Below are 144,179 nucleotides of genomic sequence, written 5' to 3'. Positions count from 1 at the left end.
GTAATGGTTGTTCCTATGTTGTGTCCAAGATAAGTAAAAGGGTGTTTCCAAAACAAGAAGACTGGGCGGGGTCTGATAAGATCACATAGCAATAAACTGGGCTGCCATACGGTCAAATACCTAGTTCACAACATCGGCAGTCTCTGTAATGGTTGTTCCTATGTTGTGTCCAAGATAAGTAAAAGGGTGTTTCCAAAACAAGAAGACTGGGCGGGGTCTGATAAGATCACATAGCAATAAACTGGGCTGCCATACGGTCAAATACCTAGTTCACTTTGGTTAAAAGGTAGCTACAACATTAACGTTAGCTACGCTTGCCTTCTGCAAGCAATGTTATACTAGCAGGCTAGCAAACGTTAGCTTCTCTTGCTACCTCCTGAGAAGTACTTCAGCGCAAGTACAAATGGATCCCCGGTCTGGTTCTTTCTTCTTTCCTTCTCTGCCACTCGCAAACTTCTATTAGAAGTTCGGCTTGAAACTGACAACTGGCTTTCAAATGAAGAGTCCAAATCTGTCCTCGTCAGGTTGGAAGATTTTGCCATTGCTAGCTACATAGTTAAAAATCCACGTATTATCTTTTCCCCAGGCACGAAGTCAATCAAACTAAACTCAAATATTGCGCGCGACCGTTTGTTTTACGCAGGCGCACTAACTACTTCCGAAAATGTCTTGCGCACTAGTTTAGTGGGAATAGTGGTCCAACGTTTCTTCGATTAGGTTTAACGGCGGTTGGCATCTAATCTATGTTGCATTACCGCCACCTACTAGACTGGAGTACTCACTTATACTTTGCTTAAAAACGTTTTTTTTTTAAAATACTCTACCATCTAACACTACACTCACAAAACAAAATAAAATAATAATTATAAAAAATAACACCACCCTACTCCACTATTTAAATATATTTAATCCTACCTCAGGCCAACAAGCTGAAAGGATGGGACACCACCACTTAACACACCTTGTAACTCTTCTGATGTCAAGTCACACCCACATACCTCTATGCAGCTGCCACCACAACCTCAATTTCTGCAATACAGTTGATAACCATTGCTATAAATGCTAAAAATCCAATCTTACTGAAACATAAATCACTTGTTGGCCTATCCCTCTGTACTGGTACAGATCTACTACACACACAACTCCTCTCAAGATCCCACCCCCTTGACCCATCTTCCTATACTTTCTTCACTGCCTCAGCATATGCCGACTTCTGCACTACTCTAACCCTGGAAACTTCAACCTGCCTCTCTCCCACAGGATATTTCTGATCCCCAGCCCCCATGGGCACCCCTACAATTAACACATACCACTACTTTCCCCAATGCTACACATTCCTTTGTCTCATGCCCTTCTACACACTTCTCACACCTAGGAACCTCACTCCTACATACTGCTGCCACATGCCCATAAGCTTGACACCTGTAACAACGTAATGTATTCGGCACAAAAGCTCCTACAGGATAACTTATGTATCCTAACATCACTTTGTCGGGAAAAGACTCAACATCAAAACTCAAAAGAACAGAACAGACAATCCAATATGTTGCATTACCGATCCCCCAACTGAACTATAGTATAGATCCAATAGACTTTGTGATTAAAAAAAAATGGGAACAGGGATTTATTTTTATTTTTATATATACATATACTTGAATTACCCTACCAACGAACCCTATACTCATGATAACCTGATCACCTTATTCCACTACTTTAGCCCGATCTGATCCTACCCCAGGCCAACACCTGAGAGGACGGGACACTACCACTCAACACTATGCTGTAAATCTTCTGAAGTCAAATATTGTACCCCCAAGCACTTCTCTGCAGCTGCCACTACAACACCTATTTTCTGTGATTTACTTTCCATATCAGCGGTGCAGTTGATAACCATTGCTTTGAACGTTAAGAAGCCAACCTTACTGAAGCATATACAGTGCATTTGGAAATTATTCAGACCCCTTGACTTTTTCCACATTTTGCTACGTTACAGCCTTATTCTAAAATGGATTAAATAAAAACTTTCCTCATCAATCTACACACAATACCCCATTACGACAAAGCAAAAACAGGTGGAAAAAAAATAAACAAAGATACCTTATTTACATAAGTATTCATACACTTTGCTATGAGACTTGAACTTGAGCTCAGGTGCATCTTGTTTCCATTGATCATTCTTGAGATGTTTCTACAACTTGATTGGAGTCCCCCTGTGGTAAATTCGCTTGATTGGACATGATTTGGAAAGGGGCACACCTGTCTATATAAGGGCCCACAGTTGACAGTGCATGTCAGAGGAAAAACCTAAACATGAGGTCGAAGGAATTGTCCGTAGAGCTCCGAGACAGGATTGTATCGAGGCACAGATCTGGGGAAGGGTGCCAAAACATTTCTGCAGCATCGAAGGTTCCCAAGAACACAGTGGCCCCCATCATTCTTAAGTGGAAGATGTTTGGAACCACCAAGACTCTTCCTAGAGCCAAACTGAGCAATTGGTGAAGGGCCTTCGTCAGGGAGTTCTGGTCACTCTGACAGAGTCCCAGAGTTCCTATGTGGAGAACTTTTGAGAAGGACAACTATTTCTGCAGCACTCCACCAATCAGGCATTTTTGGTAGAGTGGCCAGACGGAAGCAACTCCTCAGTAAAAGGCACGTGACAGCCCGCTTGGAGTTTGCCTAAAGAAACCTAAAGGACTCACAGACTATGAGAAAAAGATTCTCTGGTCTGATGAAACCAAGATTGAACTCTTTGGCAGGAATGCCAAGAGTCACGTTTGGATGAAACCTGGCGCCATCCGTGCGGTGAAGCATGGTGGTGGCAGCATCATTCTGTGGAGATGTTTTTCAGCGGCAGGGGCTGGGAGACTAGTAAGGATCGAGGGAAAGATGAACAGAGCAAAGTACAGAGAGATCTTTGATGAAAGCCTGCTCCAATGTGCTCAGGACATCAGACTGGGGCAAAGGTTCACCTTCCAACAGGCCAACAACCTTAAGCACACAGCCAAGACAATGCAGGACAAGTCTTTAAATGTCCCTGAGTGGCCCATCCAAGCTCAGACTTGAACCCGATCAAACATCTCTGGAGATACCTGAAAATAGCTGTGCAGCGACACTCCCCATCCAACCTGACAGAGCTGGAGAGGATCTGCAGAGAAGAATTAGGGAAAGCCCCAAATACACACGTGCCAAGCTTGTAGCGTCATACCCAAGAAGACTCGAGGCTGTAATCGCTGCCAAAGGTGCTTTAAAGTAAAGTGTCTGAATACTTTTGTAAATATGATGTTTCAGTTTATTTTTATTACACTTGCAAAGATGTCTAAAAACCTGTTTTTGCGTCGTCATTATGGGGTATTGTGTGTAGATTGATGGGGGAAAAACAATTTAATAAAGTTTAGAATAAGGCTGTAACGTAGCAAAATGTGGAAAAAACCAAGGGGTCTGAATACTTTCCCAATGCACTGTATCACTCATTGGCCTATCCCTCTGTGCTGGAACAGATCAACTATTCACAGGGATCCTCTCAGAATCCCTCACCCTTGACTCATCCTCCTCTACTTTCTTCACTGCCTCAGCATACCACACCTTCTGCTCTAATCTGACTCTAGCCATGTCAAACTGCCTCTCTTTCATCGGACACTTCCGATTCCCAGCAACACGTGCACCCCTACAGTTGACACAAACAACATTATCCACCGAAACTACACAATCCTCTATCCCAGACCTCCTGCACACTTTCCACATCTTGGAATCTCCCTCCTACACACTTATGTGACATGAACATGCACTAGAAATAGCACAGTGGATTCACCGCAAAAGCTCTAAAAAGGTAACTGATATATCCTAACATGAGCTTGTCAGGTAAAGACCCCGACTCAAAACTCAGAAGGACTGAGAGTGACTCCTATGTTTCACTAGCCCATTGTCCTACTGAAAAACAAATGATAGTCCCACTAAGCGCAAACCAGATGGGATGGCATATCGCTGCAGAATGCTGTGGTAGCCATGCTGGTTAAGTGTGCCTTGAATGATGATCTCCACACCATCACACCACCTCCTTCATGCTTCACGGTGGGAACCACACATGCGGAGATCATCCGTTCACCTACTCTGCATCTCACAAATACGCGTTGGTTGGACCCAAAAATCTAATATTTGGACTCATTGGACCAAAGGACAAATTTCCACCGGTCTAATGTCCATTGCACGTGTTTCTTGGCCCAAGCAAGTCTCTTCTTATTATTGGTGTCCTTTAGTAGTGGTTTCTTTGCAGCAATTCAACCATGAAGGGCTGATTCACACAGTTGATGTTGAGATGTGTCTGTTACTTGAACTCTGTTAAGAATTTATTTGGGCTGCAATTTCTGAGGCTGGTAACTCTAATGAACACCTCCTCTGCAGCAGAGGTAACTCTGGGTCTTCCTTTCCAGTGGCGGTCCTCATGAGAGCCAGTTTCGTCATAGCGCTTGATGGTTTTTGCGACAGCACTTGAATACATTTGAAAAGTTATTGACATTTTCCGGATTGACTCACATTCATGTCTTAATAAAGTAATGATGGACTGTCATTTCTCTTTGCTTATTTGAGTGGTTATTGCCATAATATGGACTTGGTCTTTTACCAAATAGGGCTATGTTCTGTATACCACCCCTACCTTGTAACAACACAACTGATTGCCTCGAACACATTAAGAATGAAATCAATTTTAACAAGGTACACCTGTTAATTGAAATGCATTCCAGGTGACTACCTAATTAAGCTGGTTGAGAGAATGCCAAGAGTGTGCAAAGCTGTGTTGCAGAACATTCTAATCAAGAGAGAGAGACTTTGTAATTTCTTCAAACAATCATCTTTATTTAATATCGATTAATTATTGCAATAATGAAGCTGGTCGATCCTACAGTCTGAAGTGTGATGACGAGAGCTCAACAAGCAGAACTGAGCCACAGTATTTTATAGTTAAGACACATCCACATGACAAACAACAGATGTCTGGAATAGGTCGAACAGGTTAGGATTTATATGTGAGAAAGGAGTATCCCCCAGCCAGATAACATTTACTGTGAAGACTGTTCCAATTGTATAGAAACCAGGGTTTGGCCCCTAAGACAAGGTTCCTCCCATCAGCCGTCCATACCAGAGACTTCTCCTCCCTGGTATCTCACCGTTTACAAATACCAACTCATTCTATGGAATGCAGGCTGTAGGTTTTCTCACTAAGCCATCATAAATCAATTGCCAGCGCCAAGCCCCAGAGGTCCAACTCAGTTCCACAGACACAGATGAGAGAGTGCTCATCAAATCTTATTTGATGCATAAACAGTATTAAAACATCATCTTGTAATTTTTTCTACCATAGCTGTCATCAAGGCAAAGGGTGGCTACTTTGAAGAATCTGAAATATAAAATATGTTTTGATTTGTTTAAAACTTTTTTGGTTACTACTTGATTCCATATGTGTTATTTCATAATTTCGATGTCTTCACTATTATTCTGCAATGAAGAAATAGTAAAAATAAAGAAAACCCCTGGAATGAGTAGGTGTGTCCAAACATTTGACTGGTACTGTATGTAAATAAGGTATCTGTTTTTAATTTTTAATATATTTGCAGAAATGTCTAAAAAACTGTTTTTGCTTTGTCATTATGGGGCATTATTTGTAGATTGATGAGGACATAAAAAAAAATCAATTTTAGAATAAGGCTGTAACTTATTTTTTTTTAGAAAAAGTCAAGGGGTCTGAATAAAACAAAATTAAATGCAGCTACTTTGCTGTTATTCTAGCTCCACGGTTTGACGTGACTGTGTTAACCGTAGTTGGCTAGCTAGCAAGCAAGGGATAAAAGCATTGCCAGCCAGCATTGCCACGGAACATTTAAAACAAACGACTGGGACATAGAACAAAGACGTAATTTTAGTATAAACAGAACCCAGAGATGTTCAAACAGACGGCCAGACTCTGGTCTCATGTGTACGCCGGCGCCCCCTCCTCCAGTCCAGAGTACACCCGCAAAATAGACAAACTCTGTGCCATGGGCTTCGACAAAGTGAGTGGGCCCCACGTGACTAGCTCCAATGCTGTCTCAGCAGTAGATACCTTCATCACATTTTATTATGGTTCACCAATGGATCTGTTTTGTGTTTGAATGCTGTAGCATAGTTATGACTGTGTTATAAACTTCCTTCTCTACTCTTCGTCCCGTCTCCACAGAATGCAGTAATAGTGGCGTTGTCGTCGAAATCCTGGGACGTGGAGACTGCGACAGAGCTACTGCTCAGTAACTGAGTCTCAACAGCCCCCTGGTCCCAAATCACCCCCGAACCCATCTGACCCTCCATACACACCCTCTCCTTAAGTCTCCCTCCATCTGAAGCCCTCTGTTCCTCTGACCCCTTACCTCCACACCTGTTGGATACCCCCTCTCAACCTCCTGGCACTTCTCCCCTTAGTCATAATCACCATCGTCTCTGCTCTGTACCAGGCTCCAGCTTTCCTGCCATCTTCACATTGGCACTATACCCTTCCATTTCACATACCTCAATCAAATGACTTGAACCAAGTGCCCTTCCTCTCTGCACATGCTGGACCCCATTCACTCGCTGGCTTTGTCCAAACACTCTTCACTGGCATCCTATTTAACTATACAACCCTTTTACATCAGCTATGACCTTGAAGAAAGTAAGGAAGCAGTGTTAGATTGTTTGACCAGAGCCATTTTCTTCACTCCACTCTTTTGGCACTTGCTAGGAAACATTACTGATGTTTCTTTGCAGTAGCCACATCCATATCATGCCCATCAAGTCACCTGTCTTTTCAGTTTTACCTTCCGAAACTCCCCTCCCCAGCCCATCCCATCAGCAGGTAGCCCCACCCCCCTCATGATTCATAATCATCACTCTTTCCTCCCCCTTTTTATTTGGTTCTGGCCTCCTACAGGAAGACATTTGGATTCCCATTTTTTGAAAGAAAGAAAGAAAACAAAAAGCAGAAAACGCTCACCTCATCATTCACCGATAACGTTACTCAAGCAAATTGGGATTGGAAGTTTTAATTTTTTTTGAAAGAATGAATCTGTAAATAAAGCTATTAAAGTCTGTGTTAATTAATCCAAAACGTGTATTTTGTACTATGTGCTTTTAAGAAATGCATAATATTGTATAATTATCTATGATTTTGTGTGTGTGTGTGCGTGTGCGATTAGTAGTCTTCCCTGTGTGTGTGTGTGTGTGTGTGTGTGTGTGTGTGTGTGTGTGTGTGCGTGTGCGATTAGTAGTCTTCCCTGTGTGTGTGTGTGTGTGTGTGTGTGCGTGTGCGATTAGTAGTCTTCCCTGTGTGTGTGTGTGTGTGTGTGTGTGTGTGCGATTAGTAGTCTTCCCTGTGTGTGTGTGTGTGTGTGTGTGTGTGTGTGTGTGTGTGTGTGTGTGTGTGTGTGTGTGTGTGTGTGTGTGTGTGTGTGTTTGTGTGTGTGTGTGTGTGTGTGTGTGCGCGTGCGTGTGCGTGTCTATGTGTGTGTAAAAATCTGGGGTGAGAGGCTACTTTTATGATGCTGAAGAAACAAAGTCTAGTGGGAATTATATACTTGGGGAAAGCAGAACGAGCATATTCATTACAATAGAATTGTGGGCGTATGCAGTTAACCATGCTGCATACATATGCATATTTATTTAAGAAATCACTCCTTTCAATGGTGCCCTGTTCCTAAGAGCAAAGCAAGAAACAGATATTGACTCAAGTTGTGTGACACGGAGCACCTGCTCCCTCTGGTCAGAAGAAACACAAACAAATATCACGAGTATCACGAGTCCACTACAGGTTACCTTCACTGATTCAATGGCACCCAACTCCTTTCCCAACTGCCCTTAAACCACAAATGGATCCACATAAAAGGCAAGGATCTTTCTCCAAAAATGCCACTCCTACTGGACCAAACTTATCTTTATCATAACCATGTCCATCAATGCAAGGCTCGGGCTCTGAGCTCCTCACAACACCTTCCACCCCTTCCATTTCACCTCCAGAACTTGAACTGGCGTCCCCGGCTCACATGTTTGAACTTGACACCAATCTTCCTCGACATACCCTCTCCCTTGTTATTGCGAGCTTCAACAGATTCAAATCCCTTAGTCTTTTCAACCTCCTCTCTCTTTCCCTAAAGCTCACCTCACTTAGCCAATTACCCAACTCTTGAAAATATTAATATTTTCTAAGCCAAAATCTCTTTTTAGCCCCCTCGAGAGACACGCTAAGCCCTATACTTCCTCGACTTCAAACTCGACCCATCTGCCAGTTTGCTTTCCTTCCTACATGCATAAACTGATGTGAAGGTAATGATTTATATACATAATTGTGTGTAGTAGGCTCATTCACTTCAAGGATCCAAGTTCAGGTACTCTAAATTTGCAATGAACTGAATGCAAATCCAAGCGTTCATTCTTCTTTTTACACACTTTATGTTTGGAATGTTTTGCAAATAACTGCTGACTTGAACTGAATTAAAACGATATACACAATGAACACACAGCTTGGAGATCCACCTGTACATTGTTTTATTTAGCTCATCTTGTTTTACAGAAGTATTGTGAATGTTAAAGACCAACTGAACAACTGCTCATCTGACTAAAAACCTCCCTTTATCTACTCATCATTACTGAAGGTAGCACCACTTATATATTAATCAAATACATTTACATTACATGAAGAACCCAGTGGTAATGTTAATACTCATATGAATACTTATCTAATATAGTAATTCAACAGAAAAAAAAATCAAAGCGCAAAATAGACTCACAGATAAACATAAGCCTTTGTTGTCACTGGATGTAAAGAGAGACAGTCTTTTATTAAGAGACAAATATCAAGTCCTTTATTGGACATGTCAATTGACACAGCATTTGACAAAGTAGCTGGACTACTGACTGTGTTCCAGAGACATAGAGACAGCACTAGGCTAACAACCATAGACATATTATGTATGTACATAATTGCTAGCAAAATGCCTTCCTATAGGTCTCTCCTCCATATGAGTTCTTGAACCAAAGTGTTGGGTGCAACAAAGTGATTCATCAATTTGCGATGAGCGAAAGACTTGTCATTTGACCGTTCAATTTTTCTTTGGGGAAAAGGGGTACATTTTCATGCATAGGAATACTTACAAGAAAATCGAATGAACAGGTAAAAGCTTTAACGGAAAGTAATCTGAATTCACTGAAATGATTCTTATTTTACTAATACCAATGGAAATATGTGATACTGTGTATTATATTTAAATAAATGTGAGTCAATATTCACCAACAATATATCTTGAACAGTGGTGATAGGATATGAGTTTGTTTTAAACCATTTAATATGAACTATGCTTAATTGTTGTAAAATAACAATTGAATTCGAGGGATATCATTAGCTTTCTAGCTAAAATGTAAAAAATAGAAAAGTACCAATCTTCAATAGCGGAAAACATTAGCAGTCTCAAAGCCAACAAAGTCACTCAAATTAGTATTTGTGTCAAAAAGAAACATAAAAATATCACTTGTTAATAGCGACTGTGTTTCTTTTGAATCAGAATTGCTACAATCCAAAGAAATACACAAGGTTCCATTTTGCTGTTGCTCTGCCCAGACTAGACGATTGGGCTGGATTAGGACTGCTTGACTTTGTTCTTTTCCTGGACATTGATGTGTTGTTCCCTGCTCTCCTCCCTCTCAGGCCGGTCCTCACTCTGGCGGGCAATGAGCAGTCGGCAGGTGAGCAGAATGCCAAAGACCAGAGCATGAGCGTATCGTTTCAGGGGGTCTCCTACTAGCTGGTGGAAGAAAAGGACCGCCAGCATGACCAGCAAGAGCAGGAAGTTAGCCACATCCTTGGGTCTCCCTGGCACCAACGTCAGAACCACACCACAGCCCACCTCTAGTGAGCCAACGATCTTACGGAGCAGCACCGAACTGATACCCATCTTCTTTAGACCTGGCAAGGCCTTTGCGTAGCTTTTGTAGGCCCTTTTCTAAAGAAAAAAACGTGAGAGAGAACATTTCAGCATTCATTTTCATAGATATCAAAGAGAGAACTTGCTCATTAGTGGTATACTATAGGCTACAGTATATACTTTCTTCGATTTGTAGAACCTGTAAGGAAGTTCCAGTTCTATATCAAAAGTTGGAGTGAGACGATACATTTAATGTCTTAATAGAAATGACGCATTGCCTCTTATCCACCCGTCGTCCCCTTATGCCATAGTTTGTACATCTCAATTGTCAGTAGAAACCACGTTTGTTTAAGCAAGTCAGCCATATGTTTTTTTTTTAAAGGCAGTAAATGAGGCTGAATGAACTGTTTCCCTGCCAGACAAGGCTCCGCTGATAGCCAGGTGTAGCAGTGGTAAGGATTCACTCCATGGTGCTGAAAAGAAAGCTCAGCTGTTGGGAGAGCTTTATGTAGCCCTAACAGTTTGTGGGCACCGTTTGTCACCGTTATAGTGCAATTCATGTTTTGATAAGTGTTGGGTAGTGGCTTTGCTGGCATGCATCTAAACATTGTTTTGTTGTTGTTGAGGTTGCCCCACCAAGATGTACATGCTAAAATCGCCACTGACACTGACAGATGTTTTTCTGTTGTTTTTCACAAAATAGTCTAACTATAGGGTTTAAGAGTTGTACTTGTAAGTAGCCTATGCAAGCACCACCAAAACCACTGTCCTTGATATTGGCCTATTACATAAAATGTTAAATCGTTGGGGCCTCCCGAGTGGTGCAGCGGTCTAAGGCACTGCATCGCAGTGCTAGAGGTATCACTACAGATCCGATGTTTCGCAGCCGGCCATGACCGGGAGATCCATGAGGCGGCACACAATTGACCCAGCTTCGTCCGGGTTAGGGGAGGGTTTGGCCAACAGGGATGTCCTTGTCCCATCGCGCTCTAGCGACTCCTGTGGCGGGCCGGGCACATGCACACTGACAAGGTTGCCAGATCGGATGCACATTGGTGCGGCTGGCTTCCTGGTTAAGCGAGCAGTGTGTCAAGAAGCCGTGCGGGTTGGCGGCGTCAGGTTTTGGAGGACACATGGCTCTCGACCTTCGCCTCTACCTATTCCGTACTGGGACAAGACTGTAACTACCAATTGGATATCACTAAATTGGGAGAAAATGTGGTAAAAAGTACAAAAATAAATAAATAATAATAATACTCAATGACCAAAATATAGGCTAATGAAGGGGCCTATTCACCATATAATAAGAATTACATTAGAACATATATGAATGAAGAGAAAAGCACAGATGAGCATTAACATCATTGGTAGGGAGAGACTCAACATCAGCCCCACACCGGCAGGTGCACCCCTAGCTGATTAAACTCAACTCCACGATTTGCAATGGAGTTGAGTGGGGGCTAGTGTCGGCGGACTGGAGCTCCGACATCACATAAAGGGACGTTTTTAACTAAAACGACTGATTTCAGCACCCAAAGAATAGCTCGAAATTACACAGAACAATGTCGTGATGTCGGAGCTCCAGTCCGCCCACAGTAGTCGCCGCTCAACTCCATCATTAAAGAGTTTAATCGACTGGTCGGCTAGTGAATCGCAGAATTTGACTGTAGAATTTGTTCGAATGCGCTGCCTAGGCTAAAATGTACCTTCAAATACCATTAAGTCATATTTGGCTAATAATAACAAATAATTCGCCATAAAACACTACTGAACAAACGTGTAGGCTACTGTTAGCCTATATCCTAGTCTTATCTTATTTCAAACAAACAGGCCTATTTACCTGTAGCCAATTCATTCGATTTCAATTATGTGGGCTTATCTGAAATGCCTAATGTTAATATTTATTTTTTTGTCATAATAGTCATGTATTTCTATCGTCAGACTTCAATAAATAATTTTGCCTATTATTGGCTATATAATAATGCAGCAGGTACCATCATCTCCTTGCTTGCTTAAATTCATTCCCAAGATTGAAACAAAACATACATTCAAATCATATGTATCAGTTAGATATATGCTATTTTATTTCATGATCCAAATGTGGATCAGCAGCGCACAGCACATTAGAGCCTGAGAGCGTCCATAGCCAAAACAATGGCTTTCGCTTCCAGCTGCAGATGCGGTTTGTTGCTAAAGGTTTTACTTACCATCTCACTGTACGCATCTTTGCTTAATCTTGGTGTGAGCTTTATAGTGCCCATGAAGACGAAAAAAAGACCAAGAGCAAAAGAGAGGGCCACAATTGTTATCGTCCTCGGTGAAGCCATCTTCAGTGTTGTGTGTCCCGATCCCCCCACCAACCTGTGTGTCTCGGCGCGGCCGCTATTTAGTGGAGGCCTATTCACTGAAACAACTGGCTGTAATGTATTCTCTCCTGTGAAGATGCTGAGGGGGGTGGGCTTCTCGAAGAGCGACAAAAATGGCGAAAGTGAATTTGTACACAGGGTTCAAGGTCCAAATGCCCAATTATGGAGCCCATACCAAGATATATTATCAGTTTATATGTAATATAATTATAAAAATTACGAATGGATATTATTTGTACATAGTCCAACAATATATATATATATTTTTATCAGTTTCTTTTCCAGCATGCTTAAGTAAATAATAGCTAATACCGAATGAAATAGGAAACATGGTTACATATGGCTGACTATTAGTTTGGCGCTTGACCTATTGTTTGGACTGTTTTGAATCTGGGTCAAACAACAGAGCATTATCATCTTCAAGGCGAACAAACACGAGCACACTTCAAGGCATGTGGTACATTGTAAAAGGAAGCACGTGATTGTTTATTGTACATTTCAGTTTTGTATTTGTTCTTTCTTCAAAATTGACCTGGTGGTGTTCTCTTAAAATTCTATTTTCCTTTCACTGACCATTTTGTGTTGTTGAAAAACAGGGTCTGTGAGACATTTGTCAAACAGTCATATCAAAAGAAAACGAACATGACAAAAGCATGTCACTTTTTCCATCAAAATGACAATATACACAGATAAACTCTATTCATATTTATGAGGAGGGATTAAAATATTTTGGCCAGTACATTCATCATGTTTGTAAACAACTGTTTACTTATACTGCAGATAATTAAGTAACCACTAATAAATAAATATTTCATATAACATATTTTGGTAAGATAAAATAAACACACATTTCTCAGGGGGTGCATTGTGGATTTGCAGTTCCTGCACAGTAGCAGCGAAGAAAAACATCCATCAAGTATTTTGAAATTGTCCTTCAAAAGCCGTTGAATACTCCAGTTGTAATCCATAAGTTAGAAATGTGAGGTAATTGAATGGAAAAGGAGGTTGTGGAGGATTTGCAGGCAGGGCATGTCTCCCTCTGTCAATCAGTCAGTCAGGTCGATGTCTGGGTGGTTTGCAGGGAAGAGGCTGGGGGTGAGTCACTAAAGTGTCTCAGCATGTTTATAAATCACTGGAGTGCTGCCCTTGCCAGGATAGCTGACTGTGTCGTCACACACTGGACCTAGGACTCTCTCTCAGCCCTCTCCTCTCACTGGCCCTGATTCTGTCGCTCTTTCAGAGCCAAAATGGCTTTTCGGTAAAGATCTATCAAGAAACAGGGAAATCACATATCTCAGACAGTCTCATTTTTTTGTGTTGCATTTCAGTGTGAGTTAAAAAGGAGAGACTTGGGGCTCACCAAAGGTCGCGGAGAGGTCAACTGGCTGGGAGTATGCTCCTGGCATCTTCTCAGAGTTTATCCTGTTCTTTTTCACTTTCACCACTTTTTTCTTCTTCTTCTTGTCCCCTTTAACAAACAGATGAGAAAATGTGAACGTTATCAACTCAGATGCACATTTCAATATTAAAAAGTGCTAACAACATGTTGTAACCTGTTAATACATCATAAAACATGCTCCAATACATTGGAGGCAGATTGAAGTGTTGTTTGAGGAGCACAGCTACCTTTATTCGAGTTGTCTTTGTCTTCGTTGTCAACTGATTCTGGGAGCTCTTGGGTCTCTTCCTTCACTTTGGCTTTACGTTTCAGCTTCCTTCGTTTCGGAGGTATTAGGGGACTGTTGGCCTTCTCTTTCTGCACACTGTGTTCTGGGTCTGCCTCTGTGCTACCTTCCTCCTCCTCCGCATTCTCTCCTTCGCTTTTCTCTTCTGTGTCCTTAATCTTCACCTGTTGTTTCTTCTTTTTATTAAGCCTCTTTTTCAGAGTGCTCTCCTACAATAAACAAGGCTTTTCAGTTCACATATTCCAGCAGTGAAAATGAATGTGCACCTCCAGATCTACTAAAACTAGTAGATTGTTTCACTACAAATAATCAATTGGAATCTTATCAAGATCAAATGGATCTACAACTAAAGATTATCAGTTGATTTGTACATTTCAATGTCTTTACCTTTTTCAAGATGTTTCGAATGGGTTGTAGCGAGGGGGTCTTGGGTCTTAGGTCCCTTTCATGAGGGCTTTGTACTTTACGAAGGTCATTTTTGCTGGCACGGATTCTACACATAGACATTTCACATAAGAAAGGGTCCACACCATGATGCTTTAGCTAACATGGGCCATGTCTTTGCAGTAGTTCATGGATACATTCTGTGAATGCAATATTAACACATTGGCCAAGACAGATGATATCCTGTCTAACTGAAGGCACATCCCATTCATAGGCCCACCATGTCATTTCAACGTGGAAATGTGGATACTAATTGGTTGAGAAGTTGATCAATGAGATTTCAACCTTTATTCACCGACTCCAATAGACAGACAGAAGGTTGTTGAATTCCCAATGTGTTATCACTATGCTTTCAACCATCTAAAAAGGACACCAACGTTCAAATGGAAATACAATGTCAGACATTTTGTATTTATACAACAACGTAACGGGTTATCACTGTGCATTACCTAATAGCAGAAACAAATGGATTGCAGTTGAGATTACATTAAAAGTACATAGTGCAAGTGATCGATGCTGTTCAAGATTCTGCTCAGATTATTACAGCAATTGTGAAGATCTCCACAGACCTGCGAACTTTGCATGCTATCTTGAACTTGCACGCTTTCTATGATTACGTACTGTAAGAAGACATTTACAGTTCCAGTAACCTCAAAATTTGTCCATGGAAGTGTTACTCATTTTAAGGTTGAATAAATACGGTTACATTAGTTTGTAAAATAGCCTTTACTTTAAGCTATTTACTCTTACTACAAAAAGATAATTGAATTGTGTTTGGTTGACATTGTAACCAAATGTCAACATTTAAAGGATATGCTTGGATAATTTCATTTGAGCCACTGGCTTAATCCTATTATTTAACTTGTATTTTTGGTTTATTTGGAGATGTGAATCCAACATATAATTAGTTTACTTGTCTGGAAATCTACCAATCCTCCATCGTTAACACAATGGAAAGGTCAAATGCTTTATCTAAATGTTGAAAGCGTGTGGGCGATGGAGAGAAACAAAATGGTGCAGTTTGAGGCCATGTGGCAGAGAGTGATAGGGCCACTGGAGATGGGGGTGTGAGCAGGTGGGTCTGGGCAGGGGGGATGTTGTGGATGTTTGTGTAAGTCTGTATGTTGTCATTTGTAAGTATATGTTTTTTATTGTAAAACAAAAAAAAACAAAAAAAATCGTTGAGCTATTGTTTAATAAAATATTTAACAATGGCTGTTGATGACTTTGCAAATGCTATATAGGCTTAAAAAGTATAATTGATGATATTTTACCTAATAAGTATTGTTTCATTTAATTTGCCCTGTTAAACCTACCCTTTGGAATGACTTCAATAGCAACAGTGAATATATTTAGTTATTAAGGGATCTCTCAATAATCATTCTCACGATAGCACATTGGTAGTAGTCAGTGACAAAAATCAAAGCTGGGCTTAGTTAAAATCCTGGATGGGAAACCAAATGAATAGCTTTAGATCAACTCTCCAGTAGGAGGTGCTGCTATATGACGTTGAAGTTCTGAAATAGCTTCAAAGGTACAAATTCAACATATTTTATACAGGGTGTGTCTATCTTGAAAATTGTATTGTAACCTTAAATTTCACACTCAAAGCAACAGTTTCCATTGATTACTTTTTAAAATCCACATCACAATACGTTGACAAATTACATTGAAACAACGTTGATTCAACCAGTTTGTGCCAATTGGGATAGTTATGGTCGCTCTTACCTTTCCTCTTTGGGCTTGCGGCTCCTCTCGATCTTCCCACGCCTGTCCCTCTCGTCTGGTGCTAGAGGTCTCCTGTCCCTGATGTCCCTGATTATGCGAGAACAGAGTTCTGGGTAATCCAGATTGACAGCACGCAGAAGCCAGCGAAGACCCCGCAGTGTCTTCCTGTCTGTCCACCTCCGCAGGTCTATTAAGGCTGAGCAAGGCTCCTAGAGCAAAAAGGCACAACATAATCAAATCTATTTGGCCTACATGGATTTCTGTCTGTCTATGTATCTATCTGTCTCTTGAACATAATAAACATAATCTGTCTGTCTGTTTGCCTGGCTGTCAGTTTGTCTGGCTGTCTGTCTGTCTGTCTGGATCTTATGTCTGTCTGTCTGGATCTTATGTTTGGCTCTTCTGTCTGGCTGTCTGTCTAGCTCTTCTGTCTGGCTGTGTGGAGAGTGGTGTGTGTGAGAACTAGACTCACAATGTGGCACAGAGAACGGCTCTGGTTCACCAGTCTCTCCAGAGACAGGAGCTCAATTATCTCACTTCCCAGCAGGGCATTCATCTTGTCTTGCTTGTTGGCCAGCCTAAAACACAACACGGTTTATTCAGTGGATTCAAAAAAGGAAAAACAACTACACTGAAAGCACTAATCAGTTTCGTTAGTGTGCTTCCTTGCCCACTGTACCATGGCAACACTAAGGTTTTAATGTAGGTAGTATAGATTATCTGTCACTTTGTCATGTACATCTCATAGAATATTGTATAACATACGTATAAACTATAAATATAACAAATTTAGCTTTACTTTTTATTTTAAGGTTGATCAAGTATTCTATTCAGATTAACTCAAACTTGATATAAGAATTAGTCCTTACACCAGTAGTGGTTTTCCCGCCACTCTAGGTTGCTTCAGCAGGTCCGTCAGAAGTTCCTTGACCTCTTTAATCCTCTGCCGGTCACTGGAGTCCACCACAAAGATGAACCCATGGACCTCCCCATAGAGATCCCTCCAGGACCCCCGCAACTCCGGGGCCCCACTGATGTCCAGCAGGGTGACCAGAAAGTTCTCCACTCTCAGCTCCGTGCGGACACACCCATGTGTTGGACCCACGTCCACCGGGGGCACTGCAGACAGCGAGAATAGTTACAAGAGGACCTCAGTCAGCCATACGCAGATTTCTGTGTAATGTCTACTGTAATGTTACTGTTAATTGTTTTGTATTGAAGTCACTGTTACATTACCTCTTAACATCCCCCTGACAGTGGATGTTTTTCCTGCTTTATCAAGACCGACCACGAGTACATTGACTTTCCTGTGTGAAAATACGAGACATGGGGCTGGAGTTAGCATATGGAGCAATTTAAGTCAGAGCAGTTGTAATCACAAGTGACTGAGGGACTGTGTTAATCCATTTGAGAGAAAGTCATTCTTACCTGATGGGTTGCTGGAACTTGGAGACCCAGCTGCAGCAGTTGGTTATCAGGTTGAACATGTTCAGTTGTGGTGAAACAGAACAAGGTGAGCACAGCGGCAACCATCTTCTTCTCAGTCCCCACCTGAAAGAAGAGCTCATTATGACACAGGGTCGACGTGCAAACTATAGACTTACAGAATGACCGGTGCTAAGTCAGCTGAGGTAACAAAGGCTACTGTCAGGTGATCAGGGTCAGGGCCAATAAACCCCTGAGGACTTCAGAGCCATTTAGATCTTAATGTAAAAGTCGATCATTTATTTACTGTTTGAAATCTCTTTGACAAAGGTTAGAATTATCTGTGTGGCTATATAAACTTCACTATTAGAAAAAAATACTCTTCGTAGAACGTAAAATGGTTCTTCAGCTGTCCCCAAAGGGGAACCCTTTGAAGAACTCTTTTTGGTTCCAAGTAGAACCATTTTGGTTCCAGGTAGAACCATTTTTGGCTCCATTAGGACCCTTCCACAGAGGGTTCTACATGGAACCCAAAGGGGTTCTACATAGAACCAAAAATGATTCTCCCTGGAAACAAAAAGGGTTCTTCTATGGGGACAGCCAAAGAACCCTTTGAACCCTTTTTTCTAAGAGCATGGGTTATAGTACCTGGCTAAACTAGGTTACTTTGTTTGTACCCACAGTGCATTCCTATCCCTTTCGGGATACACTATTCATTGGGTTTGTGCATTACCTGCTTACTGTATATCCTTTTTGCTATCCCCATAAACTATCCATAAACTAGTCCATCGGTTTCCACCATGGGGTTTGTTTTATTGTTTTACAATGCACAGCATAAATGTATATAGACTCTCAACTACATGTTACGGAACTATGTGGCTGAACTGGCTGGCACAGTCTGATTACATAAAGACACGGTAGCCTACCAGTTGTCTGACAAATCTTTGTACCTGTGTGTAGTCTGCCACAGACTGGTTCTACACAAACAGCAGGTGTGTGAGTGTGTCCATCTTGAGGTGTGCTAAATAAATCCAGCAGGCCTCAGCTCTCTGCCCTCTGCATCTGCTCAATCTCCATAAGCTGCCTAAACCCAGACTAGTCAGGTAGAGCATAAACTAGCAACAAGACTTCAAATGACAGCATGGTTATCCAACTGGTGAGACGCGGGCAGACTTAGTACAAAAATAAAATACACACACACACAGTTGAAGTCAGACGTTTACATACACCTTAACCAAATACATTTAAACTCAGTTTTTCACAATTCCTGACATTTAATCCTAGTAAAAATTCCCAGTCTTTGGTCAGTTAGGATCACCACTTTATTTTAAGAATGTGAAATGTCAGAATAATAGTAGAGAGAAATATTTATTTCAACTTTTCTTTCTTTCATCACATTCCCAGTGGGTCAGAAGTTTACATACACTCAATTAGTATTTGGTAGCATTACCTTTAAATTGTTTAACTTGGGTCAAACGTTTTGGATAGCCTTCCACAAGCTTCCCACAATAAGTTGGGTGAATTTTGGCCCATTCCTCCTGACAGAGCTGGTGTAACTGAGTCATGTTTGTAGGCCTTCTTGCTCGCACACACTTTTTCAGTTCTGCCCACAAATTGTCTATAGGATTGAGGTCAGGGCTTTGTGATGTCCACTCCAATACCTTGACTTTGTGGTCCTTAAGCCATTTTGCCACAACTTTGGAAGTATGCTTGGGGTCATTGTCCATTTGGAAGACCCATTTGTGACCGAGCTTTAACTTCCTGACTGATGTCTTGAGATGTTGCTTCAATATGTCCACATAATTTATTTTCCTCATGGTGCCATCTATTTTGTGAAGTGCACCAGTCCCTCCTGCAGCAAAGCACCTCCACAACATGATGCTGCCACCCCCGTGCTTCACGGTTGGGATGGTGTTCGTCGGCTTGCAAGCCTCCCCCTTTTTCCTCCAAACATAACGATGGTCATTATGGCCAAACAGTTCTATTATTGTTTCATCAGGCCAGAGGACATTTCTCCAAAAAGAACGATCTTTGTCTCCATGTGCAGTTGCAAACCGTAGCCTGGCTTTTTTATGGTGGTTTTGGAGCAGTGGCTTCATCTTTGCTGAGCGGCATTTCAGGTTATGTCGATATAGGACTAGTTTTACTGTGGATATAGATACTTTTGTACCTGTTTCCTCCAGTATGTTCACAAGGTACTTTGCTGTTGTTCTGGGATTGATTTGCACTTTTCACACCAAAGTACGTTCATCTCTAGGAGACAGAAAGCATCTCCTTCCTAAGCGGTATGATGGCTGCGCGGTCCCATGGTGTTTATACTTGCGTACTATTGTTTGTACAGATGAATGTGGTACCTTCAGGCACTTGGAAATTGCTCCCAAGGATGACTTGTGGAGGTCTACAATTTTTTCTCTGAGGTCTTGGCTGATTTCTTTTGATTTTCCCATGATGTCAAGCAAAGAGGCACTGAGTTTGAAGGTAGGCCTATATCCACAGGTACACCTCCAATTGACGTCAATTAGCCTATTAGACGCTTCTAAAGCCATGACATAATTTTCTGGAATTTTCCAAGCTGTTTAAAGGCACAGTCAACTTTGTGTATGTAAACTCCTGACCCACTGGAATTGTGATACAGTGAATTATAAGTGAAATAATCTGTCTGTAAACAATTGTTGGAAAAATTACTTGTGTCATGCACACAGTAGATGTCCTAACAGACTTGCCAAAATATTAGTTTGTAACAAGAAATTTGTGGAGTGGTTGAAAAACGAGTTTTAATGACTAACCTAAGTGTATGTAAACTTCCGACTTCAACTGTATATACAGTCTAATTTTGGAAATATGTTCCCAAGTATTCCCACGCATAATAGAGATGCGATTGTACACAAATGTAAGCATGGTTTGAAATGATGTTTTAGTGAAGTATTATATCTGTGGTCAAAATTTATAGTATACAAATTATGTGTAATTGTGGATGTTCATAAATTCAGTGCACTCTGGCGTTCGTAGATTCAGAGCGCTTGTCAGATTGTCCGTTCTTAAATTCAGAGCGTTTCACTCTCGAGGCGTTCAGAGCCACAGTAGGGTTGATCCAAGCGTTTTGTCACAACTGCAGTCAAGCACCCAAGCTAACTGGCTAAATTTGGCTAGCTACTTCCAGTCACAAATGAGAGAACAACTCACTCTGTCATTTTACTCGCCCTATCAGAGCTGGTTAAGCTGATTTCATGAAATCTAGATAGTGTGTTGTGGTGACTGTAACTGTGCTGCTGGCAACAATTGAAGAAAACAAATTTGTTTTACGTTTTACTGACACCGGTCATATTCAACAGGTTTTGCACATTCGGAAATTCATCAGTTATACTGTACTCTGGCTCATTCAGACAGAGTCCTCTGAAATCGGAGTAGATAGCCAGAGTGAATTTATGTTTCCCAGCCCCTCGACCATCCGCGCAAGAACAAAATCGGCCCAAAATTGATCCCTGACCTACAGAATATATTTTCAATATTCATATTTCTTATTGATACGGTTTCGGGTGTCAGGTGAATTATTTATAAAATAAATATGTTTGTCTCTATACAAATTCCAATGTAGCAATAAAAGGCTATTTAAATTCAGACATTTAGACCATAAAAGTGCAAATTAAGCACGTTGTCAGATTAAAGTAAAAAGAAAAAACTGATTACAATAAAACACGTCACTGACTGCAATGATGAATATTGATATGGTTGAATCTGAAGACAACAGAGTGTGCTTTATTAGTTAACAGTGATAACCATGTGTACAACCTCTTAATGTAAACAATGTGCAAAAGCCTAAATGCATTGCCCATCATATACATTATGCAAAACTGTATTAGTCCATGACAAAATATCCAATCCACACACAGCATTGTTCACTCAAAAACTCGTTCATATTACTTGTTTAATCCCGCAAGTAGAACACTTTCACCACTGTTCTCAGGGGTAAATCTATGAAAATAGAAGCCACGTGAAATGATAGATAGAATATAAATAAAATAAAATCTCAGCATACTTACAGTAGGATGTCAGTGTCCATACGTTTGTTTGAGTGTGTTTCTCTTGTGGCATCTTGTATGTACCAGATAACTAATCAGGGCTCAATAATTCCACTAATCCTGTGGTCACCTCATGTAGGTGGTGCAACCTGGGAAACACAGTGGTAACCTGTCTACCAATCATTCGGGTGTTTGTTAGATCGGCCTTCAACCGGATAGGTTGCTCTACTGTAAAGGTCCAATGCGGCCGTTTTTATCTGAATATCAAATCATTTCTGGGTAACAATTAAGCACCTTACTCTGATTGTTTTCAATTAAAATAGTTAAAAATGAACAAAAATAGATTCTTAGTAAAGATACATTTCTCAAGCTAGAATTTTGCTAAAACTTTCTGGATTTATTCTGAGTGGGTAGGGGAAATCTGAGAACTAGCTGTAATTGGCAGAGAGGTTTGGAAAGCTCTTTCTTATTGGTTTATTAACACATTTGCGCCAATGGTGATCTCACCTGGCAGGCCAAAACTCCATCCCAGCAAAATATGCTGGAAATTCAGGCTGTCTTTTCAAACAGCTCTTATGCTAAAAGGGTATTATGATAATTTTCACAATTTCACAATATTATTCCAACCACATAGTGTGGAAATATTTATAAAATGAATCACGTTTTTGACTGCATTGTGATTTAGCTTGGCCAGATCAGGACACCTGCTCATGGCCAATTTTAACAAAGATGTCTCATGATGTGATTTTAAATTATTATTATTTTTTTTTTACATCTAGTGCCCCTCCTTTAACAATGGAAGAGAGAAATCCAGATTATTGGTACTACCAGAATCCCCTCACATTTAATTGAGTTCAATTTGACCTATGATCTCCTGTGATGTCCATAATGAGTGGATAGAGAGGTGGTATCTTTACACCGATGGAAATAAAACAGGATAAACATTCAGTATGAGGCAAATGTAAGTATGTTTAATTTTATTTTAAGGCTATTATTGACGCCTTGTAACATTGTAACATCTTTACAAGTTAATACATTATTACAATGGCCACTAGATGGCCTCAATTTCTTTGGAACCATTCATATAATGGAGCTGTGATTACGTCACAGTGTGTGGTTTTGCTAAACAAGAGCTGACATAGGGAGGAAAGAATTTGCCCTGCAGTCTGTCTACTCATGACAACAACAAAAAATCTCCAAGCGAACCTTCTTAACAACCCACAACAATACTTACGTATAAAAGAAAATGGTAATTTTATAAACAGTTAGTCCCAGTACAGTCAGTATGGAAAATACAAAGTAAAATCTGAGAGATTTGCTTACTTTAAATGTTTTCCATAACAAGGATAACATATCCTGGAACTGCCCTTTGTGTACATCCTTCATCTCGTTAAGTCATTACCCCAGTGTCCAATCAGGCATGGGCTTCATCTGCTGACTAGACTCATCCGAGGCTCTGACCACTGCGTCAGCTGGCAATGACACACACATAGACACACATACACACACACACACACACACATGCACATACACACAACACACACACAGCAGCAGAAGCAGCAGCAAAGGCTTAGCACAACGTCCTTATGCCCTGCCCTATATACCCATGGCCCCACGTACCTAACATCTCTGAGAGACCTGACAGCTGAATTCATGTCTGAGGGTTATGTTCCCTCTGAAGTCGCTCTGCTTTCGTTTTAGAATGATCTATTAACTAGGGCTACAGAATGTTACCACGGAATAGTACACAATTGAACATCTATATGCCTCTGATGACTGTTGGACGTACTGTTTCAAACTGATTTAATTCGTTTGAATCTTGGCTCAGATTGTCTTCAGCTTTTTGTTCAATGACAGAATAGGGAGTGTGTGTGTACATACAGGGTGGGGTCCTAAAGACCTGCTAGGCCACTAATGTCTTAGTTCTACACTGCCGCCTTCCTTCCAGAAAGCAAACAACCACTACGGTTTGCAGCCACTGACCCACAGCGCTGTCTCGCCACTCACATTCATTAATAATAGGAGGAGGGCCTCCAGCAGACATTCACAATGCAGCTCCCACATCATTGCCTGTCTGGGACCCATCTGGTTACACTGGGGGAGTGATTTTCATTTTGGGCTGAGCTATGGGTAACATTGTGCCTTTGAGCTATTATTGTACTGCGCTGGAAAAACATGAATGTTTAATCTAGATTAAGGCTTTCATATGGAAAACAGTGCCCTGGGATCATAATACGAATTCAAAAATGAGATCGATTTATCATCCAAACTAGTATTATTAAAACAATCTACATAATAGTCTGTATTTTAAGTACTCTGTTGATGGGCACAACATCTTATTTCAAGCTTAGCAACAGTTTGAAATGACTGGCCAGATTGAAGTCAACATTAAATTAAAGGAACCACGTTTGCACTGAGGAGCAAAAGCAAAAGGTGGTCAAAGGAGGCAGATGGGATCCCTCTCATAGGCCGAGCACCAATTCTAATAATCCCTGTTTGCACAGTAGCCCGAGCAAACAGAAAACCGTTTCACTAGGTTCCATTCATTCTAAAGGATGTGATGTAGTTGGTAATTTGTTTATTAAAATGTAGTACCAAGTGTAAATGTAATCCAAATGCAACACTGTGTCAAGTCACGGAAATACAAATCCTCAATTTTGGGGTACGAGCTAGCCTGTCCTTTCACGGAAATACAAATCCTCAATTTTGGGGTAGGAGCTAGCCTGGCCTTCCCATAGCACATGTTGACATAGCAGCGTTCCACATAGCTCTGGTGCTGTAACAGGGCCAAGTCTGTCCTAGTGGTGGCGTGATAGCCTAAAAAGGGAAACAGGACAACTGATCTATCTGTGCTCCTGCCCTGCACAACACACAGGCACTGAGAGAGAGAAGGTTGAGATGTACTGTATATAGCTGGCTGTAGTAGTGTTTCTAAGCTGTCATGATTTGTAGTAGCCCCACCTGCTTCAATAACCTTCTGAAAGTAATTGCCCAAGATTTCTACTTTTTTCTATTCTGTGCTTTTGTGATATCCCCACATTACCATTGGGGCTTTCGTTATAGTTTTTTAGGATCCAAAACAGTGATGGCACTCTTATTGAAAATAGTCAAGTATAAATAGGTTACAAGCATGCACTCTCGATGACATGCACACAGCTGCACGCAGTAAGCGTAGATAAAGGCTCAGGACCCAGGAGCAGTGGGAGGTAGCGCTCACCCTCCAAGACCGATGTGAAGCTAGCCACAATAACGGTTAACCACAATAGTGGCGTTTGCGGTTCGCCTTCAAATGAAAAGTTCCCAATTGAACGTGACCCATTGAAAGTGATGCCATTTGTACTAGATCACGGTTGGGATGTTGTTATATAAATTCAACAAAATACAATAATTAGCTAATTTGACCCCCAAAAAATAATTTCTTTGGACGCATACTTATATTCACTGTACAGTCTTACCTATGGATTGTGTCTCTGTGAAATGGTGTATCAGTCTACTCAGTGACACGCACAGAACATAACCGTGAAGAGCTTACCCAAATATTGGCGTCGTAGCTCTTATTATGTACGACTAGCTGTCGCAATTGGCGTCGGCTAATGGGGATCCTAATCAAATCTATTGGGGGACTTTGTGGTAAATCACCTCCCCAGTCAGCCTATTGTGCGTTTTGGCATTCATATTTCACTGTAGAGCCTTAGATATGGATTGTGGATTCATGGAATTCTGTATCAGTCTACTCAACACAACTGTGAAGGGTTTACACAAATATTAGCATCGTAGCTCTTATTGCAGGTCTTTGACACTAGTGTGAACTGAGACACACTAGTTCACCAGTCAACCTACAATATGCATTGAACATTCATATTGCAATGTTCAGGTTTACCTATGGATTGTGGATCCATGGAATTGGGATATCAGTCTACTCAGTGACACCCACAGAACACAACTGTGAAGAGTTTACACAAATATTAGCATTGTAGCTCTTATTAGGGAACTTTAACTATGGCAATTCCCCTCACTATTCAGCATATTTACGCATATTGACGTTAATATTTCATACCCCATTTCATGGATCCACAATCCATACGTAAGGCTGTACAGTAAAACATGAATGTAAATACGCACAATAGGCTGACTGGGAGGTGATTTACCACAAAGTCCCCTAATGATAGTATCAATGCTAACATTTGTGTTAACTCTTCACAGATGTCTTCTATGGGTTTCACTGAGTAAGCTGATACACAGTGGTGTAAAGCACTTTAGTAAAAATGCTTTAAAGTACTACTTAAGTAGGTTTTTGAGGTATCTGTACTGTACTTTATTTTTGACTACTTTTACTTTTACTTCACTACATTCCTGAAGAAAATAATGTACTTTTTACTCCATACATTTTCCCTGACACCCAAAAGGTACTCATTACATTTAGAATGCTTAGTAGCACAGGAAAATGGTCCAATTTAAGCACTTCTCAAGAGAACATCCCTGGTCATCCCTGCTGCCTCTGATCTGACGGACTCACTAAACACAAATGCTTTGTTTGTAAATTATGTCTTAGTGTTGGAGTGTGCCTCTGGCTATCTTTAAAAAATGTAAAATAAAAATATGGTGATATCTGGTTTGCTTAATATATGGAATAAATGATTTATACTTTTACTTTTGATACTTGAGTAAAAGTCTAAAAGTATTTGGTTTTAAATATATTTAAGTATTACAAGTAAATGTTATTGCTAAAATATACGTAAGTATCAAAAGTAAATGTAATTGCTAAAATATACTTAAGTATTTTACTAGGTAACTTTCACTTTTACTTGAGTAATTTTCTATTAAGATATCTTTACTTTTACTCAAGTATGACAATTGGGTACTTTTTCCATCACTGCTGACACACCATTTTATGGATCCACAATCCATAGGTAAGATTGTACAGTGAAATATAACTTTGACCCCAAAGCAATTCTGATTTCTAAAACATCCACAGTGCAATTTCAACTGACCTTTTTTTGTTGTTGGTTAAATTAACTAATTATTGTATTTTGTTGAATTTATATAACAACGTTGGACCATTATCTAGTCATAATTACACTATTTTTATTCTTTTTCACCACTTTCAATTGTGAACTCTTATTTTGAAGGCAGATTCGACTATTCGTTATTGTTGCTAGCTTCGCATAGGTGTGAAGTTAGCAGCAATAGCATGTTCAGACACACCTGCTTTCTTGTTCAGTGGAGGAGCTAACAAAAACATTCACTTTTGCATTTCCTCAAGTTTTCAATGGGACTCTACAGCGAATAAATTGCTTCAGTTTTGATTATGCTTTGCAACAAGTAAATGTGGGTATTGAGCCCATCATTTGCAGGCAGACATCAGCGGCATGACTTTTGCATTGCGCTGGAAAATGTATTTGCCGATCTTTAAGATTGTGGGAGAATGACTCGTATTTACACGTATGCGACAACCACTGGATTCGATTTGGAAGACTACCCTAGAGATACTATATGGGTGGTGGTTTATTTTGTATTTTTTGTATTGTGGCCACGGGTGGCAATGCCACGTAATATAGGCTATTGATACACAAAGGAGTTATTCTTGATGTGTGTGGAAAGTGGGCAAAAGGACAGGACCTACCGCAGCAAACATTAAAACGTTAAAGACGTTTTTTAACAAACTTGATACATTCATGAATGATAACAAACTGAACTGCTTTGTTTGAAGAAGTCGATACATTGTTGCTGGATAAGGATACATACAATCTGACACTTGGAAACTACACTTTTCTTTGAGCCGTTCGTCAGCCCTATAGGTCTCCTTTGTGTGACGTTGTTTTTAGTCATTGAGCCATGGAAGAAGAGGGCGAGCCAGTCGTAAACATCTCGGACGTCGAGCAATTCCACCTGGAATCCCCCTCTGAAAACGGAGTCATGTTGGTTGTAAACCACAGTAACATTCAACCCCCTTTCAGCGTGGTGTTGGCCACTTTGTTGTATTGCGCTGAGTTTGTCTGCGCGGCTGTGCTTTGCAACATGTACCACAAGAGCGATGACGACACCTGGATGGGGTTGACCATCACCTTCATGTTGGTGCCCGCTGTATTGACTCAATTGGCGCTGACATTCATTCATAGAGACTTGGGAAGAGACCGCCCCCTGGTCCTCTTCTTGCATCTACTTCTCCTGGGCCCACTCATTAGGTAGGTATGGTGCCGAGTCATCACAGTGCTGAGTAGTAGAATAATGTAATGAGTGTTGCACTGCCTTTACCCAAGGCCCAGGCTTTCCTGGTACAGGGAATAGTGCTCTCACCTCTGGCCCCCAATCAGCTGTTCTCTCTCCCTACATTGGTGGGATCATTCTGGTGCTCTCTCGGGTAGGATGCTGGGGAAGCGTACCAGTTGACAGGTGGAACTGTGAGCGAGGAGGCTTTTCGAAGGAGAGGGTAAAATGGCTTATATAGGACTGTTCTACTGCCTCACAGGGACTAGAGCACTTGACTGCACCACAGGTTCATATACGTTAGTCCCCAGTGAACTCTCTTTCCCGCAACAGCGCTGCAGGCCTACTAAGAAATGCCTCTGTGGAGAGTAAAATGCTCTACAAGGTAAATTCACTTATCCTAGAATCAGGGCAGTATTTTCCCGTCTCTTCAAACCTGTTTGACCAGATGTGAAGTGGGTCACAGTTAAGATAGACCCTCTCATTTACACCTCTGTCAGACATGTGACTCACGCAGCCTACTGTAGATACAACTGCTAATGTGTCAACCCACTTCTAAATGGGTTTGAACTGCCACTGCCAGAGGTGTATTTATTACGCAGATTCTGTTGCCAAACGGCACAAAGCAGAAAAGGCCCTACCTGAATTTGTCCAATAGAAACTCCAATTTTGCTCTGTTTGGTCCCTAAACGGTTTCCGTAATGAGTATACCCCAGGCACATGTGACAATTCACAATGAGATCAACCTCATTTTTGAGGTCATTGGTATTCCGAAATTAATCTTAGTTTAGATCAGACACATTTTTTCATTTGTTTCACATACAGCTGAAGTCGGAAGTTTACATACACCGTAGCCAAGTACATTTAAACTCTTAAACTCAGTTTTTCACAATTCCTGAAATTTAATCCTAGTAAAGATTCCCTGTCTTAGGTCAGTTAGGATCACCACTTTATTTTAAGAATGTGAAATGTCAGAATAATAGTAGAGTGATTTATTTCAGCTTTTATTTCTTTCATCACATTTCCAGTGGGTCAGAAGTTTACATACACTCAATCAGTATTTGGTAGCATTGCCTTTAAATTGTTTAACTTTGGTCAAATGCTTCAGGTAGCCTTCCACAAGCTTCCCACAATAAGTTGCCTGAATTTTGGCCCATTCCTCCTGACAGAGCTGGTGTAACTGAGTCAGGTTTGTAGGCCTCCTTGCTCACACGCTTTTTCAGTTTTGCCCACAAATTTTCTATAGGATTGACATCAGGGCTTTGTGATGGCTACTCCAATACCTTGACTTTGTTTTCCTTAAGCCATTTTGCCACAACTTTGTAAGTATGCTTTGGGTCATTGTCGATTTGAAAGACCCATTTGCTACCGAGCTTTAACTTCCTGACTGATGTCTTGAGATGTTGCTTCAATATGTCCACATAATATTATTTCCTCATGGTGCCATCTATTTTGTGAAGTGCACCAGTCCCTCCTGCAGCAAAGCACCCCCACAACATGATGCTGCCACCCCGTGCTTCACGGTTGGGATGGTGTTCTTCGGCTTGCAAGCCTTCCCCTTTTTCCTCCAAACATAACAGTTCTATTTCTGTTTCATCAGGCCAGAGGACATTTCTCCAAAAAGTATGATCTTTGTCCACATGTGCAGTTGCAAACCTTAGTCTGGCATTTTTATGGTGGTTTTGGAGCAGTGGCTTCTTCCTTGCTGAGCGGCCTTTCAGGTTATGTCAATAGAGGACTAGTTTTACTGTAGATATAGATACTTTTGTACCAGTTTCCTCGAGTATGTTTACATGGTCCTTTGCTGTTGTTTTGCGATTGATTTGCACTTTTCATACCAAAGTACGTTCAACTCTAGGAGACAGAACACGTCTCCTTCCTGATATGAGGGTTGCGTGGTCCCATTGTGTTTATACTTGCGTACTATTGTTTGTACTGATGAACGTGGTACCTTCAGGCATTTGGAAATTGCTCCCAAGGATGAACCAGACTTGTGGAGGTCTACATTTTTTTCTCTGAGGTCTTGGCTGATTTCTTTTGATTTTCCCATGATGTCAAGCAAAGAGGCACTGAGTTTGAAGGTATGCCTTGAAATACATCCACTGGTACACCTCCAATTGACTCAAATGATGTCAATTAGCCTATTAGACGCTTCTAAAGCCATGACATAATTTTCTGGAATTTTCCAAGCTGTTTAAAGGCACAGTCAACTTTGTGTATGTAAACTTCTGACCCACATGAATTTGTACAGTGAATTATGAGTGAAATAATCTCTGTAAACAATTGTTATAATAATCTCTGTAAACAAAAATGACTTGTCATGCACAAAGTAGATTTCCTAACCGACTTGCCAAAACTATAGTGTGTTAACAATGCATTTGTGGAGTGGTTGAAAACTAGTTTTAATGACTCCAACCTAAGTGTATGTAAACTTCCGACTTCAACTGTATCTAATTGGCTGAAATGACACCAATCATAGCTCTCATTTTGTTTTGGTGTGAAATGCACACACTTTGAAGGCTCTAATACTGACATTTCTGTAAAGCACTCTACCCCATGACAGTTAAGGTTTCTCTTTGTGTCTAGACCTGTTTGAACAAACCGTCATTTGTCACTGGTGAATTAAGGTTAAGGTGGAGTCTGGTTGCTGTTTCAAAACTGAGCATATCTGAGTGATACTGTTGGTTAACTTTGGTGTGTCAACAGAACCTTGGATTATACAATTTGATCACTGTCGGCCTAGTAGATAGCTGCGGGTGTGGCCCATAACACTGTACAAAGTAGGCCTTCAGCATGTTGACTTTACCTCTGCATTTCTTACCATTCAAAGACCCAGAAAAGCAGAATAACAGTGTTTCATATTTCATTTGAGGTGTTCTGCATTCAATCTTTTCAATTCCGCAACAAGGACTGCCTTGAATCTGCGAGGTGAATGTGCTCCGTTAGAAGTGAAGCGTGATTATCAGCTATGTGTGTCAAGTATTCAAATATCTAGAAGAGCCTAGGACTGGAATGTGGAAGCAGTGCCCTGTGTCATATCACTTGAGATTTCTCTCAATGTTATATATTGTAAGATAATAGATGGTTCTATTCTAATAAACACCTTATATCTACATCCAGTGCCCTTTGGAAAGAATTCAGACCCCATTATTTTTTCCACATTTTGTTATCTAATCTAATGTTATTTGTCACATACACATGGGTAGCAGATGTTAATGCAAGTGTAGCGAAATGCTTGTGCTTCTAGTTCCAACGGTGCAGTAATATCTAACAAGTAATCTAACAATTCCCCAACAACTCCTAATACACACAAATCTAAAGGGGTGAGTGAGAATATGTACATGTAAGTATATGGATGAGCGATGGCCGAGCGCTATAGACAAGGTGCAATAGATGGTATAAAAGACAGTATATACATGTGACTTGAGTAATGTAGGATATGTAAACATTACTTAGAATGGCATTGTATAAAGTGACTGGTGATCCATTTTATTAAAGTGGCCAGTGATTGGGTCTCAATGTAGGCAGCAGCCTCTCTAAGTTAGTGATTGCTGTTTAGCAGTCTGATGGCCTTAAGATAGAAGCTGTTTTTCAGTCTCTCGGTCAGCTTTGGTGCACCTGTACTGACCTCGCCTTCAGGATGATAGCGGTGTGAACAGGCAGTGGCTTCGGTGGTTATTGTCCTTGATGATCTTTTTGGCCTTCCTGTGACATCGGGTGCTGTAGGTCTCATGGAGAGCAGGTAGTTTACCCCTGGTGATGCGTTGTGCAGACCGCACCACCCTCTGGAGAGCTTTGCGGTTGAGGGAAGTGCAGTTGCCGTACCAGGCGGTGATACAGCCCTACAGGATTCTCTCAATTGTGCATCTGTAAAAGTTTGTCAGGGTTTTGACAAGCCCAATTTCTTCAGCCTCCTGAGGTTGAAGAGGCGCTGTTGTGCCTTCTTCACCACACTGTCTATGTGGGTGGACCATTTCAGTTTGTCTGCGATGTGTACATCAAGGAACTTAACTTTCCACCTTCTCCACTGCTGTCCCTTCGATGTGGAAAGGGGGGTGCTCCCTCTGTTGTTTCCTGAAGTCCACAATCATCTCCTTTGTTTTGTTGACGTTGAGTGAGAGGTTGTTTTCCTGACTCCGAGTGCCCTCACCACCTCCCTGTAGGCTGTCTCGTCGTTGTTGGTAATCAAGGCCACTACTGTTGTGCCGTCTGCAAACTTGATGATTGAGTTGGAGGCATGCATTGCCACACAGTCGTGGGTGAACAGGGAGTACAGGAGGGGGCTAAGCACGCACCCTTTTGGGGCCCCAGTGTTGAGGGTCAGCGAAGTGGATATGTTTGGATATGTTTCCTCCCTTCACCACCTGGGGGCAGCCAATCAAAGTCCAGGACCCAATTGCACAGGGCAGGTTTGAGACCCAAGGCCTGCAGCTTGATGAGGAGCTTGGAGGGTACTATGGTGTTGAATGCTGAGCTGTAGTTAAATCCTTATTCTAAAATGGATTAAATAAAAATTAAAAATGTGCTTAGCAATCTACACACAATACCCTATAATGACAAAGTGAAAACAGGTTTTAAAACCTGTAGTTTTAAAACCTGTAGTGAAATTTAATCAATTTCACTACAGACACCCTGGTTCGAATCCACTCTGTATCACAACCGGCAGTGATTGGGAGTCCCATAGGGCGGCGCACAATTGGCCCAGCGTCGTCTGGGTTTGGTCGGTATATGTTATTGTAAATAAGAATTTGTTCTTAACTGACTTGCACAGTTAAATAAAAAAAATACAATAAAATACCCATAAGGACTTAAGGCTGTAATCGCTGCCAAAGGTGCTTCAACAAAGTACTGAGTAAAGAGTCTGAATATTTATGTAAATGTGGTATTTCATTTTTTTTTAAATGAATTTGCAAAAAAATGTTTTACTTGTTTTTGCTTTGTCATTATGGGGTATTGTGTGTTGATTTATGAGGGGGGAAAACTATTCAATCAATATCATGATAAGGCTGTAAAATAACAAAATGTGGAAAACATCAAGGGGTCTGAATACTTTCCTGTATATGCACGGTATATGTTCAATTCAAAGGGCAGGTTTGGCGTGACCTCTGACTGTACTAGCTCCACCTTTTATGACAAATCAAGTGACTGACTTGCAGGCATTTTCCAAGCCCGCACAAGGCATCACATTGGCACACTGTTTACAGCCATGCTCCCCCACTCCCTCACTGTAGCAGTGCTGATCAGTGAGAATCAGACCTTTTTTATTTGTTTGTTTTCAGAAGAACTAGATCAAGGTTCGGTTTCAGGGTTTTTCTGCTACAGCTACACAGTTCTATAATCATACTCTGGAGGGTGGCTTGTTTGGGGATGTGGTTCCCTCCGTAGAGGAAGCTACATATCATTCCCGTCCTGACATTTTCCTGCCTTAAACCATATTTTGTTTCTAAGTGAACGGTTAACTGTGTCAAAAACAGATGCACTAGATAAACAGCTGTGCGTTAGTTCCAGTTACTCCCACAGGCCACATCTCCGCTCTGGGCTGATCTGCTGTGCACTTCCTGTGGAGCATGGTGGATGATGTCATCATCATCATCAGATCATCTGCTGTGTAGGCGCAATTCAATATTGCATGTTGCCTAGCAACTCCACCCAAGGGTTTGAATGTTGTTGACTGCACGGCTTGCTTTACCAAGTAACAGGCAAGGACTCTAGCTCACAGGGTTGTATCCGTCTTGTAACTCACATTCGCACATGTCAATGAATGAACACACAGTAAAGTTTCACAAGCAACGTAGCTTCGAATCTTTCTAAGATAATACTGTATGTTGACAAGATGTCACATGGCCAACTGGGAATCTCTGTATAGTGTCAGGTTGGTTCCCAGCTTGAGTGACCCTTGTCACAGCTTGTCTAAGAGACTATAATTATCCTCCGAGGCAGAGGAGGCTACATACTTAGTCATTACTGTCCCTGTCCCATCATGCAACTCTGAAAGTGTTTACACACAGCGAGGAAAGGTTGGTGTCTTGATGTCCTGTATTCTGAAATGCTAACTTAGTGCAAACACTCAAAGAAATTGAATTTGTCTGAAGGTCAAAATTGATCTTTTTTTTTTGGCACCAATGTCTCTTGTGGGTGTTATGTCAAAGCACTGTTAAGCATAACAGGGTGAGAAATCTCTACTGGACCTTAAGGAGCATGTTGAAAGTATTTCCTGATGATGAAACCTCCCTTTTGTGACATTTTCTATGAAAACAAAAGCCTGAACTGCAGCCCATGCCTTAAAGCAGGGTTTCTCAAATCCTGCCCACAACTGGCAGCACCCAAGTGATCATAAATTCGGAGCACAGGTGCAGCTGACCCGTTCGTAATGCTCGTGGTCAATTTGGTTTGACATTTGATATCCCTATGGGGCTAGTTGGGGACCATCATTAAATAACATGGGACAATATATGAAAATGGCAATAGCTCCAAATTTGAGTGACAAACCTCAAACCAACTATAAATTGTAGAAATTAATATACAAATATTGAAAGTGTTAAAATACACTATTTACAAAAGTATGTGGACAGACAACCCCTTCAAATTACTGAATTTGGCTATTTCAGTGACACACGTTGCTGACAGGTGTATAAAATTGAGCACACAGCCATGCAATCTCCATAGACAAACCTTGACAGTAGAATGGCCTTACTGAAGAGCTCTGACTTTCAACGTGGTATTGTCAAGTCAGTTTGTTTCTGCACTGCTAGAGCTGCCCTTGTAACTGTAAGTGCTGTTATAGTTAAGTGGAAACGTCTAGGAGCAACAACGGCTCAGCCGCAAAGTGGTAGGACACAAGCTCACAGAACGGGACCGCCGAGTGCTGAAGCGCGTTGCGTGTAAAAAATAGTCTCTCCTCGGTTGCAACACTCATTACCGAGTTCCAAACTGCCTCTGGAACAATGCGCAATGCCGAGTGTCGGCTGGAGTGGTGTGAAGCTCGCCACCATGAATCACACTTCACCATCTGCCTGTCCGATGGATGAATCTGGGTTTGGCGGATGCCAGGAGAACGCTACCTGCCTGAATGCATAGTGCCAACTGTAAAGTTTGGTGGAGGAGAAATAATGGTCCGGGGCTGTTTTTCATGGTTCGGGCTAGGCCCCTTAGTTCCGGTGAATGGAAATCTTAACGCTACAGCATACAATTACATTCTAGATGATTCTGTGCTTCCAATTTTGTGGCAACAGTTTGGGGAAGGCCCTTTCCTGTTTCAGCATGACAATGCCCCCGTCCATACAGAAATGGTTTATCAATTCTGCGAGTCAGACCTAATCGCCCAACATCAGTGCCCGACCTCACTAATGCTCTTGTGGCTGAATGGAAGCAAGTCCCCGCAGGAATGTTCCAACCTCTAGTGGAAAGCCTTCCCAGAAGAGTGGAGGCTGTTATAGCAGCAAAGGGGGGACCAACTCCATATTGATGGCCATGATTTTGGCATGAGATGTTTGAGCACATCTCCACGTACTTTTGGACGTGTACTGTATGTGCTTCATGAAAATATTGTCCCATTTACATTGTGTAACATATTGAAATGGGCTATCCAATGTCAAACCACACCAGCCAGCTGAAGCTAGTTGGCTAGCACTATCTAGCCTAGGCGACTTCAAGACACACAACTTGAAAACAGTGTAACCGGGTCATCTAGAAGGGTGAGTGACTAGCTGTGAACTGTTTTAACAATGTGATTGTACAAACACTTGCCACTTGCGAACACACACACACACACACACGAGACACCCACATTACCCCCCCAAGACAACTAATTTAATTCAGTCATGGCCACTGCATTTCTTAATAACCAAGCTGAAAAACAAGACCAAACCAGGAAGTTCAGCCCCCCCTTTTTAAGTTCCTTATTGCATGTGTGTTTTACTTTGCTCTTTTTACAAGAACTTGTACTGTAAGCTAAGAGCAAAGTGATTTTTATGGCCTGGGAGTGATTACCTGGCAGTAGGCACTTTGCTTCAGCCAATGGTACCATTAGATGCTGCTGTGGACATCGGGCATATTGATTCTGCCAGCCAACCTTTTTCTCAGCTGTGCTTTTTCCTGTAAGTGTAATGCATTTAGTCTCTTAGTCATTTTTTTTCAGTGTTGGCTGGCTAGACTGACTCAGCACTCATTCTCAGCTGCATTATGATGCCAAATTTCCCTGGAAGTAAATCAGTCTTGTGCCTGCTACTTCTCTCCATCTGTGGACCTTAGTTTCACGATTGTGCAATCAGACAAGATGGCCTCGATTCTTATGCATGGGCTACCAATATTGTAGTACCACTCGAGCGATGAGGCAGCTTGTGGATGGCACACAGTGCCTTCCCTACCCCTCCTTTAAATATCTCTCAGTTCAGCGAGAGTTGAAGTCAAAGACGAGAGGCGGCATGTTTTGGTTATGCACCGCAAGGTCACAGCCAACGTGATTCCACCAGCACCACAACAGCTGAAAAAACACAGTGGCTGAAAATGGCTGACGGACTGTATGCCAGAGGGCTCTCGTAGCAGCACAAAGCTGAGCTGCCAGGAAGTGAATCCTAGTAGTAGCCAGCCTGTCTGTGTGTTCTCTCCCCTAAAGCCCATGTCCAAAGTAGGAGCTGTTTTGGTCTGAAAGACAACATTCCAGCCACGTGCTGTGTGATTTAGTAGTTGAGTGTGGATACATTGGATGTTATTAAGTGTCTTGTGTACAGCTAACCCCTGCACTGGTACTATTCAACATAAACAGACGTAAAGGAGAGCTACACCACATGTTTATCAGTGAACAGTGAAAGCATTTACCTCTGGGAAGGGAACACACCCTTCTTAGGTTTCAGTGCTATAGGCTTAGGTTTCAGTCATGCTGTCACATAGACTGCCCTCTGGTGGAGTCATATATAAATGTCACATTTCAGTCTCAAATTTAAATGTGAAGCAAAATATGATATTTATTGAATGATAATACAAACCCTTGACTGAAAATAAACAAGACAATGTTTTTTTGTTAGCCCGTGTTGCCCTTTGGTGGTTATGTGAAATTACTCAATTTTCAATGGCCCTCTTCTGTCCTCAGGTGTTTCGAGGCTCTGATGGTTTATTTTAAGGCAGGCAAAAAGGAGGAGCCGTACGTGACCATCTCCAGGAAGATCAAGCTGAAGAAAGACCAGGGCACGTCCATGGAGTGGGAGATTGGCCACTCAGAGCGCAAGCTGGCCACCCACCGGAACGCCTTCAAACGCACCGCCGTCATCCAGGCCTTCCTTGGCTCCACCCCTCAGCTCACCCTGCAGCTGTACGCCACCATCCAGGAGAAGTACTTACTCCCCGTCAGAAGTAAGCGTTCTCTTGATGGCATTAATGGTGAATGCTGTATGTCTTGTTTTGGAGGGTCTAACAAGTGCTTTGTCTCTGTGTTCATCCCAGTGACTCTGATGATTATCTGCCTCATCTCCGTCACCTACGGGGCCCTGGTGTGCAGCGTGCTGGCCATCAACATCCGCTACGACGACTACAAGGTGCGGCTGCGCCCGGCCGCCTACCTCTGCATGATCCTGTGGCGGGTCCTGGAGATCGCCACGCGCGTCACCTCCCTGGTACTGTTCAGCACGGCGCTCACCTACTGGGTGATCCCCGTTGGCCTAGGCAACCTTCTTTTCTTCTTCCTGCTGCCCTGGGTCGAATTCTGGGCACGACGCGCCTCGCTGCCCGACAACGTAGAGAAGAACTTCAGCAAGCTGGGCACCACAGTGGTACTGTCGCTGGTTACCTTCCTGTACGCCTGCATCAACATCTTCTGCTGGTCGGCCGTGCAGCTGGACCTGGGCCACCGCGACCTCATTGAGAAGAAGCAGCGCTGGGGCCGCCTGGCCGCCTACTACGGCGGACGCTTCCTGGAGAACGGCGCGCTCATCACCCTCTGGTACTTCCACAAGTCGGACTTCTATGAGTACGTGTGTGCCCCGTTGTTGGTGGCTCAGCTGCTCATCTGCTACAGCCTGGCCGTGCTCTTCATGCTACTCTTCTACCAGTTCTGCCACCCGTGTCGGCGCCTCTTCAGGCACAACGTGCACGACTGCCTGGCCTGCGTCTGCTGCTGTATCTGCTGCCGCAGGGTTGGGGGGAGAGAGGGGCAGGGGCAACCCAATTCCTATTCCACCACTGCCACCATGGTGCTGGTGCCATTGGAGCCGCCAGAACTGCAGCCCCCAGACCTAACCAGCCAGCTGGTGGAGCGGGAGACAGCCATCATTGAAGACATAATGGAGGCGGCTTGAGAAGGCCCCATGTGATGATTTGATGATATGGGGTCATTGCGTGGTGCAGCTACTGAACTAATGGCTATGTACACTCAGGACTGTTATACTGTGAGTGGTGCAGATGAGACGGACAGGGCTGCTAGTTCTGTACTGCGGTGCACAGAGGACAAGTTGGTCCCAAGTGGTTAGCTAAGCGCATTTGAAATTGGTACCATGATTTTATTGATTTTCCTCATTTTAGAATAACACGTGCATGCAGAGCTTTGGGCTCAAAAAGATCAGCTGTGACATAGACAATGTTGCATCACTGTTGTTGAATGGGCATACTGTACAGGTAGAGAGGCAGTGGGCCGCGGGAGACCAAAGAATATACTCTGATAAGATATGCCGCCGTGATGCATAAAGGCAGACTTGAGAATAGCAGCACCGGGGTCAGATACAGGGGGGCCAGGTGTATGGAAACATGTGGCCTCGGGCCGACTTGCCCTGTAAACTGGGACTTCCCCTGATTACCAGCGGTTTACTTAATGAATAAACCCAACATGTTGCATTAGGTCTCTTTCATCCACATGTCAAAGCCCATATGTAACATGAAGGAAATGAAAGGTCAGATGAAATCCGAGCTACCTTCCTCAAACCCCACTCCACCCACTGTGTATTTAATGAATGATTTTGTATTATTAGTACCTGGCCTTTTTTTTTTTTTTGCCTTTTGCGCACAGTGTTGAATTAAAAGTCAAGCTCAGTGAGTCATGCCGTGTTCACTTGCTAGTCGGGAACTAGGAAACTCAAATGTCCAACTTGCTAACCGGTTGAACGCGGCACGACTTACAAGTTGGACATTTCAGAGTTTTGTAGTTCCAACTAGCACGTGAACGTGGCAATAGACATGGATCATTTTAAAGAACAAATGGGTTAAAGAGACAATGGAGATTTTATGTAATCACACACATTGTCATTGAGATGCAATTCACAACTGTTTACGTTCAATGATGCCTTACCGGTAGTCTGAGTACCAGTCTCTTTACCTAACGTTCCACTCCTTTTCATTGCCAATTGGGATTAGCTAAAGAGACTGGTACCCAGCCTACCTTAATGGTACCGTATGTCTGAAATATTAAAGTCCATTATTAGTCTGCTTTTTAAGTGTATGGTCTGTTCAATGGCATGTTAAGTGCCTTAACTACTACATTATTACTTGAATGAAAAAGTTATTGAATACTAAATTCTGTAATATAAAGAAAACACATTTTAATTTTAGTTTTAGCAGTAGTAGCCTGTATGGACTTTCCAAAAACCATATACAGTTCATTCGGACTTTTTCCACATTGTTACGTGCCTTAATCTATAATTGATTCAATTGTTTCCCCCCCCCCTCCATCTGCACACAATACCCCACAATGACAAAGCAAAAACAGGTTTTTAGAAATGTTAGCAAATCCATGAAAGAAATCACTGAAATAACATTGCCGTAAGTATTCAGACCCTTTTGTTGAAGCACCTTTGGCAGCGATTACAGCCTTGAGTCTTCTTGGGTATGATGCTACAAGCTTGGCACACCTGTATTTGGGGGGTTTCTCCCATTCTTCTCTGCAGATTCTCTCAAGCTCTGTCAGGTTGCATAGGGAGTGTTGCTGCACAGCAATTGTCAGGTCTCTCCAGAGATGTTCGATCGGGTTCAAGTCTGGGCTTTGGCTGGGCCACTCGGAGACTTGTCCCAAAGCCACTCCTGCGTCGTCTTGGCTGTGTACTTAGGGTCATTGTCCTGTTGAAAGGTTAATAATGACCCCAGTATGAGGTCCTGAGTGCTCTGCAGCAGGTTTTCATCAAGGATCTCGCTGTACTTTGCTCCGTTCATCTTTGCCTCGATCCTGACTTGTCTCCCAGTCCCTGCCGCGGAAAAACATCCCCACAACATGATGCTTCCACCACCATGTTTCACCATAGGGATGGTGGAAGGTTTCCTCCAGATGGGACGCTTGGCATTCAGGCCAAAGAGTTCAATCTTGGTTTCATTAGACCAGAGAATCTTGTTTCTCATGAGAGTCCTTTAGGGGCCTTTTGGCAAACTCCAAGCGGGCTATCCTGCATTTTATTGAGGAGTGGCTTCCGTCTGGCCACTATATCATAAAGGCCTGATTGGTAGATTGCTGCAAAGACAGTTGTCCTTCTGTTAGGTTCTCCCATCTCCAAAGAGGAACTCTGGAGCTCTGTCAGTGTGATCATCGGGTTCTTTGTCACCTCCCTGACCAAGACCCTTCTCCCCTGATTGCTCAGTTTGGTTGGGCGGCCAGCTCTAGGAAGAGTCTTGGAGGTTCCAAACATCTTCCATTTAAGAATGATGGAGGCCACTGTGTTCTTGGGGACCTTCGACGCTGCATAAATGTTTTGGTACCCTTCCCCAGATCTGTGCCTCGACACAATCCTGTCTCGGAGCTCTATGGACATTTCCTTCGACCTCATGTTTTGGTTTTTGCTCTGACTTGCACTGTCAACTGTGAGACCTCATATAGACAGGGTGTGTACCTTTCCAAATCATGTCCAATCAATTGAATTTACCACAGGTAGAATACAATCAAATTGTAAAAACATCTCAAGGACGATCAATGGAAACAGGATGCACTGAAGCTCAATTTCGAATATCATAGCAAAGGGTATGAATACTTCTGTAAATAAGGTATTTCTGATGTTTTTTTAATACATTTGCAAAAAAATATATAAAAACCTGTTTTCACTTCTTCATTTTGGGGTATTGTGTGTAAATTGATGAGGGGGAATAAAATACAATTTTCGAATAACGCTGTAAAGAAACAATGTGGAAAAAGTCAAGGAGTCTGAATAATTTCCGAATGCACTTTAGATCCATAGGAAAGTAACTTGGGATGTTCTATAGGTGCAGGCATGGATAGACATGATCGGGTGGTGGTTTACCCGAATATGGCTCAAAATTGTCTAAAGAAAAAGGCCTCTCCTCAATTCCTCTGCTTGGAGCCCAAGAGCCAACCATATCGATCCCCCCAAAAAATCTTCCTCATTCCAAAGGCGTGGGAAAGGGGATTCTGACACGCTCTCAACAAAAATAAATTATTACATCCTCCCTGGAGAAATGCAATTTGATGGACTGTATTTCCTTGGCATAACTTTGACTACTGACCTGAAATGGGTGGGGTTTGAACAGGTGCACTGTATAAAAACGACTGGTAACGGCTTAAAGACCAGTAGTGGTGGATGGCAAAAGTCATTCAAAATGGGCAACTGGATCATTAATCATGGACTGACATACTTCATACTGGTAAGAATATGATGTATTACCTTAATCATATTGGATAATGTAGGCTATAGTCAATGTATCATTTGAGTGAATGCGATACATGTATTTGGTCTTTTAAGGACAGCCAGACAAAGCGCATTTGAGTGATGCCCCAGATGCGTAATATCTCTCCAAATGCGCAAAATAGGATAACTTGGTTAGCTTTACTGAAACCCCAAAAGGTCGTGTCTATACTTGACACTTGCATGCGACTTCCACTACCAGAATATGAAGATTGCATTGAAAAGAAGGGTCTATTCGCTTCGTGGTCTGATATTGTACAGATCTGGCTGACCACTTCACGAGGTGGTCAGGGATGTGTGCGCATTTCTCCTTAGTCTGAACGCAATCAAGCTACCGAAAGGGCATACATTGGGCGAGCTCATCACCTATCCTCCCCCAAGGCTCCAGAAAACTTGCGTTTTGGACCGAGAGGCAGCTTTTTATTATTAAGTTGGAGGAAAAACGTTCCTAGCGTGTGAAGGCACGTGTCTACTGGCCTCATACACGCTAGCTAATATGTTTGGTTTGGCTAGAGTTACGTTAACCCGTTTGAAATCGCTTTAGCGTTGCTTGCTGGCTAGCTACAGAGGTAGTTACTGCCACCAGTTGTTGTTGTGTTGTCGTATTTAGCCTATTCCACTATTCGTAGAACGCATACTGTCATTTGAAAATAGCGCGTAAATCCGGACACACACTGGACAGGGTAGACATAATTTAAAATGTAGTGTCCGTGCATGACTCGTTCGGGAATTCCATGATCACCCTTACAAAAAAGATTACCGTTTTTAAACTGTAGTCGACTGTGGTATTTCGGACGCAGTAATTGCAGCGGTCTAAAGGCACTGCATCTCAGTGCAAGAGGCGTCACTGTAGTCCCTGGTTCGAATCCAGGCTGCATCACATCCGGCCGTGATTGGGAGTCCCATAGTGCGGCGCACAATTAGCCCAGAGTCATCCGGGGTAGGCCGTCATTGTAAATAAGAATTTGTTCTTAACTGACTTCCCTAGTTAAATAAAGGTAAAATAAATACATTGCAGAATAACTGAAATGTACCTGCAGTTACTCTGCAAAATTACTGTAGTAAAAAAAAGTGTTATTTTGGACGCAGTATTTGGAACATACTGGAGTTAGACTGCACCTTTTCTCCAGTTGTACTGCAATCTTTTTTTGTAAAGGCAGAACTATGATCAGAATACTAAAGCTGCATGAACTGTCAAGTTTAGACAACGGCAAGATCTGTTATTTTGAGAGGAATGCATGTTATTTTTAAGAGTAATAAATAGAAGACTACAATATTCCCAATCCTGCTGTTTTGGTCATCTTTTCCTGGCTGGATTTACAGGTGGTCTGGATGGCCATCAACATATTCATTTTCGTCTGGTTCTACTTCTTGTACGACTTGGGGGATCGGTTTTTCTACACACGACACCTTTTAGGGGTGAGTCTTACCATAATATTTAGGCCTTGGGTAGTATAAACATAGTATACCGTAAATGCTCAATTAATAATGCATTCCTATGATTTAAATAGGACAAGTATGAAGTATCCGACTTTGTCTGTTGAATTTGTTTCTATTTAGTAGTTTACACCATTCCTTATGATAGGACAGATGTCACAGAGGGTATGTGTAGGATAACACACTGCAGAGGTTGACATGGGTGTCCTTGGGCTTTCAGTCTGCATTGGCCTGGGCCAGAGCCCCTGCAGCCGTCCTCAACTTCAACTGCCTGCTGATTCTGCTGCCTGTGTGTCGGAACCTGCTGTCTCTTGTCCGCGGCTCCTTCGTGGTAAAACTAATCCTCAGGGTTTAGCCAAGGGGTCATGCAATTATTGTCTAATTTGTCATCACAGCATCTTGTAGCAAACATTCCTCTGTACATTACTGTATACTTATATTGTCTGATGATAACTATAACGGAACGGACTTGTATGGTTGAAGTGCTTTGCCAATATATTAAAGGTTCATGGCTTTTAATTGACTTTCATTGTCATCCTCCTAATTTGTCTTGAACTTCCTTGTGTTGCTGTTTCAGTGCTGTGGGCGAACTATGAGGAAACAGCTGGACAAAAATATCAGTTTCCACAAGCTGGTGGCCTACATGATTGGCCTGATGACAGGTATGCGACGCTTGCTTCCTGGTCAGATAACCAGCGGAAAACCCTAGCCTGAAGCCTTTACTTTCTCATGCACTGATAAGTAATCTACTCGTAAACAAAGTTCGATTTTAGGTGACAATGGGGATGAAACGTTTAAGATTTATTTGAAATTGTTACCAGTGTTATTTGGTCAACACAAAATATGACTCTTTGTTATTGTGGCAAAGGCACAATTAAGGTCAAGGGGTGAAAAAGACCAGGAGACTGAAACTGGAAATGGACTTACTAGGGTTGTTGGATGAGGAGATCCTGACCTCGGGGAGACTAAAGGCCTTACAAAGTCTTTCTCAACAAGAACCGAGTAAACAGATCTGTCACATTCAATAGAACATTTGAACATTCATCCAGTATCTTTTGATATCGCCTGATGGAGTATTCAGGCTATGTTGAAGATGTCATTGAAAACCTCAGCTTCGGTTTAAATACCAGTACATGGTTCAACATAGATTGAAATGCTCGAGGAATGGAGAACGACATTCAGACACGGCTTCTTTCATGTTATTATCCCTGTGCCGTTATCCCTGTGCCGTTATCCCTGTGCCGTTATCCCTGTGCCGTTATCCCTGTGCCATACCAGTACATGGTTCAAAGTAGATTAAACCATTTCAACATAGATCGTGCCATTATCTTTGTGCCAATTTCTACACTTTTCTATTCTTAAATAATAGTGTTTCTATAGAATGGAGTAGTGGTATCCAATCAAGTCAGTGACTCCGATCCAAAGTTCAACTCATTTACCTGCGATGCCCTGACTGGATGTCAAATTTGGGGGTGGTTTATTCAGATCCCCATTAGATTTTGCCAAAGCAGCAGCTATTCTTCCTGGGGTGGAATGATCCAGTTGAACACATAGGAATCTCGAGTCTATTCCTAATGCTAAATTAAACGTTAACCTGTCTATTTCCTCTTGTTTTGTGGCAGCGGTTCACATCATTGCCCATTTGCTGAACGTGGAGCGGTACTACAACAGCTGGCATGGAGAATATGATGCCCTCAGCATGGCCCTGTCCAGACTTAACGACTCGGGCAACACCACCTACCTGAACCCAATCCGCTCTACAACCACTGTACGGCTTGCAAGCCATTGGAGTTTTAATCACTTGTTCAGTACTGTATTATAATTCTTTGTACGTTATTGTAATTAGGACACCAAGTTTTTTCTAGTCAGGTCTGGTATACCAAACAAACTCATGGCACAAGTCCTTGTAGAAGTTTTATATAGACCTAGAGGTCATGTGAATGACTTGGGTGCATTCTGATTGGCTCCTTCTGCCTCAGACTCCGAACCTCCTGGTGTTCACCACCATCGCTGGGATCACGGGCGTAATCATCACGCTGGCACTCATCCTTATGATCACCTCGTCCATGGAGGTCATCAGGCGCAGCTACTTCGAGGTCTTCTGGTTCACACACCACCTCTTCATTGTCTTCTTTGCTGGGCTGGTCTTCCATGGAGCCGGGTAAGGCACTCTCAGTCCCAGCTCCCAGTAATTTTAAAGCTACAATATCTGACCAAATTCACATAGAAATGGCAGTTAGAAATCTCATTCTCATTGAAAGCAAAGCTAAGAAGCAGTAGATCTGTTCTATATGCACTATTTCTATGTTTCCTGTTTTTAAGTTTAGTTTTTGGTTTAGTACACCAGCTTCAAACAGCTGACAATACAATGTTTTTTGTTATGGAAAATGTATTTCACAGAGGTTTAGATGGTGCAATGATTCTCTACACTATACTTGCTAGTTTTGTCACATAAACAGAAATTGTACAAACTACTGTATTAGAATTTTTGCAACCAGGAAATGTTGGAGTGATTTCTACATAGTGCACCTTTAAGAGTAAAGGTTTGTTTTGGATTAAAAGTCAATGGTTATGTCCATTGTCCCTACAGACGCATAGTTCGAGGTCAAACAAACGCCAATCCACCATATAATATCACCTTCTGTAAAGATCATATAGAAGACTGGGGGAAGAAAAAGATGTGTCCCGTCCCTCAGTTTGCAGGGGGGTTCCCACAGGTAAGAGGTTCCTCAATGACACGTAATAATATCACCTACAATCAAAAATAACTTAAAAGAGAATCGTCTTAGATACAGTATGTCCTGTGTTCCCATGTCCTTATAGACCTGGATGTGGGTGATCGGTCCCATGGTCCTCTATGTGTGTGAGCGCTTGCTGCGCTTCATCCGCTACATTCAGGCTGTCAAATACAGAAAGGTAAGTGTGCACTGCAGCAACTACTAACTATTCTGTGTAATTGACAATAATTGTATTTTCCTTTCCATGACCAGATAATCAATATCTGTTTCTCTAACGCTCCCCTCTTAGATAGTGATTCGGCCGTCCAAAGTACTGGAACTGCAGCTGGTGAAGAATGGTTTCAAAATGGACGTGGGCCAGTACGTCTTCCTCAACTGCCCAGCCATCTCCCAGCTGGAGTGGCACCCCTTCACCATGACCTCTGCCCCCGAGGAGGACTTCTTCAGCGTGCACATTCGCTCTGTAGGTGACTGGACCCAGAAACTCATCAGCATCGTGGAGCAGCTCCCTGAGGGGGCTCAGGGACCGAAGTAAGTTTTCTTTATAGAAAAGCAGACAATGGCTTATAATGTAGCAGCAAGCTCCTCATCTTTGTTGATGGGGAGGATAAGGGGCATCAATGCATGATTTCTGTGAAAGGTCCAAGTTACATGCACAGATTAAGTTGGAAACCATTCTTGAATGAATAGGAATTAGGTTTAGCTGGTCAAATATGTCTGCCCTCCTATCCTGTTTGTGATGGCTTGACCTTTGAACTGTCCCTCAGAATGGGTGTGGATGGACCGTTTGGTACGGCCAGTGAGGATGTGTTTGACTACGAAGTCGCCATGCTGGTTGGCGCTGGAATCGGAGTCACCCCCTTCGCCTCCATCCTCAAGTCCATCTGGTACAAATTCAAGGACTCCAACCCCGAGCTACGCACCAGAAAGGTAGGGAACATATTGATACTCTCTGGCTTTCCATTGAAGCTACTAACCAGACACCTTTAGTCCTGCATACCAGTCTAATTCCATGATGCACCTGAATGTCTCTGTGAACATTAGTATTTTTCATGGACTTTTGCCAGCATAGCATGTTATAGCTTCGGTATTGAATGGTTTGAAATCACATCCTCATATTTACTTCCTGGTTGCAGATCTACTTCTATTGGCTGTGCAGGGAGACACATGCATTCGAGTGGTTTGCAGATCTGTTGCAGGTGCTGGAGAGGGAGATGGAGGAGAGAGGCATGGGAGACTTCCTCACCTACAAACTCTACCTCACTGGATGGGATCAGAGCCATGTATGTGAGGCAGCATACATACACCCACCGACAATCTGAATGACCATATTCCACTGTGAGACATGCAATAGTTGTGGTAGCGTCTGTTCACTATCTTTCTTCCCCATAGGCAACTCATGTGATGGTTCATGCCGATGCGGACACGGATGTGGTCACTGGTCTGAAGCAGAAAACCAACTACGGCAGGCCCAACTGGGATAAGGAGTTTGAACAAGTGTGCCAAGAGAATCCGACGTACGTTCGTTTACAACACGTCTTGACATGACAATATTCCCTTATAAATCAGTTCTGGACAGTAGTAAAAGCTGCCATGTGTAACTTTTTGGGGCGACTCTACCAAATTCACAAGTCTAAGAAGCTGTACATCTGTTCTATGGGCGCTATTTCTATGCTTCCCATTCTTATGTGCACAAAATGAGAGAAATAAACTTTTTAGAATTTTAGCGACCAAGAAATGGCAGAGCGATTTCTGCATCTTTAAAAACAGGGGTATTACATATAGCTTGGACTGTACCCTTCATTGACTAAACTACTATATATGTCTCTCTTATCAATGTCTACAGGTCAGTGGTGGGCACGTTCTTGTGTGGCCCTGTGGTCTTAGCTACCGTCTTGTCAAAGAAATGTGTCAAATACACGGACGTCGATCCCCGAAAGACCAAATTCTACTTCAACAAGGAGAACTTCTGAGCAAAACAATGTCTAATCTGCCCCCCAACCAAAGCTGGCTCTTTGGTCTTCCAAAATGTTTGCAAAGAGTTGTTTTTAAAACTATTCATCTGGGAGCTTCTTGAGTGGTGCAGCGGTACTTCTGGCTGGGATTTCCTTGTTCCGTCGCGCATGTTTCGGAGGATGCATGGCTTTTGACTTCACCTCTGAGTCCGTAGGGGAGTTGCAGCGATGGGACAAGACTATAACCAAATGGATATCAAGAAATTGAGGGGGGGGGAATATATTTTTACAAGAATCTGAACATGACAGATGCTGTACAATATATCAGCCCTTAATACCTTTTTGGATTCTGCTTCCTCCACAGAAAACTGACAAGCCTTGCACATTTAGACAAATGTGTACAAAATGAGAGAAATAAGCTTTTTGTGCATATGAAGCATTTCATTTAAACTCAAACATGCAACCAACACTTTATATGTTTTATTCAGTGTAGAATAAAGAATCAACAATGGCTCTTCAATCTGAACATGACACTGAGGCCTTTTGAGTTTCACGCTTTCAAGGTGTAGCTACAGAGAAGGAAATGATAGCAATGTTTTTACAATAGCCCTATTGTATATCCATTTCCTTGTAAACTATACAGGTGCACTTAAGTGTTAAATGAGGGCGAGGTATTGCCAGTCAAAGCTACATAATCTGTTCTAGAACAAATGAGTCACAATCCTATGAAGCATGTATACACATGTACTTTCCTCACATTTACAAAATAATTCCAAGGACTCTTCCACTCCGTGTACCCCCTCAACCTACACAATTGTATGTCCTTTTTCTTATGAGCAAATCGTTTATTTTAATCTACAATGACACTTTAAATCCTCTCCTGTACATACCAACATCCCATCTGAATAAAATACAGTACTAAAATTGTTCTCGTCTTATTGATAGACAATATAAAAACCCATAACATCCGACAATACTTCTGTTGAAGTGTTGCCATTTGAAAATGAACTGACATTCTTCAAATCACAAGCACTCACTTCAATCTTCCATTAAAAAAAGACAATATAATACAAAACAATCTACAAAATGTTTGAAATTAGGATGAGGTGACGTCGACATTATAGGGGACAGGGAGTTGGTTGTTCTTTAGGGCGCCCCGGCGGTCTTCTGGATCTGCTCTTTGAGGATGAGGATGCTCTGCCTCTGCTCTGGGGGCAGCATGGCAATCTGTTCTGGGGTCAGCTGCAGCACCTGCATGATCAAGGCGGCCTGGAAAACAAGACAAACTGGTGAACCACACTGCTCTCAGATCAGATATTGACAGGCAGGCAGTAATGTTAAAACCAAAATACCTCCAAAAGCACAGCTTGGATACAGAAGGAAAGTCAGATCTTTCAAAATAGTTTACACAGAACACGTTCAAAATTTTCCATTGAATAACTACGTAATGTAGTGTATTCCATTGGTTGTTATTGCATTGAAATAAATGGCTTTTCATTGTGCTAATGCATTGGTTATTTTGTTGCCCTGACTCGTTACTCTTCAGGTAGCCAAAGAAAGCACCGAGCCCCAAGTTGTCTCCACAAACTCAAGTGCTTGAGATGTCATCCTCTTCTCACCCCATTCCTCAATAACTTCCTCCCAGACTGCTGACAGGTTAGGACAGACATAGACCTTTCATTTAAAAGTTGGGGTTTAAGCTTCTTGTCATTGAGCATCTTTTTTATTTAACCAGGTAGGCCAGTTGAGAACAAGTTCTCAATTACATCTGCGACCTGGCCAAGATATAGCAAAGCAGTGCAACAGAGTTACACAAACGTTCAGTCAATAACACAATAGAAAAATCTATGTACAGTGTGTGCAAATGTAGAAGAGTAGGGAGGTAATAAATAGGCCATAGAGGCAAAATAATTACAATTTAGCATTAACACTGGAGTGATAGATGTGCAGATGTGCAAGTAGAGATACTGGGGTGCAAAAGAGCAAGACGGTAAGTAATATGGGGATGAGGTAGTTGGGTGTGCCATTTACAGATTGGCTGTGTACAGGTACAGTGATCGGTAAGTTGCTCTGACAGCTGATGCTTAAAATTAGAGAGGGAGAGAAGACTCCAGCTTCAGTGATTTTTGCAATTCATTCCAGTCATTGGCAGCAGAAAACTGGAAGGAAAGGCGGCCAAAGGAAGTGTTGGCTTTGGGGATGACCAGTGAAATATACCTGCTGGAGCGCATGCTACGGGTGGGTGTTGCTATGGTAACCAGTGAGCTGAGATAATGCAGGGCTTTACCTAGCAAAGACTTAGATGACCTGGAGCCACTGAGTTTGGTGACGAATATGTTGTGAGGGCCAGCCAACGAGAGCATACAGGTCGCAGTGGTGGGTAGTATATGGGGCTTTGGTGACAAAACTGATGGCATTGTGATAGACTACATCCAATTTGCTGAGTAGAGTGTAAATGACGTCGCCGAAGTCAAGGATTGGTAGGATAGTCAGTTTTACAAGGGTATATATTTGGCAGCATGAGTGAAGTAGGCTTTGTTGCGAAATAGGAAGCCGATTCTAGATTTAATTTTGGATTGGAGATGCTTATAGTGATTCTGGAAGGAGAGTTTACAGTCTAGCCAGACACCTAGGTATTTGTAGTTATCCACATATTCTAGGTCAGAATCGTCCAGAGTAGTGATGCTAGTCGGGCAGGAGGGTGCGGGCGGCAAATCGGTCGAAGAGCATGCACTTAGTTTTACTAGCATTTAAAAGCTGTTGGAGGCCACAGAAGGAGTGTTGTTGTTGTATGGCATTGAAGCTCATTTGGAGGTGTCCAAAGAAGGGCCAGAAGTACACAGAATGGTGTCATCTGCGTAGAAATGAGTCAGAGAATCACCAGCAGCAAGAGTGACATTGATATATACAGAGAAGAGAGTCGGCCCGAGGTTTGAACCCTGTGGAACCCCCATAGAGACTGCCAGAGGTCCGGACAACAGGCCCTCCGATTTGACACACTGAACTATCTGAGAAGTAGTTGGTGAACCAGGCGAGGCAGTCATTTGAGAAGCCAAGGCTATTGAGTCTGCCAATAAGAATGTGATGATTGACAGAGTCGAAAGCCTTGGCCAGGTCGATGAAGACAGCTGCACAGTACAGTGCCTTCAGAAAGTATTCACACCCCTTGATTTTCACATTTTGTTGCGTTACAGCCGGAATTTAAAATAGTGATTTGTCACTGGCCTACACACAACAACCCATTATGTCAAAGTGGAATTGTGTTTTTTACAACTCAATAAAAGTGGAAAAGCTGAAATGTCTTGAGGCAATAAGTATTCAAACCTTTTGTTATGGCAAGCCTAAATAAGTTCAAGAGTATAAATATGCTTTACAAGTCACATAATAAGTTGCATGGACTTTGAATACAAGAGTGTTTAAACATTATTTTTGAATGGCTACCTCATGTCTGTACCCCACACATCATTTTAAAGGTCCCTCAGCTCGAGCAGTAAATTTCAAACAGATTGAACCGCAAAGAATGGAGGTTTTCCAATGCCTCGCAAAGGGCACCTATTTGTAGATGGGTAAAAAAAGAAAGAAAAAAATACCTTGAATATCCCTTTGAGTATGGTGAAGTTATTACACTTTGGATGGTGTATCAATACACACAGTCACTGCAAAGATACAGGCGTCCTTACTAACTCATTTGCCGGAGAGGAAGAAAACCGCTCAGGGACTTCACCATGAGGTCAATGGTGACTTTAAAACAGTTACAGAGTTGAATGGCTGTGATAGGAGAAAACTGAAGATGGATCAACTGAGGATGGATCAACATTGTAGTTAGTGCCTTCGGAAAGTATTCACACCCCTTGACTTTTTCCACATTCTGTTATGTTACAGCCTTATTCTAAAATGGATTAAATTGTTTTCCCCCATAATGACAAAGCAAAAACAGGTTTAGAAATGTTTGTGAATGTATTAAAAATAAACTGAAATGTCACATTTACATAAGTATTTAGACCCTTAAAAATAAGTACTTTGTTGAAGCACCTTTGGCAGCATCGATCGAGTCTTCTTGGGTATGACGCTACAAGCTTGGCACACCTGTATTTAGGGAGTTTATCCCATTCTTCTCTGCAGATCCTCTCAAGCGCTGTCAGGTTGGATGGGGAGTGTTGCTGCACAGCTATTTTCAGGTCTTTCCAGATATGATTGATCGGGTTCTAGTCCGAGCTCTGGCTGGGCCACTCAAGGACATTCAGAGACTTGTCCCGAAGCCAGTCCTGAGTTGTCTTGGCTGTGTGCCTAGGGTGGTTGTTCTGTTGGAAGGTGAACCTTCACCCCAGTCGGAGGTCCTGAGCGCTCTGGAGCAGGTTGTCATCAAGGATCTCTGTACTTCATCTTTGCCTCAATCCTGACTAGTCTCCCAGTCCCTGCTGATGAAAAACATCCCCACAACCATGCTTCACCATAGGGAAGTGCTGCAGGGATGGTTATCCTTCTGGAAGGTTCTCCCATCTCCACAGAGGAACTCGGTCAGAGTGACCATCGGGTTCTTGGTCACCTTCCTGACCAATGCCTTTCTCCCCTGATTGCTCTGCTTGGCCGGGTGGCCAGCTCTAGGAAGAGTCGTGGTGGTTCCAAACTTCTTCCATTTAAGAATGATGGAGGCCACTGTGTTCTTGGGAACCTTCAATGCAGCAGACATTTTTTGGTACCCTTCCCCAGATCTGTGCCTTGACACAATCCTGTCTCGGAGCTCCGGGGACAATTCCTTCAACCTCATGTTTTGGTTTTTGCTCTGACTTGCACCGTCAACTGTGAGGCCTCATATAGACAGGTGTGTGCCTTTCCAAATCATGTCCAATCAAGTTGTAGAAACATCTCAAGAATGAGCAATGGAAACCAAGATGCACCTGAGCTCAATTTCAAGTCTCATAGCAAAGGGTCTGAATGGTTATGTAAATAAGGCATCGGTTTAATTTGTATAAATTTCTAAAAACCTGTTTTCGCTTTGTCATTATGGGGTTGTGTGTAGATTTCTGAGGACTTCTATCCCCTTTAGAATAAGGCTGTTTGAATACTTTCCAAAGGTTATGTATGCCACAATACTAACCTGCTGAACAGAGTGAAAAGGAAGCAAGCCTGTACAGAATAACATTTTCCTAAACATGCATTCTGTTTGAACAAGGCACGAAAGTAATACTGCAAAAAATGTTGCAAAGCAATTAACCTTTTGTCCTGAATACAAAGTGTTATGTTTGTGGCAAATCCAATACAACATGACAGAGTACAATTCTCCATACTTTCAAGCATAGTGGTGGCTGCATCATGTTATGGGCATGATTGTAATCTTTAAGGACTCGGGAGCTTTATAGGATAAAACAAAGACAGAATGGAGATAAGCACAGGCAAAATTCTAGAGGAACTCCTGGTTCAGTCTGCTTTCCAACAGACACTAGATGACAAACGTACCTTTCAGAAGGACAAAAACCTAAAGTACAGGGCCAAATCTACACTGGAGTTGCTTACCAAGAAGACCTTGAAGGTTCCTGAGTGGCCGTTTTAAAGCGACATAAAAATCTATGGCAAGACCTGAAAACGATTGTTTAGCAATGATCAACAACCAATTTGACAGAGCTTGAAGGATTTTGAAAATAAGAAAATGGGCAAATGTTGCACAATCCAGGTGTGCAAAGCTCTTCGAGACTTACAGTTGCAATCGTTGCCAAAGGTTATTCTAACATGCATTGACTCAGGGGGTTGAATACTTATGTAATCAAGACAGTGTTTTTTAATACAAATGTTAGAATTTTTCTTCCACTTTGACATTAGGGTATTTTGTGCAGATCATTGACCAAAATAAATCACAATTAAATAGATTTCAATCACACTTTAACACAACAAAATGTGGGAAAAAGTCAATAGATGTGAATACTTTCTGAAGGCACTTGATGCTCTAGTTTCTCTAGACAGCCAACACTAATCTGAGCCAATATCTTCTAGTACTAGCCAGGCATTTCAAGGTGAAACTGAAAGTTAATCGTGACACAATGGTGACATGACAAACCCACCTTCTCATGGTCCTGTGAGGTCACCTGGCTTTGCCCTGGGCTGAAGCTACCTCCAGACTGTGGTACACCAGGACCCTGAAAAAAAAGTTATTAGAACTGTTTTCATTGACAAGAAGACCTAATGTTGAAGACATTTGCTGTAGGTAGGCAGTACCGGTCTGGCAGTTGGAGGGGCATTAGGATTCATGGAGTGAGGGGGGGGACCCTGCATTCCTTGGGCCATGGGAACCCTCTGGCCTGACACTGGTCCACGGGTGTCCACCGCTCTGGGGTCACGACCTTAAGAAACAACAGCCATTCCTCACGTGATTACTCATTACAGATCTGATCTAACTAGTCTAAGCACAGGAGCTTTTCCACCTGTTTTCCACACAATTCTAAATTATGGCAATAATGCTTCTTATAAAATGTCTGCTAATAAAATAAACTTAATTGGACTTGATGTTAATACTGTGATGTGGTTACCTCTCGTCTCCATGGGGGGTCCCCTGGGCTCCATCATGGGTGGTCCCCGGGGCTCTCCCATCATGCCCCTGGGTTCACCCATGGGGGGTCCCCGGGGCTCTCCCATCATGCCCCTGGGTTCACCCATGGGGGGTCCCCGGGGCTCTCCCATCATGCCCCTGGGTTCACCCATGGGGGGTCCTCTCATGTCGTGAGGTGGCCTCATGTCCGAAGGAGGCCCGCCAACCATCTGGTTCATGTGCATGGGGGGCCCCTGGTGTGGTGGGGGTGCGCCAATGAAGGCTCCTCCCCGACTGGACACAAAGAGAACAGAATAAGCCAGTCGTTCACAGAAATTGAAAAGGTGCTATAAGAATGCAATTGATTAACTCAATGACGGTAAAACTACACTAACAACAATGGCTCCTCTTTCACCTGGGTTCGATGACCTCTCCTGTGACTGAGAGCAGGGTTCCTCCTCGGGGGTCGTTGGGGCCGTCGCCAAGCAGGCCTCTGGGGGGGATACCACCTGGTCCTGAGGGGGGTATACATCAGTCAGCTATAGACATGTCGGAGGGACACCACCTATCACAGAACACAACATCACTACACCGTAATGCATCCAAAGAACTACAGTTCTAATTCTATGGTCATGTCACTCATCAGACCATGGTGATTTAATTTCACAATGACTCCCATAGGTCACACAGAAAGACACACTAACCACAGCACAGAAATGACACAGCTCACCATCACACCACAGACAGAGGACCGAGGTAAAAACAACAAGGAGTTTTATACAAAAGGAGCACGGCATATCTTTGAAAATGTTCCGTTTTCAAGTCGTTTGCCTACTTGCGTCTGTCTTGCATTTCTGGTATTGTTGGACCGGACACGTCAATAGAAGAGGCATGTGTTAGCGACATGAAAAAAGGCCATGGGTGTTAACATGAAATTGCTAAAACAGCATTAGCACAAATTTATTTTGTTGACTACAATAAATGTATTAATCCCATTCCTCGTCCTGGAATTTTCTAACAGGTGATTACAATTGAGGTTATTTGTTCATGCGGCCGCCTTTGGAAATCACTCTAATCATTCATCACACTTGTATCTTGGGACTATTGTTCATATTTGCAGTTGCATCACACTCCTCTATGACATGACAGGGTTTTAGGGCAATGTGTATTTTTAGCCTGAAGTAAACACCCACTGCATGACCAGTCAGATTAATAATACATTTCTAAATGACAAAAATGTATTTACTCTAACAGGACATCATTTATGCTCTCATGGTCTAAAAAGAGTCCATATTAACATTTAAGTCATTTAGCAGACGCTCTTATCCAGAGCGACTTACAAATTGGTGCGTTCACCTTAAGACATCCAGTGGAACAGCCACTTTACAATAGTGCATCTAAATCTTTTAAGGGGGGTGAGAAGGATTACTTTATCCTATCCTAGGTATTCCTGAAAGAGGTGGGGTTTCAGGTGTCTCCGGAAGGTGGTGATTGACTCCGCTGTCCTGGCGTCGTGAGGGAGTTTGTTCCACCATTGGGGGGCCAGAGCAGCAAACAGTTTTGACTGGGCTGCGCGGGAACTGTACTTCCTCAGTGGTAGGGAGGCGAGCAGGCCAGAGGTGGATGAACGCAGTGCCCTTGTTTGGGTGTAGGGCCTGATCAGAGCCTGGAGGTACTGAGGTGCCGTTCCCCTCACAGCACCGTAGGCAAGCACCATTTAACAAAAGGAAACTGAAGGACTAACAGTACAGTTAGATATCAATTTTTAAAAAATGTACCATAGAGGTACAAAATAAGTTAGAGGAAAAACAAAAAGAAATGGGGGAACTTATTCAAGAAAGAGCAAGTGTAATATATTATATAAATAAAGCGAAATGGATGGAATATGGGGGGGGGGAAATGCACCAAATTATTTTACAATCTTCAACATAGAAATGCTACCAAAAAAATGTTATTGAAACATGTTAAATGGAGTCACGCATGATACTCTTTTCAAAATATTGTTCAGTGTAAGTAAAGTACGTTAAGAATATGTTTTCATTTCAGTTTCCTCCATCTCCACTAACCGAAGCTAATTGTATGGATTTTTTCCCTATTAACCTCTTGGATTTAGGGGGCGCTATTTACATTTTTGGATGAAAAACGTTCCCGTTTTAAACAAGATATTTTGTCACGAAAAGAAGCTCGACTATGCATATAATTGACAGCTTTGGAAAGAAGACACTGACGTTTCCAAAACTGCAAAGATATTGTCTGTGAGTGCCACAGAACTGATGTTACAGGCGAAACCCAGATAAAAATCCAACCAGGAAGTGCCGCATTTTTTGAAACCGCCTCATGCCAATGACTCCTTATATGGCTGTGAATGAGCTACGAATGAGCTTACGGTTTCCACGTTTTCCCCAAGGTGTCTACAGCATTGTGACGTGATAAACTTACAGAAATGCTTGTCTAGCGTTGGCTGTAACGCATATTTTGAAAATCTGAGATGACAGTGTTGTTAACAAAAGGATAAGCTTGTGTTTGAATATATTTATTTCATTTCATTTGCGATTTTCATGAATAGGAAAGGTTTCTAGGGGTATTTATGTCCGTTGCGTTATGCTAATGCATTTGAGGCTATGATTACGCTCCCGGATACGGGTTTACTCGTCGCAAGAGGTTAATAACGTAAAATTAACATCTGTACAGAAAGACTCATGTGAAGGCCAAATTGCAGAGGAGGAACTTCTTGATGCAATTAAAGCCTTTATGGCTGGGAAAACTCCAGGGCTGGATGTCATACCAGTGGAAGTATACCAAACATGTATTTTTAGATATACTTAGTGGACGAATATTAGCATGTTTTAACCTGTTGACCCTACCCCCTACTTTTTCGAACATTGTTAAAAATCGCGCAACATTTCAGCGCCCTGCTACTCATGCCAGGAATATAGTATATGCATATGATTAGTATGTGTGGATAGAAAACACTCAGACGTTTCTAAAACTGGTTAAATCACGGCTGTGACTATAACAGAACGTGCGTTTCATCGAAAAGCGCAGGAAAATCTGATCACTGAAAATGGGAAAATATATCAATGCGCCACTTGAATGCATTGTTGAATAGAAACCACATTACCTGGAGCCGAGGTTGCAATACCTACAGCTTCCACACGATGTCAACAGTCTTGTCCTTTGCCTAGGATTTGTTTCTTGGTCAAACGGACAAGAGACAGCCCATTTCTTCCAGTCTCCGACCGGATATTTTGGTTGAGATTTACCCAAACATTATTTCAAGACGTACAGCTATAGAATATACAGCGCCTCGTGATCAATTTGATCGATTATTAACGTTTACTAATACCTAAAGTTGCATTACAAAAGTATTTCGAAGTGTTTTGTGAAAGTTTATCGTCGACTTTTTTAATTTAAAAAAATGACGTTGCGTTATAAAACGCAGTTTTTTTCCTTGATCACACAGTCTTCATAGATCGATATCTAGGCTATATATGGACCGATTTAATCGGGAAAAAAAGACCCAATAGTGATGTTTATGGGACATCTAGGAGTGCCAACAAAGAAGATTGTCAAAGGTAATGAATGTTTTATATTTTATTTGTGCGTTTTGTGTAGCGCCGACTATGCTAATTATTTTGTTTACGTCCCCTGCGGGTCTTTTGGGGTGTTGCATGCTATCAGATAATAGCTTCTCATGCTTTCGCCGAAAAGCATTTTAAAAATCTGACTTGTTGGCTGGATTCACAACGAGTATAGCTTTAATTCAGTACCCTGCATGTGTGTTTTAATGAACGTTTGAGTTTTAACGAGTGCTATTAGCATTTAGCGTAGTGCATTTGCATTTCCAGATGTCTAGATGGGACGCCTGCGTGTCGGGGGGACGCAAGAGGTTAAGCACTCCTATATAACCAGATTATAGGATACGCAACAAGAAGGTTGGATTTCATTATTACTGAAACAGGATCCAAGTGATTGATGTGTGTGTGTGTGTATATATATATATAAATAAATAAATAAATAAATCTCCGATGCCGACCGATTAATCGTAATGGCCGATTAATTAGGGCAGAGTTCAAGTTTTCATAACTATCGGAAATCTGTATTTTTGGGCCCCGATTAAAAAAAAATGTATACCTTTATTTAACTAGGCAAGTCAGTTAAGAACACATTCTTATTTTCAATGACGGCCTAGGAACGGTAGGTTAACTGCCTTGTTCAGGGGCAGAACGACAGATTTTCACCTTGTCGGCTCGGGGGATCCAATCTTGCAACCTTACAGTTAACTAGTCCAACGCAATAACGACCTGCCTCTCTCTCGTTGCACTCCACAAGGAGACTGCCTGTTACGAGAATGCAGTAAGCCAAGGTAAGTTGCTAGCTAGCATTAAACTTATATTTTTAAAAAAAAAATCAATCATAATCACTAGTTAACTACACATGGTTGATGATATTACTAGATATTATCTAGAGTGTCCTGCGTTGCATATAATCTGATTGAGCATACAAGTATCTGACTGAGCGGTGGTAGGCAGAAGCAGGCGCGTAAACATGAATTCAAACAGCACTTTCGTGCGTTTTGCCAGCAGCTCTTCGTTGTGCGTCAAGCATTGTGCTGTTTATGACTTCAAGCCTATCAACTCCCGAGATGAGGCTGGTGTAACCGAAGTGAAATGGCTAGCTAGTTAGCGCACGCTAATAGTGTTTCAAACATCACTCGCTCTGAGCCTTCTAGTAGTTGTTCCCCTTGCTCTGCATGGGTAACACTGCTTCGATGGTGGCTGTTGTCGTTGTGTTGCTGGTTCGAGCCCATGGAGGAGCGAGGAGAGGGACGGAAGCTATACCGTTACACTGGCAATACTAAAGTGCCTATAAGAACATCCAATAGTCAAAGGTTAATGAAATACAAATGGTTTAGAGGGAAATAGTCTAAACCTAAAACTTATTACCTGGGAATATTGAAGACTCATGTTAAAAGGAACCACCAGCTTTCATATGTTCTCATGTTCTGAGCAAGGTACTGAAACGTTAACTTTCTTACATAGCACATATTGCACTTTTACTTTCTTCTCCAACACTTTGTTTTTGCATTATTTAAACCAAATTTGAACATGTTTCATTATTTACTTGAGGCAAAAATTGATTTTATTGATGTATTATATTAAGTTAAAATAAGTGTTCATTCAGTATTGTTGTAATTGTCATTATTACAAATAACAGTTTTAAAATATCTACATTTTTATTTTAAAATCGGCCGATTTATCGGTATCGGCTTTTTTGGTCATCCAATAATTGGTATCGGCGTTGAAAAATCATAAATCGGTCACACTCAAAATTAAAGTGGAAAACCACACTACAGGCTGATTCAACTTTGATGTAATGTCCTTAAAACAAGTCAAAATGAGGCTCAGTAGTGTGTGTGGCCTCCACGTGCCTGTATGACCTCCCTACAACGCCTGGGCATGCTCCTGATGAGGTGGCGGATGGTCTCCTGAGGGATCTCCTCTAAGACCTGGACTAAAGCATCCGCCAACTCCTGGACAGTCTGTGGTGCAACGTGGCGTTGGTGGATGGAGCGAGACATGATGTCCCTGATGTGCTCAATTGGATTCAGGTCTGGGGAACGGGCGGGCCAGTCCATAGTATCAATGCCTTCCTCTTGCAGGAACTGCTGACACACTCCAGCCACATGAGGTCTAGCATTGTCTTGCATTAGGAGGAACCCAGGGCCAACCGCACCAGCATATGGTCTCACAAGGGGTCTGAGGATCTCATCTCGGTACCTAACGTCAGTCAGGCTACCTCTGGCGAGCACATGGAGGGCAGTGCGGCCCCCCCAAAGAAATGCCACCCCACACCATGACTGACCCACCGCCAAACCGGTCATGCTGGAGGATGTTGCAGGCAGCAGAACGTTCTCCACAGCGTCTCCAGTCTCCGTCACATGTGCTCAGTGTGAACCTGCTTTCATCTGTGAAGAGCACAGGGCGCCAGTGGCGCGAATTTGCCAATCTTGGTGTTCTCTGGCAAATGCCACAAGTCCTGCACGGTGTTGGGCTTTAAGCACAACCCCCACCTGTGGACGTCGGGCCCTCATACCACCCTCATGGAGTCTGTTTCTGACTGTTTGAGCAGACACATGCACATTTGTGGCCTGCTGGAGGTCCTTTTGCAGGGCTCTGGCAGTGCTCCTCCTTGCACAAAGGCGGAGGTAGCGGTCCTGCTGCTGGGTTGTTGCCCTCCTACGGCCTCCTCCACATCTCCTGATGTACTGGCCTGTCTCCTGGTAGAACCTCCATGCTCTGGACACTACGCTGACAGACACAGCAAACCTTCTTGCCACAGCTCGCATTGATGTGCCGCACTACCTGAGCACTACCTGACTCCGTCTCACCGCCAGCATTCAAAAGTGACCAAAACATCAGCCAGGAAGCATAGGAACTGAGAAGAGGTCTGTGGTCACCACCTGCAGAACCACTCCTTTATTGGGGGTGTCTTGCTAATTGCCTATAATTTCCACCTGTTGTCTATTCCACTTGCACAACAGCATGTGAAATTTATTGTCAATCAGTGTTGCTTCCTAAGTGGACAGTTTGATTTCACAGAAGTGTGATTGACTTGGAGTTACATTGTGTTGTTTAAGTGTTCCCTTTATTTTTTTGAGCAGTGTATATATATAAACCAGTCCATTAAAAAAATTGGGGGCCTCTTACACTTCAGTGTTGTGATGCAAAAATTCTAGCTAAATGCTTGGCGCATAGAATTTTAAAAAAGGTTGTCAGATATTATTCATCCTAATCAGACAGGTTAACATGGATGACACATTGGAGATAAGAGAAGTAATGGAAACAATAGAAAACCAGGCCTGGTATTCATAGCGGACTTTAAAAAGGCTTTTGATAAAGTACGACTGGAGTTTATATATAAATGCCTGGAATATTTGGGTTAAAGTTATGTAAAGTAACCCTAGGTGTAAAATAGTAAATCATGTCTACATCTCAGAAAGTTTTAAACTGTCAAGAGGAGTAAAACAAGGTTGTCCATTTTCCACATATCTATTTATTATTTCCATTGAAATGTTAGCTGTTAAAAGTAGACCCAACAATAATATTAAGGGATTAGAAATCTGTACGCTGATGATTCATGTTTTCTTTTAAAACCACAATTAGAAACCCTCCACAGCCTCAGAGGATCTAGATAGTTTTTCTAACCTCTCTGGATTAAAACCACATTATGATAAGTGTACTATATTACATATTGGATCAATAAAAAAAAATGCAACTTTTACATTACTGTGTAGTTTACCAATAAAATGGTCTGATGGTGATGTGGACTTGTTATACATATCCTGAAAGAAAGAAATGATCTTACTCCAATAACTTTTAATAGAAAGTTGGCAAAAATAGATAAGATCTTGCTACCATTGAAAGGAAAATAGCTGTCTATTGGTGGAAAAATCCCAGATTAACTCTAGTCAAATCACAGTTTACCTATTTGCTTATGGTTTTTCCTAAACCTAGTGACCTGCTTTTTAAATTATATGAACAAAAAAAAATTCTCACTTTTATCTGGAATGGCAAGCCAGACAAAATTAAAAGGGCCTATCTATTTAACAAACATGAATTCAGAGGGCAGAAATGAAATATTAAAGCATTAGCCCTCTCACTAGAGGCATCAGTCATACAAAAGTTATACTTAGTCATTTAATAGAGAAATCTGAAATGGTTAAGACTGTCTCACCCCATGTTCAAGAATGGCCTTTTCCCTTCATTTAGATTTACAACTGCTCGCTTTCGGTTATTTGAAAACAAAATCTCGTTATTTTTTTAAACAAGCCTTAAAAAGTTGGATGAAATTTCAGTTCAATCCACCTGAAAAGACAGAACAAATAATACAACAAATAGTGGTTAAACTCAAATATACTAATTGATTAAAAAAATAAAAATCCCCCTTTTCTACATTTATCGAAAAATAAAACTACAATCTTTGTAAATGATATCATAAATAGGATATATGGAGTTGTCATACATGCAGCTAACAAACACATATGGCAATGTCTGCTCTACCCAAAATTACAACCAACTAATTGCAGCATTACCATAAAAATGGAAGAGGCAAAAGTAAGGAACTTCTCTGTTGGCACTGCATTAAATACCAAAAATGGTTAAATAAAATTGTATACCAATTTCATTGAAGGACCCCCAAAAAATGACAGCTGTGCCATATAAATTTCTAAATAGTTGGGAAGAGATTTGCAATATACCGATTCTATGGCACACGGTTTATGAATTGACAAGCAAAATGATGCCGGATTCAAAACGTCTAATTTTTCAATTTAAATAACACAAAATTCTTGCGACAGACACACAGTTGAAGTCGGAAGTTAACAAATATCTTAACCAAATACATTTAAACTCAATATCACAATTCCCGACATTTAATCCTAATAAAATGTTCTTGTCTTTACAATGGGTCAGAAGTTTACATACACTCAATTAGTATTCAGAAGCATTATCTTTAAATTGTTGAACTGGATCAAACATTTCTGGTAGCTTTCCACAAGCTTCCCACAATAAATTGGGTGAATTTTGGCCCATTCCTCCTGACAGAGCCGATGTAACTGAGTCAGGTTTGTAGGCCTCCTTGCTTGCACACGCTTTTTCAGTTCTGTCCACAAATTTTCTATGGGACTGAAGTCAGGGCTTTGTGATGGCCACTCCAATACCTTGACTTTGCTGTCCTAAATCCATTTTTCCACAACTTTGGAAGTATCCTTGGTGTCATTGTCCATTTGCGACCAAGCTTTAACTTCCTGACTGATGTCTTGAGATGTTGCTTCAATATAATCCACATCATTTTCCATCCTCATGATGCCATCTATTTTTTTGAAGTGACCCAGTCCCTCCTGCAGCAAAGCACCCCCACAACATGATGCTGCCACTCCCATGCTTCACAGTTGGGATGGTGTTCTTCAGCTTGCAAGGATCCCTCTTTTTCCTCCAAACATAACAATGGTCATTATGGCCAAACAATTCTATGTTGTTTCATCAGACCAGGTTTCCTTCCTGAGCGGTATAACGGTTGCGTGGTCCCATGGTGTTTATACTTGCGTACTATTGTTTGTACAGATGAATGTTGTACCTTTAGGCGTTTGGAAATTGCTCCCAAGGATTAACCAGACTTGTGGAGGTCTACAATTTTTTTTTCCTGAGGTCTTGGCTGATATCTTTTGATTTTCCCATGATGTCAAGCAAAGAGGCACTGAGTTTAAAAGTAGACCTTGAAATATATCCACAGGTACACCTCCAATTGACTCATATTATGTCAATTAGCCTATCAGAAGCTTCTAAAGCCATGATATCATTTTCTGGAATTTTCCAAGCCCTTTAAAAGGCACAGTCAACTTAGTGTAGGTAAACGTCTGACCCACTGGAATTGTGATACAGTGAAATAATCTGTTTGTAAACAATAGTTGGAAAAATTACTTGTGTCATGCACCAAGTAGATGTCCTAACCGACTTGCCAAAACAATAGTTTGTTAACAAGAAATTTGTGGAGTGGTTGAAAAACTAGTTTTAATGACTCCAACCTAAATGTATGTAAACTTCCGACTAACTGTATGTATGCATGCATGTGCTGGGCGATATGGACAAAATATCATGTCACGGTATACAAATGGTATTTGACAGTATATTGTTTTTAAATGATAAAATGTCTAAATTAGCTTTATAAGTAGTGCATGACCTCAGAATGTCAACACATACATTCTAAGTGATTTCAATGGTCCATTCTTATTGTTTCAGAAAATGTTAAATTCAACCCCAATTTTGTTGTTGTTGCATTTTCATACATTTCTTGATTTCATGCACACATTTGAGATCATTTCAACACTGCCATGTAGGGCTTCACGATACGGGAAAACAATCTAAACTTTATTTTGAACCAAATGTTGCAATTGCGATTTGACTTATGATTTAGATCTAAACACTTGGGTAAAATGTTGGAATCATGGAAATAGAATGACTATTCTAATTCTATAGTTAGAATATGGTGGGCACTTTGAATAGTGTTGTTTGACATGAAAACGAATGAAAATGCCAGGGAGGAGTTAGCGATAGGAACCAAAGTGTTGATAATCGTTTCCTAGGGGACCCTATAATCTTTGGCTATATTGTCTGTTCCCTCTTAGCTACTTCATGTAGCTAACCTATTAATGCTTCTTGTATTCCTCTTTGATTTAGAAGGTACTGTTGCACAAACAGCATGTTGATTTAGGTGTACACCGTCACTGGTATTATCAGGCTGTATAACTAATTATGTTTGCTCTAACTCAGTACATTATCTAGCTACCTAGCGATTAGCGGCTTTAGGCCCAACTTGCAAAGACAAACTAGCAGATGTAAGCAACACAAACTAATAGTGTAATTATAGAACGCTACTGGAAGAATATATGAAGAAGCAAAGTGAAAACAGCATTGTTGCATTGACCATGCAGACTGAATACAAGTGTCTTGTGGTCGAGGAACAACAAATGCGCTCCTTGAGTGACAGGGCCAGGTCTGTATGGAAACCAGCATTGAGAGAGCGAGAGGACTCAAGAAGCAAACTATAAAAATGGACGTTAAACACAGCGCATCATATTTAACAAACCAAACATTCAAATACCGTTATAAAAGGTGAAGTAAAAACCCAAATCGGTCCATGAATCAATACAGGTTTATCGTAAAATACAGTATACTGCCCAGCCCTAACATACATACATACTTTACCCAAAAAATATATGGGGGATTGGAAATGGTGCAGCAGGTTACATTAAATGGGAGCAACAATCTATCTGCAATATTAAAGCCGATCCACCACCTGAAATTAAAATATATAAAAAATAATGCATGCGCTCATGAGACAGCCTATAATAGCCTTGTTGGCTTGGCTGGAGTCTGGGACAGGCCAGAGCCTGGGGTTAGGGTGTGAGTGATACCTTGAGGCTCGATAGCAGCTTGCCCAGACGATCCTACGGGAGAGTGCTGGAGGTTTCCTGAGCCAGCATTAAGTGAAAAAAAAAAGGAAACAACTCAGAGAGCAAAGCAGCAACACATAGATAGGAGTGCACCCACCGCATGCCACACTGACAGAGAAGCCCAGACTTCATAGCAGGAGCTCAGAACACACACACAAAGCAGCACTACTGACATGGATGGCTGAAGTGGATGAGGTGGCAGAGGTGCGTTAAGTGGTTAAAATGTACAAATATATATATTGCAGATAGAAATGTACTTATGTTCTTAATCCCCCCAAGAAAATAGTCTCGGTAATCTTTACATAGTTGGACAATCATCAGGCTCCCGAGTGGAGCAGCGGTCTAAGGCACTGCATCTCAGTCCTAAAGGCGTCATGGGAGACACCTCGAATCCAGGCTGTATCACAACCGGCTGTGATTGGGAGTCCCATAGGGCGGCGCACAATTGGCCCAGCGTCGTCCGGGTTTGGCCGGTGTAGGCCATCATTGTAAATAAGAATTTGTTCTTAACTGACTTGCCTAGTTAAATAAAGGTTAAATAAATAAATCCAAAATAAAATCATGGCTGATCTATTACTTTAACTGCAATGCTATGATCTCATCCACCTGAGTTGGCCCCATGTCCTGAGGCACTTAAACCACTAGTTTCCTCTGCCACCAAGTGTCAACAAAGAGTAATGACATGCACAGGAGGAAAGGAAGACATGAACAGGTAATGCTAAGACTTAACTGGTAAATACTTCAATTGAAGCCCCGGCTAAGAATGGATGGATTGTAATGCCATTAAAACTAGTTTCATTGGAGACACAGGCATGTTAGATTACCTTGTCCCCTATCGATAGGAACGGGACCTCCCTGAGGCATTCCTATCAGTGGCTGTATCCCACCTGGGGTGAGATGGCAAGGTGAAGCACAACAGGGGTGCCCCTTTGACTTTTGGATACCGAGAGGCTGTCTATGGGTGTGGGTGTGTGTGTTGGTTCTTCTATCCTTGTGGAGACCTAAAATCCCCACAAGGATAGTAAAACAAGGAAAATTCTCCATTGTGGGGACATTTCCCACATCCCGATTAGGACAAAAGCTATTTTAAGCTTAGGGGTTAGGTTTAAGAAAATGTATTTTAGGTCCCCAGGAGGATAGAACATAAACGTGTGTGTGTGAGAGATAAAGGGTCTCTCTTTACCTGGTGGTCCCACTAGTCCCTGCCCTGGCATGGGCCCAGGTCCTCCACCTATGGGAGGGGGCTGCATCATCTGGGGGGCTCCGTTCATGTGCATGCCCGGCTGACGACCACACACAACCAGACATTAGGACGGGGAACAGCACACATGAATCATGTAACAATTATTAAAATGTACAGTACCAGTCAAAAGTTGACACCTACTCATTCCAGAGTTACTTTATTTCTACTATTTTCTACATCGTTATTCTACAGTGAAGACATCAAAACTATGAAATAACACATATGGAATCAAGCAGTAACCCCCAAAAAAGTGTTTAACAAATCAAAATATATTTTATATTTGAGATTCTTCAAAGTAGCATTCCAGGTGAAGCTGATTGAGAGAATGCCAAGAGTGTGCAAAGTTGTCATCAAGGCAAAGGGTGACTACTTTGAAGAATCTAAAATACATTTTGACTTGTTTAACACATGATTCCATGTGTTATTTCATAGTTTTGATGTCCTCACTATTATTCCAGAAAATAGTCTAAATAAAGAAAGACTCTGGAATGAGTAGGTGTCCAAACTTTTGACTGGTCCTAGATTTAGCATTAGAGATTGTGTAGGTTGATCTCAGATGTAGGAAACTGACAGATGGTCTTCAGTTGACCTAAATCCTAATAAATTGAATGATTAGCTATTAAACAATTAGTTATGGGTCTGCCAAAGTGGATTCACCATTGGCTGTGACTGGGAGACAGGAGCATTGGGCGGTGGAATAGGCTGGTTGGCCACTGGCACTGGTCCAGCTTGACTGTTGGGAACCAATGGCTGCACTGGGTTTTGACGGTGAAGCATTTTCTACAGCAGAGGTCAAACGAGCAGAGGAACATCAAATTAAACGTTGACGATTCTCTTGACGACAACATGTGCAACAATATCTCTGAATAGGTTCATGCTCAAGGTCTATGAAGAATACAATCTTAACCATTACGCTCTAAAGTCAGTAAGACACCTAAACCCATATCACTGGAGTGCATTTGCACTGACCCAAGTTTCGAGTAACCAGGTCTCACCAAGGCGATCTCAGGGTCTACGATCCTCATGACCACCTGGGCCTGGAGCAGGGCAAAGGCCAGCTGGGGGTTCTGCAACAGCATGTTCCTGGCCTCCTGGGGACTGTTTTGCACACACAGCTGGAGGGGATAATTACACCACAATGGGAGTCCAATGAATTTGCCTTTGGATTATCCACAAATGATTATCTATGCATGGATGTGATGATATTCAATCTCAAAACAAGGAAACTGGGGTCTAAAGAGAGAAAACTCACCTTCATCTGTTTCATGAGCTCAAACATCTGCTCTGGGGGCAGACTGGCCACAGCTCTGCTTATAGACTCTGGAGCCTCATCTGGTATTATGTTGTCCCCGTAGGGAGACTCAATGATAGGGGCCCCTGTCCCCAAACCTAGGGGAGACAACAGGAGTTATGTCCGAAGAGTTATGCTGAAAGCTTCACACTACCAATTATTGAGAAGCAGCAAAACATGTCCCAACCCCTTTTCAGATGTTTGTTATGGTGAATAGTGCACTGCACACGTTCCATTGTGGTTAATCGTGCACTGCAGTGTAGCGGGCCAATAGACCTGCGGGTTCTGACAGAGATCATTACGGTGCGGTCTGCATTTTTTATGCTGCGGTTGTGAGTGGGCTGTCACAAAGACAGACACCTTTGGGATTAAAATATTTGTTGTCGTCCCGCAGATTATTTCAAAACTGACATCTATCTGCTTTGCATGCGCTAGCCTACCTATTGTATTAAAAGCACATCTGTCGCATTATTCACTCAGAATTCGCTGCTTCAAGTTAAGTAGCATATCTCCTAGAGGGGCGTGCTAGATCAAGTGCGCCTAGAATGTTTAGTCTCAATGAAATAGAGTAGACTGCCTATGCATGGACGGAGATTGACGTGGCATTAACTTTCCAAGGAAATTAAATATGATTTGACTATATTTTCCTACAGTAGCTGGGTTGCCCTCCAATTTGCGACAGATTATCATGAGAATATTTTAAAATCTGCATTAAACAATTTGCACGGTTTCCCACCAGAGATGTTTCCATCAAACATACCTTTTGCGGATAAAAAGACTGCGCATGATGACGTAGTGCACATAAAAACACTTTTGCTGTTAAAAAAACACACAAAAACAAGTTAAATGGGTTTCCATCGCATTTTCAAATGTTTTAATTAAACCTTCATTTAACTACGCAAGTCAGCTAAGAACAAATTCTTATTTACAATGGCCTACCCCAGCCGATACTGGGCAAATTGTACGCCGCCCTATGGGACTCCCAATCACGGCCGGATGTGATACAGTCTTGATACAAACCAGGGACTGTAGTGACACCTCTTGCACGGAGATGCAGTGCCTTGTGCAACTCGGGAACTCTGGTTGCCACAAAAACGGTTGCATTATACAGCGCATTCGGAAAGTATTCAGAACCCTTGACTTTTAGCACATTTTATGTTACCGCTTATTCTAAAATTGATTAAATAGTATCCCCCCCTCAATCTACTATTAAATCTATTAAAAAAACAAAACTGAAATGTCACATTTACACAAGTATTCAGACCCTTTACTCACTACTTTGTACAAGCACCTTTCGCAGTAATTACATCCGAGTCTTCTTGGGTAAGACGCTACAAGTTTGGCACACCTGTATTTGGGGAGTGTCTCGCAGGACAATCTCGGAACTCACGACACGTGATGGCGCCAACAGAGGGGTCTGTCTGCCTCACTTCTCGTTCTTAGCAAACTTTGCAGTATTTTGTTGTTGTCTATTTCTTACATTGATAGCCCAGAAAATGTTGTGTTATGCAATATTTATTCCCGGCTGTATGTAATATCAGAGCGGCGGTAACTCACCAACACTAACAGTATTGCGACTTTCCCGAAGCGGATAATTTGTTTGCGCCATCCAGGGCAATTTAACTGATTCTAGAGGCCAACACAAAACAACACTGGTGGAGAAGAAGAATTCGGAGCGGTCTTCTAGTCAGACTTAGGAGGAGCGCACACCACCCACCGCATCCGAGTATATTACTCGCCAATGTTCAGTCCATGGGAAACAAAGTTGACGAGATCAGGCAACGGTTTCTTTCCAGAGAGACATCAGGGATTGTAACATAGTCCATTTCACGGAAACATGGCCCTCTCTGGATATTCTGTCGGAGTCAGTCTAGCCATCTGGATTCTCAGTTCAACGCGCCTCCAGGAAGAAGGGTGGGGTGTATGTTTTATGATTAACAACTCATGGTGTAATTGTAATAACATACAGGAACTCAATTCCTTTTGTTCACCCGACCAAGAATACCTCAATCAAATGCCGATCGAATTCTCTTCGGTTATTGTCACAGCCGTGTATATCCCCCCTCAAGCTGATACCATGAGGGCCCTCAAACTTCACTGGACTTTATGCAAATCATAAATACTGAGGCTGCATTTATTGTAGCTGGGGATTTTAAAGAAAATTAGGAAAAGGCTACCTAAATTCTATCAGCATATCGACTGTAGTATTCACGCTGGAAAAAGACCTCGACCATTGCTTCTCCAACTTCCGGGATGCATACAAGGCCCTCCCCCGCCCTGCTTTTGGCAAATCTGACCATGACTCCATTTTGGTCCTCCCTTCCTATAGGCAGAAACTCAAACAGGATGTACCCATGCTAAAGACTATTCAACGCTGGTCTGACCAATCGAAATCCACGCTTCAAGATTGTTTTGATCACGAGGACTGGGATATGTTCCAGGGTAGCTTCCGAGAATACACAGACAGTTACTGATTTCATCAAGAAGTGTATAGGGGATGTTGTACCCACTGTGACTATTAAAACCTACCCTAACCAGAAACCGTGGAGAGAAGGCAGCATTCGTGCAAAACTGAAAGTGCGAACCACCGCATATAACTACGGCAAGGTGACTGGGAATATAGCAGAACACAAATGTAGTAGTCATTCCCTCCGCAAGGCAATCAAACAAGCGAAATGACAGTATAGAGAAAGTGGAGTAGGAATTCAACGGCTTAGACACGAGACGTATGTGGCAGGGTCTACAAACAATCACGGACTACAAAAGGAAAACCAGCCACATTGTGGACACCGACGCCTTGCTTCCGGTCAAGATAAACACGTTCTTTGCCTACTTTGAGGATAACAGTGCCACCGACACGGCCAGCTACCAAGGACTGTGGGCTCTTCTCCGTAGCCGACGTGAGTAAGACATTTTAACCCATGCAAGGCTGCTGGCCCAGACTGCATCCCTAGCCGCATCCTCAGAACATGCGCAGAACAGCTGGATAATGTGATTATAGATATAGTCAATCTCTCCATATCCCAGTCTGCTGTCCCCACATGCTTCAAGATGGCCACCATTGCTTTCCTGGGTACAGGAACAAAGGTAACTGAACTAAATGACTATCGCCCCATAGCACTCAATTCTGTCACCATGAAGTGCTTTGTGAGGCTAGTTACGGATCATACCACCGCCACCTTACCTGTCACCCTAGACCCACTTCCATTTGCTTACCACCCCAAAAAGTCCACAGACGATGCAATCGCCATCACACTGCCCTATCCCATCTAGACAAGAGGAATACCCATGTAAGAATGCTGTTCATTGATTACAGCTCAGCATTCAACACCATAGTACCCTCCAAGCTCATCATTAAGCTCAAGGCCCTGAGTCTTAACCTCACCCTGTGCAATTGGGTCCTGGACTTCCTGACAGGCCACCCCTAGGTGGTGATGGTAGGAAACAACACCTACACTTCGCTGATACTCAACACTGGGGCCCCCACAAGGGTGCGTGCTAAGACCCCTCCTGTACTCCCTGTTCACCCATGACTGCGTGGCCATGCACGCCTCCAAGTCAATCATCAAGTTTGTAGACGACAACAGTAGTAGGCTTGGTTACCAACAATGACGAGACAGCCTACAGGGACGAGGCGAGAGTCTCTGGGAGTGTGGTGTCAGGAAAATAACCTCTCAACGTCAACAAAACAAAGGAGATGATTGTGACCGTCAGGAAACAGCAGAGGGAGCACCCCCTATCCACATCGACAGGACTGCAGCGGAGAAGGTGGAAAGCTTCAAGTTCCTCAGTGTACACATCACTGACGATCTGAAATGATCCACCCACACAGACAGCGCAACAGCACCTCTTCAACCTCAGGAGGCAGAAGAAATTTGGCTTGTCACATAAAACTTCTACAGATGCACAATTTAGAGAATCCTGTCGGGCTGTATCGCCGCCTGGTATGGCAACTGCACCACCCACTACGGCAGGGCCCTCCAGAGGGTGGTGCGGCCTGCAAAACACATCACCTGGGGCAAACTACATGCCCCCCAGGACACCTACAGCACCCAATGTCACAGGAAGGCCAAAAAGCTCATCAAGGACAACAACCACCCAAGCCACAGCCTGTTCACCCCGCTGTCATCAGAAGGCGAGTACAGGTGCATCAAAGCTGGGACCGAGAGGCACTAGCAGAGCGGCTGCTGCCTACATACAGACTTGAAATCATTGGCCACTTTAAGAAATGTAACACTAGTCACTTTAATAATATTCACATACAGTTGAAGTCAGAAGTTACATACACTTAGGTTGGAGTCATTAAAACTCATTTTTCAACCACTCCACAAATGTATTGTTAAACTATAGTTTTGGCAAGTTGATTAGGACATACTTCGTGCATGACACAAGTAACTTTTCCAACAATTGTTTACAGACAGATTATTTCACTGTATCACAGTGGGTCAGAAGTTTACATACACTAAGTTGACTGTGCCTTTAAACAGCTTGGAAAATTCCAGAAAATTATGTCATGGCTTTAGAAGCTTCTGATAGGCTAATTGACATAATATGAGTCAATTGGAGGTGTACCTGTGGATGTATTTCAAGGCCTACCTTCAAACTCAGTGCCTCTTTGCATGACATCATGGGAAAAATCAAAAGAAATCAGCCAAGAACTCAGGAAAAAATTGTAGACATCCACAAGTCTGGTTCATCCTTGGGAGCAATTTCCAAACGCCTGAAGGTACAACATTCATCTGTACAAACAATAGTACGCAAGTATGAACACCATGGGACCACGCAGCCATAATACTGCTCAGGAAGGAGACTCGTTCTGTCTCCTAGAGATGAACGTACTTTGGTGCGAAAAGTGCAACTCAATCCCAAAACAACAGCAAAGGACCTTGTGAAGATGCTGGAGGAAACAGGTACAAAAGTATCTATATCCACAGTAAAATGAAGAGGGACTGGTGCACTTCACAAAATAGATGGCATCATGAGGTAGGAAAATAATGTGGATATATTGAAGCAACATTTCAAGACATCAGTCAGGACGTTAAAGCTCAGGTCGCAAATGGGTCTTCCAAATCGACAATGACCCAAAGCATACTTACAAAGTTGTGGGAAAATGGCTTTAGGACAACAAAGTCTAGGTATTGGAGTGGCCATCACAAAGCTCTGACCTCAATCCTATAGAACATTTGTGGGCAGAACTGAAAAAGCGTGTGCGGGCAAGGATGCCTACAAACCTGACTCCGTTACATCAGCTCTGTCAGGAGGAATGGGCCAAAATTCACCCAACTTATTGTGGGAAGCTTGTGAAAGGCTACCCAAAACGTTTGACCCAAGTTAAACAATTTAAAGGCAATTTCACAAAATACTAATTGAGTGCATGTAAACTTCTGACCACTGGGAATGTGATGAAAGAAAGTCTACTATTATTCTGACATTTCACATTCTTAAAATAAAGTGGTGATTCTAACTGACCTAATACAGAATTTTTACTAGGATTAAATGTCAGGGATTGTGAAAAACTGAGTTTAAATATATTTGGCTATGGTGTATGTAAACTTCCGACTTCAACTGTATCTTGCATTTCTCTTCTCATATGTATATCCTGTATTCTATACTATTTACTGTGTCTTAGTCTATGCTGCTCAGACATTGCTCATCCATATATTTATATATTCTTAATTCCATTACTTAGGTGTGTGCATTAGATATTTGTTGTGAAATTGTTAGATATTGCGGCACTGTCGGAACTAGAAGCACAAGCATTTCATCACTACACCCGCAATAACATCTCTAAACCCGTATGTGACCAATAAAATTGTATTTGATATCCTTCAACCTCATGGCTTGGTTTTGCTCTGACATGCACGGTCAACTGTGGGACCTTATATAGACAGATGTGTGCCTTTCCAAATCATGTCTAATTAATTGAATTTACCACATGTGGACTCCAAGCAAGTTGTAGAAACATCAAGGATGATCAATGGAAACAGGATGCACCGGAGCTCAATTTCAAAGTCTCATAGCAAAGTGTCTGAATACTTACAGTACCAGTCAAAAGTTTGGACACACTCATTCAAGGGTTTCTTTATTTTTTACTATTTTCTACATTGTAGAAACTATGAAATAACATATGGTATCATGTAACCAAAGGGTGGCTACTTCTCAAATATAATATAAGAAACTTAAATATAATTTGTTTAACACTTTTTTGGTTACTACATGATTCCATGTTATTGCATGTTATTGCACAGTTTCTGTCTTCACAAATACTCTACAATGTAGAAAATAGTAAAAAGAAAAGAATCCCTTGAATGACTAGTGGTACTGTACATTTAATAATTGTTACATGATGCATGTGTGCTGTTCCCTGTCCTAATGTCTGGTTGTGTGTGTGTGGTCGTCAGTGGGGCATGCACATGAACGGAGCCCCCCAGATGATGCAGCCCCCGCCCATATGTGGAGGACCTGGGCCCATGCCAGGGACCGTTGGGACCACCAGGTAAAGAGAAGCTCATTCTCTCTCTCTCGCACACACATACACGTTATGTTCTAGCCTCGCGGGGACCTAAAATTTATTTTCATAAACCTAACCCCTCAGCTTAAAATAGCCTTTGTCCTAAAGAGGATGTGGGAAATGTCCCACGAGGGAGAATTTTCCTTGTTTTACTATCCTTGTGGGAACTTTAAAGAAAAACCCTTGGATGAGTTGGTGTCCAAACTTTTGACTGGTACTGTAAAATAAGCTGTTTATTTGTAATATATATTTTCAAAAATGTCTAAAAACCTGTTTTCACTGTCATTATGGGGTATTGTGTGTAGATTGATGAGGGAAATATGTAATTTAATCCATTTTAGAATTTGGCTGTAAAGTAACAAAATGTAGAAAAGGGTCAAGGGATCTGAATTCTTTCTGAATGCACGGTATATCAAATGTGCCCACTAGTCTTGGCACATGCGCTCTAGCCAACAGTGTGGGTAGGCTACCTACATATTATGGATAAGAGTGATATTATTTATATTTATCAAACGGCAGCCAAGCATTGATGATCATGTCACCAAAACAAGACCCTCGATATTTATTGGAAAGCAACATCAAGTTCGTCACCATGCACTTACTCGCCTGTGAAGTTCATCATAACTTATTTAATCTGTAGCCTAATAACGTGCATGCTTTCCAGTCGTAGTGGGAGGACCACACAACATATCATCACGTGACTCCAAGTTTACTTCGATATGTTATTCCACCGCCATTTCTCACATAATTTGGGTCTCCCGAGCGGTGCAGCGGTCTAAGGCACTGCATCTCAGTAAAAGAGGTGACACTACAGTCCCCGGTCCGTATCAAGGCTGTATCACATCTGGTCGTGATTGGGAGTCCCATAGGGCGGCGCATAATTGGCACAGCATCGTCCGGAGTAGGCCATCATTGTAAATAAGAATTTGTTCTTAACCGACTTGCCTAGTTAAATAAATAAAAAATATAATAATAATAACTCATTTTACAGACACAAAAAGATCCCACCATGTGGAACCAACAAATTGTCTGTCGGCATTTATAAAATTGTAATTGTTCATCAGCCCGGTCGTAATTCATCCGCATGAAAATGGTTGGATGGAAACGTGGTTAGTGTCTGTAAATAAATATTGATGAATGGAAATAAGTGGAGGGCACTCAACCAACGTGAGTTGAAGTGCAATCAAATAATTTGAGAACCAGTGAAAAGGCGCCTTTTCATTTTAAATAAATATCGATGACTCATTTGTCTCTGCCTCCAGATCGTCCTGCTAATAGGCTATATCCTATATGCAAAACGTCTGCTCTCATCATTCTTGCTGACCTATTCATGGTCCAAACACACAAACAGTCGTGAAGAGGACACGACAGTACCGCTTACCCCTCAGGAGGCTGAAAAGATGTGTCATGGGCCCTCAGATTCTCAAAAAGTTCTCCAGCCGCACCAATGAAAGCATCTTTACTGGATGCATTACCGCTTGCTATGGCAACTGCTTGATATCCGACCGCAAGGCTCTACAGAGGGTAGCACGTACAACCCAGTACATCACTGAGTCCCGTGCTCCGTGCCATCCTGGTATCGAGGCGGTGTCAGAAGATGGCCCTAAAAATGTTCTAACAGCCACTGAAGTCAGACTGTTCTCTCTGCTACCGAATGGTAAGCAGTACCGGAGTGTCAAGTCTGGGACCAAAAGGCTCCTGTTCAGCTTCTGCCCAAAGCCATACGATTGCTGAACAGTCACTCAAGTGGCTGGACCATTCGCATTGACCCCTTTTTATTTTAGCACTGACTCTCTTGCCCTGACTCTATGCACACTCACTGGACTCTACCCACACACACTGCTACTCTGTTTATTATATATCCTGATTGCCTAGTCACTTTTACCCCTACCTACATGTACATATTACCCCTGCACATTGACTCGGTACTTGTATATAGCCTCACTGTTGTTATATTGTGTTACTCTTTCCTTTTTTATTTTGTGAATTACTTATTGGTACTCTTGGGAAAGGGCTCGTTAGTAAGCATTTCACGATAATAGCCTTATATATAAAAAAAAAAGTATCATGCAATGTAGGCTTGCATTGAACACCACAGTCTACTGTAGGCTACATCATAGAAATCAAAAGCTATTTCCATGTCAAAATGTTATGGGATTTTTGCCATTGGTTTTGTTGGTAGGCCTACACTATGCTCAAATAGTCTATTGGCAACTGTCTAAAACTGTAAGGGTACATCCTCAGTGTAGTTGCACAAAGCTTCTGCTCACAAGACCTAAAATTTGCACAGTGTCCCAATTATTTTAGGTAACATTGCGTATGGCGAAGCTACAGACAATGAACACAATTGCATTTTACTGAAGGGCAATTTGAATGCACAGAGATACCGTGAAAAGTTGAGGCTCATTGTCGTGCCATTCATCTGCCGCCATCACCTCATGTTTCAGCATAAAAATGCACGGCCCCATGTTGCATGGATCTGTACACAATTCCTGGAATCTGAAAATGTCAGTTCTTCCATGGCCTGCATATTCACCAGCCATAACACATTGAGCATGTTTGGGATGCTCTGGATTGACATCGTGTTCCAGTTCCTGTCAATATCCATTAACTTCCGAAAGCCATTGAAAAGGAGTGGGACAACATTCCACAATCAACAGCCTGATCAACTCTATGCGAAGGAGATGTGTCGCACTGCATGGGGCAAATGGTTCTGATCCACGCCCTTAATTTTTTTTTTTTAGGTACCTGTGACCAACAGATGCATCTGTATTCCCAGCCATGTGAAATCCATAGATTATGGCCTTAGTTATTTAAATTGACTGATTTCCTTTTATGATCTGTAAAACCCGGTAAAATCTTTGAAAATGTTGCATGTGGCGTTTATATTTTTGTTCCAATATAGTTCAATTAAAATGGTGTAATACTTTGGAAGAAGAACTATTTCCCTAAGAATCCTGTTTACATGGACACCTAATGGCCATCTGATAAATGCAGAACATCGCCAATCAAAATACATTTCCTATGACAGCAACCATGTTATTTTTCAGAAGCATATTTTATTCTGAGTTCAGGTATATAAAGTCTGTATGCTAGAACTACTTCTAAGAAGCATACATTCAGTTGTTCCGAACTCACTTAACTCTAGATAGAGGGTGGCTCGCTCAGCTGGTGCTAGCACATGCGTAACACCAATTAAGGTGTTTACATGTTCTAATCATTCAAAAGATGGCTCAAAAAACAGGGTTTAAGATAAACAGACCAAGGTGTTTACATGACTATTCCATAATCAGGTTAATATTGAATTATTACTGTGTATGTAAACCTAATCCATGTAGTTAATAGTGCATTGCAGTAGATACTTTCCATTGTGGATAATACTGCAGTGCATTACTTTCAATTGTGGTTAATAGTGCACTGCAGTGCATACTTACTCTTGAGCTCTTCTTTATTCTTCTCACTAGCAGCATTGTCGACACGGAGAGCTCGGCCACTGAACTCTCTTCCGTTCAGGTTCCGCATGGCACTGAGGGCGGTCTCCTGGTCTTGATACTCACAGAAGCCATATCCTTTTGGCTTGCCTGTCTCCCTATCATACACTAACCTGAAAAATAGTGTAGGGTTACAAAACCATTTTCAAAAGGTGACCAAAAAGCCATAATAGCGTGTAATTACTTGAAGAATAGCCTAGTGCACAGCAGCAATTGTTTTGGGCAGATGAAACGGTGAACGTTGCCTTAAGACTGTTTACGTACCTAAAGCTGACAACAAGCCCGACTTCTGAAAAAATGTCTTTCAGTTGCTCCTCTGTGGCCTCATATGGAATGTTTCCCACTGTTAAATTGAGTTAAGAGTTCAAGACAGCAACTCGACTGAGTTGCGGAAAAACTTACAGAATACAATAACCCTAAACAACTAACATGCAAAAAGACATGAGCGGCAGAGTTCTTAGTTAACGTTACTGTTGTCTATGGCTGAACCATCTGTTGCTAGTAGCAATGTGTGATGGTAATTCAGACACCATTAGCAAACTAACTAGTTAACTATAAAACTTGTTAACACAGGTATACACTTCGCTAACTTGCCACATACGTCTGTGATACAGACAAGAGGAATACCTTGGCTAACTAACGTGAGGCACACTTGCTAGCTATACAAATGCGTTTGATACTAATCCTGCACACATTAGTTAGTTAGCTACCTGCTGATGTGCTATGTCTAGCGCGGTTTGTAAGCTATCCAGCTCGCTAGCTGTGAGTACAAACGTATTGTCCGACATAGACTTTTGAATCAGTATTCCCCCATCAATAAATTTACCAAAGACAGAGCGCAATGAACGGTCAACAGCGGGATCTCTACCAGCGGCAGCAACAACAGCAGCTGCTAAATTCGCCATTTTAGGGAATAACAAGTGTAACAACAGGAAATGCTAAACTGTAAAGTGTAACACCATCCGGTTTACGAGGGGGGCTCGTTCAGTGTTTCAATGCATCAGCGTTTCATCACATATGATACATTAGGTTGCATATTGACCAGATACTCTAATGGCCGTTCTAACAATGAAAATAAATCATCAAAGGAGGAGGCAAGATCAGGTGGGACCATTCGCGCCAATGAGAGGGCGGCAGATAAGCGTGTGAACAACAGACACAACGGTTTCCATTAGTTACCACAGCCACCAAGTCAAAATTTGCTATATCGTAACAATTAGCTTTTTGGTCTTCATGTAAGAATATGGTTATGCATAAGGCTACGGTTAGGTTTAAAATCACATTTTAAGAAGATAAAGTGTAAAAATGGGTGAGGTGTAATACTTTGTGGCTGTGGTAACTAATAACGACCAGACTACTCCGGTATTGTGTTTGGATGTTACGTGTCCTACTTATATCAGTACACTCGTAACAACCTACTACTTGTTACGAAACTTATATTTGATCAAGTAAGCCACACGTAGTAAATAAGCCATTCAATGTTTTGTTAGCAAAATTCGACACTCTGCCATTGGCCTCCATGCAAAAACTCCTGGCTTGAGCGAAAAAAAACAACTAAAAACGCCACCCTCTGGAGAAGACAGTATTTGGGCCCATATATCCCTCTCGCCTTCGCCTCTTCCTCTCTGGTTTCATACTAAACGATCATTCATTCCTTCCTCCTTGAAGTGAGGAGTCATTGATTCAATTAATGAAAGTACCTACATGTTTCCGGTGCTGTCCACTGAAAATGTACAATTTCAATCAAATAACAGCACTACTATTCATATATTTGCATACATAACGTTAACATTTGGCGGGAAAAACACACCAATTTCTTTGTCCAATAGGGGGCATCGTTTCTTGCAGCAGGTAACATGCATATGCGCCTTGACTAACGTTTTAGTTCAGGAACCTCTGGGTGCCAACTTCATAAACGCTTTTATATAGCTTGCTAAACAAATGGGTCAAGTCAAGTGTGCGAACACAGAACATATACATTTAATTATTTGGTAAGTAGCTAATGTGAAAGCTGAGATGAATGAATGATAAATGAGTGATAAGTGTAGTCAAGTTAACTTCCTTGACTACAACGCGCTTGAATTGATAGCTTGCAATAAGCTAGCAACATGTATCTATCCGAATTTGGCGAACAAGCTAGCTAGATTAGTTTACCTAACTAGCAAGATTGAATTATTAGACAGTTCCTCCATGTGGACCAAGATAACTAGCTAGTATGCAAGTCTAAGATTATCATAGATGTCAGTGCTGTTATCAGACACAGTCAAATATTTTCTTAGCAGTTAGGTAACGTTAGCTAGTTTAAGTCATTGTGTTTCATTTTCAAAACGGGCAAACATGTCAATTTAGGTTGAGTTTAGTTTATGAATAGAAGGCTTTTTAAAATGATGTCCTCATAGTGTCTATTTATTGCCCATAGTGTGTATTTATTTAGGAAAAGCCACCATTGTAAGTCAATTGATAATTGGTCATAACTATCTGCTGTATATGTTTATATGCAGAGTCACAATACCCAGCAGGATTTATCACATTGAACGATTTAATCTGAAATCAGTGTTTAGTCATGATTCTTCTAGAATACTCATTATGGAATCAAATGCATTATGAGAGAGTGGAGAAAGTATTTGAGAAAGTGATTAGGTCCAATCCCAAATGGACTCCATAACCTGCCTATGCCCTATGCACTTGTGGAGATCTGAGAGGATTTGACAGGTGTAAGCAATATGGTAATAGCGCCACTTTGCCCTTTGATATGCTAGGTGGAAGTTTTACCATGTTGCTTATATGAATCAATTGAAAAAGAAAAGGATAGCCTCACTCTAGGAGCTCAGATGCAATATTTGTATAACCAACGTTTATATGTCCATTTGGGATTGGGCCACAATGGCATGGGCATGGTGGCAGCACAGTTGGCAAGGATATCAGCCTGGATCAGCTAGAAGTGGTTTTTCAAATATCCAGTCACCACTGTCTGTTTTACAAGGCTAGCCTGAGAGAGTGCTGTATCCTTATTAACTCACCAATTATCTTGGAAGGCCTTGGGACCCTGTAAAGAACAGATTTAACAGTAGGGGGTGCTAACTAACAAGATAAAAAAAACAAACAGCTTGATCATTGGTCATTTATTTTAGTCCACAAGGATTCAATTATTGTAATTACTGGTACTTGTTACCTATTAGAAAAACAAGGACAATTACAACCACAATGTAAAGAAATTGCTTTGGATATATAGTTATTGTTGCTGAGACTTTTTAATTGGGTATTTTGTAGGGCTGGGAATTGCCAGGGACCTCACGATACGATTCAATACAGTGCATTTGGAAAGTATTCAGACCCCTTGACTTTTTCCACATTTTGTTACATTGCAGCATTATTCTTAAATGGATTAAATAACTAAAAAAACTCATCAATCTACACACAATACACCATAATCAAAAAGCGAAAACATGTTTTTAGACATTTTTGCAAATGTATTAAAAATTAAAAATATTGAAAAGTATTCCGACCCTTTGCAATGAGACTCAATATTGAACGGAGCAAAGTACAGAGAGATCCTTGATGAAAACCTGCTTCAAAGCTCTCAGGACCCCAGACTGGGGCGAAGGTTCACTTTCCAACAGGACAACAATCCTAAGCACATAGCCAAGACAACACAGGAGTGGCTTTGGGACAATCTCTGAATGTCCTTGAGTGGCCCAGCCAAAGTCCGGACTTGAACCCAATCGAACATCTCTGGAGAGACCTGAAAATGGCTGCAGCAACGCTCCCCATCCAACCTGAACGTTTCAGAGTATCTGCAGAGAAGAATGGGATAAAATCCCCAAATACAGCTGGGCCCAGCTTGTAGCGTCAATACCCAAGAAGACTCGAGGCTGTAATCGCTACCAAAGGTGCTTAAATTCTGTTTTCAATAGAAGTATGGCATAATTGGTATTATGAAGTCAAGTGTTGACCTTGTAATATTTTAAAACAAACTGATAGCCTACTCATGTTACATTCAGAAATATTTCACCTGCCTGGATATCATAGGTGTGAATTATCAGCTAAATTACTATGATTACCAATGTCATCATGAAACAAGAGTCTTCAGACGTCGGGGGTACGTCGGGGGGTACACCAAATAAAAATGTGATTCACATTTTTAAAAGGGGTTTAACTTTTTTCCCCCTTCACATTTTCAAACAGTCCGTTTATATTTTCCAATGGTGCTATACATTTGGGTGAGGTTTTTTTCTCGCCTGAGTAGCCTCGTTTCACTGCCAAAAATAAAATTAAACCATCTAGTGTTCAGCAAAATAACAACACAATGTCAAATACAGGTAGCCTAGTCAAATAATTAACATCCAATCGCATTAACCGTTACTCTCTTTCGTGAATTCCACTAACGGTCCGTATGTAGCCAAAGTAGCTGCTGCTCATGTTGGTATCTGTACTGATGGCGCAAAAGCCTTGACAGGGAGACATAGTGGAGTGGTAACGCACGTGCAAGCAGTTGTTCCCGATGCCACTTGGGTACACTGCAGCATCCACCGAGAGGCTTTTACTGCCAAGGGAATGCCTGACAGCTTGAAAGATGTTTTGGACACTACAGTGAAAATGGTTAACTTTGTTAAAGCAAGGCCCCTGAACTATTGTGTATTTTCTGGATTATGCAATGATATGGGCAGCGACCATGTAACACTTTTACAACATACAGAAGTGCCCTGGTTATCAAGGGGCAAAGTATTGACACGTTTTTTTAAATTGAGAGACGAGCTTAAAGTTTTCTTTACGCCCAACATTTTCACCTGACTGACTGCTCACACGACTGGCCTATCTGGGTGATGTTTTTTCTCGCCTGAATGATCTGAATCTAGGATTTCAGGGACTCTCCGCAAATATATTCAATGTGCGAGACCAAATTGAGGCTATGATTAAGAAGTTGGAGCTCTTCTCTGTCTGCATTAACATCATCATCATTGTATGATTTTTTGTGTGCAAATTAACTCAAGCTTACAGACAATGTCAAATGTGATACAGCGAAGCACCTGAGTGAGTTGGTTGCGCAATTACGCAGGTACTTTGCCGAAACGGATGACACATTATCATTATCCCTTTCATGCCCTGTCTCCAGTCCACTTACCGATATCATCGACATTGCAACAAGCGGTTCAGTGAATTTAAAAATAAAAATAAATCTTATTTTACCCCTTTTTCGTGGTATCCAATTGTTTTAGTAGCTACTATCTTGTCTCATCGCTACAACTCCCGTACGGGCTCTGGGAGAGACGAAGGTTGAAAGTCATGCGTCCTCCAATACACAACCCAACCAAGCCGTACTGCTTCTTAACACAGCACGCATCCAACCCGGAAGCCAGCCGCACCAATGTGTCGGAGGAAACACTGTGCACCTGGCAACCTTGGTTAGCGCGCACTGTGCCTGGCACAGGAGTCGCTGGTGCATGATGAGACAAGGATATTCCTACCAGCCAAACCCTCCCTAACCCGGACAACTGTGCGTCGCCCCACGGGCCTCCTGGTCTGTGGGGCCTGAACATTTAATTTAATCAGAAGCCACTGCCAGATTTCTGGATTGGGCTGTGCTCAGAGTATCCTGTCTTGGCAAATCACACTGTTAAGACACTGATGTCCTTTGCTACTACGTACCTATGTGAGAGTGGCTTCTCGGCCCTCACTAGCATGAAAGCTAAATACAGGCACAGACTGTGTGTGGAAAATTATTTAAGACAGATTCTCTCTCCAATACAACCCAACATTGCAGAGTTATGTGCATCCTTTCAAGCACACCCTTCTCATTAACCTGTGGTGAGTTATTCACAATTTTCGATGAACAAATAAGGTTTTATATGTAAGATGGTTAAATAAAGAGCAAAATGATTGATTATTATTATATTATTTGTGCCCTGGTCCTATAAGAGCTCTTTGTCACTTTCCATGAGCCGGGTTGTGACAAAAACTCGTACTCATTCTTATGTTTAATAGATGTATCCTATAGTGTGTGTGTGGCAGGCTTACAATGATGGCAAAAAAACAACATTTGAGTGCGTTGACCATGGTGTTAGAAGTGGTATGCAGCTGGAGGTTGAATGTTTGAAGGGGTACGGGAGTATAAAAAGTTTGGGAACCACTGGCACAATGCAGTTTACAATAGGCAGCTTGTTTGTTATTGAGATAATAAATAGGAGGTTTGGTACCATACTGGCATGCACTGTAGACCAGTGACCATTAAATCTGATTATCTGAGAACAAATGTTGTTCCTATATGTCTAAAAATGTCATTAGATAACAGATCTTAGATATTGATTCGTGATGTGTGTATGTGTGTATTAGCCTACATTTAGCTATCAGTATGGAGCGTTTAATGTTTTCCCTAGGTCAACAAAAAGTGGTGGTTCCACTGGGGCTCGAACCCAGGACCTTCTGCGTGTAAAGCAGACGTGATAACCACTACACTATGGAACCAGGTGCTAACGTTGGCCAAATACATTGTTCTTGTAGATGACGACGCCACGGTAGTTCTGAATGTTTTTCATTAATTAATATTGTTTGACCTATATTAGATGTATTTAACTGCTTGGAATATTATGAGATGATATCTTCATTTTTGAGACACGCATGGAATTGCAGTCTTGTTGGAATTGATTGGCTGTATAGGCCTATATTAATGCCGGGGAGTGCAGTCGTGTGTATAAGTGCATTTGCAATGGCAAGCTATTTGGTTTAGTGCTGAGTTGTGTCATGTTAGTATTATAGCTTTATGCTTTGATTCAGCACTAGCTGCGGCATTAAACCTGCGCCATAAATAGTCACCAAATACGAACTTGATCTAAAAATGTCAAAATGTACACGTTGCATGAACATTAAAATGCTGGCCTATAATAAACTATTTAATCCGTACCGGCACTGACATGCCTCTCGTTGAGTTGGATCCATAGGTTTTTAGCGCACAATGGTTGTGCAAAACCGAAACTTTTACCAGGCTCAACTGACATCATATTTCTTTCCCCTTGTGAAATGTCCGGAATGCATTGGTTATGACGGATTGTGTAATGGGTCTGTATACATAATTTGAGCCACATGGTTATTTATTTAAAGCGAATTGACCAATAATAACGGTTTTATAAATTGGAGAACATTTGAAAGGCTCTCCAGTCTCGACAGCACGTTCGTCGGACCAACTCATGCTGGTACAGTATGACAAACTGTTATCCATTTCCGTCGCCTGTTTTGTACAAATGAGGAAAGCAGGGCACCGTGAGACACACCCTCGTGACCACCACACAGGCTATTGACAGGGTTCTTGTTTATGGGGAGGTAAAACTGGTTGCCTACTGCCTACATTATACTTGACTAGCTTCTTGGATTTCCACTCTAGTCACCCGTATCGAGTGGATGGTTGAGGTCTATAATCTACCTGTGTGAAGCTAGCCACAATAAGGATTAGTCACAATAGTAGGTAAGGCGCCAATCGCAAGGCTGTACAGTGCGTATATGTTTGCCCAACATGGTCTCAGAACAGTTCGTATTATTCAGTAAAATCTGATACACCACATTTAGTACGATGGCATGTATTAATTTGTGGATGACCATCACCTATTTCGTAATATATGTTACGATTTACAATTCGTATTATATGTTACGAATTTACAAAACGTACAACATGTTACCAATTTGAAAAACATACAATATGTTACGAATTTGCTAACGTATGATATGTTACGAATTTTAGCTAGGTGGTTAGATTGCAAACATTAGCTAACTCGCCAATGTTAGCTAGGCTAGGGGTTAGGATTAAGTCTAGGAGTTATAGGTTAAATGGTTAAGGTTATGGTTAGCTAAAAGGGTCAAGGTTAGGGAAAGGGTTAGCTAACATGCTAAGTAGTTAAAAAAAATAGTAATAGTTGAAAAGTTGCTAATTGGCTAAAATGCTAAAGTTGTCTGTAATGAGATTTGAACTCGCAACCTTTAAGTTGCTAGAAGTTCGTGTTAACCACACTCCTTTCGTTTTTGCCTGAAATAACTATCTAATGTAACTACAAACGTAACATACACTAAATGGGAGTGTCCTCGGATTTATGTACAGAATAGGTTGCAGCACACCCAATGCAATTATACAGTTTAATAAATCCAATGTTTTTTCTGTTTTGTCAAATTAATACATTATTGTATTTATTTTTACCTTATATAACAACATACCTTGTTTAGCATTATCTAGTCCAAATATGGCCTTATTCCACTATTTGTATCCGTTTGGATGTTTCAACAGGGACCTTTATTTTGATGGCGAAATGCAAATCCTTATTGTGGCTAGCTTCACTCAAGTCTCTAAAACTCAGGAACTAAACGAGGTGTCCTCTCTTCACATCGCACATTTAATAACGCAAATTTGGGACATTGTAGTGGAAACAGGACAGCAACGTTGAGACGGATTCTGCCGAAGTTATTTGTGTCTTGGGTGTAATTATAGGGGACTAGAATGCGACGTAAAGGAAATGTGCATTCTTATTGAATGGCAATAATAACTGTACAGTAATATGAAGAAGGACACTCCTGTCCAAACCCTCATGATAACAATGTAAGGTTTTACACAACACGTATTTTATGTCATCATAGTGATCATGTGTTATGCATTGCAGGGGGAAAAAATCCCATATTTGTGCCACAATTGTTTTATACTTATAGTTTAGTATCTTTCCTTACATTCATATCATTGTCAGGAAGAAATATCCAGTAGCCAAATCATATGATGTGCCTATGCTTAATAACTACCATTCTGTCAGCTATCTAATGATGGTTCATAAACACACACTTTCAGCCATAACATCACTTGGGTCATCAGTTTGGCTGGGCTGTTGTGGTAGACCTATTTCCGTATTAGAAGGGATGATTCTAATTTCCAAAGATGATTCCAAAAATGTCCATGTTTTGAATAGGAATTTACAATTATATAAGGGCTCGACTACGGTCACCACCTGTTATTCACCTGTAGGCCTCTGTCGGCGCTAGGACCCAGGGTGCGCGATTTTCATCTCCAGCTGCTGCGGTCTGAAAACGGGCGATGAGAGAAGATCGCGAGGAGAAGCCGACATGTCACACTGGAATTATTCTACCACAAAATCACATTCCTGACCCTTAACAGAAGTCACCAAGTCTCAAACAATCACTTGTCGTGGTGTGAAAAGCTCTATTTGCAAGCTTTGAAAGGGCAGTTTGGAGCGCAAGGTAAGGCGGTGCGATACCATGCGATTACTAATAACAAAGGCGTACTGGAGAGCAGGGGGCAATAAGGGGGGCATTGCACAACGGCATGGAGGGCAACAGTCAACTCTCCCAAACTTTTGCTGTGAATAATTGTGTACAGTAAAGTTTGTAAATCCACGTACAGGCCATAACAAACCTGTCTAACGGTATTCAAGGTATGCATTTTGGTAACGTAAAGTCTTCCAAGTGTGAGGATAAACGTGTCACATGTTCTTAGGGTGAATTCCTGTCTCAGTCGGCAGTGGCCCACATTATATTTTGCTAAGGCTACTATAACCAAAAAAGGTCGTGAATTTTAGTTTCACTGTATTTCATTATAACATTAATCTTCCATCTGCCATGAGTTTACACATCGTGGCATCTTCAACCTGCCAACTCAGAGCATCGTCTCCAACTTGTTCCCTGCCTCCATGGTATAGCCTACATCAGGTCCAATCCTTTTACGCACATATGAACAAAAGTGATCGTCTTTTTACTTAGTTGGTGGTGACATATTTCATGCTTTGCATGATTTAATACGTTCTCAACGTAAACATTTGGTCAGGTAATGGCAACCGCGAACTCAGACGGGACATGCCATGCTGTAGCTACTACTCTATAGCAGCAGTATCCCAGGCCTAGGTTGTTTGGACGAGGCGTTAGAATATTCCATAAATCGACCAAATTTACTCTCCGTAGCCTAAGCCCCATTTTGAAAGGGAACGACAGTAATTTTGACGAGGCCTCAAACAAAACATTGTGGCTTCCTTCACTGTAAACTTGCTGTTTTGAGTGTGATTGTTTTAATCACCAGTCAAATGTGCACTGGGGTGTGCAAATGTATATTCACTGTATTTACGTTTTTTGAGCCTATGGCGTCAAACGTTCACTGGTCGTGGCAGTGACCAAAACTAGTCGGAGCAGCCGGCCACAACCGGGATTGCTTTCGCTCTGTCGTTGAGGTCTCTGGGTAACCCCGCTCTGACACAATGCAATGTGGAGACAACCTGGTTCCTCTTGTGCTCGATAGGGAGGCACAACAATCAGTCGTGTTATTTTGTAGCTCGGATAGTGTGATGTGTATATTGGTTCTATTTTGATATTTGGCAATATGTCAACGACTAGTCTGTCAGCCGACATGCAACACTCAGTGCTATTCGCGAGTGAATGGTGTTGGGCAATGGACAAATGATCCTACACTCCAATAGCTAGCTACCTTCACCGAGATGAAGACTGCGAAATAGTAGAAAGACGAAAATGTATCCGGTGGGGTGCATCACTGTGCAGCAACGGCCGGGAGACAGGAAAGAAATAGGTCATTGTTAAACAACAAACTTGTTTACTTCCATTATCATTTAGACTACCAGACATTTAGACAGTTGCCATAACCGGGTGTATATATCACAGTTATGTCATTCACAAGTCTGTGAAATTGTATTCCATAAGCTACTTAGTTTATACCTGCGTATGATTTAGGTAAGATTCCTGCGCTGGCCTGATTAAAGGTATCCGAAATTGAGAAAGCCAGATGTACCAAATGCTTTTTTGTTCTAGATGTCAACTGTATGAACGCGTGGCCTGCTGAATGTTTTGGCGTACGCTATTGTGTCTATTCTGCATTAAGCAGACAACACAGGCTTCGAGACCTGTCTTTAGGCGGTTTGACCTTGCAAGGCAATATAACTTATAGGTTCTCAGCTCGCATATTATAGCCTCATTATAATCGAGTGGCGAAACATTCCAGTATTTTTACGACATCCATCCACCTGACTCGTTGACACTTGCAACTAGTATTAAATTGGTGGAAATGCTGATCCTCTAACCTTAATCATTCACACCTATTTTACCTCAGCATTTACAACTATGGAAATAATTCATCAATGGTCCAAAACGTGAAAGATGTGTTGTTAATTGTTAATTACCACCTGTAATGGTGTATATGAGAGGAGTGATTATCAGCATCATATTTCATCATGAAAACGTGTAGGTCACTTCAAATATTGAAATGCTTATCTCTCTGAACTATCAGCCAAAAGGACTTGGGCTGATACATCAAACATTACTTATTGTATGCACATATATTGTTCATCATGATAATCACTCAATAAAAAGGCATTCATACATCACATGGTGCCAATAGTATTTAATATTATATGAGATAAAGGTCGAATTTCTGAACACATAATGCATATTTTTCAAAAATGGATTAATCTCACATTCAGTAGGGGACAGATCGAAATTTACCAGGGGGAGGGGCTGGTCCAACTTGAGGTGTCTTCAAAAAAAATGCACTTCCCTTCCCCAACGTTACAAATGTTTTCACATGACCTTCCCCTTGTACAGTCAAATAAATTGAACGCCCTCCCTCCTCAGAAGTAACTCAAAATAATGTTTAAGACCACAAATAAGAATAACTGTAGCGACCCTTTGTTTATATAGGTGGATATCAACTTTGCCACTTTAGCATGCTTTTGTGGCCCGGTCGATGCCAAGCAGGGCTACGAGCCAGAAGGTTAGGGGTTCGCTGACCACCATAGACGAGCTCACTCTCCCTGCCTGTTTCTTTACACTACAATCAGAGCCAGCTGCATACAATGATCAGCTATGGGGAAGCAGATTTTTTTTACATTATGCCATATTTATAATTATATAAAATATATGCAAAGAATATTCCAGCGACAGGTTTCTGTGCCAATGCACCACACAACCAATAACAAAGCATATCAACTTCGGGCACTTCAATATCATGGTTTGCGTTTTCAGCACCACAATAAATAAACTATGTACATTTCGACAAACAGAACATAGAGTGGGGCAAAAAAATATTTAGTCAGCCACCAATTGTGCAAGTTCTCCCACTTAAAAAAAAATTGAGAGGCCTGTAATTTTCATCATATGTACACTTCAACTATGACAGACAAAATTTCAGAAAGAATTTCAGAAAATCACATTGTAGGATTTTTAATGAATTTATTTGCAAATTATGGTGGAAAATAAGTATTTGGTCACCTACAAACAAGCAAGATTCCTGGCTCTCACAGACCTGTAACTTCTTCTTTAAGAGGCTTCTCTGTCCTCCACTCGTTACCTGTATTAATGGCACCTGTTTGAACTTGTTATCAGTATAAAAGAGACCTGTCCACAACCTCAAACAGTCACACTCCAAACTCCACTATAGCCAAGACCAAAGAGCTGTCAAAGGACACCAGAAACAACATTTTAGACCTGCACCAGGCTGGGAAGACTGAATCTGCCATAGGTAAGCAGCTTGGTTTGAAGAAATCAACTGTGAGAGCAATTATTAGGAAATGGAAGACATACAAGACCACTGATAATCTCCCTCGATCTGGGGCTCCACGCAAGATCTCACCCCGTGGGGTCAAAATGATCACAAGAACGGTGAGCAAAAATCCCAGAACCACACGGGGGGACCTAGTGAATGACCTGCAGAGAGCTGGGACCAAAGTAACAAAGCCTACCATCAGTAACACACTACGCCGCCAAGGACTCAAATCCTGCAGTGTCAGACGTGTCCCCCTGCTTAAGCCAGTACATGTCCAGGCCCGTCTGAAGTTTGCTAGAGAGCATTTGGATGATCCAGAATAAGATTGGGAGAATGTCATATGGTCAGATGAAACCAAAATATAACTTTTTGGTAAAAACTCAACTGGTCGTGTTTGGAGGACAAAGAATGCTGAGTTGCATCCAAAGAACACCATACCTACTGTGAAGCATGGTGGTGGAAACATCATGCTTTGGGGCTGTTTTTCTGCAAAGGGACCAGGACGACTGATTCGTGTAAAGGAAAGAATGAATGGGGCCATGTATCGTGAGATTTTGAGTGAAAACCTTCTTCCATCAGCAAGGGCATTGAAGATGAAACGTGGCTGGTCTTTCAGCATGACAATGATCCCAAACACACCGCCCGGGCAACGAAGGAGTGACTTCGTAAGAAGCATTTCAAGGTCCTGGAGTGGCCTAGCCAATCTCCAGATCTCAACCCCATAAAAAATCTTTGGAGGGAGTTGAAAGTCCGTGTCGCCCAGCAACAGCCCCAAAACATCACTGCTCTAGAGGAGATCTGCATGGAGGAATGGGCCAAAATACCAGCAACAGTGTGTGAAAACCTCGTGAAGACTTACAGAAAACGTTTGACCTCTGTCATTGCCAACAAAGGGTATATAACAAAGTATTGAGAAACTTTTGTTATTGACTAAATACTTATTTTCCACCATAATTTGCAAATAAATTCATTTAAAAAATCCTACAACGTGATTTTCTGGATTTCTTTTTCTCATTTTGTCCGTCATAGTTGAAGTGTACCTATGATGAAAATTACAGGCCTCTCTCATCTTTTTAAGTGAGAGAACTTGCACAATTGGTGGCTAACTAAATACTTTTTTGCCCCACTGAACATCCCTCCCTACCTTGTAGGCTTACCCAATGTAGAAGGCTTGGCTTAACAATATCTGAATGTCATTGAAGTTTTGGTGTTTTGTAACAGATGTCTCTTTCCATTCATCAATTGGCCGCTGCATAGTTTGGATTTATATATTATATTCGGCGGTTTTTAAAAATACATATATTTACACAAAGATTTAAAAAGTGACCGGGATGCACGATGCAGTCGGGGACTTATTTCCATTGTGGTCAATATTTTTTACATATACAATTACATAGATAGAGCCGAAAAAATGCTCAACCTCCAGATGAGTATGAGGGAAAAGCCTGTTTGGCTGGTAGCTTATTCTTTAGATGTTTGGGGCTGCTTGTGAACCATGATGTACAAGCATAATCAAAGTGACATTGGACTAGCGCACTAGCTACGTTTTCATCCAATTGGCGACAGATTTTCGGAAATCTTCATAAAAACAATATGCCATTTCAGAGTTACCTTTTGAAAAATGTTGCACCGGACAACATGACCGGGAAGATTTTAATTTACCGGACATCCATATGCATTCAGATCCAACCTGGCGCAACCAGTGCCATCAATATATGAGGGATATTGGCCAAATGAGCCACATTTACGTATCCTTAAAAACAGCCTTTAACAAATTACAAAAACACTATTACTTGTGTTTCGATGTGTAGCATATGCTAAACCTATTTTTGCTATTGGGTTTTAGGCTACTTTCCTAAAACAATAATTGTCCACCTCATGGTTCATTTGTATCAGGGCATTGTATGCATAGGCCTATAGGCTTAGGAGTCCACTGTATGATATTAACAATTTAATAAATATATACAGTAACTATCAAAAGTTTGGACACACCTACTCATTCCAGGGTTTTTCTTTATTTTTACTATTTTCTACATTCTAGAATAATAGTGAAGGCATCAAAACGATCAAATAACACATATGGAATCATGTAGTAAACAAAAAGTGTTAAACAAATCAAAATATATGTTATATTTGAAATTCTTCGAAGTAGCCCTTTGCCTTGAAGATTGCTTTGCACACTCTTGACATTCTCTCAACCAGCTTCATGAGGTAGTCACATGGGATGCATTTTAATTAACTGGTCTGCCTTGTTAAAAATTCATTTGTGGAATTTCCTCAGAAATTGCAGCCCAAATAAATGCTTCACAGAGTTCAAGTAACAGACACATCTCAATATCAACTGATCAGAGGAGACTGCGTGAATCAGGCCTTCATGGTCGAATTGCTGAAGAAGAACAAAACACTACTGAAGACACAAATAAGAATAAGAGACTTGCTTTGGCCAAGAAACATGAGCAATGGACATTAGACCGCAGGAAATCTGTCCTTTGGTCTGATGAGTCCAAATTTGAGATTTTTGGTTCCAACCGCCGTATCTTTGTGAGACGCAGAGTAGGTGAACAGATGATCTCCGCATGTATGGTTCCCACCGTGAAGCATGGAGGGTGTGGGGGTGCTTTGCTGGTGACACTGTTGTGATTTATTTAGAATGCAAGGCACACTTAACCAGCATGGCTACTAGAGGTCGATCGATTATGATTTTTCAACGCCGATACCGATTATTGGAGGAGCAAAAAAGCCGATACCGATTAATCAGCCGATAGTTTTATTTTTATTTGTGATAATGACAATTACAACAATACTGAATTAACATTTATTTTAACTTAATATAATACATCAATAAAATCAATTTTGCCTCAAGTAAATAATGACACATGTTCAATTTGGTTTAAATAATGCAAAAACAAAGTGTTGGAGAAGTAAAAGTGCAATATGTGCTATGTAAGAAAGCTAACGTTTCAGTTCCTTGCTCAGAACATGAGAACATATGAAAGCTGGTGGTTCCTTTTAACATGAGTCTTCAATATTCCCATGTAAGAAGTTTTAGGTTGTAGTTATTATAAGACTATTTCCCTCTATACCATTTGTATTTCATTAACCTTTGACTATTGGATGTTCTTATAGGCACTTTAGTATTGCCAGTGTAACAGTATAGCTTCTGTCCCTCTCCTCACACCTCCCTGGGCTCGAACCAGCAACACAACGACAACAGCCACCATCGAAGCAGCGTTACCCATGCAGAGCAAGGGGAACAACTACTAGAAGGCTCAGAGCGAGTGACGTTTGAAACTCTATTAGCGTGCACTAACTAGCTAGCCATTTCACTTCGGTTACACCAGCCTCATCTCGGGAGTTGATAGGCTTAAAGTCATAAACAGCGCAATGCTTGACGCATAATGAAGAGCTGCTGGCAAAATGCACAAAAGTGCTGTTTGAATGAATGTTTACGTGCCTGCTTCTGCCTACCACCGCTCAGTCAGATACTTAGATGCTTGTATGCTCGGTCAGATTATATGCCATGTAGGACACGCTAGATGATATCTAGTAATATCATCAACCATGTGTAGTTAACTAGTGATTATGATTGATTGTTTTTTATGAGATAAGTTTAATGCTAGCTAGCAACTTACCTTGGCTTACTGCATTCGCGTAACAGGCAGTCTCCTTGTGGAGTGCAACGAGAGAGAGGTAGGTCGTTATTGCGTTGGACTAGTTAACTGTAAGGTTGCAAGATTGGTTCCCCCGAGCTGACAAGGTGAACATCTGTCGTTCTGCCCCTGAACAAGGCAGTTAACCCACCGTTCCTAGGCTGTCATTGAAAATAAGAATGTGGTCTTAACTGACTTGCCTAGTTAAATAAAGGTATAAAGAAATAATAATAATACAATTTTAAAAATTGTCTAATTGGAGCCCAAAAATACCGATTTTCGATTGTTATGAAAACTTGAAATCGGCCCCAATTAATCGGCCATTCCGATTAATCGGTCGACCTCTAATGGCTACCACAACATTCTGCAGCGTCTGGTTTGTGCTTAGTGGGACTTTCATTTGTTTCAACAGTATAATGACCCAAAACACACCTCCAGGCTGTGTAAGGCCTATTTGACGAAGTAGGAGAGTGTTAGAGTGCTGCATCAGATGATTTGGCCTTCACAATCACTGACCTCAACCCAATTGAGATAGTTTGGGATGAGTTGGACCGCAGAGTGAAGGAAAAGCACCCAACAAGTGCTCATCGTATGTGGGAACTCCTTCAAGTATGTTGGAAAAGCATTCCAGATGAAGCTGGTTGAGAGAATGCCAAGAGTGTGCAAAGCTGTCATCAAGGCAAAGGGCGGCTACTTTGAAGAATCTAAATTCTAAAATATATTTGGGTACTACATGATTCCATGTGTTATTTAATAGTTTTGATGTCTTCACTATTATTCTACAAATAGTAAAAATTAAGAAAAACCCTTGAATGAGTAAGTGTGTCCAAGCTTTTGACTGGTACTGTATATATAAAGAAAGAGAGATAGAGATATGTTGGTGGCATGTTATGACACCGACATGCATTTAAAAAAAATGTCTGATGGCTACTGTGTCTGCTATACAGATATATACTGAAATAAAATATAAATGCAACAATTTCAACGATTTTACTGAGTTACAGTTCATATAAGGAAATCAGTCAATTGAAATAAATTCATTAGGCCCTAATCTATGGATTTCACATGACTGGGCAGGGGCGGGCCTGGGAGAGCATGGCACACCCACTTGGGAGCCAGACCCAGCCAATCAGAATTACTTTTCCCCCACAAATGGGCTTTATTACAGACAAAAATACTCATCAGCTGTCTGGGTGGCTGGTCTCAGACTATCCCGCAGGTGAAGAAGCCGGATGTGGAGGTCCTGGGCTGGCATGGTTACATGTGGTCTGCGGTTGTGAAGCCGGTTGGACGTACTGCCAAATTCTCTAAAACAACTTATGGTAGAGACATTTTAGTGGCCTTTTGTTGGCCCCAGCACAAGGTACACCTGTGTAATGATCCAGCTTTTTAATCAGCTTCTTGATATGCCACACCTGTCAGGTGGATAGATTATCTTGGCAAAGGAGAAATGCTCACTAACAGGGATATAAACAAATTTGTGCACACAATTGGACATACATAATGAGGGTAATTCATGAATTGTATTATTGGTTATTTTAACCAATGCATTGAATCGATAATTTTTTACATAATGCAATGGGTTATCTAATCAACCAACATTTGGGTTAACTCTAACCCTATAGCTGGTTTCATAATAACCCATCTATATTCTTATTTGTATTTATTTTCTCCCTATTTGTATACTATTGTCATTAATTTAAGCAACAATACAATATTTAGATACTGAATGATGAAAGTAATGGATAATACAATGCATTGACAAGCATAAATCATTTTTATTTCCTGCTAATAAAAGGTTTTCATACCATGTCAATGTGATTATTAATATTTAATAGTTGTATTTAATAGCTTTACACTTTAAACCCCTACCCATCAATACCCCACTCCCATTCCTTAACACATGGGATGTAAAATAAAAGTTAGAAAAAGACAAATACACTACATTTCAAAAGGTCCAGCAAGCAGTGTTTCCCCTATATTAATTTAGCATTGGCGCATCACTGCTGCTAAATTGTTGCCCTCACTGCAAAAAAACCAACTGTCAACTGGGTGGGACTTCCTATGGGTTAAGGAAGGATCACATAATTCCATCCAGTTCATCGGGAGTGCTCAGACAATGAATTATACTTGTGAGCAAACATTCCATAACCGCAGGTGGCAGTAAATTGTCAACCTTGTCTTTATACCCGTTCAAACAACACACTTCAGGTGGCAGTGTGCAGCCTTTCAGTTTGTTTACCAACTCATAGAAGTAGTAGGTGAAGAAAAATGTACTACTTCAAAATGGAGATGGCCTCAATGGCACTGCCCATTCTCTCACAAACACCATAATGGGACCGATGCAATGTTGCGTCCTCTAAATATCGCTATGAGATAACACTATTAATAGATTTATGTAATAATTGTTAGCAAAGATGCAGTAACGTTACACTAGTTAAATTATATTTGGGTTTAATATAGAATTCTCTGGTGATGTAATTGAGATCAAGAGATAATTAATGAAACTGAACATAATAAAATGTTCATGCATTTTGGAGTAGAATGTCCTTCTCACAGTCATTCAACAAAAATGTAATCTCCCGGGGGGCATGGCCCCGGACCCCCCTGGGAAGACCACAGCTTGTATACTTACATGTTGTATTATTATTATTATTGGGGCGGCAGGGTAGCCTAGTGGTTAAAGCGTTGGACTAGTAACCGGAAGGTTGCAAGTTCAAATTCCCGAGCTGACAAGGTACAAATCTGTCGTTCTGCCCCTGAACAGGCAAGTCAGTTAAGAACAAACATGGTTAACTAACCCACTGTTCATAGGCTGCCATTGAAAATAAGAGTTTGTTCTTAACTGACTTGCCTAGTTAAATAAAGGTCAAATAAAAAAAATGAGGGGTGAATCATTTCCCCATCCATTCTGTATGACCATGACCATTATTTCAGCTTTCATTTCTTTCATCACATTCCCAGTGGGTCAGAAGTTTACATACACTCAATTAGTATTTGGTAGCATTGCCTTTAAATTGTTTAACATGGGTCAAAAGTTTTGGGTAGCCTTCCACAAGCTTCCCACAATAAGTTGGGGGAATTTTGGCCCATTCCTCCTGACAGAGCTGATGTAACTGAGTCAGGTTTCTAGGCCTCCTTGCTCACACACGCGTTTTCAGTTCTGCCCACAAATTGTCTATAACATTGAGGTCAGGGCTTTGTGAGGGCCACTCCAGTACCTTGACTTTGTTGTCCCTAAGCCATTTTGCCACAACTTTGGAGGTATGCTTGGGGTTATTGTCCATTTGGAAGACCCATTTGCGACCAAGCTTTAACTTCCCGACTGATGTCTTGAGATGTTGCGTCAATATATCCACATAATTTTCCTACCTCATGATGCCATCTATTTTGTGAAGTACACAAGTCCCTCCTGCAGCAAAGCACCCCCACAACATGATGCTGCCACCCCCGTGCTTCACGGTTGGGATGGGGTTCTTCGGCTTGCAAGCCTTCCCCTTTTTCCTCCAAACATAACGATGGTCATTATGGCCAAACAGTTCTATTTTCTTTTCATCAGACCAGAGGACATTTCTCCAAAAGGTATGATCTTTGTCCCCATGTGCAGTTGCAAACCGTAGTCTGTCTTTTTTATGGCGGTTTTGGAGCAGTAGCTTCTTCCTTGCTGATCGGCCTTTCAGGTTTTGTCGATATAGGACTCGTTTTACTGTGGATATAGAGACTTTTGTACCTGTTTCCTCCAGCATCTTCACAAGGTCCTTTACTGTTGTTCTAGGATTGATTTGCACTTTTCGTACCAAAGTATGTTCATCTCTAGGAGACAGAATGCGTCTCCTTCCTGAGCAGTATGACGGCTGCGTGGTCCCATGGTGTTATTACTTGCGTACTATTGTTTGTAGAGATGAACATGGTACCTTCAGGCATTTGGAAATTGCTCCTAAGGATGAATCAGATTTTTCTACCATATTTGTCTGAGGTCTTGGCTGATTTCTTTTGATTTTCCCATTATGTCAAGCAAAGAGTTACTGAGTTTGAAGGTAAGCCTTGAAATAGATCCACAGGCACACCTCCAATTGACTTAAATGATGTCAATTAGCCTACCAGAAGCTTCTAAAGCCATGACATACAGTGGGGCAAAAAAGTATTTAGTCAGCCACCAATTGTGCAAGTTCTCCCACTTAAAAAGATTAGAGGCCTGTAATTTTCATCATAGGTACACTTCAACTATGACAGACAAAATGAGAGAAAAAATCCAGAAAATCACAATGTAGGATTTGTTATGAATTTATTTGCAAATTATGGTGGAAAATAAGTATTTGGTCACCTACAAACAAGCAAGATTTCTGGCTCTCACAGACCTGTAACTTCTTCTTTAAGAGGCTCCTCTGTCCTCCACTCGTTACCTGTATTAATGGCACCTGTTTGAACTTGTTATCAGTATAAAAGACACCTGTCCACAACCTCAAACAGTCCCACTGTAATTTTCTGGAATTTTACAAGCTGTTTAAAGGCACAGTCAACTAATGTAAACTTCTGACCCACTGGAATTGTGATCCAGTGATTTATAAGTTAAATAATCTGTGAAATTACATGTGTCATGCGCAAAGTAGATGTCCTAACCCAATTGCCAAAACTATAGTTTGTTAGCAAGAATTTTGTGGAGTGGTTGAAAAACTAGTTTTAATGACTCCAACCTAAGTGCATGTAAACTTCCGACTTCAACTGTATATATTTATTTGAAACAATGTCTTAAACTGAAGAAATACAGTGCCTTCACAAAGTATTCATACCCCTTGACTTATTCCACATTTTGTTGTGGTACTGCCTGAATTCAAAATCGATTAAATATTTTTTTTCTCACCCATCTACACACGATACCCTATAATGACAAAGTGAAAACATAATATTATTTAAAAATATATATTTAATGAATATGAAATATAGAAATGAATCATTTACACAAGTATTCACACCCCTGCATAAATACATGTTAGAATCACCTTTTGCAGAGATTACAGCTGTGAGTCTTTCTGAGTAATTCTCTAAGAGCTTTGCGCACCTGGATTGTACAATATTTTGTCATTATTCTTTTCAAAATTCTTCAGGCTCTGTCTAAATGGTTGTTGATCATTGATAGACTACCATTTTCAAATCTTGCCATAGATTTTCAAGCAGATTTAAGTCAAATATGTAACTCGGCCACTCTGAGCATTCACTGTCTTCTTGGTAAGCAACTCCATTGTAGATGTTTGCCTTTTTTTAGGTTATTGTCTTGCTGAAAGGTGAATTCATCTCCCAGTGTCTGTTGGGAAGCAGACTGAATCAGGATTCTGAACTATAGGATTTTGCCTGTGCTTAGCTCCATTCCGTAAATGTTTTATCCTGAAAACTCCCCATTCTTTGACAAGTACAAGCATACCCATAACATGATACAGCCACCATGTTGTATTAGATTTGCCTCAAACATGTATTTAACCTTTATTTAACTAGGCAAGTCAGTTAACCTCTCTAGGTTAATACAGAAATACTCATTATAAAAATTCAGAAAAAAAACAACTTTACATAGGTTTAAAGATTAACTTATTGTGAATCCAACCACGGTGTCAGATTTCAAAAATGCTTTACGGCGAAAGCATACCTTACGATTATTTGAGAACATCGCCCATTAGACAAATCATTACAAACAATAACCAGCCAAGTAGAAGAGTTACACAAGTCAGAAACAGAGATAAAATGAATCACTTACCTTTGATGATCTTCATATGGTTGCACTCAGAAAACATTCATTTATACAATAAATGTTCATTTTGTTCAATAAAGTCTCTTCATATCCAAAAACCTGCGTTTTGTTCCCGCGTTTTCTTCAGTAATCAGAAGGCTCAAACGCAGTCACAACAGGCAGACAAAAAAATCAATATTGTATCCGTAAAGTTCATAGAAACATGTCAAACGATGTTTATATTCAATCCTCAGGTTGTTTTCAGCCTAAATAATCGATAATATTTCAACCAGACAATAACGTTGTCAGTATAAAAGGTAAACAAGAAAGGCACTCTCTCGGTCGCGTGCATGAATAAGCTCTGTGACATGGCAGGGTCCACTCATTCAGACTGCTCTTACTCCCTCATTTTTCAGAATACAAGCCTGAAACTATTTCTAAAGACTGTTGACATCTAGTGGAATGCATAGGAACTGCAATTTGAGTCCTAACTCAATGGACACTGTAATGGCATTGAATAGAAAACTACAACAACAACAAAAAATCCTACTTCCTGAATGGATATTTTCTAAGGTTTTATTCTGCCAAATCAGTTCTGTTATACTCACAGACACTATTTTAACGGTTTTGGATATCCTATCTTCTGGGCCTGAGTAGTAGGCAGTTTAATTTGGGGACGCTTTTCATCCAAAATTCCAAATGCTGGCCCCTACCCTAGAGAAGTTAAGAACAAATGCTTATTTACAATGATGGCCTTCTGTTCAGGACAATTTTCTTTTCAGTATTACTTTAGTGCCTTGTTGGAAACAGGATGCATGTTTTGGAATATTTGTATCATGTACAGGCTTCCTTCTTTTCACTCTGTCAATTAACTGAGTTAAGAAGGACACCTGTATCTTTGTAGTGATAACTTCACCATGCTCAAATGGATATTCAATGTCTGCTTTTTTACATTTTTGCCCTTCTTTGCGAGGCATTGGAAAACCTCCCTAGTCGGGGTTTAATCTGTGTTTGAAATTCACTGCTTGACTGAGGGACCTTACAGATAATTATATGTTTGGGATACAGAGATGATGTAGTCATTCAAAAATCATTTATCAAAATCATTATTGCACACAGAGTGAGTCAATGCAATTCATGTGACTTGTTAAGCACATTTCTACTCCTGAACTTATTTAGACATGCCATAGCAAATGGGTTGAATACTTTCGGCTTTTCAATTTTCATTCATTCGTAAAACTTTCGTAAAACATAATTCCACTTTGACATTATGGGGTATTGTGTGTAGGCCAGTGACAAAAAAATATAAATTGAATCCATTTTAAATTCAGGCTGTAACACAACAAAATGTGGTAAAAGTCAGGGGTGTGAATACTTTCTTTTAACATTAGCCTAAGATGACAAAGGTTAAGACAAGATGATTTTAATATTGCATAACTCTTTGAAACAATGGGACCAGCTATGCTAGTTTGCAACGGCGCTGGTCATAGCAACAGCGCTGGTAGTTAGCAACGGCACAAGTAGTTAGCAACGGCACTAGTAGTTAGCAACGGCACTAGTAGTTAGCAACGCCGCTGGTCTCATAAATTTGTTTATTTTTCAAAAAGCTTCCATATGGAATCATAACCTTTGTTATCTTCAACCTAGACGTTAGCTAGCTTATGCTAGAAGCTAGCTAGCTAGCTAGCTAGCTAGCAATTGCTGTAAAGTCACCAGAATTATTTTAAATAACGATTGAGGTAGTGGATTGAGGTATGTTATCTAGCTAAACAATTAGCTCATTTAAATAACTATAAATAAAGGTTACCTTACCTGTTTGTTTCTGTCCAGTGGCAATGAGTTTTGCAGAGAGTTGCAGTCCCCCGGTATCCGACTGTTGGGCTTTGATTACAAATGCCTGTCATAAGATTAATTAACTTGTACCCAACCTGTTGAGTTACTGCTAAAACAACCCAACAAGCAGGAAATAACCCCCAAAAAATGACCCAACATCAGCAACCATTCTATCGGATTGTGGAAATAATACGTTTTTTGCTGTGTACGCCTATTGCCCTATTGTGCCTCAATGAAAGGGCCAGGTTGTCATGCGTTTCAAATGATGAAATATACTGAATCTCTTAAATGACCCTTATCTTACATCAGTACTCTTGAGTGATGTCAAAAACTTAAACATAGGTCTACAGTGCCTTCGGAAAGTATTCAGACCCCTGGACTTTTTCCACATTTTGTTACATTACAGCCGTATCCTAAAATTGATTAAAACAACATTTTTCATCAATCTACACACAATACAATTTTTAAAAACAGATACCTTATTTACATAAGTATTCAGACCCTTTGCTATGAACTTGAAATAGAGCTCAGGTACAACCTATTTGCATTGATCATCCTTGAGATGTTTCTACAACTTCATTGTAGTCCACCTGTGGTAAATTCAATTGATTGGACATGATTTGGAAAGGCACACACCTGTCTATAGAAAGGTCCCACAGTTGACAGTGCATGTAAGAGCAAACATCATGCCATGAGGTCGAAGGAATTGTCCGTAGAGCTACGAAACAGGATTGTGTCGAGGCACAAATCTGGGGAAGGGTACCAAAACATTTCTGCAGTATTGAAGGTCACGAAGAACACAGTGGCCTCCATCATTCTTAAATGGAAGAAGTTAGGAACCACCAAGACTCTTCCTAGAGCTGGCCGCCCGGCCAAACTGAGCAATCGGGGGAGAAGGGCCTTGGTCAGGGGGGTGACAGAGAACCCGATGGTTACTCTAACAGAGCTCTAGAGTTCCTCTGTGGGGATTGGAAAATCTTCCAAAAGGACAACCATCTCTGCAGCACTCCACCAATCAGGCCTTTATGGTAGAGTGGCCAGTTGGAAGCCACTCATCAGTAAAAGGCGCATGATAGCCTGCTTGGAGTTTGCCAAAATGCACCATGAGAAACAATATTCTCTGGTCTGATGAAACCAAGATTAACTCTTTCGCCTGATTGCCAAGCATCACGTCAGACTTGGGCAAAGGTTCACCTTCAAAAAGGACAACACCCCTAAGCACACAGCCAAGACAACGCAATAGTGGCTCCAGGGCTGTCCTTGAGTGGCCTAGCCAGAGCCCGGACTTGAACCCGATCGGACATCTCTGAAGAGACTTGAAAATAGCTGTGCAGCGACGCTCCCCATCCAACCTGACAGAGCTTGAGAGGATCTGCAGAGAGGAATGGGAGAAACTCCCCAAATACAGGTGTGCGCCAAGCTTGTAGTGTCATACCCAAGAAGACTCGAGGCTGTAGTGCTGCCAAAGGTGTTTCAACAAAGTACTGATTAAAGGGTCTTAATACTTATGTAAATGTCATATTTCCGGGGGTTTTTATATATAAATTTGCAAACATTTCTAAAAACCTGTTTTTGCTTTGTCATTGTGGAGTATTGTGTGTAGATAGATGAGGGGGAAAAACTATTAAATACATTTTAGAATAATGCTGGAACGTAACAAAATGTTGAAAAAGACAAGGGGTCTGAATACCTTCCGAACGCACTGTATATCTAATGCATAGTTTTCATTGGCTCCACACATTAATGAGACAACTGGGAAAATTAGATGAGATGTAAAGAAAGGTAAGGACGTGCAGGTCGAGTTCACCATTTATATTTGGAATTTGCCCTGAGGTTTCAGTCATGAAGCAGTATAAATACATTTGAACCATTCATCCTCAGAAATTGATTTTAATCAGAATGTTCTAACAGATAAAACTGTCTGCACAATGATAAGAAGATGAAGAAATGAATTACCATGCAAGAGGGGAATGAGAGGTGTATGAACTATATGAATGAGTTTGAGCAGGAAGAGAGGTGGAGGAGTTGGGAGGACAGCGAAGGTCAATTTGAGAGAGCCCAGTTAAAATAACCATACAGAAAACAGTACCAAGTGATATAGGGGAGACAGATGTGGGGTGCGAGGTAGAGAATGACTGATAATCGTCCGAGCCAATATATCGGGCCGTATTGGCCTTTTCCAGTCTATCAGCCCTGCTGCTATGCCAGCCGCCACTCACTACCTGAGCCACGAGCACTGTACAATGCAGAGGAATATCTAGCTGGGAAAATCAGCAGCAAGCTAGCTCATTCTCTAACAGAAAGGTGCAGTATTAAGAAATTGATAAATTAACACGGTGACAAAAATCTAACTCCTGTTGAAAATATTAGTTTAGTTCATTCACTAATAATAAGGCTTGTGTCAACGTGCCTGGACATGCATGCAATAAGCAAGCTAGCTAAGCATGTAGCTATGTGACCTGTTAGAAAGATTATGATAAGTAATCCTTTCATCTGTGGTGTTAGCTATCTAGCTGTATTATCTACTACGCTAGCTAGCTGGCTAGATAAACGTGGTGCTAAAATATCAGATATGAGCTAACAGCTGGTTATCATTTTGAACATGCAAAGTTTTTGGCAACGAGCCATCTGACTTGGGGTGCAACGTTAGCTATTTACTGGTGTGCTAGTGTGCAGCCGCAATTGTACCCGTCAATTGACAATTGATAGTCGGATTAGATGATTGTCGTAATAGAGAAAGAAGGAATTGTTTTAAACTGCCTAAATAAAGGTTGGCAATAGGTTTAGCTACCTAAGAATCTTCCTGCATGTTTATGGTCCAAGAAAGCTGTAGATCAGTGCACGTGTGTGCATTCTCACCTCTCAAACTACGGGCAGATTTGAGTCATTTAGAAAGAACATGCAACATTGTTTCATCTTTTTGCCTGCCCTCGCTCTCCTTGTTAAATATTATGCAAATGTATGGCTTGGTAGCAAATGTCGTCGCCATTGAGCTAGTTCTCATAGTAGCAATAAACAGCACCAAGTGATATAAGCAATGGAGAGAGATATGAAGGGAATGGAGTTACAGCCTTGTTCTATCTAATCGTAGCAGTAGGATCAAGTTAAAACCTGTTTCTTAACAGATAGCTGAACTAGCCAATTGAGTTGTTTCAATTTTTGTCCTGACATCTGAGTTGTTTAGAGATGCGTCCTGACAGTTGGAAAAAAAAACTTTTCCCAGATCACGGAAAATGCATCCGTGATCACAAATCATGACCTTAAGTTGGACCCATTTGTATGGGTCAGCAGTGCCTACAGTATATGATGTCCTTCCATACAGGCGTGACATGCAGGAGTGACACATTGGGGCGGCAGGTAGCCTGGCGGGTAGGAGCGTTGGGCCAATAACCAAAAGGTTGCTGGATTGAATCCCCAAGCTGACAAGGTAAAAATCTGTCATTCTGCCTCTGAGCAAGGAAGTTAACCCACTGTTCCCCGGGCGTGTCGATTAAGGCAGCCCCCACACCTCTCTGATTCAGAGGGGAAGACACATTTCAGTTGAATGCATTCAGTTGTACATCTGACTAGGTATCCCCCTTTCCCTTCTATGCAAATGTTGTTGATCAGTAAGCTAACATCAGTCCCAAATGGAAGGCATATTTTAACAGATGTTATTGCGGGTGTAGCGAAATACTTGTGTTCCTAGCTCCAACAGATTGTTAATCATCTAGCACAATAGACTCCACTGATCAGCCAAAACAAGCTCAATAAACTCAATGCATGCACACACTTCTAATGAATATGCTTTCACCTGTATTGTGAATAGACCTAGGCCATCTTAATTTACACAGTTTATCAATAGATCTACCATTCAAATAAAAGTATTACCATTATGTTGTAATGTAATTAGATTGTTTTTACCAAAGTCAAATGTATTGTTTGATTTAAATTTTAAAAATTCACATGTATTGATATTGAATATTGGCCTAAAATAACGGTAATCGACCTCCTTGACCCCCAAAAATCGTTATTGGCATCAGCACAAAAAAATCTGTATCGGTCTTTCTCTAGTGTGAGGTGGGGAAATGGTTGCCTGGCTACCCAAACTCCTTGCTTTGGCCAAAGAAACACATTCTAACCGTTCTGATTGGTCCCAGAAACCGATGGGTTGGGCTAGAGCCAGAACACACATGGATAAAGCGGCGTTTTGAAAATGTGTCATTGGCTTTGAACTACAGAATGGCGCCGAAGGGGATGGCCACCATTTTACGGGCTCCTGACCAATCGTGCTATTTTGTGTGTTTTTTTTGTGCTGATCTTACCGTTTCATATGATTGAAAATAGCTTCTGGACATCAAAACAGTGATTACTAACCTAATTTTGGATGAGGAATGCAATTTCATCGAATCAGAGGTAAAGGACATGATGCTCATCCCAGACCAGGCCCAAATTCCTGTCACTCTGAGGAGGAGGAGGGGCCGCTATAGGGGCCAGCTTGCGGGATACCTAACAAGAATGCGACGGTGAATGGATAAGTCACCCTTACGCTCCATTCTATTGGTGAACGTGCAATCACTGGAAAATAAACAGGATGAGCTCCGTTCAAGACTATCATATCAAAGGGATCTGAATAACTGTAATATCCTATGTTTCACAAGGACATGGAAAACATAAATCTAGCTGTTCTTTCTGTACATCGGCAGATCAGAACAGCTGCATTTGGTAAGGTGAGGGGAGGGGGTGTGTGTTGTCAACAACAGTTGGTGCGCAATCTCTAATTTAAAGTCTCGAGGTTCTGCTTGCCTGAGTTAGAATACCTCTCATTATAAACAGTAGACCACATTATTTACCAAGAGAGTTTTCATTTATATTTTTCGTAGTGGTCTATTTACCACCACAGACCAATGCTGGCCCTAAGACCGCACTCAACGAGCTGTATGAGGCCATAAGCAAACAAGAAAATGCTCAGCCAGATTAGAAGCTCCCTAATGGCCCAGGGATTTTAATGCAGGAAAACTGACATTTCTACCAGCATGTCTCCTGTGCAACTAGAGGCGAAAAAAACTCTAGATCACCTCTACTCTACACACAGAGACGCATGCAAAGCCCTCCCTTGCCCTCCATTTGGCAAATCTGACCATAACTACATCCTCTTAATTACTGCTTACAAACAAATACTCAAACTGGAAGTACTAGTGATGTGCTCAATACCGAAGTGATCCGCTGAAGTGGACTCTAAGCTACAGGACTGTTTTGCTAGCACAGATTGGAATATGTTCCGGGATTCATCCAATGGCATTGAGGAGTTTACCACATCAGTCAACGGCTTCATCGACAACATAGTCCCCACAGTGACGGTACCCAAACCAAAAGCCATGGATTACAGGCAACATCCAAACTGAGCTAAAGGCTGGAGATGCCGCTTTCAAGGAGCGGGACAGAAATCCGAAAACTTACAAGAAATTCTGCTACGTCCTCCAATGAACCATCAAACAGGCAAAGTGTCAATACAGGACTAGGATCAAATCCTATTACACCGGCTCTGACGCTCGTCGGATGTGGCAAGACTTGCAAACTATTACGGATTACAAAGGCAAACCCAGCTGCGAGCTGCCCAGTGACGCATGCCTACCAGATGAGCTAAATGCCTTCTATGCTTGCTTCGAGGCATGCAACACTGAGCCATGCATGAGAGCACCAGCTGTTCTGGATGACTATGTGACCACGCTCTTCGTAGCCGATATGAGTAAGACCTTTAAACAGGTTAACATTCACAAGGCCGAAGGGCCAGACGGGTTAAAAGGACTTGCGCTGGCAAGTGTCTTCACTGACATTTTCAACCTCTCCTTGACCCTAATACCCATATGTTTCAAGCAGACCACCATAGTCGATGCGCCCAAGAGCGCCGAGGTAACCTGTCTAAATGACTATCGCCCGTAGCAATTGAATCTGTAGCCATAAAATTCTTTGAAAGGCTGGTCATGGCTCACATCAACACCTTCATCCCAGACACCCTGGACCCACTCCAATTTGCATACCGCCCCAACAGATCCTCAATCTCTATTGCACTCCACACTGCCTTTTCCCATCTGGACAAAAGTAAAAATCTACGTAAGAATGCTGTTCATTCGCTACAGCTCAGCGTTCAACACCATTGTGCCCTCCAAGCTCATTACTAAGCTAAGGACCCTGGGATTAAACACCTCGCTCTGCAGTTGGATGATGGACTTTCTGACGGGTCACCCCCAGGTGGTGAGAGTAGGCAAAAACACACAGAGGGCCTAGCACGCTCCCATTCACATCGACGGGGCTGTAGTGGAGACAGTCAAGAGCTTCAAGTTCCTCTGTGTCCACATCACTAAGGACCTATCAGGGTCCAAACACACCAACATGTCCAAACACAGAGGGCACGACAATGCCTCTTCCCCCTCAGGAGGCTGAAAAGATTTGGTATGGGCCCTCAGATCCTCAAAAAGTTATGCAGATGCACAATTGAAAGCATCTTGACTGGCTGCATCACCGCTTGCTATGGCAACTACTCGGCATCCGACTGCAAGGCGCCACAGAGGGTCCTGCGTACAGCCTATTGCATCACTGGGTCCGTTTTCCCAGTCATCCAGGACCTCTATACCAGGCGGTGTCCAGGGAAGGCCCTAAATATTGTCAAATATACCGCACGGCAAGCGGTACCGGAGCCCCAAGTCTGGGACCAAAAAGCTCCTGAACAGCTTCTATCACAAAGCCATAAGACTGCTGAACAGTTAAACAAATGGCTACTCAGACTTTCTGCTTTTTACCCCTACCTACATGTACATAGTACTTCAATCAATCAATCACCAAACCAACATGTACATACTGTATTACCTCAATCAATCACCCCAACTACCTCGTACCTCAGTACACTGACTTGGTCCCGGTACTCCTTGTATATAGCCTCGTTATTGTTATTTTATTGTCACCACAAACGACTTCAACGATGGCAGTCTCAGACTTGAGTATGTAGCGAACACAGAGCAGCAGAATAATTCAGTTTGAGTCGTCAGACAAGGGAAATGATTTCTGAATATCAGTAAATTATGATTGTGATTGGGGAGGGGATTGAAATTGAAGATGTCTGGAATAGGGCAAACGGTGTTGAATTAAGAGCAATGATGGAGGTCAGTGTTAAGATGTTTGAGGTACACGTTGATTAGAGGCCTGGTTGTCAAGAGTGTGTAAACTTTATTTAACTAGGCAAGTCAGTTAAGAACAAATTCTTATTTACAATGACGCCTACCCCGGCCAAACTTGGACAACACTGGGCCAATTGCGTGCCGCCCTATGGGACTCCCAATCACAGCCAGATGTGATACAGCCTGGATTCAAACCAGGGACTGTAGTGACCCCTCTTGCACTGAGATGCAGTGCCTTAGACCACTGTGCCACTCAGGAGACAGGGTGAAAGAGAGGCATTGGGGCAATATGTACTGTCAAGTAGTGTAAGCAGGGTATGTATAACTTGACCTCAAGGGGTGAGAATATAATGTGGTCATATCAATCTTAATTATTTTTGTGAAAATGTAATGTTTCATACTGTTTAGGAAAGTCTGTCCAAATTAATTTCTGCCACAACCAGCAAGGCTATGCCTATTGGCCATACATCAAACCCATAAAGCCTACTGTAATTTAATATGATAATGATGGGTACATAATTAGAGCTGGGAAGATAAACCGAAAATGATCGAAACAGACCAATACCAAACACCTATCGCAGGCATTTTGCTGATATCATTCATTACAACATGTAGCCTATACTAGAGAAATGTGAAGTTAGAATGAAATAGGTTTGCTAATATGGGTGATTGTTAATGGGACAAGTAATTGATGGCTAAAACCATCAAAATAGTAATTGTAGTTTAAAGGATACTTTTTTTTAAAGGAGGTGCACATTAATGTTATACACTTATCTTTCTATTTATTGTTATTGCATCTATTGAGGCAATTTATTGCGATATGGATTGTTGTCTATATCGCCCAGCTCTAGACTCCATAACATAACTACATAATGAAATTTGAGTATTTTCTGTTCACAGACCAGCCAAGATCTTGGTCCCTCGTGTTAATTCGCTGCTCTAGAACTAATACCTCTCACTCTTTTTGGTTGGCCTGCTTTAGTCCATAAATACAACCATCATCCGTAGGGGTACTTCCATTTATTGGATTATATATTATTGTTATTCGTGCATTCATTCAATATAACTCGGTGTCTTTATGATGAAAATGTCCATTTTCACTTTGTTAATTCGGTAAGCTTTTTCAGTTTAGCGCACCGTTGCGATCCCCCTTTCCCCTTGAGCGGCTGGTGTACTGCGTTGCATGCTGGTACCTGCAGTCCTTACTCCTCCCACTGCGTGCTATGTATCGTTTGGGCGTGGATAGCCAAACACTACAAGTCCCAGACTATCAGTCCACCTTCTTGCCCCTCTCTCCCACCAGACCGTAGACCGAGATACTGTACGGACTGTCTTGACGAACACCCCCGACTTTCAGAACCGAAAACCGTCGAGATTAGTGAACAGCAACCGACAAGAACGGAAGACTTGATTCTCGCTGGAGCCGTGATATATACTGTTAATTTATACCCTGGACGAACGGGTTTGTAATTGTTTGTGCCATTTGACATCGTTATCTTGCTTGCTAATTACCTTTCGAATTATTCAGTATCAGGGACGAGAAGACTCGGTTCGGGTCGGACTCTTGCATGTCTTTGAACACAGAAGCGGTTCGGTAAGGGCTGATGAAAGAGTCAAATCAACATTTTGTGTCGCACGGCCGGAGATAAATACAGTAGCCTGTCTAAACATGCTTAGCACTGTGTAATGCAGACCAATACTGGCTTTGCGGAGACTTTGCTGCGCAGGGATCTCAAAATTGTTCGTGGTATTTTGAACATGAGTTACATTTTGTTTTCCTTATTGTGTATGGTGCACGTTACAGTAGCCAACTACAAGTTACGTGTAAATTGTTGCCCTACCCTCCGTTAGTTCTGAAAGACTTTTCATAAGAAAATTAGCTTAGGAAATAGTTAAAGTGTAATATATTCCTCATACAATCAATATTAGTCTATGCAATACAGTCCAACGTTATATCATTACATCGTTTCTTCAGTCATGTTATTTATCAGTAAAATACGTCATGGACAGTACCTCGTGGTCTATGGAATGATTAAATAATATAGTCATTGGAGTTTGGAATGTTTATTCCGCGATATTTGGCTGTTGATTGATGTTGGCTTCATTATGTGACAGTCGGCACATAATGTATATATCGTGCAAGTGCGGATGGACGATGTAAGTATTTGATAGGGCAAAGGATATTCTCGTGTCAGTCGTTTCGTTCTAGATATTGGAAATGCTTGCATTGTAGGCTATTGTGCTGGGTGCTATCGCATCATTCTCGCTTCAAAAATCAAGGGTGAATTTGGTTCCATTTTGATCATGTGTAGTCTGTCTTTGACAGGCTGATCACCTGAGAGGCAATAGTGTCGTCCTTGCCGATTATCATACTACATCTCGCCAGCTCTTTGGGCGAGTGGGATGCCCGGAGTTTTAGCATGAATATGTTGGTTTTATAGAGATTAAACAAATTTCTCAATTAGTTGAAATAGTATATTAAAACGACCCCGCTCGTTGACTGTATTTTCTGCATTTTCAAATGCATAGATTTGACACTCGGATGCGTCTCTTTTGTGCATGTGTGCTCCAGGCTGCGCAGTCAGTTGACCAGGCGGACAAGTCGTCTCGAGTCAGAGGGAGATCAAGTCATCTCGAGTCAGAGGGAGATTATTTTATTCTTATTTAGACGTAGCCGAAAGACTCTATGGGATAGCCACCTCATTATAGTTGGGACAGCTGTGACTTTGTTTTACCAGCATGGTGTGCAGACTGACAGCATGAGAAATTAAACCCAAAATATATGTTTCTAAAATACGTCCTAGCATTCCAATGGGCTACTCAGTGGAGGAGACGGCGTATCTGCAGCACAAAGACAAACTAGCAATATAAGCAAGTAGCAACATGAGGTTACGCGATAACGAATGCAAAAGCCTCTCATTTTCAGTTATAGACGCGTGCAACTATATTCAGCCCATGTTTAACGATTTCAGCGGAGATATGTCGCCTACCTGGGATGTCACTCACGGTTTCCGGTACGTTTCGCCAACTACACTGATTTCAACACCCAGTACATTCCTCTGATATTTGCTGGTGGATAGTTATACCGGACCCATTTATAGTCATCACATTTCATATCGGGTGGGGTGGCTGCCTCACCTTTCCTCATTGGGTGTGTTGACGTGTGTAGTAGGTAGGGTGGATGTCTGAAAGCTTTTAAAATGTTGCTTTCGGTCAGATATATTCATGAAGTTGACATTCTTTAGGAATAACGTTACTGGAAGATTACAATTATTGTGCATGCATGTGATACCTACAGTGTCTTAGCCTGTCTGCTTTGATGTCACTGCTAATTGTTCTCTTTACTTTGGAATTTGGGCATCATGGTCAAGGGCTCAAAGGGAAACAGAAGCTAGATGTGTATTTTGAGACTTCTTTACTCCCAGTGCTTTGAGATATACCAACTTTAGAATTCATTCTTGAGTAATAGAGTATCTGTAGTTAAGATTAAGAATGTGTATTACATTATATGGCATCATCGCCAGGTTCTCCTTGCCCCTCAGATTGATCTCTAACGTGAGCTGGAAATGAGCCAAGGGTTAAGGCCGCATGAATGAGTTGGGTAGAGAGGGATTTCAAAATGATGTATCATGAAGGGTGGTGAGGAAACCATTACCCCTTCCCCCACCTGCCTACCATGTTTCTACTTCTCTCCATGGTCTCAGCCAGTCCACTCTGCTGCAGCGTGCATGGCTTGGTCAGCACTGGCCACGTCCATCCGTGCAACAGTAAAGGAGAACTGTGAGAGAGATCATAAAATATGGTTTCCAAGTATCAAGCAATATGTGACAATTTCCCTGGGTGAAGAGGGCAAAGCATGAACTCCTATGTTAGTATCTTTATGTCCATGCAAATAGGCCTGCCTACCCATAGTTAAATTACAAAGTATACATATGGAGTAAGTGAAAGTTATTGGCAAATATGCCTTGTACCAATATTGGATGTTTCTTGATAATATGAATATAACATAAAATAAAAAATAATATAAAGTAATATAATGTCAATTTTCTTAACTTAAACAATCAATTTACCTTCTTGGATTTTGTGACTGAGGACAGTGTGGCATCTCACCTCATCAAGCTTCTCTTTCACAAAGAAAACTATTGAACAATTTCTCAATAAAAAGCACAAAAAATCACTAAACAGTGATGTCTATCCTAAATGTGCCAACTTAACATGAGTTAATGCTACTGTTAGGAATGTATAGTAGTGTTAGCAAAGGGCTGGCTAATTTGTTCCCTAACAAGATAAGGTAACTGATATTTTGCTAACCTCTTCTATGGCAAGACTCACCAGTTTCGGTGTATTGAGCCAATGACACTGATGAAAAATCCAAATCAAATGTTATTGGTTGCGAACACATATTTAGTAGATATCGCAGGTGCAACAAAATACTTATGTTTCTAGCTCCAACAGTGCAGTATACCTAACAATACAAGAGTCCGGAATACAAATATATATAACCTATATATACAAATGTATGTGGACACCCCTTCAAATTCGTGGATTTGGCTATTTCAGCCACACCCGCTGTTGACAGGTGTATAAAATCGAGCACACAGCCATGCAATCTCCATAGACAAACATTGTCAGTAGAATGGTCTTACTGAAGAGCTGATAGACTTTCAATGTGGCACCTTCATAGGATGCCTCCTTTCCAACAAGTCAGTTCGTAAAATATCTGCCCTGCTGGAGCTGCCCCTGGTCAACTAATGCTGTTATTGTGAAGTGGAAACGTCTAGGAGCAACAATGGCTCAGCCACGAAGTGGTGGGCCACACAAGCTCACAGAACGGGACTGCAGAGTGATGAAGAGCGTAACGCGTAAAAATCATCTGTCCTCGGTTGCAACACTCACTACAGAGTTCCAAACTGCCTCTGGAAGCAACGTCAGCACAATAACTGTTCGTCTGGAGCTTCATGAAATGGGTTTCCATGGCCGGGCAGCCACACATAAGTCTAAGGTCACCATACGCAATGCCAAGCGTCGGCTGGAGTGGTGTAAAGCTTGCCTCCATTGGACTCTGATGCAGTGAGTGATGAATCACGCTTTACCATCTGGCAGTCTGACGGAAGAATCTGGATTTGGCGGATGCCTGGAGAACGCTTCCTGCCCTAATGCATAGTGCCAACTGTAAAGTTTGGTGGAGGAGGAATAATGTTCTGGGGCTGTTTTTAATGGTTCCGGCCAGGCCCCTTAGTTCCAGTGAAGGGAAATATTAACGCTACAGCATACAATGATATTCTGGGCATCCAACTTTGTGGCAACAGTTTGGGGAAGGCCTTTTCCTGTTTTAGCATGACAATGCCCCCGTGCCCAAAGCAAGGTCCATACAGAAATGGTTTGTTGAGATCGGTGTGGATGAACTTGACTGGCCTCCACAGAGCCCTGACCTCAACCCCATCAAACACCTTTGGGATTAATTGGAACGCCGACTGCGAGCCAGGCCTAATTGCCCAACATCATGGGAGGGACCAACTCCATATTAATGCCCATGATTTTGGAATGAGATGTTTGACGAGCAGGTGTCCACAAACATTTGGTCATGTAGTGTATATCCAGTACCAGTCAAAAGTTTGGACACCTACTCATTCCAGGGTTTTTCTTTATTTTTACTATTTTCTACATTGTAGAATATTAGTGAAGGCATCAAAAATATGAAATAACACATATGGAATCATGTAGTAACAAAAAAAGTGTTAAGCAAATCAAAATATTTGTTATATTTGAGATTCTTCAAAGTAACCACCCTTTGCCTTGATGACAGCTTTGCACACTCTTGGCATTCTCTTAACCAGCTTCATGAGGTAGTCACTTGGAATGCTTTTCCAACAATCTTGAAGGATTTTGCACATATGCTGAGCACTTGTTGGCTGCTTTTCCTTCCCTCTGCTGTCCAACTCATCCCAAACCATCTCATTTGGGTTGAGGTCGGGTGATTTGTGGAGGCCAGGTCATTTATGCAGCACTCAAATAGGCCTTACACAGCCTGGAGGTGTGTTTTGGTTCATTGTCCTGTTTAAAAACAAATGATAGTCTCACTAAGATGGGATGGCGTATCACTGCAGAATGCTGTGGTAGCCATGCTGGTTAAGTGTGCCTTGAATTCTAAATAAATTACTGACTGTGTCACCAGCAAAGCACCATCACACCTCCTCCTCCATGCTTCACGGTGGGAACCACACATGTGGAGATCATCCGTTCATCTACTCTGCGCCTCACAAAGATACGGCGGATGGAACAAAAACTAAAATTTGGACTCATCAGACCAAAGGACAGATTTCCACTTGTCTAATGTCCATATGGCTCGTGTTTCTTGACCCAAACAAGTCTCTTCTTCTAGTAGTGGTTTCTTTGCAACAATTCAACCATGAAGTCCTGATTCACGAAGTCCCCTCTGAACAGTTGATGTTGATATGTCTTTTACTTGAACTCAGTGAAGCATTTATTTCGGCTGCAATTGCCGATTTCTGAGGCTGGTAACTCTAATGAACTTGTCCTCTGCAGCAGAGGTAACTCTGGGTCTTCCTTTCCTGTGGTGGTCCTCGTGAGATCCAGGCATTCATCATAACGCTTGATGGTTTTTATGACTACACTTGGGGGAAAAAATAAAGTTCTTGACATTTTCCAGATTGACTGACCTTCATGTCTTAAAGTAATGATGGCCTGTCTATTCTCTTTGCTTATTTGAGCAGGTCTTGCCATGATATGGACTTGGTCTTTTACCAAATAGGGCTATCTTCTGTGTACCAACCCTACCTTGTCACAACACAACTTATTGGCTCAAACGCATTAAGAAGGAAAACAATTCCACAAATTAACTTTTAACAAGGCAAACCTGTTCATTGAAATGCATTCTATGTGACTACCTCATGAAGCTGGTTGAGAGAATGCCAAGAGTGCAAAGCTGTCATCAAGGCAAAGGGTGGCTACTTTGAAGAATAAAATATATTTTGATTTGTTTAACACTTTTTTGGTTACTACATGATTCCATATGTGTTATTTCATAGTTTTGATGATGTCTTTACTATTCTACAATATAGAAAATAGTACAAATAAAGAAAAACCCTTGAATGAGTATGTATGTCCAAACTTTTGACTGATACTGGTATGTATGTATGTATGTATGTACAGTTGAAGTCGGAAGTTTACATAAACTTAGGTTGGAGTCATTAAAACTCATTTTTCAACCACTCCACAAATGTATTGTTAACAAACTATAGTTTTGGCAAGTCGGTTAGGACATACTTTGTGCATGACACAAGTAGTTTTTTCAACAATTGTTTACAGACAGATTATTTCACTTATAATCCACTGTATCACAATTCCAAAGGGTCAGAAGTTTACATACACTAAGTTAACTGTGACTTTAAACAGCTTGGAAAATTCCAGAAAATGATGTGATGGCTTTAGAAGCTTCTGATAGGCTAATTGACATAATTTGAGTCAATTGGAGGTGTACATGTGGATGTATTTCAAGGCCTACCTTCAAACTCGGTGACTCTTTGCATGACGTCATGGGAAAAACAAAAGAAATCAGCCAAGACCTCAGAAAAACAATTGTAGACCTCCACAAGTCTGGTTCATCCTTGAGAGCAATTTCCAAACGCCTGAAGGTACTACATTGATCTGTACAATCAATAGTACGCAAGTATAAACACCATGGGACCATGCAGCCGCCATACCGCTCAGGAAGGAGACTCGTTCTGTCTCCTAAAGATGAACGTACTTTGGTGCGAAAAGTGCAAATCAATCCCAGAACAACAGCAAAGGACCTTGTGAAGATGCTGGAGGAAACAGGTACAAAAGTATCTATATCCACAGTAAAACGAGTCCTATATTGACATAACCTGAAAGGCCACTCAGCAAGGAAGAAGCCACTGTTCCAAAACCGCCAAAAAAAAAGCCAGACTACGGTTTGCAACTGCACATGGGGACAAAGATCGTACTTTTTGGAGAAATGTCCTCTGGTCTGATGAAACAAAAATAGAACTGTTTGGCCATAATGACCATCGTTATGTTTGGTGGACAAAGGGGGAGACTTAAAAGCCGAAGAACACCATCCCATCCGTGAAGCACAGGGGTGGCATCATCATGTTGTGGGGATGCCTTGCTGCAGGAGGGACTGGTGCACTTCACAAAATAGATGGCATTATGAGGCAGGAAAAATATGTGGATATATTGAAGCAATAGCTCAAGACATCAGTCAGGAAGTTAAAGCTAAAATGGGTCTTCCAAATTGACAATGTCCCAAGCATACTTCCAAAGTTGTGGCAAAATGGCTTAATTAAGGACAACAAAGTCAAGGTATTGGAGAGGCCATCATAAAGCCCTGACTTCAATCATATAGAAAATTTGTGGGCAGAACTGAAAAAGCGTGTGTGAGCAAGGAGGCCTACAAACCTGACACAGTTACACCAGCTCTGTCAGGAGGAATGGGTCAAAATTCACCCAAATTATTGTGGGAAGCTTGTGGAAGGCTACCAGAAACATTTGAACCAAGGTAAACAATTTAAAGGCAATGCTACCAAATACTAATTGAGTGTATGTAAACTTCTGACCCACTGGGAATGTGATGAAAGAAATAAAAGCTGAAATAAATCATTCTCTCTACTATTATTTTGACATTTCACATTCTTAAAATAAAGTGGTGATCTTAACTGACCTAAGACCGATCATTTTTACTAGGATTAAATATCAGAAATTGTGAAAAGCTGAGTTTAAATGTATTTGGCTAAGGTGTATGTAAACCTCCGACTTCAACTGTATGTATGTATGTATGTATGTATGTATGTATGGTGCCTTGCGAAAGTATTCGGCCCCCTTGAACTTTGCGACCTTTTGCCACATTTCAGGCTTCAAACATAAAGATATAAAACTGTATTTTTTTGTGAAGAATCAACAACAAGTGGGACACAATCATGAAGTGGAACGACATTTATTGGATATTTCAAACTTTTTTTAACAAATCAAAAACGGAAAAATTGGGCGTGCAAAATTATTCAGCCCCTTTACTTTCAGTGCAGCAAACTCTCTCCAGAAGTTCAGTGAGGATCTCTGAATGATCCAATGTTGACCTAAATGACTAATGATGATAAATACAATCCACCTGTGTGTAATCAAGTCTCCGTATAAATGCACCTGCACTGTGATAGTCTCAGAGGTCCGTTAAAAGCGCAGAGAGCATCATGAAGAACAAGGAACACATCAGGCAGGTCCGAGATACTGTTGTGAAGAAGTTTAAAGCCGGATTTGGATACAAAAAGATTTCCCAAGCTTTAAACATCCCAAGGAGCACTGTGCAAGCGATAATATTGAAATGGAAGGAGTATCAGACCACTGCAAATCTACCAAGACCTGGCCGTCCCTCTAAACTTTCAGCTCATACAAGGAGAAGACTGATCAGAGATGCAGCCAAGAGGCCCATGATCACTCTGGATGAACTGCAGAGATCTACAGCTGAGGTGGGAGACTCTGTCCATAGGACAACAATCACTCGTATATTGCACAAATCTGGCCTTTATGGAAGAGTGGCAAGAAGAAAGCCATTTCTTAAAGATATCCATAAAAAGTGTCGTTTAAAGTTTGCCACAAGCCACCTGGGAGACACACCAAACATGTGGAAGAAGGTGCTCTGGTCAGATGAAACCAAAATTGAACTTTTTGGCAACAATGCAAAACGTTATGTTTGGCGTAAAAGCAACACAGCTCATCACCCTGAACACCCCATCCCCACTGTCAAACATGGTGGTGGCAGCATCATGGTTTGGGCCTGCTTTTCTTCAGCAGGGACAGGGAAGATGGTTAAAATTGATGGGAAGATGGATGGAGCCAAATACAGGACCATTCTGGAAGAAAACCTGATGGAGTCTGCAAAAGACCTGAGACTGGGACGGAGATTTGTCTTCCAACAAGACAATGATCCAAAACATAAAGCAAAATCTACAATGGAATGGTTCAAAAATAAACATATCCAGGTGTTAGAATGGCCAAGTCAAAGTCCAGACCTGAATCCAATCGAGAATCTGTGGAAAGAACTGAAAACTGCTGTTCACAAATGCTCTCCATCCAACCTCACTAAGCTCGAGCTGTTTTGCAAGGAGGAATGGGAAAAAATTTCAGTCTCTCGATGTGCAAAACTGATAGAGACATACCCCAAGCGACTTACAGCTGTAATCGCAGCAAAAGGTGGCGCTACAAAGTATTAACTTAAGGGGGCTGAATAATTTTGCACGCCCAATTTTTCAGTTTTTGATTTGTTAAAAAAGTTTGAAATGTCCAATAAATGTCGTTCAACTTCATGATTGTGTCCCACTTGTTGTTGATTCTTCACAAAAAAATACAGTTTTATATCTTTATGTTTGAAGCCTGAAATGTGGCAAAAGGTCGCAAAGTTCAAGGGGGCCGAATACTTTCGCAAGGCACTGTATGTATGTATGTGCGTATGTCATTTTGATTTGATTTATTAGGATTTCCATGAGCCGACACCAATGGCGACAGCTAGTATTATTGGGGTCCGACATATAGCGAGAAAGACATTACAGACAAAATACTTTACAATTTATATACATTTAAAAATGTTAACCTGTAGTGTAATGGTGTGTGTATAGACGGTATATGAATAGGAGTTCAGCAGTAGTTCTATAGAATGAGCCTAAACTACAGTATATACATATATAGTGGGTAAAACAGTACGTAAACATGATTAAAAAGTGACCCGTGTTCGATGACTATTTACATAGGACAGCAGTCTCTAAGGTGCAGGGTGGAGTACCGCGTGGTAGCCGGCTGGTAAAAGTAGAAAATAAAAATGCAATATATGTGCAATTGTCTCTTTTCAGAAAGTTTTACAAGATCAAAAAAGGTCAATGCAGTCACAACTTTGTTTCATGTTAAAGAAAAGAACAAATCAGATCATCACAGATCATACTAAGTCTTCTATCTGTTTGTTCAACAGCATAGCGTCTTATACAGAGGAAGACCCCATTGCTGCAGACCTGAGGTCAACTACACCTAAGGAATGTTGTGTTAATGAAACACATATGCAGGTAATTTCTGTGCCTGAACACTGACTGAGTGAACTGTCAGCTTCACAGAGGATGCAATGGTGCTTTTACCTGGGAGATATTTACATGAGTAGTGAACATGGGCTTAATGTAACTTTCTTGTTATCTAGGTGGATCCCACTCCAATGAATGTAGGGGATGGAGGCACAGTGAGCAGAGAGATCAGTGCTCTGATTAAAGCATCTGCTAGCATGGTGGGAAATCCCCCTCAGACGCTGCCCCCTGAGCTCAGAGGAGATGTGCCCCTCAGTCAGCAAAACAAGACCAGCACAGAAACAGACTGTAAAATGCCAGCCAACGTCTGTTCAGACCCTAGCAACTTCACCCATTGCCCAATGGACCCTCCCCCTCAAGAACACAACAATGCTCCAACGTCAGGCCCTCCCCTCATTAGCTCTGATAAGAGAGAAAACAAGAGGTCAGAGGTCCCCAAATCCAAGGCTGATGGTCCTAGGGTCTTTCCCACACATCATTGGCCGTGTGGTACGAAGAACAGCTCTGAGGACCCAGTTAACCCGAGCCACAGTGGTGTGACGTCCAATAAGAAACCACATGTTCAGACCCAGTCAGTGATTAGTCTTCCCGCTGGGTTTCAACGCTCAACACTGTTTAAACCAGGCCAGCCTGTTACTTTTCTTCCCTCCACTAACTTCTCATCTCCACTCTGCAAAATCACTCTTCCACCCGCATTGGGTCAGATCGCAGCATTGAGAGAAGCCACAGCCAGCCAGTTTCAGAAGGGGAGTCAACCACTAAGCGCAGCTGCTGGTGTTGCGCCACTGCTGCAGACTTATCCATATCACTTCTCAGTGGGTCAATGTCCAGCACCTCAAAAGAAAACACCCAACTCAACACCCAAACTCAAATGTAACTCGACGTCCAGTAGCAAGAGCTCCAAAGCTGGGAGGGAGCATAAATCCACTATCGCCTCAGTCGTGGCCTCTCCCACTATTGCGCTCCCAATACAGCACCCAGCATTAGGCTCTGCCGCACCAACCCGCTTCACGTTGTCTCCCTCCGCTGCCATCTGCTGTGGCCCTACACTGGCCAGCATCACCACTCAGGGCAGGCTGCTGAACTATGTGGAGAAAGACCTTACGCACCGCAGTGCAGGCAAGACATCCGTAGGCTTTCTAAAACTGAAAGCTCCATCTGCTGCTGATGACCATGCAGTTGCATGCCCGACTGAAGCAAGAGATGTGCCCCTCGACCTGTCCGCCAAGTCGAAGCGTCCAAAAACGGTCAAAGACCCTCCAAACATGGTCGCCACCACAGAGCATCTCCATAACAAAGCACGTCAGAAAGTTGCCCTCCATCCAAAGAGGCCCCATACTGCCACGTATGGCTCTGCCGCGCCATACCCCATCCTACCCAACACCCAGCGAAATGGGGCTCTAAAGCAGGCTAGTAGGCCCCTAACTCATCAGGGTTTGGAACCCAACTCATCCTGGGTCAAAGGTTCCTCTCAAGCCCCCATTAATAACCTCCCAGGAACCTATGTAGGTGTGGCCAGCCCCATACTTGCTTCCACCCTGCGTAGCAAAGATGGGAAGGGGTCCTTTGAGGACGAGTTCCAGACTTTCGCTAGACAGGAGACTATCTCTATCATTGACCAAGGGGAACACCTGGCCTCAAGGGGAAAGAAGGCATCATTCATGACTAAGGGCAACCAGCACGTATATGGTATCAAGCACCCTAACAGTACCAGCCCAGCTGTAACACAAAACTGTCCCTCTAAGGGGGCTTTCGCCACAGCTCTGCCCGGCTCTGCCAACTCACACTCTCATCAGAAATCTGGAAGTGTCAAAGCAGCAATCCCATACTCCCTCACTGTCCTCAAGCCGTTATGGCAGCGACCAGCACTTCTTCCTCACCAAGGTGCTTCTGTTCAGAGAAAGGTCATTCAAGGGACTCCCAAGGTCATTCAAGGGACTCCCAAGGTCAAGGGGGGCACAGGTTCAGATGGTCCCAAATTTCAGGGTACCCATCAAAGCCCGTCCAGAATGGAAGCCGAAAAGTGGGACAGAACCAAGTCCCCCCTGTCCAACCTTGAGTCCATAGTGAAGCAGAAAGTTCTAGAGACCACTGCATTGACTAGCGAGGGATACTGCCATCTAGCACCTGTGGCATCCAGAAAGCTTGAAGTGGTGAGCTCCCACACTGCGGGCCAGGACATATTGTTACATCAGAATGCTGCTTTTGGATGCCCACCTATCAGATCTGTGGAGACCAACGAGACACTTTCCTTTCAAGGGGATTCCACACAAGTTATGAACAAACTTGAGAAAACGAGTGTCTCTGAGTCCAAAGAAAAGAGTACTGAGAAACATATTAAACTGGGGGAGCAGGCAGGTGGCAAAGAGATACAGGTCTCTGCAAACAGCACCAGCCACCCCCATGCCTTTAGAAGCAGTGGTTCAGCTAACAGAAACAGGATGGACAGCAAATTGGCCCAGGAGTTGGAGGGAGGAACGGTGAAGGAGGAGAATATGACCCCTGCTGGTCTCGATCCCCGTGCTAAATTGGAGGGGATTGCCCTATCCATCCTCACTGAGCAGTGTGCAGGGGTAGCCGAGGTGGAGAAGACCAATGGAATTAAAGAGGAGTCTCCCACCAAAGCGAAAGCTGCCATCAGCAAACAGAAGAAGCCCCCTAGTCCAAGGAAGCCGGCAAAGGAGAAGTCTGCGGCGCCAGTGAAGAAAAAGCACAACCAGGAAGCCACTCCAGTTAAGAAAGAACCAAGTCCCAAAAAAGTAAGTTGCTATTCTGCTGTTGCCCTATTTAGAATTCCATTTAGATGAGTTGCTTTGATTATGTGTTGTTTTCAATGGCATGATTGTCTTTTGTTGGCTGAACAAAGAAAGAAAAACCACTACATTCACACACTTGACTCATCCGCATTTATAACATCATTTAAAGAATTCTGTGAAATATCAACCGCCCGTCAAAACCTGTGTTATTGCATTATGATTCAAGTATACTGATTTGAAATACAAAAAGGCAGTTCAGTGTTTATACAGTCCAGTTGTTTCTCCGTATGCTCTCCATCACCATCCAAGCTTTATGATCGATTACCTGAATGGTCTATTTAGTGCACTCACTTTGTCCCCTGTGTGTTGCCACGGAAGAAACCATGTGTACCTGTACTGGAGCACAGTCTGTCGCTGGTGGAACCATCCCCACACAGGGATGAGGGGGAGAACACTCGCAAGGAGACGAGCAGCCCGACTGATAACAAGCAGGCTGCTCACAACAAACCAGGTAGGTCTGTCTCTTGTGACAGTCTAGAATAGAACTTCACCTACTACACCTCAGCCAAAGATCTAATCAGAAGTCCTTCGTCACGATTCCTCTTGTCCACTTTGTTTTAGAGCGCTGTGAGTGAGTCTGTTTTTGATGTGGGTTCCACAGGTAGCGTGAGCAGTCCTCTCCTCAGTCCCCAGAGATCTGAGACCCCAGTCTCCCTCAGCAGCCCTGGCAGACCCAGTAAGGAGCCAGCGTCCTCCGAGAGCTCCACCCCCAGGCTGAGGAGGGGCCGGCGGAGGGCTGATGAGGCTCGGCTGGACGACTGGGGCTTCGCTACTCCCTCTCCTCCACCTCCCTCAACTCCTCCTCCCCCTACATACCCGCCACCCCGCCGGCCCAGGGGCAGACCGCGCACCAACCCCCTGCCTGAGAAGGCTGAACAGTGCAAGGCCAGGCCCGTCCCCAGCACTGAGGGAGACACCCCGAAACACAAGAAACGGAACCGCTGCCGGAACAGGAAGTATCAGAATGGGGAGTATATCACGGAGAAGGACAAGGATGGAGACGGAGAGGAAAGATCTGTCCTCACCAGACAGGGTACTCGATCAGGTACGGTTCACCTGGAAATGAAAAATAAAATAGACAGTGCAGTTGAAGGTTTGTTTGGATGTGGACCTTACACAGTGGGCCTTACACACAGTGGGCCTTACACAATGCAAAGTTGGGTAGAGTTGAGTGACTGAATATAACTGTAAACAGTATAACTGATTTTGAATACAGTAGCTTCCCTCTATTTGTAGTTTATTATGTGAAATCATCCATGTATGTGCCATTAATGCACTCTTTATTTTGGATGGCACACTTCAGCAGAGATGGAAGGCATGTTTACTGTGAAGGGGCTAGCCTCATTGTTTGTACCTCTAGCTGCCATCCACTACCAAGTGTGAAGATTATACAAGACGTCTGCCCAAACAAATATTGTGGCTTTATATAAGCCTGTCTGTACACAGCTGGTCATCCTCACCAGCATGAGACCACACCAACATTTACCAACACCCAACATACTGCTTATAAACGTTGAGTAAATCTTTTCTGTGTTGTGCTAGATTTGAGGACTGGCATGTACCCACGCCTCAGTGCCACTCTGACCTGTCGTGGCGCCAGCCCAGAGCCTGGTCACAGGAGGCCCTCGTTCACCCGCTCAGGGTCGGTGCGGCGCCCGGAGAGAGAGGCCTGCCCAGAGCCCAGCGACAAGCCCTCTGGGAAGAGGAAGTTCAAGTGCAAGCACTTGAGTGACACAGACGAGCCCAAGAAGGTAGGAAGTTTAGCAGCATCCATCGCAGAGCCCATAGATCTGGAGTTTCTGTTTCCTGTCAAACAAATCCTTGTTGTGAGATACAGTGTGCCGTGATGAGCCTAAAAGCTTGGCTCATGGTGCCCCCTTGTGGCACAAATCTGTACTACGTATTTTGTGCTCTGGCAGCTGATTTCCTCCAGCGCAGAATGTGAGGCCGTTCGTCCTTGCTGTCACACTCTGTCACACACGACTTTCTCATTACCCTGTTTTTTTAATGCAGCTCAAGACCAAGCGTTCCAGCTTGGGCAAGCGCCCTACCTCTGTGGCAACTGATGATGACAGCCCCAACGCTAAGAAACCAGCAGGCCTCCCGGCCACCCCTAAGGGCCCGACCTCCCCTCCAGCCAGTAAAGGAAGAGGAGGGGCACCAGAGTCTCCTCCTATCAGACCTGTTCCTCCAGAGGTTCGCCGGCTCATTGTCAACAAGAACGCCGGGGAAACTCTGCTACAAAGAGCCGCCCGATTGGGCTACCAGGTACTGCTCTACTGCACTTTCCCCCTGCCATTACTCAGGTGTGGTGGGCCCTACACCTCATACCAGACCCTAACCCCAAACAGAATTCAGTCTATCAAACATGAATTGACATTACATGTACATTTGAGTCATTTAGCAGACCCTCTTAGCCAAAGTGACTTATAGTTAATGCATTCATCTTAAAATACCTAAGTAGCTAAAGGTTTTACCTCAATAAAGTAGTTATCAGCAAAGTCATGGCTAGTAGGAAAAGACAAGTTTGAGTGTTCTATTTTCTGTAGGATGTGGTGCACTATTGTCTGGAGAAGGATGTGCGGGAGGTCAATCGGCGTGACAACGCAGGTTACACAGCTCTTCACGAGGCCTGCTCTCGAGGCTGGAGCCATATCGTCCAGGTGCTGCTGAAGTACGGCGCCGACGTCAACTGCAGCGCCCAGGACGGAACGCGGTGAGCTTCTAAGCACTACTGAACAGACTTAATGAGGATATTGTTTGCCATACACTCCTCAGCTGAAGGGTTATGCCTGCAATAAGTCACTTTCTGGGCTATATCTGTTTCATAAAATATAACATTCAAGCTTGGCTTTATATGAGATCCGTTGACATGTATGTTCGTTGAAAAAGGGAAAAGTAACACATTTGTGCTGTTGTATTTTGTCAGGCCCATCCATGACGCAGTAGCCAGTGATAATCTACCTGTGGTGTGGATGCTGCTGAACCACGGGGCAGACCCCACCCTGGCCACCTACTCTGGGCAGACAGTGGTCAAACTGGCCCAGAGCCCCAGCATGAAGACCTTCCTCAAAGGTACTCTAACCTGTCATCTCCTTAACCTTTGACCCCTGTGACAGACATCACACAACATTGTCACAGATCACTAGCATTGGAGGATTACTCATTTTGTTGATCTTATTGTCATTCATATCAGTGCCTGATGCTGTTTGACATTTCCAGATTTACACCAGAAAACAGACCATTAGTTTTTTATTTTACCTTTATTTAACTAGGAAAGTCGGTTAAGAACAAATTCTTATTTAGAATGACGGCCTACACTGGCCAAACCTGGACAACGCTGGGCCAATTGTGTGCCGACCTATGGGACTCCCAATCACGGCCGGTTGTGATACAGCCTGGAATCGAAGCAGGGTCTGTAGCGACGCCCCTACCACTGAGATGCAGTGCCTTAGACCGCTTCGCCGCTCTGGAGCTCACTCAGGAGTCTGTCCTGTTCAGAACGTCACAGGGTAGTGTTTGGTGGCCTTTTTTAATCTGACCCTGAATGTTCTTTGTTTCAGAATACTTCACAGACCTGGAGGGGAGAAGTGACCAGGACCCCAGCTTGCCATGGGAATTATACAGCAGCTCTGTGTTTGGTAAGAAACCTTCGCTTGATTGGTTTCTTTTCCTCACCATTGACCTCTGCATCCACTGTTATCTGTGTTATGACTTGATTAGAATGCATAGTGTATATGTCATGATTAGAATGCATAGTGTGGTTGTTAGGAACAGAACAGTCCACTAGGGGAGCCTTAAGCCCATGGTCAAACAAGAGGCTCTTAGTACTTAGAACGAAGGTGAAGCGAGTTCTCCCGGCCATCCTGAGCTCACATCACTATTTTTTTTTCAGAGACTGGCCAGGAGGCTTGCTGGGACTTCCTGCTCTCGCAGAGGGAGGAGGAGAGAGAGGGGAGTAAGGAGAGAGACTCCGATGGGGACTGTCTCCTGTTTGAATTTTCTTCAGAGCCCCTCTTAACCTGCTTCCATGTCCAAGTGTCGTTAACCCAGGGGTGAGTCAACACCAAAGCAGAAAATCACCTGTCAACACAATCATTCAAATACATAGTCCCAGCTTTTCCACCCATATTCTAGTGCTTTTGTTTCTGCTTGTCATTTTAAACCCAGAAACACCTTTTGAAATCCTTGCAACCACTCTTCAGATTGTTGGATAGGCTCAGCTAGTTGTAATACAAACCTTATGTTTGTCCCTGACAGCTTTTGCAATTGGTTCCTGTTGACGGATGTTCTGAAGCGGCTGAAGATGTCGTCCCGGATATTCCGGGCGCGGTACCCGCACTTGGAGGTGGTGAGCCTGGCGCGGACAGAGCTGTGGAGGCAGGTGTCGGTCAGCCAGGTGAGCACAGCCTCTGCACAGCCTCAGGGAGAGGAAGAGGAGGAGGACGACAGGGAGGAGGGGGAGGGGCTGGTGGAGCTGGTACGCTGTGTACTGGAGCTACAGGGACTGCTGGGTTCCTCCATTCACATCCTACAGGAGGACGAGGGGGAGGAGGAAGGGGACAGGACGGATACAGCCACTCCCTGCAGCCGGTAGCCCACCCTCCTCTCGCTCTCAGCCCCTCACACATCCAAGCTGTTCCTCTACACATCCCCAGTGTCTCAACCTAACCTCCCCGCGAGCAGCAGATCAAAGTAAACCATGTCTGGAGGCGCCGTCGTAACGGTGGTTGTGGCCAAACTCTGGCTACGCCACTGGGAAGAACACGCCTCACTAATGACCTGGGACCTCCACATTGAGGTGAAATGGGGGCCACGGCAGCGCCACCTCGTGGATGGGTGCTCAGTGCTGAAGGGCAGCTTTCAGGTTCCAGTCTGTAGGTATATTTCAGAATCCAAGAAAAAAAAATCAGAAACCCCCTTTTTTATGATTCTATATGTTTATGTTAATATATGTATATCTTGCCACCAGGGTGAACACATTTGGTTGTAATGTATTTGTGTGGCAAGGGATGGATTATGTTTTAGGATTTTTTTTGGTGTGTGGTTTTGTTCAGTTTGTTCCTTAGGGAAAGCAAATATTTTGGGGTGGGAGATAAATCCAAGGCTTTTATCTTGGTGAACTCTTGCGTGCAGCTAAGAGGCTTACAGCCAGGCCAGGCCAGCTAACAGTGGCAGGAAGGCCCTGGGGCCAGATGGTCCCTCCGTTAACCTGGGAGACCCACAGAGAACAGACCACGGACACACACATCTTCCCAGCTAACAGAACCATAGTGATCTAGAATCATGTGGACAAGTTTCAGTAACTGCGAGGAAGTGCCACATGGTATCGGTGGAGTCCAGGGTTCTCTGGTTAACCTTCACTTTGCTGCATAAGACTGACTCCTGGGAGGGATTGGATAGGTATCCTTTTACTGCTCCTTGCTCATCACTCCTCCGTCCTCCTCATTGCGCTACAGACGGACTCCAACGTGCTTTGTGGCGCGTGTGTTTTATTTACACTGTTTGTGCTTAATTTAATGGTCATTAATATATTTGAAAAAAAATCTTTGTATGGTTGGTGCTTCATTTGAAATGTACAATTAAGGATTCCTTTATCCTTCCCGAGATTTTCATTTTTTCCCTTATTGCAAACAGTATTTTAACAAGCAAAAGTACAGTTTTATTGTACTGGTGCTAAGCTAGAATTTGTGTTGACAATCAATGAAGTTTTTGTTTGAAGTTAAAAACCAATAAATTATATTTAATTAAGGTGAAGTGACAGAAATGTAAAGAGAGAGTATAGTTTCATTACCTATGATGGAGAAAGTGGAATACATCTAGTCTGGAGAAGAGGACAATAATGTATTGCTTTGTGTGAGTGCTGTTAAAACAGGTTAACCTTTGATTTGATTCTTTTTTATGAAATCAACCAGAATAAAGCATGATTGTGAAGTATTGTTTGTGGGTATTCATTTCACTCTTCTGAAAGCATACCCATCTAGCACATTTACTTCCTTGGAAGTTGTGGGAATGTACGTTTTTGGTTTCCCATTGGTTCTGGGAACGAAGTCATGCGCTTCCTGACCGGTAAAACTGAATGTTTTTAAACGTTCTGAGAATGGAAGTGAAAATTATACCTGTTCTGGGAACGTAATTTTTTTTAGGTTGCATCGAGGTTCTGAGAATGTTTTACTATGGTTCCCTGCATGTTTTCCTCTGAGGTTTTATTTAACGCTCTGAGAAAAGAAATGATACGTTATTTGGAGGTTTTTGAATAACTTCCTTAACTTACACTGAATGTTTCAAGTCTTTTTAATAACAATTCTATCTTATTTTGGGTTTACTTTTTTTGAACTCCAATCACAGATAGGCATTATTCATGGAAAACATATTATTTATTGTAACACAGCATCAGTGAGATTCAATCCGATAATCTTTTGTTCACTAGCCATTAGTTCACCGCGCAATCAGGATGGAGCTAGCATGCTACGTTTTTTTCCCCATACAAACGTGTTCATTTTATTGTATTTAAACAGACTCCATTTCAAAGGAAACAAGCTCTCATTAAAATCAGGTGTGGCCAATTACTGGGTGCAGCCAACACCTGAACACACTTAACAGGATAGATGGAGTTTTGTTGATACTGAGAACGGAATGTACATGTTTTTAAATAACATTCTTAGAACTTTCTCTGAACATTGCTAAAATGTTCTTATGGGAAGTTTTCTTATCATTCTCTGAATAATTTATGAACATGACTTGAAATAGAACCATGAGGAAATGTTATGCTGAAGTACTGAAATTCAACACAGAAGAACATCGTTAAGAAACATTCTTGGAACAATTTGAGAACATTACTTTTAAATAGAACCACAAGGAAACCTGTAGGAAACATTATGCTGAAGTACTGAAATTCCCACTGAAAAAAGTTGTTTCTTAACGATTTCAGAACATTTCAGAACATTCCCAATGTCAAACCAGTTGGAGAACGTTCCTAGAACATTACCCAAATTGAAATGAAATGTAACTATGTTTGAACTCTTAAGGAAATGTTCTGTTAAAGTAATAAATACCATGAAAATGTGCTGAGAATGTTCCAAAGCCAAGCAACTATCCTGCACCATTCCCAGGAAGTTGTGGGAAGGTTGTATGTGAAATAACCGTAGGACAACCACGCTCTCACCAAACATATGGTTCTCAGAACGTTATGTGCTATCTGGGTGTATTATATTTACAGTCAGTTGCTCTGAGCTCATTTTAAGATAGTGCTTACCACAACCTTTTACATTTTAGACCGTATTGTGTAAGTCTAAAGGAAGACCGAGAGATAGGTGTGGTGCGAGGCACACGAATGTTCGCTGGAACTTGGTCGTAATCCTCTGACTGGTGATAAATCGACGTCTTGAAGAGGTGTATGTAACCTACCCAATCTTATCATCAGCCTAATGACCATGATTGCCAATAACATCAAAAAAGGTATAGCCTAAATAGGCCCACTGTAAATTATAAATTCACTTCTCTGAAATATCATTCAGAACTTGCACTGTCAAGCAAATATCCATCTTCGTATGAAATTCAAAGGTACATGACTCAAACCCCAGCATGGTGCTGTGATAAGGATTTGATGATCTCCACAAAAGAGAACTAGTGACCCAGTCTCGTGCCATAAATCAGTAAAGCTGGAGGGGTGCAAAGTGTAGAAGCCTACCTGCGTCAAGTCACGGCCATCTTGCTGTATCACCACTAGTTTTAATTTAACTGGGTTTGGTTTTTGCAATTGAAAATACTTGTATTTTTTTTTTAACCTTTATTTAACTAGGCAAGTCAGTTAAGAACAAATTCTTATTTACAATGACAGCCAACTGGCGAACAGTGGGTTAACTGCCTTGTTCAGAATGACAGATTTTTACCTTGTCAGCTCGGGGATTAAATCCAGCTACCTTTTAGTTACTGGCCCAACGTTCTAACCACTAGGCAAGTCTATTTATTGCACCCGCCGCTGCCAATGCTGATGATGATATAATTCTGCGTAACATAATAAATGTGTCATTATAGGATATTTTAGAACACTCTTTGAAAAACTCTCTTGAGTATCCAATATTTAAATTGTGATGCCCATATACATTTCTATTTTCAAAATAGATTTTCCACCAGATGGCATCGTGTTGATAGAGAAACATGGGGAATTAGTTGCACTTACAAATGATGGAGTAGTTGTGATCAAGCTGTGCGTTGCACAAATATGCCACCTGTGTCAAAGTTGCCAATGCGTGAGACATCTATATAGAACAGGGCTCTCCAACCCTGTTCCTCGAAAGCTACGCACCTGTAGGTTTTCACTCCAATCCCAGTTGTAACTAACCTGATTCAGCTTATCAACCAGCTAATTATTAGAATTAGGCATGTTAGATTAGGGTTGGAGCTAAAACCTACAGGACAGTAGCTCTCCAGGAACAGGGTTGGAGAGCCTGTTATAGAATGATCTATCCTGGGGCTGTCCCAGACAGTCCTTGATTAGAGGGGCACAATTAAAAAATGCAGTGGAACTAGATTAGAAGTCCAGAGTTGAGTTTGAAGGGTCTATCTATCCTAGACTCCCCCCCCCCCCCCCATTTTCCCTTTTTTTCCCATCTCCCATTCTGTTACACTAATGACAGAGTTAAACTGATTTAGACCTGTGACACCAGATGGGTACAGTTAATTTGCAGGTAGAAGAGAAAGCCAGCAGGCTCCGGAACTCGTTGGGTAAGAGTTGAATACTCCTGGGATAGACCATTGAGACAGTGTTTCTATAAATGAAATGTGTGCCTTCACCTGATCTGTCTTGAAGAAAGGATGTATGGACATGTCATGTTTGCATTGTATGCTTGGAAACTTGCAAGTACCAGGGTGCCAGCGGGGTATATCTAAAGCTGCCTGTTAATATCTCCTTGTCATATGTGTTCCTCTCACTGTCTCCAAGGGTGCTTTTCCAGATGATAGGTGCATCTGACAGCCTGGATGTCATCCTGGTTAGGTTTCCAGGGATGTAATACAGGAAATATTGATATGCAACTAAGCCATGATAGCATATCTCATGAGATTTCTCATGAAGTCATAAAAGGTGTTGGTCACTGAGCAAAAATGACAAGACATGAGTGAAAAGCTTTTTAAAACCTCGGAGTACATGTACAGTACCAGTCAAAAGTTTGGACACACCTACTCATTCCAGGGTTTTTCTTATTTTTGACTATTTTCTACATTGTAAAAGTTACTGGTTATTTGAGCTGTTCTTGACATGATATGGACTTGGTCTTTTACCAAATATCCTCTGTATAACACCCCTTCCTTGTCACAACACAACTGATTGGCTCAAACGCATTAAGAAGGAAAGAAATTCCAAGGCACGCCTGTCAACTGAAATGCATTCCAGGTGACTACCTCATGAAGCTGGTTGAGAGAATGCCAAGCGTGTGCAAAGCTGTCATCAAGGCAAAGGGTGGCTACTTTGAAGAATCTAAAATATAAAGTATATTTTGATTTGTTTAACACTTTGGTTACTGCATGATTCCATATGTGTCATTTCATAGTTGTGATGTCTTCACTATTATTCTACAATGTAGAAAATAGTAAAAATGAAGAAAAACTATTGAATGAGTAGATGTGTCCAACCTTTTGACGGGTACTGTATGTCAACACACAGATTCAGCAGCCAGCATGGCTAAAACATGACACTGACATACCAAAAGAACAAGCCCCTCATTGCGGGGGCCCCCTTTATACATTTTGTGCACTTTGCAACCCCCAAAGTTACTATAGTTCAGCACTTCTGCAACGCTTCTTCTGTACAGTCTGACAGAGCTAGAGTCAATCAATTCCTTCTAGGTAGCAAGTTCTTTACAGATATGAATGTTCCAAGAGTGAACCCTTAGTTAACATAGCCCCCTAAAACCTACATGACAGTAGCTCTCCAGGAACATGGTTGGAGAGCCCTGTTATAGAATGACAGTGTTTAACTCTGTCATTATTGTAGCAGAATGGGAGATCAAAAAGTATAGGATAGATAGACCCTTCAAACTCAACTCTGGACCTCGAAGCCAGTTCCACTGCATTTTTTCATTCTCCTCCTCTAACCAGGGACTGATTTAGACCTGGGACACCAGGTGGGAGCAATGAGTTATCAGGTTGAACTGAAAACCAGCAGGCTCCGGACCTCGTAGGGTAAGAGCTGAATACCCGTGGTCTAGGGGCACGTACATGCAATGATGTGAAGATATATCATTGTTTTATATGCTCAACTGCTTTGAAAAATGTGTTTTCTGTACAATCATACTTGATTTATCTATAATATCCATACTGTGTAAGTGATTATCAAAAATCTGGCAATTGGATGCCAAAGATTGCATACATTTGAATGCTTTGACAAGGGTGGAAGGCTCAGCTGCTGATAGCCTTGTAAATTGAGCGTCATGACATCATACATGGATCCAGATTTGAGATCCACCCATTCACCGAGCCCCTGGGATCCTGCTGCGTTCATTGGCCATCTGTTGTTTTAGGGCAGTGAATTCTGATTGGTTTTAAACGAGGGCAAGTCTCTACAAGACCTGCTGACTGACAAACATGGAAAAGAGAAGGAAGAGAGAGCGCAGAAGGCACGCAGTGGTTTTTCATTGTTCCTATATGCAGACCTTATTGACAAAAAAGGGCAGAATGGATAGCTTTAATACAGAAGATGATGTGATATATCAGTCAAGCTTTAGGGGGAGGGGAACAACGGATTGTTACATCAGCGAGATGGCCTCATTTTTACTCCGAATTAAACTGATATTATGAACTGGGTGGTTCGAGCCCTGAATGCTGGTTGGCTGACAGCCACGGTATATGAGACCGTATACCACGGGTATGACAAAACATGTATTTTTACTGCTCTAATTACATTGGAAACCGGTTTATAATAACAATAAGTCACCTCTGGGGTTTGTGGTATATTGCCAATATACCATGGCTAAGGGCTGTGTTCAAGCACTCCGCGTTGCGTCGTGTGTATGAACAATCCTTAGCCGTGGTATATTGGCCATATACCACACCTCCTCGGGCCTTATTGCTTAAATATCACACCCTTGTCAAAATAAGACATTACATTAAAACATATAAACTCACTTTCCAGTTCTTTGCAAAACATATTTTAATCATGTTAGGAGTCTTTCCCTGCAGCTGCACCCTGTTGACAATTCTTTCAGGAATATTTGCATGTTCTTCCACAGAAGAGGTAAACCTGTTCTCCCAAATGTTCCTTAGGCTCCCTTCTTGTGGACCTCCTCTACCCCTTCCCTTTTGCCTGCTTTCTCAAGGTTCATGGAGGTTGTCTGTAGTTTTTTTTCGCCAAGCCTTGGGTTATGCAACAGTCTTCTTTGAAACCCACAAAGGGAGGTCCTGTTCGCTTGGCTTGTCTCTAGAACTCAGCCTAGAATACTCAATTTTCACCCGTTTCCTATTCAAACGACTTACCATATCACTCTGCTGAGGACCACTCCATGATGCCCAGAATCTTAAATATGCTACAGCGGACACTTACTGTATAGTTCTCTGGTTTTCAGCCATTACTTTTTACTTCACCAGTCATTGTAATTGAGAATATGAATGTGAAAGTCAAAATCTAGCAAATGAGAACATGTGTAGTCGAACATATTCCTTGACTCATGATTTGTAATGAAACTGCTTATTGCCATCTTATTTTGATGTATTACTTGACTAATTGTTCAAATTAGAAATATACTTCCTCTTTTTGCCGTTTCATCTAAGGGTTTGTATGAAGGGGTTGTTTTTAACTTCCGTACAAGTATACGCCACGTATTGAATCATAAAAAGCCTCTTAGCGATCGACTACTCCACAGAGTCTTGCAAAGCAATGCACGAGCAGTTCACAGACAGACATGCTGAGCAATGCAAAGATGACACTGTTGCTCATCATTGCAGGTATTATTAATACTCTGACCTCCAATGCCACTGTAGTTGGTTAATCTGCTGCTATCTTTGACCTAACGGACACATACTCTAAGCTCCTGAGGGATAAATATATCAGGAGACTTAGGAGGGAGAGTAACAGTCTGTCACATATATTTCCACATCAGATTTCACACTGTAATTGACCAGCCTTGGCCAGACTGTTGCATTCAGACAATCAATCAGCACGTATACAGCAGGCTCTTTATAGTCTAGACACCACTTGCAGGTCATGGATCACAGATGCACTTTTGAACTTTATATCTTGATTTTGTTCACGTGTCAATGGAGAAAGTTATTTTCAAATCTCATATGCATCTTATAGCAGCATATTCCCTAACAGATAGACTATTAATGCTGGTTTGAATCATTAAAATGACTTGATTGTATTTTATAGAATACAAGGTATTGTATGTGGAGGAGAGAGCTCCCTTGATTTGGGTTATCTTACAAGGGGAAAAGTGAGTCTGCAGTGAGAGTTCAGGTCTTGTCTTGTGGAGGAGCTCATGGTGGAATCGCTGACTGGGCACCATGCACACACATAGCCGTTGCCATTGTCTTGTCCTTGTCTTGCAGATTAGATTAATTGAAATTTCCCCGCCAAGGATGGATGCAAGCACTGACCTGTGGAGAACTCAGCCTTTTAATCTGTCTCTGTATCCTCCAAGCTCTGCCATTGAGAACAGGCCTCTTACATGGGGGTTGAAAGGCCAGCGAAACTGATGCTTATCATCTGACAATTACCGTAAGCTGATTCCTAGTAGAAAACAAAGACATTTGTGCTATAGATATATGTGGTGGGCAAAGAAAACCCTGGGAAAAACAGAGTTTCAACAACAGAATACATTCCATGCATATCTACTGTAGCCTGGTATATTTACCTCACATACAGTACAGAATTGACATAGGATCAACGTAGGTACACAATACCAGTGAAAACAAGGATATTTTATTGACCTAATTAGATCAAGCTAATAGAGGGCTGGGTGGGCCTTCAGTGCGTTGCGAGAGACACTCTGTGTCAGACACTGGCCGTTAGCAGAGCCAGCTGGGCTCGACGCCCACTCGCCTGTTATGTAAGCGCCAACATTCCATGCCTATACGTTCTGCACAAAGAAGGCATACTGATCATGCTAAGTCTGTCCAAGGCAGGGGAGAGACCAAGCTCCTACTCACCTGAAGGGGATGATGCTGTGCTAACAATGAATACTGACCACTCAGATAACAGGGAGATCTGGGTGGATTTCCTCCTGTCCTATTGGTATATACACACAAGCCAGAGACCAGATTCCCCTTGTAGACAAACTAATGTTTCTCCCCCCCCCCAAAGGAAACATTTAAAACTAATTATTTGATTTACTTTTCTTGTTAACTGACCATTCAGAATCTCAATATCTATAGGCTTGTGTTCCCTGCAGCTAATTTACCACGAATACACACACACACACACACACACACACACACACACACACACACACACACACACACACACACACACACACACACACACACACACACACACACACACACACACACACACACACACACACACACACACACACACACACACACACACACACACACACACACACACACACACACACACACACACACACACACACACACACAGCTGAGGATTGAGATGGTACAAGAAGGGCCTGGCACAGCCCAGCCTCTATGAAGGCTGGGGGGGCCTGGCTGGGCACTGAAGGAAAAGCATCTGCCCAAATGAGAACACTGTGTTCCCGACTCCACAACTGCTTCCCAGGCTGCTAGAACAAAAGACTTGAAGCCAGTCCGAGTAAATTGAGCAAAGACGGCCTTCTCCACCTTTTTACTGATAAAGCGTTAGGGTTGCTTTGTTTTTCAAATATGGCATGCAAAAGATTGATCACTGAGAAAATCATAGATGAGATTGCTAAGCAATGCATGATTTGACTCAAAGCATGCATTGCTTGGCATCCTTTGACATTATTATGCAGACTTTATTTAGTGTTATCAACCACTATGCATAGTTAACCAAATTGATTATCATACTTACAAACCTGAGACAAATATCAGTCCATTTCTAGTATGAAGGCTTAAAATGCCTAATGTGCCTTTATGAGCATAGTTCAAGGACAGGCACTTTTTATTGCTAAAGCCATTATGCAGATGGATAACTTGTCAAATATACTTCCTGAAATACTATCCACTTTGGTGAGGGAGGGAAACTCCCTGTAATTTCCTTGGCTTTATTTTCTTCCAATGTCCTCCTCACCATTTAAGAGATGTTCCCATTGCCAGGAATGTTAGTAATGACTTGATAGAGCATGCTGGTTCTCATAAGACTTGTGCAGTACAAGGCAGGGTATTGTAAGGCTACGCCCCATGGGCTGTTGTGTGAGCATATCCAGCCAGGTTATTTAACTAAATAGCAATGCCTAGAAACACTAACAGTAGACAGCCAGGCTGTATACATTACAATACACAGGAACCCTACAAATGACTTCCAATTAGAATGACCTGTTTACTTGCTGGTTGACCAATGGACTCCAAAGACCTGATGTGTTTTGTGTTGTTGCTATTACTCCCTGTGAACTTGGATATTTCATTCAAGCATGCCAGTATGTTTCAATCAAACATATTCAGTATGCAGGTGTTTACTCTTGGAGCAGCACTGTTGACATAGTGAGGTGGGAATATACCTGAGCAAGCAGTTGATTAAACCAGAAACAGGCCATGCCAATCAGTTAAAGATAGACACCACCGCTTTGCAACTGAGTAAGGGCTCAACTCAATGAATTGACCTTCAGCAACAATTCAGGTCAGGTCATCCATTTGATTTGGCCATACATTTGTCCACTCTACCTCGTGAAGATTGTTATCTGAGAGCCCTGTCTGTGTGGCTGTGTGGTTAAATGTCTAGCGCGTGCCAGATGAAAGTGTTGCAGCAGTTGAGCATCCGCTGTCAGCGACTACTAGCAGGGAACAGGAGGTATGGCTGGGGCAGCTGGCTGAGATGGGCCAGCCAACGGGACCGCTCCCTGCCAAGTGTCAGTGATCACGCCGTCGCACGCTGACCCACGGCATGGGCAACAGATTCACAATTTATAGAGCCTCAGAAGGGTCTTGCAACACAGACACTCTCATGTGTCCGTCAGTGTCGCTCCGCTAGCCAATTCCCCCTTGGTCACATTGCACTGCATCCATTCCCGAGAGAGAGAGAGAGAGAGAGAGAGAGAGAGAGAGAGAGAGAGAGAGAGAGAGAGAGAGAGCTGGCAAAGCATTCATCTCCATAACCTCGACACCAGTGTCAAGAGTTGAGTATCAAGGACATACAGCCAATTGTCTTGCCGTTACATAGAGATGGCTTTGTTACTTAAAATACTGAACACCTGGTTAGATTTGGACAGTTACTGCATTCAACTGTCGCTGCATTTGTCGGACACTCACAGGCCATATGTAGACAAGAAATATTGCAGTGTTTTCAAACGTGACTCTTGGTTCATAATCATGTCCCAATTACTGACAGACCATGGTGAAATGTATCACAACCACACCATGTGAAACTTACTCAAATCTGAGAGGCAATGAGTGTGATCGTACCCCTTTGCTGTATAGAGTTTCTGAAGACATTTAGTTGGTCCTAACGGTCAGTGCTGAGCAATGTGACTATAGGGGCCTCACGCCATTTAGGAAAGGAATTCAGATATTATGCTATTAAAAACCATTTTCAATTCTTGAAAGTACATTTTCAATTCATTCATTTCATTTCAGTTCTGATCCTGAAATGACTAAGAAATGAACCCCATTTTGTTTGGATCACTGTATTAATCCAGTCACGCTCCACAGACAAAGGTCAACAATAATCTCCACTTGAGTATTCAGTCCATTGACTATATCAACAAATGGTGCTAAAATGTGTCTCCCGCACACAGACAACTTATCCTCTCTGATAGCCAACAGTCGTGGGGACGTAACGTGAAGAAACCCAATTTCCATGCATATCAACAGCCTGACCGGCTGTCCCACTATTTGTGGTTGACCCAGTTTACTTGAGTGGGCTGAAGGATTGACCAACTTTGCTACAGCGATTTTTTTGTCCAGATATTTCCCGGCATACATTGAGAGCATCTACAGAGAAGACTCAGGAACCCAGCTTCATATAAATGTGCTCTCGTAGTCATAGCTTAATACATGAGCCTTTCATGCCCCAACGTGCTTTGTGTTGGGTCAGAGTAGCCCTTTTAGCAGTGCTCTCTCACCCCTCCTGTCCCTCTCAGTCTCTGCAATCTTTTAATCACTGCTGTGCCTTTGAGGGGGAAAAAAAGCATTGTTACCCTATTGGCTGCTGTTGGTGGAGCTGTTGTTGGTGGAGCTGTTGCTAAGGGAAGGGGTTGAGAGGGTAATGGAGGTGGGAGATTGCCGTTTGAGGAAGCCATATGGATCATTTGTGTTTGATACACATCAAGCATAGACAGATATATTGAGGTCTAAAATTATTGGCAACTTTTATAAATATGAGCAAAGAAATATTAAAAAAAATACAAATACTGAGCTATATTGTACTCCAAAAAAACTCAAATACAAATACTGAGCTATATTGTACACTCAAAAAATATACTCAGAGATGAAGTGCTAAAAATTCTCTAAAAGATAGGGGTCGAAAGTATTGGCACCCCTGTTTTCAATACTCCAGCACCCTGAGCCTTGAAATAATTTACATTTTTAGCATACAATATAGCTCAGGGTGTGTATTATGTATTTTTTGCTCATCTTTATCAAGAAATTGTGACCTATATATTTTGTGTTGATTTTACAAACGATAACTCCATTGGGTTAGCCTCTACATCTGCATTGCTTGCTCTTTGGGGTTTTAGGCTGAGTTTTTTGTAGAAGTACTTTGTGACATCTGATGTAAGCTGTATACATACATTTGATTAAAGTAATTCAATGACCCATATTAAGAAAAATGTAATGAACGTAATGGTCTTGTTTCAGCGCTTTGAGAAGTGTTCTGAATGATTAAACAGAGCAATATTCTTTAGGTCAAAAACCAGATTATTTATGCCATGAATCTTTAGCTGTATGCTCCTTTTTATTAATCCCATCTCTCGTCCGAGTCAAACAAGATTGTGTGATATGCAGGTTGAACAATTGCCAGCTGATTGTTGAGGAAACTTGTTAAACAGCCATTGATATTTTGACTGAGGAACAAAGGAAAACAGTCATGAACTCTTAGGTTAAATCAGTCCTGTGTTTATGACTCAATGGCATACGAAAGCACTGTAAATCAGTTATAAACCTATATTTCCTTAACCAGGCCCACTGCAGCAGAAATGCTGCCATCACTTGCATGAGAAGTCACACCTTAGGGAATTGAGCCATGAGCTCAACGCAGGAAATAGTTAAGGGTCAAATGACCACAGATAACCCCAGCGAGAAGTTTCCCTTCCAGCTAAATATTACTAACAGATATACAATAACTGCAATGTTCACCCAAGGTCATTCCAGGGCAAGTGGTGCACCATAAGCCTCATACTATGCAAGTTAAGACCCAGACTTGCGGTAAACTTTCAAGGAGCCTGTATTGCAACGAAGACAACAGCAATTGTACAGAACAGAAATCAGTGCTCGTGTTATAGCATGTCAAAGTCACCTTCTAGTCTTAACAGGAATCTGCCACAAACATCAGCAAGTAACATTTGGAATGCAGCCCAAGCGAGAGCCTATGCTATATAGACTGACAACTAAACTACTAGAATGAAAATGGTATATCCATTGGCCCTTAACAAGTCTAGTCAATACCACTCCTTGACATTACCTGCACACAAATATGAGCTGAATACAAAACAGGAGTTTAAGTCTTTATTTAGTTGTACTGCATTTGTGCACAATATAAAAATTGAAATAACCAAGGACAACACAGAAAGGAATAGTGTTACAATACCATCACTCCAAAAAGGGCAGTTTGACATTTTTTATACCAATCAGACAATGTGGACAAGATGGGCATCGGAGCAGGACTTGAGTTATAGAAATTCAAGGCACAGCATGTTTCATCAGGAGTGCTACAGAGACATGAATACATCATTATTTTTTTTTTTTTAAATAAAAAGGCCCTTAAAAACAAGCCCATATGCTAAAGTGTGCTTTTACATTTTAAGGAGGGACAGAACAACCAGCATTCTAAATACTCCTGCAGTCAAATCTTTTTAGAGACATTTACAAAAGACATGGCATACAGACACCCAGTTCCTTTGACATTACACGTGAATCCACATTGAATGTTTGGACTTGAAATGAAGACTGATGGTTACCTACCAACCAGAGCCATGATTCAACAAGACTCCAAATAACGATACCAACAACTCTGTAAACAGCCAATAAGCATGAAATGTCACCTCTGATAAACTTACAATGCACAGTTCAACAAATCAGACATGGCCTTAAACATTCAGGAACATGTGCAGGTGTCAATCAGATTGGTTTAAATGTATGATTAGTGGAGTTTTGGGAAGCAAGGGACGAGAGGGGGTGGCGTGTCACTACTCAAGTCAGGATTGAAAGACAAGTAGCTCAGGGCCCGGTATCCCAAAATAATCTTTAGGCTAATTTCATCATTAAAACCATAGGATCCTATGGTTCTAACAATTAACTAAGCCTTAAGATGCTCCCGGGAAACCAGACCCTGGTCAGTACACCGGTCCCTGGTCAGTTGCACTAAGTCTCCGATAACACCACTGTGTGTGAGTCAAGCAGTCCAAGGTCAGTTAAAAGTGACCCTATCTCATAAAGTTACCACCTCCGATCTCCCTCTTGTAGCGGTTGGTGAGGTGGTCTGCTTGCACTGTGAGTTTTGACAGGACGCCAAACAGTCCCCTGAGGTGGTAGTGGAACTGGCCTTCCAGATCAGAGCCCTCTTCACCAGGGAGCTCCCCAATGATCAACTGCTGCTCCTCTTGCTTGACAGCCATTTCCAGGAAGCTGGCCCCACCGCTCATCTCCCTCTTCAGCAGGCCCCACTCCATGTCATTCTTGATGGACTTGAGGAGGAGGTAGTGCTCGTACATGTCCTTCTGCTTGTTAGGGTAGAGAGGCTCGTTCACCACCACAACCTGCTGGCTCTCCTGCACCTCCAGGGGCACATCCCGCAACAGGCTGGGTACCATGATGGTCTCATCCATGTTGTTGGTTGCAGCGATGAAGCGGTGCATCACATTGAGGAGGGAGTTCTTGTTGCTGGCCGGGTCACTGCTAATTTGCATCATTGTGGAGGTTTTGGCAAGACTTGGGTTTGCAGGAAACAGGTGGAGTAAGGTAAAGTCTGATGTTAAGGCTGACTGATGATCGAAATGTCACTGTGGAAATAGAAACATTGAAGCCATGAGACAAAAGAATATTGCATCCCAGCGCTATAAAGATAGCCCATTGGTCAACAGAATACAGCCACACTAACAGAAAGGCCTACTAAATAAATAGGCCATCACATCAGCCTACTAACGCAGCAAAAGGCATGTCCCACTATTGTCTGCTTATGACATGTTCATCTGGTAAAGTAACGTGGCTACACAACAGTAAATGGAGACATGAACAGAATGAAGAGCCACTTCATAAACACAGGGCTTAAAGGCTTAATCTGACTACTGCGTACCAGAGTAGGCTATGGTTTGGGATGCCAATGACATAGAACAGAATGTCCACACTAAAACGAAGGTAGCCTAATGCTATCAGAAAAAAACATTTTCCCGCAATGTTGCGAACAAACAAGGCGTTATACATTTAACCGGTAGCGCTTCCTGTACAATCTTGTATAGTATCTACTTGACCTTGCCATATTTACAGAAACCCAAATAAACGATAAGTCTCGAACAAAACAAATACTGACCTGTGCAAACTCTTTCTTGATAATATTCCTTGCTCCACCCGCTCGTACAAAAACAAGTATGTCTATACTTCCTCGGCTTTTGTAGCCAGACGTGGACCTTTATAGTGGGCACGCCGGCTAGAAAAAAACGACCTCTCCCACTTCACGGTTTCAATGGCGCAATAGGATAGTATTGAGGAAATGGGGCGTTAACGTTAGGTGACTGACAGGGATAAAAAGCAATCAGAGAGCACATTATTTTGTGAGTTTGTCCGCAGCAAAGACCCGCAGTAATGTTACAGTGTTTTTAAGCTTGATACATTGTTTCAAAAATCATAATGAGAGAATCGGTGTTTGTATATGGCAACTATTTTAGTTCTAATCACGAATGGTCATTTCAATGCACTCGTTTTCTAAAATATATTTTATTATTATTAGCCTATTACCCTATTATGTAATAGGCCACAATATAGTGGGCCTTATGTGCCTATTTATTACGAGTCCTATCCTACTTTTGCTCTCATAGCCTAGGCCTACTAAATAAGATACAAGCACACAATGAAACGGCTGACATGATTAACTAGAATGCTTTGAAACTATGATAGTTGGAAGTGTTCAGTGTATACAGACCAGACCAGTCTTGCTTCATAAATAATTAATGACATGCTGTCATATGAAAATACAGAAGTGGACTGACTTGAAAAGTTACCTTGGCCACAAATTGTGTGAGACAATTGGATCCATAGGATAATTGGGGTCTATTTTCTAAAGGCTCTGTGAGAGTCACAGCCTTTTAGAAATCACTATGGGTATACAATACTGTCATCTGGTGTTCATTTAAACACATGCCACATCCATGCTGAAATGGAGTGGTAAATTCAAGCATAGATACATAGTATGGTAGAAATAACTCAAAATCAGATTTTTCTTTGCATTTTACTAGCTTTTCATTGACTTAAACATTCTATTTATACATTTCAGCTTTTGTTGTATAGCATATGATTATAATAACTAAACATGCTCATTTATGAACAGTGATTGCATTGCTGGGATACTGTGGTTATAGGTATTCATAGCTGTAGTTAGTACGTTACAGCCTTATTCTAAAATTGATCAAATAAAATAAAAATATTCATCAATCTACACACAAAACCCCATTAATGACAAAGCAAAAACATTTTTTTAGACATTTCTGCAAATGTATTACAAAAAAAACCTGAAATATTATTTACATAAGTATTCAGACCCTTTGCTATCAGACTCAAAATTGAGCTCAGGTGCATCCTGTGTCCATTGATCATCCTTGATTGGAGTCCACCTGTGGTAAATTCAATTGATTGGACGTGATTTGGATAGGCCCACACCTGTCTATATAAGGTCCCACAGTTGACAGTGCATGTCAGAGCACAAACCAAGCCATGTGGTCGAATGAATTGTCTGTAGAGCTCCGAGGCAGGATTGTGTCGAGGTACAGATCTGGGGAAGGGTACTATAACATTTCTGCAGGATTGAAGAGCCCAAGAACACAGTGGCCTCCATCATTCTTAAATGGAAGAAGTTTGGAACCACCAAGACTGAGCAATCGGGGGAAAAGGGCCTTAGTCAGGGAGGTGGCCAAGAACCCGATGGTCACTCTGACAAAGGTCAAGAGTTCCTCTGTGGAGATGGGAGAACCTCCCAGAAGGACAACCATCTCCTCAGCACTCCACCAATCAGAACTTTATGGTAGAGAGGCCAGAAGGAAGCCACTACATGACAGCCCGCTAGGAGTTTGCAGAAAGGCACCTAAAGGACTCTCAGACCATGAGAAACAAGATTCTCTGGTCTGATGAAGCCAAGATTGAACACTGTGGCCTGAATGCCAAGCGACATGTCTGGAGGAAACCTGGCACCATCCCTACGTTGAAGCATGGTGGTGGCAGCATCATGTTGTGTGGTTGTTTTTCAGCAGCAGGGACTGGGAGACTAGTCAGG

General features: G+C 42.0%; 8 protein-coding genes and 1 non-coding gene across 16 annotated transcripts in view; 3 read left to right on the top strand and 6 right to left on the bottom strand.

The window, feature by feature from the left end:
• cenpi (centromere protein I) overlaps positions 1-651 on the bottom strand; it is a 26,953-nt gene extending 26,302 nt beyond the window's left edge. For 2 of the 5 annotated variants that reach the window (XM_029661931.2, XM_029661930.2), the window contains exon 1: positions 374-651. In XM_029661931.2, coding sequence (XP_029517791.1) covers positions 374-542 — 169 coding nt within the window. In that variant the 5' untranslated portion in view covers positions 543-651. The other 3 variants (XM_029661929.2, XM_029661932.2, XM_029661934.2) reach the window with 3 other exon arrangements.
• A 7,883-nt stretch (positions 652-8,534) lies between these two features.
• On the bottom strand, positions 8,535-12,665 carry tmem35 (transmembrane protein 35). Its single transcript, XM_029661928.2, has 2 exons — positions 12,125-12,665; positions 8,535-9,995 (listed from the first exon to the last, which is right to left on the bottom strand). The coding sequence occupies exons 1-2, from the start codon at positions 12,242-12,244 to the stop codon at positions 9,633-9,635; spliced, it is 483 nt and encodes a 160-aa protein (XP_029517788.1). The 5' UTR covers positions 12,245-12,665; the 3' UTR covers positions 8,535-9,632.
• Positions 12,666-12,741: 76 nt separating this feature from the next.
• Positions 12,742-23,128, bottom strand: arl13a (ADP-ribosylation factor-like 13A). Of its 2 annotated transcripts, none has more exons than XM_029661927.2 (10): positions 22,908-23,128; positions 17,569-17,691; positions 17,377-17,447; positions 17,010-17,259; positions 16,613-16,718; positions 16,141-16,349; positions 14,356-14,461; positions 13,910-14,177; positions 13,644-13,751; positions 12,742-13,549 (listed from the first exon to the last, which is right to left on the bottom strand). In XM_029661927.2, the coding sequence occupies exons 1-10, from the start codon at positions 22,961-22,963 to the stop codon at positions 13,494-13,496; spliced, it is 1,353 nt and encodes a 450-aa protein (XP_029517787.1). In that variant the 5' UTR covers positions 22,964-23,128; the 3' UTR covers positions 12,742-13,493. The 2 variants fall into 2 exon arrangements, with proteins under 2 accessions (XP_029517787.1, XP_064875736.1); XM_065019664.1 differs by lacking the exon at positions 22,908-23,128 and adding an exon at positions 21,606-21,711.
• A 3,639-nt stretch (positions 23,129-26,767) lies between these two features.
• Positions 26,768-39,203, top strand: xkrx (XK related X-linked). The gene is made up of 3 exons (XM_029661926.2): positions 26,768-27,769; positions 36,880-37,139; positions 37,230-39,203. The coding sequence occupies exons 1-3, from the start codon at positions 27,420-27,422 to the stop codon at positions 38,078-38,080; spliced, it is 1,461 nt and encodes a 486-aa protein (XP_029517786.2). The 5' UTR covers positions 26,768-27,419; the 3' UTR covers positions 38,081-39,203.
• A 1,765-nt stretch (positions 39,204-40,968) lies between these two features.
• On the top strand, positions 40,969-48,915 carry nox1 (NADPH oxidase 1). Its single transcript, XM_029661921.2, has 13 exons — positions 40,969-41,354; positions 42,719-42,814; positions 43,053-43,163; positions 43,410-43,494; positions 44,455-44,600; positions 44,812-44,993; positions 45,423-45,549; positions 45,656-45,748; positions 45,860-46,101; positions 46,338-46,500; positions 46,707-46,853; positions 46,963-47,087; positions 47,417-48,915. The coding sequence occupies exons 1-13, from the start codon at positions 41,169-41,171 to the stop codon at positions 47,541-47,543; spliced, it is 1,830 nt and encodes a 609-aa protein (XP_029517781.1). The 5' UTR covers positions 40,969-41,168; the 3' UTR covers positions 47,544-48,915.
• On the bottom strand, positions 47,991-78,625 carry cstf2 (cleavage stimulation factor, 3' pre-RNA, subunit 2). Of its 2 annotated transcripts, XM_029661924.2 has the most exons (13): positions 78,422-78,625; positions 77,860-77,938; positions 77,539-77,708; positions 67,555-67,691; positions 67,298-67,417; positions 66,960-67,082; positions 66,243-66,342; positions 65,021-65,077; positions 54,461-54,560; positions 54,047-54,339; positions 53,736-53,860; positions 53,582-53,656; positions 47,991-48,794 (listed from the first exon to the last, which is right to left on the bottom strand). In XM_029661924.2, the coding sequence occupies exons 1-13, from the start codon at positions 78,498-78,500 to the stop codon at positions 48,672-48,674; spliced, it is 1,581 nt and encodes a 526-aa protein (XP_029517784.2). In that variant the 5' UTR covers positions 78,501-78,625; the 3' UTR covers positions 47,991-48,671. The 2 variants fall into 2 exon arrangements, with proteins under 2 accessions (XP_029517784.2, XP_064875735.1); XM_065019663.1 differs by lacking the exons at positions 77,860-77,938; positions 78,422-78,625 and adding an exon at positions 68,354-68,409 and having other exon boundaries at positions 77,539-77,581.
• A 5,359-nt stretch (positions 78,626-83,984) lies between these two features.
• Positions 83,985-84,057, bottom strand: trnav-uac (transfer RNA valine (anticodon UAC)). The gene has a single exon. It is a non-coding gene; the product is annotated as a tRNA-Val (tRNA).
• A 2,567-nt stretch (positions 84,058-86,624) lies between these two features.
• On the top strand, positions 86,625-128,323 carry bcorl1 (BCL6 corepressor-like 1). 2 transcript variants are annotated; one of them, XM_065019661.1, is made up of 12 exons: positions 86,625-86,817; positions 119,471-119,561; positions 119,690-122,332; positions 122,708-122,844; positions 122,995-123,434; positions 123,932-124,140; positions 124,403-124,657; positions 124,939-125,105; positions 125,319-125,464; positions 125,953-126,030; positions 126,285-126,444; positions 126,650-128,323. In XM_065019661.1, exons 2-12 carry the CDS (start codon positions 119,556-119,558, stop codon positions 126,984-126,986), a joined length of 4,578 nt encoding a protein of 1,525 aa, XP_064875733.1. In that variant the 5' UTR covers positions 86,625-86,817; positions 119,471-119,555; the 3' UTR covers positions 126,987-128,323. The 2 variants fall into 2 exon arrangements, with proteins under 2 accessions (XP_064875733.1, XP_064875732.1); XM_065019660.1 differs by lacking the exon at positions 86,625-86,817 and adding an exon at positions 109,849-110,068.
• A 12,563-nt stretch (positions 128,324-140,886) lies between these two features.
• On the bottom strand, positions 140,887-142,316 carry mid1ip1l (MID1 interacting protein 1, like). Its single transcript, XM_029661918.2, has 2 exons — positions 142,227-142,316; positions 140,887-141,699 (listed from the first exon to the last, which is right to left on the bottom strand). Exon 2 carries the CDS (start codon positions 141,607-141,609, stop codon positions 141,124-141,126), a length of 486 nt encoding a protein of 161 aa, XP_029517778.1. The 5' UTR covers positions 141,610-141,699; positions 142,227-142,316; the 3' UTR covers positions 140,887-141,123.
• Positions 142,317-144,179: the final 1,863 nt, after the last annotated feature.

Source organism: Oncorhynchus nerka, linkage group LG6 (assembly GCF_034236695.1).
Source record: "Oncorhynchus nerka isolate Pitt River linkage group LG6, Oner_Uvic_2.0, whole genome shotgun sequence".
NCBI classification, from domain to species: Eukaryota; Metazoa; Chordata; class Actinopteri; order Salmoniformes; family Salmonidae; genus Oncorhynchus; species Oncorhynchus nerka.
Note: the sequence above shows the minus strand (reverse complement) of the source record. Positions and strands in the feature narration are given on the sequence as shown.

Excerpts from the sequence above, each read along its gene's own strand:
- nox1 (XM_029661921.2), top strand. The coding sequence starts at position 41,169 with ATGCAATTTGATGGACTGTATTTCCTTGGCATAACTTTGACTACTGAC. Across the intron at positions 44,994-45,422 it reads CTGGTCTTCCATGGAGCCGG|ACGCATAGTTCGAGGTCAAA; the intron begins GTAAGGCACTCT and ends TTGTCCCTACAG. Across the intron at positions 45,749-45,859 it reads AGGCTGTCAAATACAGAAAG|ATAGTGATTCGGCCGTCCAA; the intron begins GTAAGTGTGCAC and ends CTCCCCTCTTAG.
- bcorl1 (XM_065019660.1), top strand. The coding sequence starts at position 110,043 with ATGTCTTTGAACACAGAAGCGGTTCG. Across the intron at positions 124,658-124,938 it reads CCGCCCGATTGGGCTACCAG|GATGTGGTGCACTATTGTCT; the intron begins GTACTGCTCTAC and ends TATTTTCTGTAG. Across the intron at positions 125,465-125,952 it reads CATGAAGACCTTCCTCAAAG|AATACTTCACAGACCTGGAG; the intron begins GTACTCTAACCT and ends TCTTTGTTTCAG.
- arl13a (XM_029661927.2), bottom strand. The coding sequence starts at position 22,963 with ATGTACACAAAGGGCAGTTCCAGGATATGTTATCCTTGTTATGGAAAA. Across the intron at positions 16,719-17,009 it reads GCGGGAAAACCACTACTGGT|GCTGGCCAACAAGCAAGACA; the intron begins GTAAGGACTAAT and ends GTTGTGTTTTAG. Across the intron at positions 13,550-13,643 it reads TGACCTCTCCGCGACCTTTG|ATCTTTACCGAAAAGCCATT; the intron begins GTGAGCCCCAAG and ends GTTTCTTGATAG.
- mid1ip1l (XM_029661918.2), bottom strand. The coding sequence starts at position 141,609 with ATGATGCAAATTAGCAGTGACCCGGCCAGCAACAAGAACTCCCTCCTC.
- xkrx (XM_029661926.2), top strand. The coding sequence starts at position 27,420 with ATGGAAGAAGAGGGCGAGCCAGTCGTAAACATCTCGGACGTCGAGCAA. Across the intron at positions 27,770-36,879 it reads CTCCTGGGCCCACTCATTAG|GTGTTTCGAGGCTCTGATGG; the intron begins GTAGGTATGGTG and ends TTCTGTCCTCAG. Across the intron at positions 37,140-37,229 it reads GTACTTACTCCCCGTCAGAA|TGACTCTGATGATTATCTGC; the intron begins GTAAGCGTTCTC and ends TGTTCATCCCAG.
- cstf2 (XM_029661924.2), bottom strand. The coding sequence starts at position 78,500 with ATGGCGAATTTAGCAGCTGCTGTTGTTGCTGCCGCTGGTAGAGATCCC. Across the intron at positions 65,078-66,242 it reads GGGACTAGTGGGACCACCAG|GAAACCTCCAGCACTCTCCC; the intron begins GTAAAGAGAGAC and ends ATGCTGGCTCAG. Across the intron at positions 54,561-65,020 it reads AGCTGCTATCGAGCCTCAAG|GACCAGGTGGTATCCCCCCC; the intron begins GTATCACTCACA and ends TACCCCCCTCAG.
- tmem35 (XM_029661928.2), bottom strand. The coding sequence starts at position 12,244 with ATGGCTTCACCGAGGACGATAACAATTGTGGCCCTCTCTTTTGCTCTT. Across the intron at positions 9,996-12,124 it reads AAGATGCGTACAGTGAGATG|AAAAGGGCCTACAAAAGCTA; the intron begins GTAAGTAAAACC and ends TTTTTTCTTTAG.